Here is a 144179-nt window from a genome sequence, read left to right on the forward strand (position 1 = left end):
GCTCCACCTTTGGTAGTTCTCCCTCTGGGAGCAAGGCCAACCCCCCGTGGCATTAATTTTGACTTCCCTACATTAATCCGTAATCCTGCTATTTTGCCAAACCTGTCAAGGATGGTCAGGAATACCGGTATCGCCTCACCGGGGTTTCGGAGCTACACCAATGGGCACCCTTGTCTGGTACCCCAGTGTAGTCTAAAAGCCTGGGGTTCTGAGTACAGGAGCTGCACCCAGCTCAGGAAACAAGTGCCCACACTCAGAGCCCGCAGGACCTTTCAAAGATACATCCACCCAACTGAGTTGAACGTCTGTTCAACATCTAACCATTCAAAAGCACACTCTTCCTGTCTCAGTAGGGGGGAGTGCCACACATGGGCAAACCAACGCATATTGTGGGCTGTGCTGCATTTGGTGATGCAGCGCGCTTGATCAGAATGGATCAAATATTTCATATGTGGTTGTAGTCGGGTCACCATGATCAAAGGACTTTTACATCAATATTTAACAAAGAGATAGGCCTGTATGGTCCCGGCAGTTGAGTATCCTTATCCGCTTTGGGGATCATGACCACTAATGCCTCATTCATAGAAGGCGTAAGCATACGATTCTGGAGCGCCTCATTATACACCTCCAACAGTCTATTCACTCTTAGGGGTGCAAAACTCTTATAGAACTCGGTTATTAGGCCATCAGCTCCTGGTCTCTTTGCGGATTTCAAAGACTTTATACCTTCTAATACTTCCTCCCTCGAGATCGGTTCATCTAATAATTTACTAACCTCATTGTCTAGACGGGGTAGGTTCAGTGTGGTAAGGACTTCTGCTATGTGTTCCACCTCAGACGTAGAGTGCCTGCATACACCCCTTGCCAGGTGATCAGCTAGGGTATCTAAGATCTTCTGCTGAATGTACACCAAGCTTCCATCAGCAGATCTCATATGCACAACGGGAGACGTTGGTTTCTCATTTCTAATTAGTTTAGCAAGTAGTGCCCTGGACCTGTCACCCTCCACATGCAGTCGCTGTTGATATACAGTGTATTTGAACTTCTCAAGTTGACAGAGCACCGCCAACAGCTCTTCCAGTATCTCCCTCCACTCATTTAATCAGTCCTGGTTCGCGGGCATCGTTGCCTCCACCGTAGCCAAGTTCCCTTCTCGAACCTTAATGTCACTTTCAATTTGCTGTCGAAATCCATAAGTCAGACTAAGACAGAAACCTCTGATAACCACCTTCATCGCCTCCCATTCCACCCCCCTTGAAGATGCTGAGCCCCAATTTGTCGCTAAATAATCCACTATCTCTTCTTCCAGCTTCCCTGCAAATGGCGGATCGGTAAGTGCCTTGGTCGCCAACCGCCAGGTGGGGATTGCCGCCCTGGGTATATTAGTACTTAAAACTAAAAGCATAGGGGAATGGTCCAAAATGTATCTCGGTAGATATACTATCTCCTCGACATTAGACATCAATGTCGAAGACAGAAAGAATTGGTCCAACCTACTGAATGTGTTAGTCGCAGGGGTGTAACAGGAAAATGTCCTTGTGTTTGAATGTCGGACCCTCCATGCATCCATTTACCCTAGTTGTCTCATAACGTCCACTAGGGCACCAGTCATACCTGGTTTAGTACCCATTAGGGAAGATTCCCGATCCATCATTCCATCTAGCACACAGTTGAAATCACCGAGGAGGATTAAGTCCTAGGCGAGGTAGGGGGTCGCTGCGGTCATTACATCACTAAAGAAGGTGTGTGCATCGGTGTTAGGAGCATACACACTTATGAGACATATCTCATGTCCATCAAGTCTGCCATGGAAGATCACGTACCGTCCCTCTGGATCCAGTACGTGGTAAAAATGTTAGAAGGGGGTCCCCGGGGCCACCCAAATAAGCCACCCTGGTCAAATCCAGAGAATGAGGTGGCATATAACTGTCCCCTCCACCTGCGACGGATATATGGGAGCGTCACCCCAGGCATGTGTTTCTGAAACCCTGTTATACCAACTATATACCATCATAGGTATGAATGCACTCTCTTATGTTTTACCAACATTGCCATCACACATATGTTCCAAATGAAAAACTTTGTCAGATAGGGAGCCATAAGATCATATAATTAAAATCATCTCTTCGTTTCCCTGCCGCCATAGCAGTGTTAGATTGATCCCAGAGCAAGACACCCCAACCCAGACAAAAATACAAAGAAAGCAGTTAGAACACCTCCAACTCTCCCTTCACACTGGGCAGTCTAACAGGGCTATCCCTCCCACCATTGTGGAGAATGAGCCACCCTATCCTCTGCCCCACACCCCTCCTTTTGAACTTATAAACAACATATTCATGCCCTGCAACATTGCCCAAAATTGAATTACACAGCATAATGATACCATATTAAGGTGTTGAACAGGGCCTCCGGTATAAGTGCTGTGCAAGTGACTGGACACTCAACGGGGGCCAAGACCGAAGCCTCCAACACCCCAAACAGGAGCTAGCCACTATCAAGGGGCGCTGCTCCTCCCACCTGTGACATAAGCATATTGTATACTCACTCTTTGCTAATATGTAAAAAAAAAGAACTACAGTAAATGGAAGCACTTTTGCAGTCACTCATCTGAATGTTAAAAAAAAACTCGAACCAGTTCTCCCCGACTTACTCCGGGATTCAGTCCACATTTAAGTCTGGGGTAACCTCCGATGAGGCTAGATCAGAGTCCGGTGTTCCTGACACCACCTGCAGTGTGCCATCCTCGCATACTCTAAGTCGTCCTGAGCCATTCGTATATGTATGGTGTGCTCTCGTGGAATGCTTGTGCCGTCGCCCCGCCAATACCATGGAGTCTTTAAGTGATCCCAAGTTGGGCTGCATTTTCCGGCGAGGTTCCAGATCTCCTGCTGCATCCATCCAATCTGATGCCTCTGCAGCTGATCCAAAGAACTGAGCCCTGCCCTTTTGCTCGTTCGGAAGTTTGGCTGGATAAAGGAGGCTGTACTTCATCCCAGCGTCCCTCATATGCCTCTTGACCACCAGAAAGGTGCATCGTTGATCCTGCACTCATTGTGTGTAGTCCGGGAAGATCGCAATGCGGTGACCCTCATATTGCAAAAAAATTCTGGCTTGGGTGGATTGCAAGAGCATATCTCGAGACCTATAATTGAAGAGCCCTCGGTGGGACCCCCGGGCTTGGATGAGGGACCAAAGCCCTGTGCGCTCTCTTGATGTTAAAGACTTTAGAGGGTTTTTCAGGTCCCAGTACATTTCTTTATCCAGTCCTCCAGGAACAATTCCGCAGAGGGACCCTCTGCTCATTCTGGGAACCTCACGAATCTCAGGTTATTCTTCCGGGAGCGCCCTTCCTGGTCTTCCGCGCAGTCATCCAGTTTGATGGTCTTCCTCTACAGTTCCATGACTGTCTCCTGTAATGATTTAACCTCCGTTTGAAGTAAATCAATATTTTACTCGTCATGGTGACCCTGTCTGAGACTTTGCGCAGGTCACAGCGGAGGAGGTTGACATTGATCGCCACTGCATCGATCCTGGTCACCATCTCATCTCTTGCATTCTGGACACCTGTCAGGATATCATGCAACAAAGTGTCCCCCTGTTCTTCCCCACATGCTATCTCAGTGTCATCTCCTCCTTGTGCACCTCTCAGAACATGACCCTGTGGGATGGGCTGCACATAATTTGATATTTTATTGGATTGTACTCTGGTGACTTTATCCTTGCCTATATTGAACAGTAGCGTCTTGCAGTGTCAGCGCCTCCCAGAGCGTTCACGGAACCGCTTCTTGGCACGCAGTCCCCTCAATGCTTTCCCCGAGACTCGGGTATCTCACAACTCTTCTGTTTGGACTTCTGTTTTCCCACACAGAACTGTGTTTCACCAGATAGGCTTGGATCACAATATTAGATGTGGCGGCAAGACGGACAGTATCTTCTGTGTCACCCCCCCCCCTCGGGACGTAACTAGCCTCAATCAAGGTGTTCACCAGTACAGCTCCCCCACGATCTAGACAGCCTTCAAACTCAGGTGTAGGCCCTCCCAGGGCTCACGTCTGGTCCGCCAGGATCAGGGAGATCAAGCTCCTTTGCCTGCCAGGGCCCTGTTTCCTGAGTCCCCGCTAGCAACAGGCCTGACAGGAACTGGATGTATAGCGCCTCTCAGGGGCAGTGATAATCTTCCTAATTCTTTAAAAACTCACCACATTGCCAGCCTGCCGGTCTCTGTAGGGCCACCATCAGTCCGATTTTTGCAGGCACGCTTCCTTATCAAAGCTGGCATGAGCTGCAAAGATGTCTCCGCCGGCAGGCCTTTTACCTGTATATAGGGGATCCACTTCTATTTTCTGCCTCTGCTTTCCATTGTGGGCCTCAAAGTCGGGAATACGAGCTCCCCCGTGTCCTGGTTGGGGCCTTCCCTGCCTCTACCCTCAAGCCTGTTAGTTGGGGACCCGCCCCTTCAAAGCCATGGGCCTACCTGCCCGAGTGGGTCCCAGTCTATGTTGCAGCTCCTCTATTGTGGCCCCAGGTCTCACACGGTGTATTCAGTCGGCCCGGTGGTTCTCCCCACTTCCGCCGTAAATGTTTCTCCGCTCCCAGAGTCGGAACTCCCATAGCCAGTTCTCCACTCCAGGCCTCCACAACTCACCGTAGGCCCCTCCTCTACTTCCATGATGGAACCCTGGGCCTAGAGACTCTCTGCTGTCGGGTCCTTTTTTATGCGTGCGGCTGCGTCCCGGAAGCAGGTGACTCTCCTGGTCTATACAATGTGTTGGTTAAGGCCGGTGCAGTGCGAGCACCGCAGGATATTGTCGGTATTGCTGCGGTGGGACGGAGCTCCGAGCAACACGTCTCACTTGGCCATCTTGTCGGCCATGCCCCCTCCACATGGCCTTCGTGTACCCTGACATGAAGTTGGTACCACAGTCTGACACCACCTTTTTGAAAATCCCACACAGGTAAAGATCATCAGTACCCTGGCCCTGCTGGTGCATTCACTGTATTCTGGATAGCCTCCGGGTACCAGGATGAACCTGTTGTTCATGGCTGCCTTGGGGTCCAGAGGCCCAATAGTGTTGATGCCAACCGTTTCAAAGGAGGTGCCAATGGCAAGAAAAGGTTGCAGGGGAGCCTTGCATTTCCCTTCTGACTTGCCACTGGCTTGGCAGGTAGGGCAGGACCTGCAGAAAGCATTGGAAGCCCTCCTAATTTGTGGCCAATAAAGGTGGCTGACAAGCCTGTCTTGTTCTGTCCCAAATGACCTACCAGGGGTATTTCATGAGCCTGCTCCAGTAGTAAGGTTTTGTAGCACTGGGGAACCACCAACACACTAGTTTCACCAGACTCAGGAACCATAGGCTCACTATACAGGAGACCATTCTCCCAGTAATCAGGTGATCACCAGAGATGTCTCCAGATTCCTGGGCCTTGGCCTCCTACCGTAGGCCCACAAGAGTAGGACATTCTCTCTGTGCCTTGCAAAACTTCTCCCTGGTGCGACCCCCTTCCTGCTGACAGTTGACCAGCTTAGGTAGGTCCCCCAGGATGGCAACATCCTCCTCCATAGGCTCTGGTACAGCCCCCTCAGGTTAAGCCTCCTCCCGGGCCATGGGAATTTCAAAAGTTGGCTTCCTGTACCCCTTGCCCTTCCTCTTTTTGGCAGCTGCTTGGACCATTCTTCTAGGTTCCCAGTCCTCCCGACTACCTTTTCAGAATGCCATGGACTTTGTGGTGAGCCATACCGACTCAGGCAATCATAACGTCTCCAAGTGAGACCTGAGCACCACATCCTTCTGGATGGTATGCTCTAGGTCATTATCAAGCAGACAATCCACATGCATGAACGGACTCCCAATTACCCTCAAGGAACCCAAGACCCTCCCCTCGACTCCCACTCAGAAGAAACCAGAGCCACTAGGTAGTAACTCTCCTGGTTGTGAGCTGCAACAACTTAGTGGAATGAGTCAGGGACTACCTGCTCTGTCACCAGATGACAACTGACATTAGTCATACTGGCTCCAGTATTTCTCAAAGCCTCCACCCTCTGCCCATTGATGGTGACCCACTACCTGTACTTCCTAGTATTAGTAGGCCTGGGAGTTCTCTTACCATCGCTCAGTCACCAGGAGACACTGGGGTAACCTCTCGCTACCTCTCTACATCAACTGAGACAATCTCTCCAAGCACTAGCCAGCCTCAGTGACTGTCCGCCAGTGGGGGGCTGTGCCCGCTTAGGACACTTAACATCACCATTGAAGTGCCCTTCCTGTTGGCACTCTTAGCACTTGGCGAGTGCCTACCCTAAGACATTCTGTCAGGGAACCATCTCTATTTCTGCGGCTCAGATGGGGATTGGGAGACCTGACCCTTAGAACTAGTTTGGGGCCCTTTGGAGAGCTCCTTTTTTTTAAGTTGATCTCCATTCTTTCATCCTATGAAGGGGACCCGGCCTACCCTTGTGGTGATCTCTCCCGATACCTTTGGGTGAACCCTGGTGCTGACCCAGTGGTCTGCCGCCTAAGCAAGCTCCCTGGGGTCTTAGAGCTTACTGTCAGTTGGGTGTTTGGCATAGATCTGCTATTCAAAGGCCAAACATGTGTTCCTTTGCAATGAAATTGTAGAGCCTCTGATAATCATTTACTTCACTGCCCTTCACCCAACCATCCAGTGACTTGCAAAAGGAATCCACGCAACCCACATAGGTCTGTTGGCCAGTTTATAACTATCCCAAAACCTATATCTGTACTTTTTTGGGGTCAGACTATATTTCCTGAAAAGGGCTTTCTTTATGAGAGGATACCTCATCCTGTCTCCCTTCTCTATGGCCAGTATGGTGTCCCTCCCTTCACTAGGAATAGTCCCCCACAATCCTCCTCAGGGATCCTGTGATTCTGGAGGGCAATCTCATAAGCCTTTAACCAGATGTCAATATCATCTCCCACAACAAAGTTAGGCACCAGACCTTTAGAAATATGGACTCTCTTGTCTCCAAAGGGCACTGCGGGTATGTTGAGACCATTACTGTTGGACTCTACCGGCTTCGTTCTGATGTCCACCTCTCTGAGACTTGGGGGCCATTCTCCTTTCTTCTGTGCCTAGTCTCTCCTTTGCCAAGACCCTCTCACTATTTTCCTTTGCAGGCTCTATGGCTAGTTTCTTTTCCTCCTAGTCGGGCCATTGCCAGCCTGGCCTTTCTCTCCTTCCTCCTCTCTACCAACTCCTCTTCTGACAGGCTGCAAGAAGATATACTGCAGCCTGCCATGGTAGGGGGTTCCACTCCAGGGGCCAGTCAACCCTCTCAATTGGTGGTTGGATCTCTGGAAGGCCCTCTCCTTGTCCATGTATCATATCATACCCTTTTGTGGTTTCAACCACAGACTGATGGGCTTCTGCCCAGGCACTCAGTGCCTTTTACAGCTCCAACTTATTGGTGGTGCTCTTAGCAGGAAATCCCCTCTCCTTGCAGAACTTCTTGAGCAGGACCATAGAGTTGGCAAGCTCTAATTCCATTCTTGTAGGTGTGGTTTCACTCACAACAGTCAGGGGAAGAATTTGAGAATAAAAGGCAATGAAGGAGAATGTAATTGCTCTTACATGTGGGATGGTGATGTACATCAAATCCCTGTGTGGTGCTGCACAAACACACTGCTGATCACCAATGTTAGAAATTGGGTTAATGGTTGACTGGGGTATGAGCCCTGGTCGTGCAGCAACCACAATCCTAGTCAGTGTAAGGCACAAGTAAACCCCAAAATTAACTTGTGCTCAACCCCATTGCACATAGCAGTCAGGCTTAACTTTGAAGCATTGCACAAAAACTTTGCATATTGCGACTAACAGTAAAACAGTGAAAATACCACACAAAAAAATCCCACGCCAGGTTTGAAACTTAGAGCTAAATGTAATTATTAAAGCAAGACCAAAATGACAAAAATCCAATAAGTAGAACAGGTGTTATGAAGTGTTTAAGAATACACTGCAATATAGAGCATAAAAGCATAAAGCGTTAACCTCTGTTATCAGGTCGTGCTGGACTGGGTCAAAGTCAAAAGTTCAAGCTGACCGCAATAGAGCACAGGTCACTAAAGTCTCAGATTAGTCCATCTGAAGTTTTACCTTCTCAAGATTTATGCCAAGAGTCCTGTTCACATTATAGAGGGTCACAAGGAGAGCGTTGTGGGCGGCATTCAGCAGTTGGCATGGTGCGAATACTGGCAGGGTACTGCAGACGTCCTGGAGCTTCACGTTGGCAGTCCCCTGCAGTTTGTTGATGCTGCTGTGCGAAGAAATAGCCTGGCTGCGACTCATGCTGAATTTCAGTGCGAATGACAGGGTTTCAGTGCGAATGGGCCCATTTGTGGTCAGGAGGAGCCCAAATATTTGATTTCAAGAGCTCGAGAGCCCCACCAAGGGTTCAGGTCCAGACAGACTTCACTTGGGAGTTAGGAACCCACGGAAGACGGGCCCAGGAGCTTTTGGGAAGACTTTTAGGTCCCTAAGGCTCAGATCAGGAGGCCAGCAGACTAACCCTTTGAGTCATTCTGGGGTCCTGGGTTCAGGACGTGACGTTTCAGGTCCTGGCCCAGAGATAGATTCAGAGAGCCCAAAGAAGCTGTGAAAACAGATAATGGCCCCATGAAAAAGACGCTGACAATTGTGCGTCGATTAACACGAAGTATTGGCGGTTTCCGTGAATCCACCGCCTGATGTTGGCAAAACCGGCGGCCCAATGTTGTAACGACTACCTAAAACAGGCTGAATAACCAGGAAACGATTAGTGAGCACTCAACTAAAGAATGTACAGGAAAAGAAAAACAACCCCAGAAAAAGAAAATAAAAGGTGCGAGCACACGCAATAAGAGGACTGCCTGTGTAAGAGACACCGAAGGCAGGTAGTAGAATAGAAGGACACCCTTCCTTCATAGAAAAGAAAGCGAATCTGTGGACCGACTGTTGCTGGAAAACAGACAAGTTAAGAACAGAGCCCTGATGAGAACCCGAAAATTGACGTGAGAGGGTTCGAAACGCGTCGGCACATTAAGAAACAATTGACTTGGAAGTCCTTTAGACTAATTAATTCATGTGTGGTCTTATACAACGATTTGTTGCTTAGAGTATTCCTTACTTTTTCCCTTGCATTAGGTTGTTATTGATAGTAAATGAACTTGGTGTCAAGATAGGGCATCCCACAATAATTGATGTCTGTTGATGAAATTGTCTCTATGTGATGAATTCTATTTCTATATACTGTTTAATGTTGTAGACTATATATGTTGTTTTGTACAAATTGTAAATATGTATGTATAGTGTTTTTTCTTAGTTGAAACAATACAGAAACATTTAAAAATAATGAAATAAAACAGGTATGAACAAAGTATACCTTACAAACTCCAATTGATATTGGTTTGTAGTTCTCAAATGTGAGACATGAAAGAAATGTGCAGCTGGTAATTCTTTGTATAAGTAACTTTCTTAAAGTGACATTTTTATAATTGTAACTTAAAATCCGACTTTACAATAATTTCCAAACGGTGGGCTGTGGTTCCCCGGTGCACTGTAAATACCAGCCAAGGGGTGCCGTGATCAGATGTGCCTTAAGATGACAGCAAGCCAGGTACAGCAATATTGATCACGTTTTGACTGTGCACCTCAATCCGAGGTGACTGGAAGAAAACATGTGCAATAGTGCATCACTTTATAATGCACATGTTACGCAGTTTTTGTTGGATAAGTGGATTAGTGAGGCAAAGTGGGAATGTATGGAGATATGAACATTTTACCTCATGTAATCTGCACTCGGATTTGCAACGTACTACGTTTGCAGAATGTGTGCAAATTGGGTGTGTACTGTACGTGCAAAAATTAAATCATCCAGTTGGAAGTGTGACTTCTGTTAGCTATGGTGGCTCATTATATTCCCATTCAAAATTCTCTGACGTCTCTTTTTAGATTTGCCATTGGTTGTGGCATGTTTGTATCCCTGCTTCGATTGGCCCAGCTGTTTTTCACCTCTTGTTTAGCACTGCCATTGGCTTCAACAAAATTTGCTGCGTCCCCTTTAGTGTTGCCATCAGCTGTGAGAATGTTTCAGTCTGCCTCTGATGTGTTCCCATTGGCTGAGAAGGGGCAATGACAAATTGGGCCTTGTGACCTCTTTTGCAGTCACTCACACTGTTTCTGTTGTGCTGTTTTCTATGCATCCGGGCTCTCCCGGTGACCAGCAATGTGACCTTCAGTATGACAAATATTGCGAAGGTAAGGTAGATAGTCCATGTCAGGATTCCTGCCACAGCTCACCTCTCTTGACTATCACAATATACCGGCATGACTCATATAATTCCTCCCAACACTTATGAATGAATAAATGACTTGTACCATGTGTATCTTTGACCATATTACATGCTGTTGGCAATAGCTAGCTGCAGGCGGTATTCTCCAGTTTGTTTGAAAAGGCTTAATAGCTTTTACAAATGTTTTACAATGCCAATGCAAGGTCAGGTTTCAGGTGCCTTGAAAACATCCAGAAAATCCACCAGAATAAGCATCAAGCAACTGGCATTGATGACCTCACCATGAGCCTTCTGGCAGACAGCCCTCATCAAATTAATCCCCTGCACTGGTTCCTTGCTATAAGCAATTAGAATGCAACCTTTGTTAACATTCTAGAACACCTTCTAGAAGACAGCCTCATCAAATTAATCATCTGCGCCTGTCCTTGCTATAAGCAATTAGAACGCAACCTTTGTGAACATTCTAAAATGCTGTCTAGTCTCATCAAATGAATGATCTGCACCTGTTTCTTGCTATAAGCAATTAGAACGCGGCCTTTGTGAACATTTTAAAGCACCTTCTAGAAGGCAGCCTTGTCAAGTTAATTATCTGCACCTGTTCCTTGTCACAAACAATTAGTATGTGACCTTTATTGACATTCTTAAGTAGTCTTATTTGAAGACTGTCCACACTCCTCTCGTTCGCCTCTTTGCCTGCCAATTACCGGTTTCCTGGCTTCCAGGACTCTGTCTTGCCAGCTCCCTTGATCCTCCCACTTCAACCTTATTTCAAAGAAAGTCCAGCATTAGTCTCACACTAAATGATCGCTCAGTCGCAACATTGTGCTGCAAACAAAGGTAACCAGTGTTTTGTTCAACTTGTGCATACTGTTAGCAGGGCTCTGCCAGAGAGGACATGGGTGAAACAAACCCCATCCAAAGTTGCTGGTGGGTTTGATGTTGAAATCATTCCCACTACATTTTGAAATTTTTGATGAAAGGAGCCTCTATGGACAATCTAAATGAAAACAAAGCAACAACAAAACTAAAGGTTGGTTGAGATTTGAAAAGCTTTCATGAGGTGATACCTTAAGACATAGAGTTAAAATTAGACTAAAGCCTTATTATTTCTTTGTTTACAGGTACCATTCATCAGACTGATGTGAATGCCTGCTGCAGTGTTGCTGTTGAGTAGACGAGCCACAGCAACTTTGACTCTTCCCCCTTTGATTTGCCACTATTTGTATGTATGTAATTGGTATTTGTTAAGCACATATATCACCTTTAGACTAGCTTGTATTCAGAAACCGGGGGAACGAGTAGAGGGAGAACTGCCAGGGGAAGGGACTCAGTATAGCAAGGTTTTGAGGCATCTGCAGAATTTCTTATGGTCAATTTCCATACGGAGGTGTAAGGGCAACGTGTTCCATATCTTAGGGGTGATTTTGGAGAATGATCTGCCGCCACACTAGAGCAGTGTCTACTCCTGTAAACCAATGGACAAGTCTTGGGAGGACTAGGGAACTAGTGTAACTGCCCCATTGTAATCATCTGAGATCCAGGTAGGTGGCTAATGTCAGTCCAAGTATAGAAATACGCAGGGTGTGCATGTATTTTTCATTGTACGAGCAGTAGCCGCTGGAGGGCAGGGAGACCAGAGAACCCTCCACTACATCATTCGCAGGCAACCTGATAACTTGTTAGTTCCAGTGCACAATTTGTGCCTTGTAACCCAACACAAGCAAGATGTGACAGCAGCGTCCCTGTCCCGTACATCTGCTGACATGTGTGCCCATTAGTCACTGCATAGGGGGGAACCAATCTGTTTCTGTGCAGATCTGCAAATACCTATCCAGCACAACCTGTTTTGCCATTTAATAGGTAGTATTTGCAGATCCATAAAGTCTGCCTTCCTAGTGTGCAGATAGATTTTCTACCTACTGTACTGCTTCTTTACCGCTGCCCAATGACACCCCATTCCGCCTTTCAGTAAAAGTTGTTTAATCACAGCTACTTTGTGTCTTTTCAAGCCTCTCACCAACCTCTAACTTTATTCTTCGCTGCTTAGTATTTGGAGTAGCCCAGCACCATTGCAGAGCGACAACTGAGGGTCCTCTAAGTCCCCAGTTTTATTAAACGTTCATACATGCCCCCTGCATAACAACGGTCTGTCTGATCAAGAGCAAATATAGGGGCCCATTAGGATGGCGGGCGGATCGCCCCCGCCAGGCTGGCGGTAGCCACCGCCGGCCTAACCCCTGCCAAATTAGTATGGCTGGGGGGGTCTGCGGCAGACAGAAAGACCGTCCGCCGCTTTTCCGCTCCGGTCGCCTTGCAACCGGGGCGGAAAAGGGTTTATAAGGTGCCAGCCATATTAGGATGGGCAATTTTCAATACCTTTCTGAGGTGGCAATGCCGCCACGGAAAGGCATGCGGAGTCTGCTTTGGGGGCCTGTTGCGGCCCCCAAGGACTCCAGGGGGTGGAGGGTGCACATTGGGGGTACCTAGGGTACCCCCCGCAGTTCCATGCACAACATGGCAAGCACCGCGTGGTGCCTGCCATGTTGTGCATGGAGTGCACGACATGCCTCCCTAAGATTGTGTCGGGGGCGGTGCTGAGTGCACCGCCCGCCACAATGTTATGGATGCAGGATGCGCCCGCCACTGTGGCTGGCACATCCTAATAGCACCCACAGGACCCCCGCCCTTATGGCGGGTGGTCCCTTTACACGACGGGATGGCGGGCGGACGAAGTCCTCCCGTCATCCTAATGGACCCCATAGTAAGGTCATTTCGAAGTTACCTGTTATGTGCCAGGTCTTCACTCTCCAATATGCTCATTATCTGACTTAGTCTTTTTACCAATATTTCCAAATGTTCCATTGTATGGAGCTGCTTTTCTACACCCTGCACTCTTTCTTGATTTTCCCGCACATTCCTTTTCAGTGCTTTCTGACACATTTCAGCACCTCACACTACAGCATGCATTTTCGTCTCTCCTGTGTATCAAAAACAGTCTCTGTCTGGGGCAGTGGCTCTCATGTTTTCTACTACTGGTGCTGAGTTTACTTTGAATGGCAATAGATCATAGCTCAGTACGCTTAACCAGAGCTAATTTAATATAAGCCTTCTCCCTACACCAGTGAGGTTCAAGTTAACGTGCCTTCTCCTCGCAGGATTTATAGCTTAAACAAAGTGCGTGTGGTTTTCCTTCTTACGCTATGTTCAGTGCTGAGAAGCGGGCTCTGGTATATGACAGCTGCTGGCATGCCTTTTATTTTCTCTTTCAACTCACCTTGTTTGCTAATGTTGCAAATGTGATCTTTCCTGCCCGTTACTTGATGTATGCCATTAGGAAGGCATGGCAGTAGCCATAGGGACCTTTCCAAAGCCCACCTCCTCTCAAGAAGCACTGGAAAACATTAATTTCACTCTGAGTGTTAATACAGGTAAACCCTTTTCCTTTGTGTAATTCTTTTGCATTAAGTTTGTTTCCGTTTTCTAAAACACGTTGGTTCTTTTGACTGTGTGACATAGCATTTTGTTGTATATTTGTAATCATTTCATTTCATAATCTTTATTCGATTGTAGGTTTTACAATCATAAAAGTGCATTTTATAAGCACACAGTTAAAAACATTACACACAATTCATTTTCAAATGGCAAATAATGACACAGTAAACAGTACAATATATCAGACAATAGGAGCATGGGCAATATATGGTTAAAAATATAAATAACTGTAATCTTAAAAAGCACCAGCAATATTTTACAGCATGGTTAGCCATCCATGCTTTTCCTGAAGCAGATGGCTTTTTAAAAAAAATTACATACAAACAAAGTACAGTCAATATTCAGTAGTTGTAAATAATAAAGTGCGGGTTTAATTTGTGTGAAACTCATTTTTTAAGGCACGGTTTAAGGTATAATTTCCGTGGAGTAGAGTAATAAGGGCAAATAAAAAGGAAGTGTGCCAGATCTTGAGGAGACTTTCCGTCGCAGCCACAAGCTGGCAACACTTCGCCCCGTTGAGCACCACTTGGGAATGCCAATAGGAGGTGATAGAGGTCAAAGCGGAACCTTGTTAGCAGAAACCGTTCATAGCTAGACATAGGCCATGTCAGGTAAGGTTCTGTTTGCAAGCATGTTTTTAACAATAGATGTTTCCTAACACTGACCTTCTGTATCTCGACCTCTTCTCTGTCAGTACATCTTAACAAAACTATGGCATTCTTAACCAGGTTCACATCAGATTTTCTAATTGTATTTGGGGCATAAAACGGATCCTGTCGGCCAATTGCCGTTAGGCTGTCCTTTATGTACTTTACCCACGGTACCTTAAATCTCCCATCTAGCTGTAAAGCTTCTTTCAGTAGGGCATGTGTTAATGGAATTTCATTGTTTAGCCAACATTTCAACCAACATGTGACTGGGCTTACTGCTATTCTGTCACCTAGATAGGGGACCCCCAGCTCCTCGTGTACTGAGTAATTCCCGATACCCCTAGGCAGTCTTAGGATCTTTTTTAGGAAGTTATTTTCTGCGACCTCTAGGTCTTTAGCCTTGCGATAGCCCCAGAGCTCACTCCCATAACAGGCAACAGCAACGCTTTTTGCCTGGTACAATTTAAGCAATGCGGCCAACGGGCAATTGCCGATTTTTTTTGCAAAGCCAAGGATGGCCGCATTGACCCTTGTTGTTTCTCCCTTCTTTTTGGAGACTGCTGGGCCCCATGATAGCTTGTGATCTATCAGGACCCCGAGGTAAGAGAAGGAGTTGGTTGATGGAATTTTCTCCCCATTTATACTGAAATGGCCAGGTTTCAGAATACCCTTACCTGCTTTCATAACGAAGGACTTGGAGTTATTTATACTTAAACCACGTGACTCCATAAATTTGTGGAAGGAATTTAATAGTTTCTGGAGGCCGATTGCTGTTCTAGAAATAAGAACAGCATCGTCGGCGTAGAGTAATACAGGTACCCCTTTGCGCTCGACTAAGGGGTAATCTGCTTCTGCAAGTAAAAGAAATTCCTCCAGTTCGTTAATATACAGGTTGAATAAAAAAGGGGCCAAGATACAACCTTGTCGGACACCCCGATTTATTTTAAATTCATCCGTTACATTAAGGTCTTGAGAGTAACGGACGTTCGCCCTTGTGTCTGTATGCAGATCAGCGAGGAAATTAACAAGGTTCCTCTCTACACCCATTCTCAGCAGAGTGGCCCATAATAGGCTTCTGTCTACACAGTCAAAAGCGGACGACAAGTCCATGAAGGCCATGTAGACAGTGCCTTGTCTCGCCAATGTATACTTACTTAGAATAAGGTATAGGTTCAGACACTGCGTAATGGTCGAATGATCTGGTCTGAACCCGTATTGTATGGGTGAAAGGATATTGTTTTCTTTAGCCCAGGTAGATAACCTGTTAAGAATTACACCCCCTACCACTTTAACTACTGAATTCAGTAAAGAAATTGGCCTGTAACATAACGGGCTACTGCGGTCGCCCTTCTTAAAAATGGGGACTATAGTCGAAAGACCCCAAATTCTTGGGCATCCGGTTGTCACCGCTGCATTTATTACAGCCGTGAGAACCGGGGCCCAAAAAGGGATACTAGACTTAAACAGGTCCGGCGGCAATCCATCCGGACCCGGGGCCTTGTTGGTAGTTAGACCCTGTATTCCCCTAACGGTCTCTTGTACTGTGAAACACAGTGGAATCGCAGTTGGAGTTAAAAGGTCAGAGACTTCCCGTTGCTCATTGCTCTTGAAAATTGTACTGAAATGGGACACCCACTCCCCCTCTGGGATGTTTGTTCCAATAGCTGTGTCATTTGGGTTTTCAAACATAGGTTTGTTAATTATTTGCCAAAACTTACTGCTATTCCCCAACACAGATGGGTCTAAAAGGGATTCAATGACGTTTGCCTTAATTTCCTTTTTTCTAATGGCTATTACTTTCCTATAGGCCATGCGAAGATTTTTTATCAATTCACGATCTCTTGGTTTGGTTTTTAATGCAAGTTTCAGAACCCTGCTTGCCTTTGAGCAGTTATGATCAAACCATTTAGAGTTATTCTCACTATGACCCTTTGTTGGCGCTGTGAGCATGGAACCAATTTTGGCGACCAGCCCCTCGAACCTAGACAAAATGTTCGAGGGGATTGAATCAGATGAAAGACAAACGGACAGCTCCTCTTCACATGCGCTGGTTATATTAGTATACAGGGTATCTTGATTTACCATTGACCATCTGATGCGGCGCCTGCCATTTACGCACCTTAACATGCCATAATCGAAGCGTGACTGACGTTTCGCAATAAATGGTCCGCCCAAGTTTATAACAAGGGGATTATGATCACTGTATATACTGGTGAGAATAGAAAAATGCAAGACCCATTGGACAGCATCTGGAGATATTAATATGTGATCGGTAAAGGAACCCTGCCCGTGCCCTTTAAAGGTTGGGGTGTCAAAGATTTTTATATCGGGGACCAACGACATAGCTACAGTCAAATTGTGCTCATTCATTAGATCGTTTAGATTCTTGCCACCCCTACTGTGGGAGAAATGAAAACCTTCCTCATTATGACACCCTAAAGACCCCATTGGCGTACTAGCTGGGTTACCACATGGTTGAACATTAAAATCACCTGCTATCAACAAATGCCGTGATACATTGTAAACATTTTTGCTCAGAATATCATTTAGGGAGGCAATATTGCAAGTTTCATTACTACTGTTAGCATTATAAAAATTAACCAGTGTCATCACAATCTTGCCATTTTTTAAATCAATCTTCTGTAAATTCAAATTTACACTATGGTAGTTGCTTATATTACATTGCAGATCTTGGTTAATGAAGATGGCCAAGCCACCCTTGGCTCTACCCCTGGTTGAGGCAACTGCTGGAGTAATAAAGCTTAAAAAGCCCTCCATATGAACATTATTATCCTCTATCCAGGTCTCTTGGAGACACACAATGCTGAATTTTCTAATAAATGATAGCCATACTGGATCTCGTAGCTTATTTGCCAAGCCTGCAATATTCCAAGAAATTAATTTTGCACTGTCATTGAGGGCAGGGCAAGTAACAGACTCTCTGATTAATTGGGTGGATGTTGAAGTAGACAACGCTGCGCCTGCCACCGCCGGGCCCACGGTACTCACTGCATCTGACTCCCGATGCTCGTATATATCACTATTGACTAGCCTTATATCTGGTAGGGGTGTGAAGGGCACCTCGATTTCCCCAGAGAACACTGTGGGTGGTGCTTTAGGGGGACTACTGTTTTTAACAGAAATGGTTTGGGCAATATATGAATTTTTATCATAGCAGCGACCCCCTAGCTTCTCAGGTGACCTAGAAGTGCATGAAGCACTTACCCCACCCCCCGTAGCTTCTGCATTCCTTAAACATCAATCGCAGTCCTCTAGGCCGCTGAAGGCCGTGAACCTGTTGGAAAGCTCTAGGGGCGTAAATGGTAACAAATTTGACATATTCCCGTTGAAACCTGTTTTATGATTAAAAGGTATGGTATTCCACCCGTGTATGGCTGGTGGTGGAGCCAGTTGGTGCATGTATACAGGGTTTAGAGCGGACTCGATGTTAGGGAACTGGGAAGAGGAGAAGGTATTGTTATTGTAGTGTTGTGGGGGGAAAACAGTGGATCTGGGGTAAAAGTATGTCAGGGGGCGTGGTACTATGCAGTTCTTTTCATTTCCATAAGGCCAGTTCAGGATATGTTGTACGGCTCTCCTGTCCCTAAAATTTATTACCACAACATCGCCACCAATGTCCTTTGCTCTGCCCCCCAGCCAGGACAGGCGCCGGACATGGACTATCTCACCGTTTATCGCGATGGGTTTGGGTCTATAAAGAGAGAGCCAATGCGTTATTTTATTTTTTAATTGTGAGTATCCCTCTCTTTTACCATTGGGCAGTTCTGGGACCCCAGTGAGTATGACCACGTACGGTAATGCTTCTGGGGGAAGTTCTGTGGGTGGTGTCCTAGACTGGCCCCCTCTTCCCCAGTTGTTCTCCTTCCCTTCAGGTCTAGGGGATCTTCCCGGGAGGGTACTAGGTTCCCTAGATGGGATATTTGCGGAAGTGGTTATTTTGCTAGGAGGTAATAAGGTAGTAAGTTTACCCTGTATAGCGGTAGAAGCTGTTATTAGAGAGTTTTTACAGGTATTACCGCCTTGTGCTTTCGGTGCCACATTTGGGGAATTAGGGGTGGCTGAAGTTGCTACAGCAGCCTGGCTATTACTTGTGCTAGGTTTAGACGGTGTGGGACCCACAGTATTTTTTAAGGGGGGTTGGGTTGTAGTAATGACTTGTTGGTGCTGTACTTTTGACTGTCCTTGTAGGCGTACAAAATTCCCTAACACAGTCAAATCCCCCTCAATTTTACCTAGACGTGCCTCCATCCCCCTAAATCTGTCTGACAAAGCAAGCATGTAACTGCGTATAATCAACTCGATATTGTCCAGAAGCGACTTGGGGGTGGCGGGTTGCAAGTCCTCCTCCAACTGGATAGGAGTAGTATCTGAGTCTGTAGGTGCTTGAGGTAAAGATAATGGTAAAGTAGGGCTAACTGTTATGGTTTGGTTTGTATCAGAAACTCCCATTAATGGTAGTATAACAGTACTCTTCTTTTTACCAAACTCGGTGTGACTTGTTTTGGGCTTGTTAGCTGTTATGGTTTTCCTTCTTCTTTTAGGTGGAGGGGGCCCATGCGTTTTATCTGTCACTAGCCTCGAGCTTTTGCCTCTTACGACTTTACCAGGCCTTATTGTAGGGGATATTAGGATCTTAGAGATGTTATTATGTTCAGTGGTCACTGTAGAGGTGGTTTCTTGAGTTTGAGTGGGTGACAGTGCCGGAGCTAAACATTCTTGGAGGAGCAAGGGTACGCTGCAAGTCAGTAAGGTGTTGTCTAATGGGGTGCTAATCAGATCGTCGTCTAAAGAAACAGACATTATAGGTTCAGAGAATGTTCTGTTTTTTATTCGCTCAATAGAACGACGGCGGTCTGCCCTCCTCTCGGCTAACAAAAGCTCCTTGTTGCCATCTACGGCTGGTTTGAGGAAATAATCATCCAGTGTTCGGTTGATGATATTTTTGTCCAACCCCACTAGTGCAGGGCTTGTTGCCGCAGCGGCCATTCAGTGGTAAGGAGTATTCACGAGGTGGGCACACAACAGAGACAGTTACTTACGTGGTCCTTGTACCAGGGTCTCTGGCCCAGCCCAGCCTCTTCTATTTGTAATCAAAACACAGTCTGCGTAGATGATTTGCTAGAAATACTTCTCAGTGATTCTCCTAGAAGTGGTTTTATTGTAAAGCGGTGTGTTTATGGCATCATAGAATGCGTTTTATTTTCAGTCAGCAACCAAGCATTGTGCAATGGAATCATTATCGATATCTCCTGGTTATTAACTCCAAAAACGTCCTTGGAGTTCTAAGGTCTGTGTGGTGGCTTCTCAGCACTATAAATTATATATTAGCCTAATTATATTGAGCCAATACAGACAGGAATAATGCTGCAGTTGTATGTATGAATCACCCAGTATTGCAGAGTTCCCTGGACAATAGTCTTAAAAGCAGAGACTGCTTTCAGATTCCTGTAGCATTGTTTAGTATTTTGAACAACCATGATTCCATATTCAGATCCCAGTGCTGAAGCGTTCCCCGTGCATTGTTTCTGACTTGACCAATTAAAGTTTTTTTTTACCAAACATTTGTTAGATTTGTATTTTTTTACATCTATGATCATCTACATCATTCCTGTTATTTTCAGGGTAGAAAATGTAAGTACTACACAGGCAGGGTTTACATCCCCACGCCAAAAAAATAACATAATGGGGAGCCGCAGTGAAAGGGAAGCACAGTGAAAGGAAACCGCGGGCTGAAGAAGTTTGGGAACCACTGAGTTAGGATTTTAAACATGAACAAGGTATCTCTTCCCATTTGGAAATTACACTTATAAAATGTAATAAGGTAGCTTCAATGTTATTCTAAGTGAGAGATAGGCCTTGCAATAGTAAAAAAATAATTTAAGAGTGTTTCTCCACCAGGACATGTAAAGCTTAAAAGTACATGTCTTACTTTTTAAATACATTGCACCCTGCCCTCTGGGCAGTCCACCGCCTACCCTAGGGGTGACATATTTATGAAAAGGCAAATTGTGGGCCTAGGAAAAGTTTTATTTTGCCAGGTCGAAATTGCAGTTTAAAGTGCACACACAGGCTCTGCAGTGGTAGGCATGAGACATGTTCAAAGAGCTACTTAAGTGGGTGGCATAATCAGTGCTGCAGACCCTCTATTAACATTTGATTTACAGGCCATGGGCACATGTAGTGCCACTTTACTAGGGACGTACAAGTAAATTAATCATGCCAATTGGGTATAAGGCAATGTTACTGTATTTCAATGAAAAAGCACAAGCACTTTAGTACTGGTTAGCAGTGGTAAAGTGTGCATAGTCCTAAGGCCAGCAAAAGCAAAATCGGCTAAAACAGGGGGTTTAAAGGCAAAATGTTTGCTGCCCACAAACAGGGCCATAGCACACCTCCTCCGTGTCAGTGGGCATGTGGGTGCAAAATCAGCAAGAGTAAAGCTTAAGGTTCTGTCTGTATTGTTCTAATAGTTTCAGAAAGGTATTAATAAACAGGATTTAGAAAGAACATCACCACGGTGTATGTGGACCCAATCTTCAGTCTCATTTCTGAATGTTATGTTCTGATAAATGGGAAAAGCAGCTTGAACCTGAGAACAGAAGCTGTTGAAGTATGTTCGTATAGCTGTTCTTACATAACAAATGACTCATTGAGCATCCATGACCAGATCGACCACATTTGTAAAAGTATTAAGTTAGTTTGTAAATGTAATGATGATTTAATCTGGATTAGTGGAGTATTTGGTTCTTGTTGAATGATACATGTGGGTGTCTTTGTATGAAGGGGATTTAGAAGTCGCACTAAGTCATCATTTAAATGCAAGTAAAGCAGTGTTGAAGACAAGGGGGTTAGCCAGTAGGAACATAGGATGCCCAATGAAGACTAAACAGGAACTGAATTTAGTTTTCTGAATAGGTATGTCTCTAACTGACCAAAGTGCAAAGGGTTGCGCAACTGGCCATCTAAGGCCAGATTCAGAAAAGGTTTTCACTAACTGATTTGTTAATGTGTCTTTAGAGCACACAGCTTTTCCTGATGACTGGGTGTTATGCACTGCATAAGTGTTCTTGATTTCTAAAGTCTTGCATATTTCCTGAACTACTGGGGACACAAATTGACAGCCCTTGTCACTGGATAGCTGAAGGAGTACCATAAACCTCAGTATTCAAAAGCCAAGATGTCTTTATTTAATTTGATTTAGACCTCTTTTGAGGTCAATAAATAAAAAGTTAAATTTGTATAAAAAAATTATGATATTTCTACTTTAAAACTATTTTAAGAAACTCTTTAAAAATGTACATAAATTATGACAGACAAATTCATCAGGTGGCGATTTACAAAGCATAATTAATCCTTGTGCTGTGGTTATGTCATATCTAAAACAGATGGGGCCCGATGTAGGTAATCCCAGATTACCGATTTTTAAATACCGAATCATACCGATTCGGTATTTAAGAACAGGCAAATAGGATGTAGGTATTTTTACCGAAAAAATTACTGAATCAGTAAGTTTCGGTAATTACCGAATCGGTAAATACCTATTCCGCAATTGCCATTCATTCCTATGGACCTGGAGGCCCATAGGAATGAATGCCAATTACCGAATCGGTATTTACCGATTCCGTAAAAGGGGGAAACATTGAAGGGTCGCAGTGTGTCACTTTGACACCCTGTTGCACCCCTCAATTGTGTATGGGTGCAAATGTTGCATACATACATGCCATAAGGGCATGTATGTCTGCAACATGGCACTGTTGGAAAAGCAAAGAAAATGCTTTTTCCAAGGTTTTCATTATTTACCACCAACTTGTAGTTGGTGGTAAATAACGAATCCTAAAAGGGGAAAAGCACTCATTTGAGTGCTCCGTACATAGCAAAATCGGTAATTTACCGAATCGGTATTTTAAGGAACCGGTAATTTACAGATTCCTTAAAATACCGATTCTGTAAATTACTAAAATGCCCACCTACATCTCATTTTCCAAATACCAGTCGGTAACGTCCGAAATTACCGAATTTCGGCCATTACCGACCGGTATTTGCCTACCTACATCGGGCCCATGGACTTTAAATACCGGCATGAGGCCTCTACCAGGGTCGGATTTTGAAAAACAAACAAAACATGTAGTACATTTTCCACTCCTCCCTGGCACAAATCACAAATCCCTGTTGTTTTTTTTTCACAATTACTCTATTTAGATGTGAATATTTTTGATGGTAGGATCCCTAGCTGCAATAAAAAAAAACATACAGCACTGGAGCCTGTGGACTAAAGAAAAACGTATTTATATTTGTGGAGATTTATATTCTATAGTTTCTACATATTGTGCATACTGTTTTAATTGAGAACAGTGTACAACATCCAGGTCGTAGCATTTTCTTGGTGTCAAGTTCTTTAAAGAAAGCTTCAAATGTGCTGGTGTCCAAGATTTTAAAAATGCTATCGTGCAATGCAACAGATTTAAGGCGATACGAAGGTTCTTTTCAAAAGTATGTTGCGATGACTCATTTCTAAAGGTCTCCAGTTTTACTATGTTTATTAGAGATACTGGGTCAGCATGTAAGAGATTATACGCCCATCCTATTATGTTGCCAATGGCTCTGGCATAACAGCTAACTAAAGTTAACTCTAGGCGTAATACTTGGGCTGGGTCTGCTTGGTTGACTTTCATCAATTTGCGTAGCAATTAACCTTCTCTTATTTTTACTGGATCCCAATTATTGATTGAAATATATTCTAGGGTAAAGGATAACATGGTAGGTATTTTCATACAATAAACCTCAAGTAAAGAGTGAAAATGTCTATTCCCGTAAGAAGAATATAACCGCTGAGGGCACCAACATGGGCATCTGCCTGAATGAAGCCCTGTGTGCTGAAAGTGAGAGGAATTTTGTGAAGTTTGCAAGAAAATCTGCCCCGGGTAGGGTTTATTCTTTAAATACTTCTATGTGTTTGCCACCCAATATCCAATTAAAATGAAAAAAATGCTTTTTTCCTCTAAAGGGTCAAACATTGTTTAATAAATATTTGGCGCTAAGATTTTTTTTTCTCAATAGCAAGTTAGCACATTTAAATTTCTTTGTAGGCCAATTGGTGTATGATCTACTATAACAACATCATCGGCATATATTAAAATATGAATATTAATGGATGCCAATTTTGGCGGAAACATTTTCATTTTTAAAAAACAATCCAGAAGATCACTTATATTAAAGAAAAGTAAAATGGGGGCCGGAAGACAGCCTTGCTTTAATCCATTCAGCGTAGCTATTGATCGAGTAAATCCCCTTTCTCTCCCCATATGAATTCTGCACCATGCTGCAAATTTCAGTATGAAATCTAGTATTTGCCTTTTTACTTCTGTGATAGCAGCTGCCCATGTACAAGGGAATACCTCAATCAAGCCAGTAAACATACAATTACTAAAATATAAGAAAAAGAACAGCATTTGGATGAAATCCATCTGCAGATAAATGGACAAAAGGTTCCCCTGGAGGTGGGTGAAGAGCAATTTTAGTTTTAATCCCTTTTATAGTGTTGTGGGCTTGGCAGGAGGAACAGAAGTGGCAATATTGTTGGGTAACAGAAGGAAAGACTGGAGCAAACAAATGAGTATTTGTGGCACAATTGTGCAATCTCTGCTCATGTGGGTGATGCTATAGTATAACCTGGAATTGTTAGAGAAGAGGAATTTCAGGGCAACCCCTCTCCCAGTACTTTCTCTCCAAATACCATGGGGTCCTTTTTGGGTCTCGCCTATCCCATTCCTCAAGGAATGGATAGGGGAGAATTATAGTGGGCAAAATAAGTTCTCAAACCATCGGGCTGATTTCAAACAGTTCACGTGAACACAAGAACGCGCTTTTCCCCCACATTGGCTTTCATGCTGGTTTACACTTACTTTAAAGGCATCCGCTCCCCCGCCCACTGCTTCACACTTCACGGCCGCCAGGCCGTGTCTCGCATTTCTCCTCCCCCTCCCCACAGCTTTTATGAGCGCTGTGCCTTTCACAAGCACTACTATTCACGCTGTAATTTTTAAAACACTACCTTTTGTGCCTGTGCTGCCGATCTTGTTTTCATAGTTTGCTAACACAAATACACAACTGTTTTCCACTTCGTGACCTGTGGTGGTACAGTTGTAGAAACGATTTTTGCTTATTTTCTTGATAAGACTAAGAAACATAGACTCCGATTAAAGCGCTGTAGTAGCAGAACCACCCCCCCACAGCAATGCCGAGAGCTTGTTTAGTTTCTGTGAGCGCCAGTTGTTTACAATGTGACGAACGGAAACGCTTAATCAACCGAATTCCACCCGGCTTTTTTGCACCTTGACACATAGTCCAACACACATTAATTTATTTATTGATATAACGTAAGCGCATTCGATTGAAAGCTATTGTACTGGTCAACTCAAATTTACAGCCAGGGCTAAATCATCACTTAATTACTCACATGACGTATCCCGACAAAGAAAATAAACAACCTTCCTTAAGAGCGCTCTTCTGTATATGAAGATGTTATAAATCGATATAGATGCTTTCGGCGTGTGCAATGTTGGGTGATCCCCTTAATGCGCACCAACCAAAATACTTCTTAACCCTAATACCGAATTGCCACAATAAGGATATAGCTGTATCTGTTTAGAGAACAGAGAAGTTTTGTAAAATACGTACCTTTGTCAGACGTATAAAAAAATCAGCTTAGCGTTGCAAACACAATACAACTAGTTTGATATATTGGAGAGGAATGCATTTACTTCGGAATTATATCAATTCATATTATCAGGGCCACAAAGCACTGTGAAGTGGTAAGAAAACTTAAACACGCACACCTTCGCGACTCCCACGTTGGCTCTGACAAAGGTGATTTAATGTGATGACGTTTTGTGGATTTAGTGCTAACCTTCATCCCTGGACTGTTGACAGCTATCTTACTTTATAAGGCCTAGAGTTTGATACCTGTGGAAACTGGTTAAATCTTTTTGTGTCCGAAATTCAAGCAGGTTATGTCATTTTTAGCTAGTGCTCAAAAGCGTGTAACTACATTCAAGTTTACGTAGTTTAGTAAATGGTATAAATCGGTGTTTGACTTTCTTATTTACAGACAGTGATAAAGGGGCTGCCTCTGGTGAAGGCTGACTATGAACCTGCTTCCAGTCGGAGCCCTGAACCCGTTTCGTCTGCAGACTCCTGTGTAGAGGACAAAGCCGGCGTGGGCAGTATCTTGGCTTCATTTACAACAAGGCTGATGGGCGTTTGAGCGAAGTCCCTCTGTCGTTAGCACCAGACTGTCAGGTTCAGCAGAAAAAGGCCAGCCTGAGTCGCTTATTTTGCACACACCCTGTCTGGAGCTGTAACGCACCCTTACTTTAGCAGCCCCCCCCCCGCCCCCACACCGAACGCAGTATGCATCAAGACAAGCTCTTATATAAAATCACTCAATTTGACAGAACTAAAACTTGTCTAAAGCAGACTCTGTGTTTGAGACAGAGTCAGGGCATGAACATAGAGCATAGTCACGTTTTGCAACCACATATTGTCTAGCAGGAAATGAGATGAGACACTTAGCACAGAAACAAGATCGATTCTATTTGAAGCTGGTAGTCTTCACTCACTCCGCACAACATGTACAAATGTTAATTATTTCGTCTCAAGCTATCAGGAACAGCCAAGATTCCAAGGTTACGTAAATAACACTGTTAGCTAGTTTTGATGGCTGTAAATATGTTTTTTTTTCTGTAGCCAGATCAAAGGTTTAACCATAGTGGGACTCCTTAGTGTAGCTGTGTTTTTCACAGAATTAAATAGGTATTCTGCCTTTTCACTTTTTGAATACTGCTTAGCACATATTAATAGTTAAAGATATTTGTCAACAATATGTGTTACATGGCCAAAGTCATCTTTGGATCTTATTTATTTATCTGCTGCATGCCACACACTGCTGCACGCCACACACTGCTGCACGCCTCACACTGCTGCACGCCTCACACTGCTGCACGCCACACACTGCTGCACGCCGCACACTGCTGCACGCTGCACACTGCTGCATTACTCACACTGCTGCATGCTGCACACTACCGCACGCCTCACACTGCTGCACGCCTCACACTGCTGCATGCCTCACTGCTGCACTCCTCACTGCTGCACGCCTCACACTGCTTCATGCTGCACACTGCTGCATTACTCACACTGCTGCATGTCACACACTGCTGCACCCCACACACTGCTGCATGCCACACACTGCTGCACGCCGCACACTGCTGCATGCTGCACACTGCTGCATGCTGCACACTACTGCACGACTCACACTGCTGCACACCTCACACTGCTGCATGCTCCACACTGCTGCACGCCTCACACTGCTGCATGCCACACACTGCTGCATGCCTCACACTGCTGCACGCCTCACACTGCTGCACGCCTCACACTGCTGCACGCCTCACAACACCACCACACAACTCAGGGACACCACCATATCACTATAGGACACCACCACATCACTCTGGGACACCACCACATCACTCTGGGACACCACCACATCACTCTAGGACACCACCACATCACTCTGAGACACCACCACATCACTCTGGGACACCACCACATCACTCTGGGACACCACCACATCACTCTAGGACACCACCACATCACTCTGAGACACCACCACATCACTCTGGGACACCACCACATCACTCTGGGACACTACCACATCACTCAGCACCACAACAGCATCACTCAGCACCACAACAGCATCACCCAGCACCACAACAGCACTGTCCTTGCTTGCTACCAACAAGCATTGCCATAGCCAATAGGACTCGCATTAGGAAAGTGCAAGCTATTGGCTTTGTAAATAACAATGCTATTAATTTATATATTTTCAAAACCAACACATATTTAAAAATATTGTCATTTGCAATGCCAATAGCTCACACTTTCCTAATGCGAGACCTATTGCATTGCAAATGCTTCTTGCACTTCTCTTTCATCCATTTCTGCTTCTCTACTTTGAGTGCGTGCTCTCGTAACCGTTCAATTAGCAGCCTGAAAAGCAAAAGCTTAAACACCAGGTTTATATTAAGGTTTGTGATTTGCAGGAGGTGGTCACTTTCTATGCGTGGGCAGACTTGGAATGAGTCTATTCTTGGGACTAGATTACTGCTAATGATGATAAATCTATTGTCAATCTGCTTTTTCCATTTGAGGACGTTGTTGCGGCTGGCCTATCCCCTATAGTGTTACTATTCAGGATTGACAGGCCGTACTTTTCTAACTTTCGCGTAATTATTTGGTATCCCCAGTCCTGATGCTCCTTTCTTTTATTCTGTTTTATTGGGTTACTAATAAAATCTCCTGAAATGATCAAAGGGCAGAATTTGTGTGATTTTTGCAGTGCACTGATCAGATTCATTAGTATTGTGAATTGTTCATTCTGATTTTTTTGGGCAGGATGAACATATACGTTGACTAATATTAGATGCCAGTCATCTTTGTTCGAGTTTCGCTTTCCGGTAAATTTTGTAACTTGCAGCCAGTTTACCCCGGCATCTAACTCTCCTGTTTGCCAACCATGTTTTTGTAATAGGTATGTTGATAAGCCTCCCCTCGGGTGACCAAATCTTGCGAATTGTTTTGCTAGAATGTGATGTTCTATGTAACCTGATATTGCTGTAAGGTTCATATTCCAAGTTTCTTGAAGTAGTATTATGTCTTGTTGTTCAAGGAATGACAGGTCTCACCATGGTCATGACCCATGTTTTTAAATCCGTGGACGTTCCATGTACAGATCTTTATCATGTTCTGCCTTCCATCCCTCAGCATTTTTTTAAAACAGATTTTATCGGTTTTACAACATATTAAATTACTGAGCCGTAATTAATGACATCTCTTCCATCTATAATCCCCATTGTAGCCCTGACCCCCCCCGAGCCGGGCAGCATACACATTATATGTCAATAATTCCTCTCCCTAAGGTTACAGCTAGGGGACGTTCCCATCTCTGGCATCCTATAATAAATCCCAAGCCTTATAAATTACAAAAACACAATAATCCATTATTATCGTGTATCACATAATAGTCAAATTCCAGAACTTCCTGCAGTGGCTATTTTACCATTTGTCTCGGTTGGGACCCCCCTGTGTCCATCCCTCAGCATGTGGCCCTCCCTCAGGGATTCTATTGAATCCTGCTCATTAACCTGAACTATCTGAACCCGCCTTTTGTCAATCGTAAGTGAGTTAGACTGTTCGTTAGGTACACGTATAGCTGAGTACTTTTGGCACCCAAGACCAGTCTGTACTGTCATCTGTAGACTGTACAGGGTTGGATTGCACCACTATTTAGTTGTCCCCTTTAGAATTTGTTGGCCCCGGTGGCGTGGTGGATTCGGTTCCGTGTATGCAGGTTTTTTTCTTTTCCGCAGATGCGTACTCCAATTTTTGAATCTTCTGATTTGTTAGGAGAGGGTAAGGGTACCGTGGGTGTTTATACGGCCTCAGTGTAATTCCCCAGAATTCAAATGTTGATCTGGTTGCTTGTATCCTGTCCACTAGTTCCTTTGAGGACCAGGTAGTCAAAGTCTCTTCAATGTCCGGGGTTTCCGGGGAATGCTTAAATTCCACGGCTAGCAGGTCATGTGAAAATATTCCTTTTAATTCTGGAATTTCTTTAAACAACCTTGAAAGGTTTCCTCTGTTTAGTGTGTCTTGCCTTCCTTTTGTGCAGTATTCTGGCACGAATGTAAATTTCGGTGTAGTTTCCCAGAGATTTCTTTCTGAGCAAATGGCACTTTCCAAACTTTCCTCTTTTTGTACCTGAGTATTTTTGGTGTTTGTGATTTCATTATCAATATGGCTGTCTTGACTCCTTTGTTCTTTGCTGATCTTTTCCTGTAGGGTATCCGGCCTATTTACTTCCTTTAACTCTTGCTTCAATTTTCCTGCTTCTACATGTATTACTGGCCCTTTTGGCTCGCTTGGCTGCTCGATAGAAGGCATCCTACATAATCTGCCTTTTCTATTTATTGTGCCTTTTATTGAATTTTGGCTCCTATGCTTGTTGTAGTCTGATTTCTCGTACACCTTATTACCTGGTGTTCTTTCCCTATCATTCTGGCTTTTCTCATTCTATGTCTCCCTTTCTCCTCCTAGTTGTCTGACATCTGTTAACTGGACTGATACCTCTCTCATCTTTGAGTGTGATCCTTAAATGAGCCTGCAATATTTTTCCGGCCCCTTCTCCCTTTTTAATATATTGGATTTGTTTTAATTGCCTTAATTTGCCCTCCTTTTCCCTGCTGGGTACTTGAACTCCTTAATCTGGACTGAAACCACTATCCGCTTTGAGTATAGCTCTTGTTTGGGCCTGCAATGTTTGTTCTGCCCCTTCTCCCTTATCAGTTTGTTGGGTTTGCTCTAATTGCCTTTTTGAAATTCCAGGAGTTGGCGCGTAATCTGCGGTTGGCCGATGGATAGGTGTTTTGAGAAGCATATGCTTCATATTCTTTTTGTTGGTAATAGCCAGAGTACTTGGTGCATTTTGCTTTGTATTGAAACTGTTAAGAATCCATAGTATGATTTGATTGTTCTGGGCTCATTATTGGAGCCTCCACTGTACCTACTATTAATGCTTTGTTTTCTTTCCTTTGTATGTTTTGATTTGTAAAAATGGGGAAAATGTTCTCTAATTTTGTAGTTGGTTGAATATTATATTTAGCCCTACCCTTTCTAGCACGTTTTCTTTGTCTTTTTGTGGGTTTTGCAGTTTCTGAAATATCTATTGTGCTCTGTGTGACTCCGATTTGATGGTCCCTTGTTTTAGAACATAGATCCTCTATGTCCTCTTGTTCGGCTTCTCCCTTGTCAATAACACGTGTCTCTTTACATGTATTTTTTATCTTTGACTGGATCCTTTTCCTCTGTGGCCTTTTGGGTTTCCCTTTTATGTTTGGGTTTTGTTGTTAATTGCACTGCCCCTAGGATATCACTTAATATTTTGGGCAGATTTGCCAATTTATCTATTAATTTGCCACATCCGCAAGTAAGATGCAGGTGGAGATTGTTTATTTGTGATTCGAGGGTTCCCTTACGCATTACAAAGGAGGCGATTGAATCCAGCATGGTATTTATGCCAACAATATGACCAGCTATTAGGTTTATAAGGTCAATCTGGACTTCCATTTTATCCAATTGAAAGTTCAGTACCCTGATTGCTTGTTCCTGTGTGCTTCATAGAGTGTTACTCCATGGTGCCATGTGTAATTCATCAAGGGATTTTCCAGTATTCCTAGACTCGTGATTAGTCCTACTTACAGATTAAATTGTTATCGGCGATGACAAATTTAATTGATTTATTTTCGTCGAGAAGCTTCCTTCCTCCTGTGCGTTCCAGTGTGCTTAATAGAGTGTTACTCCATGGTGCCATGTGTAATTCATCAAGGGATTTTCCAGTATTCCTAGACCCGTGATTAGTCCTACTTACAGATGAAATTGTTATCGGCTATGACAAATTTAATTGATTTATTTTCGTCGAGAAGCTTCCTTCCTCCTGTGCGTTCCCCTGTTTGTCAATCCTGCTGACAGATGAAATAGTTATTGGTGACAACAAATTTAATCGATATTTTATCATTGACAGACTTCCTTCCTCCTGTGCATTTGTCTGTTGGTCTATTCTTTGACCCTGATTTGATGGAGTAGATACCACCATTCCTGATTTTCCCGATGCTCCCTTCCCAATAGGCGGTGACGCGATATTCCCTTCACTTACATCGTTTGTTATTTCCTGCATTTGGGTATTGATAGCTAGTGTTTGCAATATGTTGGCATCATTTGATAGTGAAAATGAGCTTGACCAGGCATTGTCCAGATGCATTTCCTGATCATCCGGTTTGTTTTTTATTTTTTCCAAGTGCTCTTTTTTATTAACCTCGTTTATGCCTCTTCCCAATGCTTGGTTTATTGGAGTTGTGATCTGGTGTATTTGAGATATTGCTGTTACCAATTAACTTGCTTGCGTTTCCATGATTGGTTCTTGTAGGTCTGGCTTCATTTTCTGTGCATTGAAGATATTTGGTTGTAGCTGTACGGAAGGGGGACTTATTGTACAGGAAGTGGATGCACGGTTTTGCGGTTCCTCTGTCATTCCTGATTTATCATGACTTTTGTTTGCCTTTGTTGCTGGTGCTATGGACTCAGCAACTGGGCTGGCTCTACAGTTGGAGCGTAAATGGCAGCCATAGGGTCCTTTAAAAAGAAGAATTTTTGGATCCCGGTGTTTTTACCAGGGCTAAAGGCTGTTATGTCTGGCTGGGGGCCTTTCTTTTTTGGCTTGTTTCTGGCCCTTCCTCCGTGACTTGAATTTTTTTTTGTTTTTGCCTATATTCACCTGCCGAACTCTCCCAGATCTCATATTTCACTGTTGCAATATTGTAGCATTGGCTTGTGTCCCCTTGGGAACACCACTGGTGAACCTACTCAATTGCAGTAGGTGGTGGGGTTAATATTGATGTAACACTGCGTCGCTAGTGCTGCGGCCTAATCAACCCTAAAAGGTTTTGCGGCTCTTGTCGTTGAACAATGCCACCTCGAGGGAGCCTTGCAAGGCCTGCCTTGTTTTGAGTTAGCCTGCGGCTCCTGCTGTATTTAAGCAACCTTTCCAATAGGCTGTTCCTATTCCTATTGTCTTAAACCAACTTTCGCAGATTTCACCACTCCAGGCAGACTTACTTCGGCACAGGCAACCCTCTGATCTGTGGTTCCATCCGAGTTAGGCAAGCCTTCCAATATGCAGCTCCTGCCTCGAACTTTCGCTGCTCCCACTGCGTAGCCCCCACCCCCGCCCCCCCCCTGCCGGGCAGCACCCACCACAGCTCCTGCTGCGGTGATTAAGCTATTGTTACGCTCAAGCTCTTGTGCCCACCGCAGTGTACCTCAGTGTATCGCGGCTCCAGATGCCTCCCTCCACGTGAAAAAAGTCTGGTCACCTCACCTCTGGTGAAGGGGGGGCAGGCTGGCACCTTATTCCCTGTCTCCAGAGCTCAGTCCGCTGTTTGGCGCTATTTGGCGCACACACCCACTCTGCTCTGATCCTCAGCACCAGCACTAAAGTCCGGGCTAGGCTGGGCGCCTTACCCACTGTCTGCACTGTCTGCAGGGCTCAGTCCAGCACCGGCACTGAAGTCCGGCCTCCTCACCTCTGGTGAAGGGGGGCCAGGCTGGGAGCGTTATTCAGTGTCTGCAGGGCTCAGTCCGGGGCTCAGTCCGCTGTTCAGCGCATGCCCCGCTCTGCTCTTCAGCTCTGCGCCTCAGCTCTAGGGCACCAGATCTCTCCAGCAGCCTTTTCCTGTGGCATTAAGGCGGCACCAAGGCAGCGTCAAGGTGGCACCAAGGCAGCACCAACGCGGCTTCACAACTTCTCAGCTTCGCGGATGCGGTATTGCTGTATTGCGGTGTTGCGGTCTCCCGAACCCCGCGGTTCTCAGATCCCGCACTGCTGTCGCTGCTGCTACCGCTGCCGCTCTCACTGCTTCCCTCTCACTGTTCTCACTGCGGGTCTCCCGCAAAACCAGGACTGGATCCCACAAGAAAGAATCCAGAATCTGGACCCCAGATCAACCTGCTGGAGCTCCGTGTAGTCTGGATGGCATTGAAGACCTTTCTACGAATCATCAAGGGAAGGCTAGTGCAGATGTTGACGGACAACACAACCGCCATGCAACAAAGAAGATAGAGTGGAGTCATGGACCCTCTGTCAAGAGGCCCTGCATCTCTGGACATGGCAGGAATGCAAGGGCATATCCCTAAAGATTCAATATCTAGCAGGCTTTCTGAATGCCAGATTGGACAAACTCAGCCTTTCTGCACCCTTTTCTCAGGTTTTCTCTTCATGCGTTCTCTTGCCCAGCAGAGCTCTGCTGGGGGCACTCTCAAAGGGTATCTTCCTGCTATCTCAGCTTTTCTGTGGTTGCCTGACCAGCCATCCCTCTTCAAATCCCCTATTGTAAATAGATTTCTGAAAAGTTTACATAATTTGTTCCCACCTTCTCCCTTCATAATGCCCCAGTGGGACCTCAATCTGTTCCTCACTTACCTTATGTGCGCTCCCTTTTAAGCCTTTTCACAATTATCCTCTTAGGCTCCTCACCATCAAGGTAGCATTATTCGGGCGTATATTATCTGGTTGTAGGGTCAGTGAGCTTCACTCTTCTTCATCCAAGCCACACTACTTGAACATCTACCTAGACAAACTGCTGCTTCGAACGAGGGCTACCTTTCTAGTGAAAGTGGTCACTTCCTTGAAGGTAGGTTAATTCATAATACTACCTACTTTTTAGGCTTTAACTCACCCCTCTAAGGAAGAGGAGAGACTTCCCCAACTGGACACAAAAAGAGTGTTGTTGTTCTCCCTTGACCGCACACGAGAATTCTGGGTCGACGTCCAACTCTTCTTGGACTATGTTGGAGCAAACAAAGGACGGGTCACACTTAAGCAGACCATCTCACGAGGGATCGTGCTCTGTATCAAAATCTGCTACATGTCTGCCAAGAAGCAATCAACTGAAGGTTTGCATTTTCGTTCCACCAGAGCTAAAGCTGAAACCACTGTATTAGCACACAGAGTTCTGGTCCAGGACATCTGTCAGGCAGCAAAGTGGGCTTCCCTACACAAGTTTACCAAGCACTATCGTCTGGACGGTAAGGTCCGTAGGAATTGGCACATTGCCCATTTGGTCCCGCAGGGCTTCCTTATGTGAAATTGGTCTGCAGACCCACCTCTGGGGAGGTATTGTTTTTTTTTGGTAAACCTTTATTGACATTTCACAGTTACATTCAAAGTCTACCAACCGTCACGGTTGAACAAGGGTGCAGAGGTAGTGCAGTCAAACAATATAGATCAGGATCAATGTGAAAGTACACCTCACATATCAATGCGCAACTCAGGAGAGCTTAATAGAACATGGTCACAGGATTAAAAAGGTTTGTTTTTTAAAATTAAGGGAAAGCAGGATCTGATATCACACAGTTAAACCTCGCCAATACTAGGGTTACACTTGAGACAGGATATTTACGGCAGGACCATCATAGGCAGGGTATTCGTAGCAGGACGTAAAATCAGGATATTCAACAAACATTACATATCCCCACCCAAACAGTACCTGCCCGCCACGTAATAAAGCATTAGAACATAAACCCTTTTACTGAACTAGAGAAACACGCAGTGAGTTACCTCTAATCAGACCCACAGAAAGAAAGAGGAAGAAAGAAAGAAAGGAAAGAAAAACCAAAGTGTTAACATGAAAAATAAGGCCATAGAACTAAAAAGTGAATCAAAAAACGATACCCCACCCCCATCCCCCCACCCTGCACCCCTGCATACGGCTACGGCCTACCCCCCTAGCAGCGTGCCTGTCGCCCAGTGTCTAAACCCGAAATATAGAGAGAAAGGAACTGGGGAGGTATTGGTATGTTATGTTATGCTATGTTATGTTATGTTATGTTATGTTATGATATGTTATGTTATGTTATGTTAATAACACTTATATAGAGAAGAAATGGCACAGGTCTCTTGGCGCTTACCTAAGAGTTTGAATAACATGTTGGAACTGATATTATTAAAATGAGAACGTCAATCTCTCCCGAAAGCTTCTTCAAAGAAGAAAGTTTCAATCTCTTCCGAAAAGGGAGGAGAGCAGTTTCTCTCCTCAGACATTCCGGCAATTGCTTGCGTATTTAAAAGTCTCTTTCAGATAAACAAGTTAATTATCTTTGGTAACGCCTTATCTGTTAGAGACTCCATCTAGCCGCAAATTCCTTACTGACTCACCCATCCTCCCTGCTCTGTGAACTAATTTCTAGGGACAGGACTTTTCAATTTCAGGGCCTTAGTTTTTCACACCAGTGGTCCGTCTACTTTGTGGCTCTACACATCTGAAGAGGGAAGTCACAAAAATCACTGACGTAAGCGCCTATATAGGCACAAGTCACGTCACTTCTGGCACTGGTGATGCCGGTGCATCAAAGCATCAACTACGGCGTGCAAGGGTACTGCTCAAGAAAAGAATTCCGGATTCAGTCTGACGCCTGGGGATAATTCTAAGGTAAGGAGTCTGCGGCTAAATAGAGTCTCTACCAGAAAGGGCACTACCAAATGTAAGTAACTTGTTCTTCAGGCTTAACCTTCTGATATGTATATATTGAGAAAATTAAAAGTAAAACTAAAATTCACCTGAATGAACTTAAGAGCTATTTTAGAACTCTGAAGTTAGCTATAACCAGACACTTTAAAGAAGCCGAAGGCAGTCTGAATAAACTTTGATTTCAGATATTGGAAATTGTGTATATCCACAAGGTGTATTAAACAGATTTAATTTGTTGCAGCACTTTACAATTAAGGGACATCAACAAGAATTTGGATGTAAGTTTTTTTTATAAGCGTCTTTAGAATCAAATATCAGAAGTATTTGTGTGATTTACTATTGACTGGATGAATTGTGTCTTGTTCGAATACAATGCCAGCAGCGACGGGAATGCTGCTGCCAAAAAGAAATATTAAGGTAGAGCAATTTATCATTCATGCATGGTAAATTGTTGGTTTTGTCAATTTAATGTTAAGATTCTCTTTTTTGTTAACAGGGCTACAGAGGGGTTATTCTATATTTCTGTCCTTACCATTTCCAACTGACATGAATGTATCATAATAAGAATATGTTATACTTCCTGATGGAGAGCAAAAACATGGGTCAAAATGATTTGAGGAACTGAGTTATAGGATAACATCCTTGCATTTAGGAATGGATAAATGTACTAAATTTGGAAATAATGTATAAGGAACAATACACCATGTTTGAATACCAGATTTCATTTATTTAGTTCTAATTAAATATCTGGCTGTATGTACATGGCGCTACACTGGAGAACCTTTGTAGTGCATTTTTTTTTTGATAATCAACTTTATTGGCATTTTGAGAAACACTCAAAATCATTGGCAGCAAGTCAAGCATTGCAGTCAAAACACATTTCATCATGCACAGTCGATTAAGGTGAAGATGGGCCCTCCTGAGTGGGTGTGGAAATCCCCCATGCGATGCGATTGTACAATATGACTGGAGTACTCACGCTGGCAGTAAACGAAACCATTTGCCCCACACCTTGCCGAATAGTTCAGGGAAACCTCGGGCTTCAAAGAGGGATTCCTCCTGTACATCACACCAGTCCACCCCCCTCCTCCATCTCCGCACGGTTGGCGCCTCCGCCTGGGACCAGAGCGCCGGTATGTCTCTTTTTGCCACTGTTAGTGCCGTTCCCACTAAGCGCTTGTCCACCCTTGATCCATCAAGCCCGTCGAACACTCTCCAGCAGCACGCGCAGCGGATCATGGGGGATCTCCCAACCCAGGGCCCGCGTGAGCTCAAGTTCCACCCCCTGCCAGAACGGCACCAGTGCTGGGCATTGCCACACCATGTGGTAGAAATCTGCTGGGGCAGCGTGCACATGCCATTATTCACTAGTGACCGGTAAATACGAGACACACACCCCCTACCAGGTTCCCCATCATCACCTGAGCTTCCAGGGGTCTGAATTCTGGGAGAGAGGTGGCAGATGGAATGTGTGTGTGGAGAGTGTGCCTAAGTTGAAGGTATTTATAGAATTGGGAGTGTAGAAGGGCGTGACGCTGTTGTAAGTCACCAAAGAATCTGATGTGGTCCCCCACCCACACGTCGCCCAGCAGCGAGATTCCCACAAGGTCCCAGCGGTGGAACCCCCGCAAGGACGAGACCTCCTGCAGCCAAGCCCCGCTCCACAAAGGTGTTTGTCTAGTAAGCTTTCAATCCCATTGCACATGGCGGAGTGCGGTGCGCTAGGCCTTGAGCACCGACCTTGTGACTGAGGGTAGATCCTGTGGCACTGGGCAGCCATATAAGAACCCCTGGATCCGCGCGTACTCCATCGTTCTAAGCTCCACCCTAAAAGCTGGGTTGGACCAGCAGCTCGCAAACCAGTCGTGGATCACGATGAGTCTCGTGGCTAGGTAGTAGAGCTGGAGGTTAGTGACCCCCATACCTCCATCAAAAGGGGGAATACAACTGTGTGCCAGGGACATTCGCGCCCGCCCTCCCCCCCACAGAAACCGGGTGAGTGCGCCGCCTAGTTCCCGGAACCAGCTACCTGGGAGGTGGATAGTGATGTTCTGCAAGATGTAAAGGAAGCGGGGGACGACCATCATTTTAAAAAGTGCACTCCTGCCCAGTGGGTTGAGGGGAAGGGTCTGCCAGTTCATGAGGTCTGTCTTCATCCGCGCAACCAGGGGTGCAACATTCAAGGCCCATTCGAGCTCAGGCAGGAGGATAACCAATACGCCCAGGTATTTGAATGATTGCCTCCGGAGGGGAATCACCGCCTGCCAATCAAAACACGCCTGAGTGGGGTGTAGAGGGACCAAGGTTGATTTTGCCGGGTTAAGTCAGAGCCCTGAGACCCGTTCAAACGCTGAAAGAACCTCCAGGCATCTAGGGCCAGAACAATCCGGGTCCACCAGGTAAAGCAGAACGTCGTCCACATCGAGGGATGTCTTGTCGACCTGGCTCAGATCCCAGGCCCAACCCCGAATGAGAGGGTCCTGACGGATATGTGACGCCAGGGGCTCTATCACCAGCGCAAATAAGAGTGGCGAGAGCGGGAAACTCTGGCGGGTGCCTCTCTGGATCGGGAAAGCTTCGGATAGTTCACTGCTGATGAGGACACAGGCCCTAGGGTTACTATAGAGGACCCCGATCAGACGGCAGAAGGGAAGGCCGAAACCCATCCTCTCCAGGACGTCTTCAAGGTATTTCCAGCTCACCGTGTCAAAGGCCTTTTCGAAGTCGACTAAAAGCAACACCAGGTACGGGGTCAGCAGGTGACGGTGTGTCATAGCCAAGTGGAGGCAGCGAATACAGTGACGGGTACCCCTAGCGGGCATAAACCCACATTGATCAGGGGGGACCAAGTCCTGCAGGAAGGGGCGGAGTCGCTGAGATATCACCATGGCAAAAATCTTGATCTCCGTGTTGATCAATGAAATTGGGCGGTAATCTGCACACTCCAGGGAGGGCGGCTGCGTCTTCGGAATAACCACAATAGTGGCCACATCGGATTCAGGCGGGAAGGAGCCCTCCTCCACCACATGGTGGAGGAGCTCAACCAATTGGGGGACCAGGTCATCTCGGAAGGTGGCGTAATATTCCTGGGGAAACCCGTCAGGTCCGGGCGTCTTGCCCGGGTTCAACAGGGAAATCGCCCCGTGGATCTCCTCCGGGGTGAAGGGACGATCCAAGGTGTCAGCAGTCTCTTGGGGGAGACGCGGTAGCTGAGTACCGGTCTCATCCAGCCAGTCTGCCAGTAGTTTGGTAGTTTGGTTTGCCCTGTTCCCATCATACACTGGGACAGGAACAGACTAATTTGCATGTAGGCAGGTTCTGAGTTGGGATGGTGCAGTGAGCTAAAAAACGGTGATGGATCAAGCCCTGATCTTTGGACTGGGTAAGAGTGGTCTGCTTAATTCAGACACTCTGTTCACCACCACCCCCTTTTCTGAATCATTTTGTCCACCGTAAGCGTGGAAGGGTATACTCAGATGTGAGTCCCTTGCTCATTGCACCTTCAGGATTCAAGCAAGCCGGGCCGACGACGGCTGAAATGCCAGAAACCGGTCCCCGGTAGCTTGTTTCCTTCCCAGTATAAGAATTGGCTTGGTAGTTTGGTTTGCCCTGTTCCCATCATGCACTGGGACAGGAACAGACTAATTTGCATGTAGCCAGGTTCTGAGCTGGGATGGTGCAGTGAGTTAAAAAACGGTGATGTATCAAGCCCTGATCTTTGGACTGGGTAAGAGTGGTCTGCTTAATTCAGACACTCTGTTCATCACCACCCCCTTTTCTGAATCATTTTGTCCACCATAAGCGTGGAAGGGTATACTCAGATGTGAGTCCCTTGCTCATTGCACCATCAGGATTCAAGCAAGCCGGGCCGACGACGGGAGGCACAGGAAGGGCGAGCGGCGTATAAGGCCACGTAGTAGCTCGCAAAGGCTTGAGCGATGTCCGGTGACTGTGCCTGGCGAGACCCTGAGGCCGTTCGTATCTCTGGGATGATACGGTTAGCCCTGGGGTAGGACACTAAATTATGGAGGAGTTTGCCATTCTTGTCCCCCCATCCATTAATACGTGCCACCGAGGAGCGCCAGAGCAGTTTAGCGGACTCCAGTGAGATCCGACGAATCTCTTCCCGGACCAGTGCTAATTGTCTGGAGGAGTCCTCGTTGTCCTCGATCAGCTGGATCTGTTCCAGCTGCACGGCCTGGGCTTCCAACCGCACAAGCTGGGCGGTCCGTTCCGTGCGAGCCGCGTGAACCAATCCTCTGGCCACGCCCTGGACCACCGCCTTGCAGGCCTCCCATAACGTCCCCGGTGAAGGGATGGAGCCCCTATTAGTGGAGAAGTAGTGGCATAGATCCTGCCCCAGGGACTCCACCAACGCGGAGTCCTGTAGGAACCAGGCATTCAACCGCCAGATCGCCATTGGGCCCGCAGCAGAGGACCCGATGTGGAGAGAGACGGGGGAGTGATCCGAGATTCCCCTGGGCAGTATCTCGGCCCCCAACACTAGTTGGCAGTCCGTGGCAGGCATAAAAATAAGGTCTATATGTGAGTGGGTGTGGTGAGCCACCAAGGTGTGGGTGTATTGCTCCCTACGGGGTTTCCACACTCTCCAAACGTCACAGAGACCCACCGCCGATGCCCAGCCAGAAAGGCCCTTCGCTGAGGCCTGCCGATGTGCCGATGGGGCGCCCGTCGTGTCGTGAGTGGGCTGCAGGACAGTCCCCCCGACAACAGTAAGGCCCGGGGGAAAGGAAGAAATCACCAATGTAAGGCGTCGAAGGGTAGATGTCAGGAGCGCCGGGGGGGCGTAAGCACAGAGGAGGTTCACAAGGTGTCCCTCGATCATCCCCGACAGGGCCACATACATACCCTGCGCATCGGATTCAGCTGTAGCCAAGGTGAAGGGAAGCCCTTTCCTGAGTAGAATGGCCACCCCCTGGGAACCCTGGGAAAAACCGGAGTGCCAGACCCGGTCAAACCTGTAGCGGGCCAGGAAGTTACATTGTGAGCCCAGAAGGTGCGTCTCCTGGAGAAACAGAATATCAGGCCTGTGGCGGTGGGCAGCACGAAGGACAGTTGTACGTTTGATGGGGTCGATGAGACCGTTAACATTCCAGGAGAGGATATGGAGAGGCCTGCTAAAGGTGTAAGACATTTAGTGAGGTGAAATGGGGATGACGCGGGTGCGAGTGGGAGATCGCGTGCGGTCCCGGGGTAACACCCACCCAGGTCCGGGGCTTAAAGACGAAGCAAGAGGAAATGGAGGTGTGCATGGCGACTGCTGGAGCGTGTAGGAATGCGCGGCTGCCAATGAGAACGAAACGCAGCGGCCCGTAGGCGGCCAAAAATAACAAACTTTTGGGAAACAACGGTCTCCCCCCCTCCCTCGCCCCCCAACTCCCCCCACCCTACTCTTCGAAACGGGAAGCATCTGTCGCCCTGAATATTAACCCCACAAAGAGGTAACCTGCTAAGCTAAAACGGTTAGCAACAGTGAAGTAAGGACATGGCTGAGTCGGACCCCCCTCCATGCATACGGATGAAGTGCTATCAGCTAAAGGCATAGAATGTGGAGAAGGTGGAGAAGGTGGAGGTGGAGAAGAGTCTAGCCGGTGGCAGGGGCTGACTTTATCCGCTTTGCGCTGTGCTCTACCAACACCACACTGTAAGCGCTGATTCTATAGCGTGTTTTTAACTTTAGCGATTGTAGGCTAAATCTTAACATTTTTACAGTGTATTTTGTGTTAAATATTTGTGACTTCACCGCACCTCTGGGCTGATTCAGAAAGCTTCGGTGACCACGCATTTCTGCCTACTCCCGCCCCGGTCCGACGCGTCCATTTCTGGGCGTTTGATGCGGAGGGTGAGGAGGAGCCCAGCACTTCCGGGCTCAGGGCTGCCAGGTCAGCGCTCTAGTTGCGCTGTATGTCTTTAGTATTTAAAGTGAGGAGTAGCGCAGTCGCGGTGTGGAGAAGAGTCTAGCCGGTGGCAGGGGCTGACTTTATCCGCTTTGCGCTGTGCTCTACCAACACCACACTGTAAGCGCTGATTCTATAGCGTGTTTTTAACTTTAGCGATTGTAGGCTAAATCTTAACATTTTTACAGTGTATTTTGTGTTAAATATTTGTGACTTCACCTCACCTCTGGGCTGATTCAGAAAGCTTCGGTGACCACGCATTTCCGCCTACTCCCGCCCCGGTCCGCCGCGTCCATTTCTGGGCATTTGATGCGGAGGGTGAGGAGGAGCCCAGCACTTCCGGGCTCAGGGCTGCCAGGTCAGCGCTCTAGTTGCCCCTACCTCTCTATAAATGTGTGTGGGCCAGCAAACGCGCAGCGGACGCGTGCAGCGGGCGCGCCGCATGCGAGCCGAAGTCGAGCCAAAGTCAAGCCCGTCTGCGCCCGTCCGCGGCCGGACGGGGCTCGGGCCATGATTCTTGGTCGTCCAAAGTCTCCCAATGTACGGTATAGTAGACAGGAACTGTTTGATCTCTGTCCCACCCTCACCTTACCATGTAAACACACTATGGAGGCGCTATCACTGCATAGCTGCTCAGAGTGTCCTTTTACTCTGGATGATGTATCGACTAATGAGCCCTCCAAAGGGCAGATAAAGGCGGCACTGATAAACTGTAGATCACTTAGTAAACATAATATACAAATATATCACTTACTTGAGGATGAGGCACTTGACATCCTGTTTTTTACCGAGACCTGGCTAGGAGAACATTCAGACCCTCACATAATAGAGGCCATGCCACCTGGCTACTCCCTCTCCAGACTGGACAGGAAGGACGGAAGGGGTGGAGGGATTGCAATCGCAATTAAAGCTCCTATGGAATGCTCCATATCTCCCCTGACGATCGATCATTGTGAAGCAGGCGCTTTTACTATCATAATAGGGCCTCAACACTCCCTCTCTGGTATTCTTGTATATAGACCCCCAGGTAGGCTGTATGATTTCACGGCTAGCCTGGTGGAAGCTACAGCACACCTAGCCATAAGAAAGACTAGATTCATGGTTCTTGGAGACATGAATGTTCATTTTGATGATCCCCTTGACAAAGATGCTGAGAACATCAGGTCAGAACTACACTCCCTACAGTTAGACCTAAAAAATCATGACCCCACACATAGACTAGGACACTTGTTGGACCCTATCTTTGGGACTGGACCGGAGTGCAAGCTCAACCTCCGCAACCGGTACCCTGGTCTGATCACTCATTAATTCCGTTTCACATACGGGTATCTGAGACTGATCCTAAAAAAGATTGTGAACATCGCTACCGGTGTCGGAAATGGAAACATTTCTCCCATGACACTTTTATCAAAATACTCGAAACAGGAGGACCACACGGAGGTCTAGACTGTGAAACAGCATATAATCGACTACAGACCCGTATTTTAACTGCCCTAGATAGCACTGCCCCTATTCGAAACATGAAAAAATCCAAGAATGTGAGGAAATCCACCCCGTGGTTTACTCCTGAACTCCAGATAGCTAAATCCGCTTGCAAAAAACTAGAACGGGAATGGCGCACCAACTTCTGCCCGACAATTAAAACTCAATATAAAAAAGCGCAAAAGGATTATAATAAAAAGATACGCACTACTAAAGCCTTGCATTATAAAATTTGCATTGGGGAAGCAGAGAATTCCTCGAAAGAGCTTTTTAAAATCTTCAAGGAAATCTCGGTGCTAACCACGGATAATACGTCCCACACTGACTCTGTGGAAACATGCAACAAAATTGCCAAATACTTTGCTGGTAAGATAACTGACATCTTTGCCAACTTTTCTGGAAACTTGACATCTGGTCAAGATTTTGTGGAATATGAAGGAGCGAGTCTCACAGAGTCATGCCTACATTGTTTCTCGGTTCCCCCTCCTGCAATACTCACCAACATCTGCAATAGTATTAAGTCGGGCTCCCCCCGTGATCCAGCCCCTCCTAAGGTACTAGGAGCAAGTTTAACAGTATTGAAACCATACTTTAGACATGTGCTCCAAGTCTCCTTTGCATCGGCCTGTCTTCCTGAAGAGTGAAAGAAAGCTATTGTACTCCCTATAAAAAAGAAACCCAATGTGAGCCAGGACACCCTGGAAAACTTGCGACCCATCTCCCTGCTACCTTACCTAGCGAAAGTGGCGGAAAAAATAGCTAATAAACAACTTAAGGCCCATCTGGAATCCAATAATGTCCTTCATAGCTCTCAATCTGGCTTTCGGACAGGCTACTCCACAGAGACAGCTCTCCTGAGAGCGACCGAAACTCTACGGGCAGGAGCAGATGAGGGTCATACCATGGCACTTATTATGCTGGACCTCAGTGCCGCGTTTGACACTGTAGCACATTCCATCTTGCTACAGTGTCTAAACAAAGCCGGGGTCACCAAGGCGGCACTGGGTTGGTTGAAAGCTTTTCTTACAGACCGTTGCTTTCAGGTTCAGAGAGGTACCTACCTCTCAGACAGCATAGCCTTAGAACAGGGGGGTGCCTCAGGGGGATCTGCCCTGAGCCCCACCCTGTTCAATCTGTATATGGCTCCATTGGCAGATGTGGTTCAATCGTACGGCATAGAATTAGTCTCCTACACCAACGATACCCAACTGCTTATCTCCCTGTCCCAAGCTCCCACCATAGCAGCTGCCAACTTCAACACCTGTATGCAGGAGCTTGCAGGTTGGATGAACCAACACTGCTTGAAGCTAAACGGCTCTAAAACAGAGGTTTTAGTGATAGGAGAAAAGGACGCTACCTGAACTAAAGAATGGTGGCCACCCTGTCTTGGTCCTTTACCCACTCCTTGTAAGGACGCAAAGAACCTGGGTTTTTGGGTTGACCCCAAACTTTCCTTTGATGGTCATGTTCACAAAGTAGTAGGGAAATGCTTCGGGGTTCAGAAGACCCTTAACCGCACACTGGACCTTCTTCCTTAAGAAGCCAGACGAACCATGACCCAAGCCCTAGTGACCTCCTGAATAGACTATGGCAATGTGCTACTTTTAGGAACAACGGAAAAGAACATCAGGAGATTGCAGGTGCTCCAAAACACTGCAGCACGACTATTCCTCCGACTACCCAAAAGAGCAGCCTCAAAACCTACCCTTGCCGCTCTACACTGGCTTCCAATAAAAAAGAGGATCTTATTCAAAGCGCTCCTAATGTGTTATAGGATCACCTCGCACAAAGCCCCTCCTTACCTGACAGATCTAGCCATCACCTACGAGCCTAATAGAACTCTACGCTCTAGGGGAACAGGTCTACTTAAAATCCCCCGGATAAAAAAAGCCAGAATGGGAGGTCGCTCTTTCCGTGTGCTGGCAGCCAACAAATGGAACTCTCTTCCGATGAATATCAGGCTAGCGGATACTGAAACTAAATTTAGGAAACTATTAAAGACCTACCTATATACCCTCTAGTTTCCAGCCTCTCTCTCCACAGCGCGGGGACACGCCGGGATGGCGTCACGAGACGCTTTACAAACCCCTTTATTATTTTTATTATTATTAGAATGACAATCATGTAACAAATGAAGTGCGTCAAATGCAAGACTGTACGAAAACTCAAGTCCCACCCAGACCCCACAGTGGAGCTCGGTGGGAACACGCTCATGAGGTCAGGAGCAGTCACATTGTAAAGAAGTCCAAAGGTGGTGCTGCGGGTGCTGCAAGGAGCCTCGATCATTCTCCTTCCTCTGCGTCAGATCCACGGATTACGGGGCTACCAGATAGGTCAGAGGCAGACATGGCCGTCTCAGAGTTTCGCCGGACTCGGGGGCACCACCCAGGTCGATCAAGGAGGACGGCGGGGGGGGGATTTGGATCCCCGATCCTGGATCTGGACTGGAGAGCACCGAGACTGCGCCGCCGGCGACTGGGAGCTCCCCCCCGGCAGCCACCCCGCCTCCGGGACCCTGTCCGGTGCCGCCGAGACCCAGGTGCGGCCTGGTTTGGTTGCCTCGGGGACTTCCGGGCAGGAGAATGGGACACCCTCGGCAGGAGGGGCCGCTCCTCCGTGAGCCAGGTCCACGCCGGCGTCAAAGAAGAATGTCTTACCTTGGAAGACCACTTGGAGCCGGGCCGGGAAGAGGAGCACGTGGTTTTTGTTTCACTTCATCATAGGATCAACGTTGTAGTTCCACTTCCCTGGAGTAGTCCGGGAAGACCATGATTTTGGAGTTCTGTAAGTGCAACGGACCCAGTTCCCTGGCGGCTCCCAGTATGGCGTCTCTGTCCTGGAAATTGAAGATCCTAAGGATGAAAGGGGCGAGCGTGGGCTCCAGGCGGAGGTCTGGGAGCAAGAGAGCGGTGGGCCCGCTCCACTGCGAACCAAGGGGAAAGTTTTTCTTTGGGCATCCAGGAGCGGATCCAGGTCTCTATAAAGGTGGCGGCGCAATCTTTCTCCACTCCTTCCGGAAAGTCCAGGCGGTGCAGGTTGTTTCATCGCGCCTTGTTTTCGGCATCTTAAGTCCTACAGTGCAGCTCCGAGGTCTGCGTCAGGAGACGGGCCACCTGGGATTTGAGGGTACCTACATCGTCCTCGACCGTGGAGATACTGGACTCCGCCTCCGTGATGCGCACCGAGGCCTTACGGAGGTCTTCGCGAATCAAGGCGACATCCACTCGCACCTCTCCTATCTTACTTTCCACAGAAACCCGCGACGCGTTGATCGCCTGCAGGATGGTTGAGAGGTCCCCCCCGGCGATGCCGAGTGCAGTTGAGGGTCCGCACCCTGGGTCCCGGTCCGACGTGGTGATTTGCTCCATTGTAGTTTGGGTTGTGGGAGTGGGGCCTGAGTGGTATGATTCCTGCCCATGGTCCCCAGCGAGGCAGACACGCAGGTTCAAGAAGGGGGAGAGAGGGGGCCAGCCAGCGTCCCCGCCACCTGCTATAGTGTCCGAACCCTCTTTCCACACACTCAACCCCGGTTCACCGAAGGCACTCTGGCTCACAGGGCACATCCAACTGTCGCCAGCAGGAAAACCCCAGGCCCCCGTGGAGGGAAGTCCAGGGGGAGCGAAAGAGAAGAGGGGGGCGCCACCTGAACTGATGGCCGATTTACCCCCACGCTGAGCCGCAGCATATTGCCCCGCATCCAAATCGGGGGAAAGGTGTTAGGTTCCCACCGCAGCCCACCCGGGCCGTCAGGCAGACACACGAGTCCCAGAGAATGAGTCCATCACGGCCTAGGTGTCCGGGCCAAGGCCAGCGCCACTCCGTCACAGCCCCGGGGAGAGTCAAGCTGCCAGAGTCCAGACAGTACACCCCCACCAGGATCTGTAGCTTCAGACACCCCCGCTCAACCCAAAATGGCAGGGGGTTCATACAGCATTGACCACCCAAGGGGCCACGGAAGCCGCTTCCCTCAGTCTCCGTGGTGCACGTTGAATTAGCCGCCACCTGCACGACAGGCCCCCGACCCCGGAGGGCGGCCCGCTCACCAAGGCGCCGCAAACCGCAGAAGGACGGTAGGCCATCTAGCGGGGGCACACCTGCGCGGCCTAAGCTGGCCGGAGAAGGCCTAGGTCAGGCAGATCGGCGCAGACCCTCAACCTCGGCCCAAGCGTCTGGAGGCGCCACACACCAGTCTGTTCTCGGCAGGGCTGGTCCACTCCCCTGCCGGCTCCAGGCACATTCACACCAGCACCACCCAGCTGCTCCTCACCAGCTGCAGGTCTACACCCCACAGCTCCGTCGACAGGGTTACTCCGGTCAGCCCGCCCAGCCAGGCCGCCCCCACAGCAGCCCCCGCCACTCAGGGCATCGCGGAACCGCTGCTGAATCGCGCCGGCGCCCCCACCACTCCGGGCCGGGCCGGCCCGGCAGCCTCGCGCGGCCCTCCGGGGGCTGGCGCACAGCTCACCTCCACAGGGCGTCCCCGCTACTCCCAGGAACCAGCCTCGGGATCAGCAGTCGAACGGGCCACCGAAGCAGCCCGGCTCCAGGGCGGGGGCGCCAACGGGTGTGCAGTCCGCCACCTCCAGACAACACTCGGGCAGCAGGCAAGAGCGCAGGATCGTCTGGGCCGTCACCTCAGGACAGCATGGGGGCCGCCATTTGGATCACCTCGGGACAGGTCCAGGAAGGGCCTCTACGGCAGCAGCAGAAGCTCGGAGCAGCTCCCTGAGGACAACAGTGGACAGCAGGCCGCACAGGAAGTCGAAGCAGGTGAGTGCGGAAATTAGGTAGTAGCTGACAGCGGCGGATTACGGAGGGGGTCCGGAGCACTCTCAAAGTGCGACCGCCATCTTGACGCCTCAAGCCACACCCCCTGTAGTGCATCTTAAACATTACACTGAGGGCCAGATGTAGGTAAATCTAATTTACAGACTCATAAATACCGAATTTTACCGATTCGGTATTTATGAATCGGTAAATTAGAAGGAGGGAGATGTAGGTAATTATTTTTGGGGAATTACCGAATCTGTAAGATTAGGTATTTACCGAATCGGTAAATACCGAATCCAGCAAGGGTGCAGGGGGTGTCACTTTGACACCCTCTAGCACCCCAAGTGCAGGCTTGTGTGCCATGTGGCACACATACATGACCTAAGGGCATGTCTGTGTGTCACATTGCACAGGTGTGCATGCACAGATGTGCATGCACACCTGAATTCGGTATTTTACCACCCAATAGGATTGGGTGGTAAAATACCGACTCTTAAGGGCCTGTGGCAGTCTGTGGAGGGCCAGTGGCACTCTGTGGAGTGCCACCTACATCTTGATTTACCGAATCGGTAAAAATACCGATTCGGTATTTTACAGAATCAGTAAATTTATTTTACAGAATCTGTAAATTTACCGATTCTGTAAAATAATGGCCCCTACATGTCAAAAGCCAAATACTGGTCGGAAACGGCCGAAATCGGCCGTTTCCTACCGGTATTAAGGCTCCTACATCTGGCCCTGAGTCCTTTGACCATTGTGTCAATGCTGCAGCACACCAACAACTGGTCTATGTACTCAACCAATTTCTCCTAAGGTTGATTACTAAGGCAGGAGATGAAATACGTGATTTTTCCTCTTATTTTCCACTTTTGCATAGCACTATCCAGTTGTGTCACTACTCTTGTTCCTTGTAACATTGGAACTATTAGCAGTAAGATCTGATAGAGACATGAACAAGTTTAAAATCCTTATTTTAACTAATGTGCTCTAATATGCAGTATACGTGCCACAATAAGCAGAAAAATGCATAACACAACTACGGTCAGCATAGAAAGTCATCCATAGATCATAATAGGAGCTGTCAGAGTGAGAGGCAGAGTAGCCTCACCTCCCTCTCCTTGCACAGACGCAGGATGATTATATATCAGAAGATCTCTGGGTGCTATCTGCAGACCCCGTACCTCCGTCCATAGACAATAGTTCTACATCATAGGTGCTGTCATGCTCTTCTCCCTGGAAAAGTCCCTCTCCAAGTGTGTGCTACCTGTGTATTCCAATAAGACCAACGTACGTATTCCCAAGCAACAGCTGCATCTGTATGTTTTGTCTAGGTGCTAGGGCTGGACCAGAACAGAATAACAAGGGGCATTGTTGTTCGACCTTGTTCACAATGTTCAGACTAAATCCCAGGAACCTGCAAAGAGTAAACATAACAGCGGGTTCTCACGTGAAAATATCAAAAGAAGCGATTACAAAATAAACTCATGTAGTAACGTGTGCAAAGCAGTGGACAGTCTGCCTGCTCATGCTAATTTAGGGAAGACAATAATGTCCCCATGAGCCACGTGACACTGTCTTGTACAAATGCCACCCTTACATTTTTCAAATGAGCACACTCCAAAGCTTTATTCAGATTTTGTGCTTCAAATTTGTAAGTAGACATATTGTTCGAGACATTTCAGCTCTTTGTGTCTACTTAGCCACTTTCAGCAAAGTTAATTCGCTAGAGGGCGCCAGACGATCCAAAACCGACAAATTCTTTCTTTCTTTTTTTTTTATTTCAAAAGATTTAAACGCGGTACTTGAAGTTGTACTAAATACAAATAGAACATAAAAACATATGTGATCTGTTGAATGATTCATGGCAACAGCTTGATAATCCTTATGAAGAGAGAGATTGGTAGTAGATGTTGTAGCAAAGATTATTTATGTTAAATCTTTTTGTTTCTTAATGAATTGAATGATCTGATTTCAAATGGCTAGAAGGAGGGCGCCTGCTATTTCTTTAAACTAATATTTCTTAGGGTCCACTAAAAGGGGGATATCCAAGCTTTGGAAGCTGTCAGGAGCCAATAGTTAAGTTCGGGGACAGATTTACCTAATTTCTCATCAGGTAATGACTCAAGACCCTGTTTACCACTTTGGTATGTATGTGGGCCTTAGCAACATACTGCTTAATTCACCAATCCAAAAATATGAAAGCTCGGTGCATGCCGCAGGTGGGCAACTTATGAAAAAGGTTAGAACCGACAAAGATTCTACAATCGAAGAGAATATTATCTTTTTCACGCTACTATAGGAGTATAAACTCTTCTTGCTAAGGGGTCCCCATGGCTCTCCTCTGCGTGTGTATTTCTTTGACTAGTGTCCGTGTCTGTATAAGGTTACAAGCCTAATGTGCTCTAGGTGCTGCATTTTAATTTGATATCTTTGAACTAATTAGATAACTCACCTGAATTCAATGATTTGCAGTTGAAAAGATCTGATCCGGACACGGTGTTGTAATGACCTGGATGGAGGTAGTCAGGGGTAGCTTGGTCATTAAGATCGGGGGGGGGGGCATTTAGATTATAGGAAAAGCAGGGTGCATGAAAGGGAACTAAGGGGTAATGGAAAGGGAGAAGAATGCGGATTTCAGGAACACTAATAGAGAAAGCAAAATATTTTGTAAAATAAGCAATATTTTTGAGGACTTTCAAAACAGAGTGAGAGTGTGTGTGTGTGTTTTTGTCTGTGTGTATGTAAGCATCCGTGCTGAAATCCGAATTACATCTCACAATACCCGGCTGAAAGCACCTGTACCCAACTATTTATCAGTAAATCCATTTATTCAGGGGGGTGTAACAGTCCAAACACCCACCGAAGCTACGCCCCTGTAGTCACCCTACATCCTTGCAAGTATTATTAACAAAGTGTCCAACTGTGTTCTAAACAAAAGAGAAAGAGGCCTTTTCCTGTTGGCTTACAATGTTGTTTCCAGTCTTTATTAACAGGGCCAGCTAAACATACTTTTATTCGACAGCATTGTTTTTTCTTAAATGCTTCCCACTCCCTCGTTAATTTTAAAATGTAGAATGATTATCTACCAGTGGTTGTAATCATCCATCAATTACGCAAATAGCCAGTATCTTGTGCATTATGCTCTTCATTTGAACCCATCCATTCTTAAAATGGTGCTACCGCTTCTTACAAGATCTAATTCCTTCTGTTATGGCACACATACTTTAAACCAGAAAATCACACAATATGCATTTCATAATACATTTGACACTTTATATTCAGATCAAGAAGCCATCTTCAAGCAAGATATCTCTTAATTCTGATGAGCCACGGGTTGTGTTTTCACAATCTGGCCATCTGGGTTGTATTTGTCTTCCAGTACATTCCCTTCACAGGGGAGCCTGTGTAAAGGAGGACTAGGGGTTGCTGGACTCCAGTTTGGTTTTTAATTTTGCCCACTTGTTTTATTATCTGACGCGCCGAGATGCGTTCAGACTCATTGCCATACCCTGGCCACGCCCCCAGGATGGCGGGCTTTTTAAACAAAACAAGAGCACACACATGCAGTGGAAGTGCCACTGGCAAGCCAAAATGCACTAAGAACAAGCCCATCCATGCCCGGACTGAGCCGAAGTGCCAGAACCCCTGGTCATTTTGCTCCCCAGGATGACCGGCTTTTTAAACAAAACAAGAGCACGCCCATGCAGTGGTAGTGCCACTGGCACACCAAAATGCACCAAAGTGCACTAAAGGCAAGCTCATCTGCACCCGTCCATGCCCAGACCACACCGTGGCGCCATAACCCATGGCCATTTTGCCCCCCAGCCACACTATACACTGAGCTATTCGAAGGATGAGCTTCTCAACTGCAACATATCGGGTAGAAAAATCTCCTGTACCACTTTTGACCTTTACACATTGATCACGTTATTTGTAAAGGTTGCAGTTTCTCAACAGTCATTACCAGGGTGGAGGATAATGTTAGTACGGATTATAAAGATGAGGACACTGTTTGCCCTGTAGAAACCTTAACAGAAGGTAAAATAGTTTGCAGACTTATCAATGACGGATCCTTAGTTAAAATTAAAATTGAATTTGCTGAATTCATTACAAACCATTCACCTGAAATAGGATTTGTTACTGAAACCTGTGTGGACTCGACCTTTGGTCCGGATTTAGTTTCTGTCATTCCAATGGGCTACTCCTTATTCAGATTAGATCGCAAAATTAAGAGGGAGGGTTTTAATGGTTCTTTACAGAAACCACAGGGCAGCTACATTTCTGCCCGTGTCTTCTACTGACTACAAAGCGCTTTCCTTTAAACTAGAGCTATCTAAAAATCAGTCTTAACAGAATGTTAATATACCATTCCCCTGGACCAAGGCTACCTTTGTACAATCATTGACTACTCTCATGGAATCCTTCCTACATCTATCTAATTTAACCCTATATGGGGATTTTAACTTTCGTTTAGAAGCTTCAGTGGATAAGGAAACTGAATATTTAATTGACAATATGTCGAGTCTTGACCTTGCTCAGTTAGTATACACTTCTACACACTCAACTGGTCACACATTAGATGGGATATTTTCTAACAACCTGTTATTCAAAGTCAAGTCTTCACTATCACCGGCCTGGTCAGATCATATGACGGTTATGTTTAGGTTGAGAATACCGATTAAACCGCCCCCCACTAGCATACCACGTCAAACTTCTGTGTCACGTGCCGGGAACAAATTTGAAGCAGATAAGCTTAACCAGATCTTATCAGCAACCCAACCAGATTGCATGAATGATCTGGATTGACCAACATCAAATTAACTATTTAGGTTGGCTATGAGGTGGACTGAACGAATAGCCCCTTTAAAATCTCATAGTCGCCGTAGGAGCAAACCAACAGCAGTCTGGTAATCTGACAAATTAAGAACTCAAAAACAGCTCTGTCGACAATAGGAACAAAAATAAAGGAAAAATTATAATACTGGTGAGAGAGGTCAATATAAATAATGTATCAAGGACTATAAAGCCATGATACTGGCTGAAATTCGACCTACTTTATTGATAACATTCAATCGGCAAAGAATTCAGCCAAAACACTTTTCCCGACGGTCAACTCGCTTGCTAACTTACTTCAATAACAGAAACACCTCAGGTAGTAAACAATCCTTCTGTGATTATCTTGCTAAACACTTTCAAAAAAAAGTTGAAGCGGTCTATAACGAATTTTCCTTGAACAAGCACGCCAATCAATCTGTCACTAAAGATATAAGATCCCTCCATCGAAACTGAGACTTTAACGAATCACTCCTCTAATGGTTAACAAGCAAAAAATCCTGACAGATTCAACAAAATCGGGCTCTCCATTTGATCACTGTCCTCCTCAGACAATAATACATATTGCCTCATAGACGGTAGCACCACATCTTACTAACATCTTCAACGAGATGTTAAAATCAGGTTATTTTCCTAAATCCTGGAAGAAAGCTTAAAGAAGCCTACGCTTAATTCTCTGGAAATCAGCAGCTACCGCCCTATTTCTCTTCTCCTGAAGCCAGCTAAACATGTAGATTAGGTTACGAACCTGGAACTATCTTTCTTTTTAAACAATAACCATCACTTAGATTCTTCTCAGTTTGTTTCAGAAGCAATCACAGTACCGAAACGGCACTAGTTGTGGCATTGGATGAAATCAGTACGATACTGGACAATGGTGGTAAAGCAGCACTTATTGTTCTAGATCTGTCGGCTGCATTCGACACGGTCCACTACTCTGTGCGCTTGGATCTTCTTAAAACATTGAGATCAAGGTCATTGTGCCCTGGCCATTCTAAACTCTTTTCTCTCAGACAGAGAGCAATCAGTCGCCCTAAATAATTTTGTATCTATCCCTTTTTCACTCCACTGTAAGGTTCCTCAGGGGTCGTCATTAAGTCCAACACTTTTTAATATTCACGCTACGCCCCTGGCCAGTCCGATCAGCACTTTTGGATTTTCTATAATCTCTTATGCAGATGACACACATATTGTTGTCTCCATTTTAAGTGGTGTTATTGATGCTGCTAACAGGTTCCATGGCTGTATGATGGAAGTGTGCAAATGGATAAAAAATAATTGCCTTAATCTTAACTCTGGAAAGACAGAGGTCCTTCTGTTTGGCAGTGATAATTCCTTTTCGTCCCCCATTTGATGGCCACATGACTTAGGAACTTTCCCAACGCCCATAAGGAAAGTAAGGAACTTGGGTGTTATGTTTGATGACAAGCTACCCTCTCAGATCAAATCAACGAAGTAATTTCTTCCTCTTTCCATTATCTGAGGACAATAACAAATTCTTATCCAGCATCCCTTTTGAACTTTGGAAGAGAGTAACAGTGACCCTTGTGCTATCAAAAATAAATTACTGTAATGCCCTTTATGTGAATATCCTGCAGCAACACCTCAGTTAAACTACAGACACTGCAAAATGCAGCAGCTCACGTGTTCTGAGCTATCCCAAAGTTCAATCAGTCTGCAAGTCATTGCCTAAGCTTCACTGGTTACCGATCAGAAAGCTGATTGGTTTTAAGGCCCTCTGTATTGCCCATAAGGCCCCTCACAAGGTTGGCTCAGAATACCTAAAGCGTAACTTGGCACACTCTGATGCTTTGTTCTGCCTTTACTAAAAGTGTAGTGGGTCCTATATTTAAACGTGCATCCTGGAACGGCAAAGTCTCATCTGCCGTAGTGCTAAATTTGGAACAGCCTTCTTTTACATGTAAAATCTCTGACTAACTTGCTATATTTTAGGACTGTACTACAAACTTCATTGTTTTCCAATCAATAGTGTGCCAGTTTGTGCCTGTGTTCTATTCTGACAATTGCCAGTGCCAAAGACACCCATGGGCATTTGTGTGCTTTATAAGAATATATCATATCATTAATGACTTGCATTTCTTGGTATGTAACCTCTGTATTTGATTTCTTTATTGGAAAAAGCATGTTTTCCCTTACAGAAAGTATACACTGAAATAAACTTCCCTCAGATGAAGGATTTATCTGGGTCCGAAACACATTAGGTTACTTTGAATGTGGAGTACCACAATAATGCCACAAGCTTATAGTGCAACAGTAAGGAAAGCGCTGGATAGCGTAGGGGTAAAAATGACTATTCCCACTCCAGTGAGTGCAATAGTAAGGGAAGCACTGGATAGCATAGGGGTAAAAATTACTATTCCCAATCCAGAGAGTGCAACAGTAGGGAAAGCGCTGGGTAGCGTAGGGGTACAAAATTACTATTCCCACTCCAGAGAGTGCAACAGTAGGGAAAGCGCTGGATAGCGTAGGGGTACAAAATTACTATTTCCACTCCAGAGAGTGCAAGAGTAGGGAAAGCGTGCATAGCGTAGGGGTAAAAATGACTATTCCCACTCCAGAGAGTGCAACAGTAAAGAAAGCGCTGGATAGTGTAGGGGTAAAAATTACTATTGCCACAGGTGTGGCTCACTGGTTAGAGGCGGCAGACCCGGAGGCTGAGAACGGCCCGGGACCAGGGTTCGATTCCCGACGCGGCAGGGTCGAGGACCAGGGTCAGCGGACTGATAATTCTCGCCTCGGTGCCCACTTTGGGCAGTGATCACACTCGGTAACTCTGGGCATTAAGCTTGCCTCATCTCTACAACGGCCCCCCACAGACGCCGGGGATGCCTGGCTTCACCTTGGAGATACCCAGCATGGGACCATCTCACAGGGAAAGCCAGGACGGGTTCCCCAGCGGTCATTCGCGCCAGGATACTCCGGTAGTAATTGAGCGCGCTACAAAACACCTTACATTTACATTTACATTTACACTCCAGTGAGTGCAACAGTAGGAAAAACGTTGGACAACGTAGATGTTAAAAATAACATACTTATAAATGAAATAAATATTGTAATTAAATAATGATTTATTAATAAATTTAGAAACAAATAAAATAAAAACTACAAATATATCAAAAATAACAATTACTTTAATAATATTAAATACTTCCCGCCCTATTCCCCAATAAACACACAACACACTCCACATAAAATGTCATACAATTAAATTAATTTTTAATTAATTAATAAACAATAATTTGCCATTAATAAATACATTAAAATATATTAATTATCAATAACAACAAATATTATGTAATACAAATTAATAACCAATTAATAATTAATTAGCAGAGAAAACAATTATCAATACCAATAAATAATATGTAATAAAAAGTAATAACCAATTAATAATTAACAAACAAATAATTATCAATTCTCAATTTTTCTTAATTAATTACTTAATTACAAATATTTACTTTCCACCCTATTCCCCTTATAAACCTACAACCCAGTCCAATCATAAATTAATACAAATAAAATAATTATCAATTAATAATAATTAATTACCCTATTCCCTTATAAACCCACACCCGCTACAGAAATAAAACACAAAATGTTATTAAAATAATTAATAATTCCTAAAAATTATTATTTAATTTACTATAATTAAATTACTTCCCACCCTATTACCCTATAAACCCACAACCCGCGACGGTACTAAAATGCAAAATTTACTTTAAATAAAAATTACTAATTTTAAAAAAATGTATACATATATTTAAATAAACAGTACAATACTTAACAAAAAATATAGAACACATACATATAGAATACATACTAAAATACATAACACTCATATAAATATCGATATTATTAACATCGATAATTTAACTATCGATATTACTAACATCGATATTTGCAACATCGATATTTCTTACCTTAACCTCAATATTCTGGTTGTCGATATTCTTGATTTCGATATTCTGTCCCTACGATTTTATAACTCAATATAAATGTGCTTCGATATTTAAAAATCAATACTTTCACTGTCCACCACCATTTCCCGCTGAAAGGCAATATTTCTCTCCATGTGTTCCCATACCTGGCTTGTCACGCAGTTTGGTACTTACTTTCCTCCATATTAAAGAGCAGTAGATGTTCCAGCACCCAGCCTAATGTACTGGATAGCTAAATACATAAAAGGTCCCAAAGGCGAGACCGATTGCATTGCAAATGCTTGTTAAAGATAGTGGGTTAATCAGATCTAGGGTGACCAGACATCCCGGATTTCCCTAGACAGTCCCAGTTTTAATGTCCTGGTGTCCCTACGCTTTTCTTCATTTTCAATATATGTCCCAGTTTTTGGACCAAAAGTCAAGTATTTATGCGAATCAGAATTGAAACTATGCTCTCCTTTTAGCTAAGCATGTGCGAATTTTGCGAATCTCGCGTTCGCGAATTTTGTGGATTTACGAACTCGCAATCCGCAAAATCCGCGAATTCCCGCGAATTTGCGGATTTAATTTTTTTTATGTTCGCACGGGTTTCTGCAAGTTTGCGAGGGTTTTGTACAATTTCGCAAATTGTGAAATTGTACAAAACGCGTGCGAACTTGCAGAAACCCGTGCGAACACAATGTGCCCAGTAGGGTATGTGCCTCGTCTTGTGTGAATAAAAGGTCAGAGAAAGATAAGTTCAGCAGATGAAGAGAAAGAAGCTCCTGGTCACAGGAACAGCACGGGTATTGCGCTCGTGAAAGTCAAGGATGCAAAGCCTATCCAGCATCACAGCTGATTTTCCACAGTAGATTTGGGAAGAAGGCACACCTGTCCAGCCTCGACGACGCTCACAATTGTTTTTGGGCTAATGAATGAGTCACTGAATTTGAGCATCAACTAGTTAGAGCGACCATGTGTGTGTTACTATGCAATCGCCCCGAAGGGCGCAGGGGTCCCTTGAGTGAGCTGCAGACCTGTGCCCAGCCATGCAACTATTTTACAATGGCGCCAGCAAGCTGCCAGCGCCGTTGTAAAATAGTTACAAAGTTAGCTTGCACAGGAAGCACTTAGATAAAATAAAGCAGCACCTGCTTCGTTTTATCTAGTGGTTCCTGTGCAAGCTAACTTTGTAACTATTTTACAACGGCGCTGGCAGCTTGCTGGCGCCATTGTAAAATAGTTGCATGAGTGGGGGTTCAACTTTTTAAGATCTTAAGTTTGTTTAGTTTAAGTTAGGTTTGTCACAAATAATAAATAAATAAGTGTGTAAGTGGTGCATAAATCATCCATTTAAGAGATAACTATAACTTTAGAATGTCTAATGTTTGCGTAGTTTAAGTTAGGTTTGTATACCAAACATAAAGTTTTCCTAACTTTAACGTGTCGTTAATCTTAGTTTTTTGGGTGAATTCCAATGGTTTGATAATGGTAGTAACACATTTGTAATATTCATACAGTTTGGTCTTATGGAGTGGAATGTTATTAAGTGGAGTGTGGTACAATATAGTGGAGGATAGTGTTGTAAATTGTACTGAGGTACAGTTTATTGTGGTATAGTGGAGTAAAGTCGAATGAGGTATATTGGAGTGTCATATACTGGAATGGCATACAGCGGATGGAGATGCATACAGTGGAAAGTCGTATAGCAAACTCAGTAGAGTGGCAAACATTGGAGTAGCATAGAGTGTAGTAGCTTACAGGTCAGTGGCACACAGTGCAGTGCTATACAGTGGGATAGCATAGAGTGGAGTGTGGTAAAGTAGAGTTATGTGTTGTAAATATTGTAGAGTGTATTTGCATCCACTGTACTGGCGTACAGTGGAGTGCTATATTCTGGGGTGTTGTACAGTGTAGGGGCATATATTGGAATATTGTATACTGAAATAATGTACAGTGGAGAGGCGTACAGTGGAGCATGGTACAGTGGAGTGGTGTAAATTGGATTAGAGAGTGGGTTGCAGTGGCGTGCCATACAGTGCAATGGGAGCACAGTTTAGTGGTGTAGAATGGGCTTATGTACAGTTGAGTGTGGTACAGTGCAGTGTTATAAAATAAAATTGTGTAAAGTAGGGCTGTATATTGGAGTGCCAAACAGTGCAGTATTGCATAGCAGGACAGAATACACTACAGTTGTGTACAGTGCTGTAGGGTGTAGTGCAATAGTGCATAGTGGAGTAGCATAAAGTTTAGTGCCATACAGTGGAGTAGCGTAGAGTTGAGTAGTGGTCAGTGTAATAATGTTGAGTTTAGTGGTGTTAAGTGTTCAGACGTACAATGGAGTGACATAGGCGAGTAGCATATAGTAGAGTGTTGTACAATTTAGTAGGGTTAATTGTAGAAGCGTAGAGCTTAGTGACATCCAGTGAAGTGTTGTTTAGCTGAGTGGCACAGAATGTTGTACTGTAAAGTGAAATAGCATACAGTGGATTGTGGTACAGTCCATTGGTGTATACTATCTTTTAGTACAATGGCGTGCAATAGAGTGGAGTAGCATACACTGGAATAGTGTGCACTCCAATAGTGTACCATCAAGTTGGGCACAGTGGAGCAGCATATAGTGTAATAGCCTAAAGTAAAGTTGCGTACAGTGGAATAGCATACAGTTGTGAACTTGTGCCCTAAAGTAACTATAACTCGCACTCCGCCATGCACAGTTTTCTCATCAATAATTTAATTGGAAATGTTACAGTGATATTATCAATGATGTCATAGAAGATGTCATGACTGATGTGGGATAATTAGCAGTGCATGCTGAATTTCTGTGGTTTTGTGTGTGTAAAATCCGAACTTAACTATCACATCCCCGAAACCTTTGTTTTTTATTGAATTTCTAAGGTTTCTTAAATACTATTTCCTAACTGTAACATCCCTGAAACCTTTGGTTTTTCTCAGTGAATTTCTACCTTTTTTATTTTCTTAACTATACCGTCCTTGTAACCTTCGTTTTTTTCAGTGAAATCTAAGATTTTTTTAAATGTAAAGTAATATTTAATTGCCATATATTAATTAAACCGCCGCCGTGCAATGTGGGGGCTTGGCATCAGAACAGGTCTGTGGCCAGGCACTATGGCAAATGTCCACATGTAGCCAACCCCACGCCAGGCACTGCAGGCCTGTGTCCAACCCCCCAAAGGCAGCCAACCCAGGAAGGGTGCACAGCCCCCCTCCCCAGGCCTGTTTTGGCCCCAGGGACCCTATTCTATGCCCCCGGGCCTGCCAATTTTTTTTAGGGAAGGGATACGTGTCCTGTCAGGGTCCACCGCTTAATTTATGTGCAAGGGGGCACACAGACCCTCTTATGATACTGGTGACGGCCCCCAGGACCCATTTCATGGGGCCTGGACTTATTTTAAATGGGGAGGGAGGCAAGCAGCCCCCCTCCCTGGGTCGATCTCTGTGCCCAGGGATCTCATCTCATGATGCCTGGCCATATTAGAAAGGGGGCACGCAGTCCCCCTCCCCTGGCCAATATTGGACCCGAAGACTGAACCCACAATTATAAATGGGAAGGGGGCCGGACAGCTCATCTTCAGGTGCGATTTTGGCTCAAGGGACCGCATTCTCCAGGGACTGGCCAATAAAGGGTGGGTGCCCTGGGGCCCACCCAGGACACCCACTGAATTTTTGTTGGGGGCTGCGGGGGAAGCCCAAATGCTCCAGCCAGCTCCCCACGTCCAACGGGAGCTAGCATTGCTCCGGCCCTCATGGAGCAGCTAAAAATGTAGATCCCTGTGGCCAGGAGCAATTTTTTCTTCTGTTTCTCTGTCTGTTTCGGTTCAGGCAGAGAAACAGATTAAAAGACTGCCTCCAGCGGGCGAGACCATTTTTCATGCTCCCACCCGCTGGGAACAGACTTAGTGCTTGCTCTCACTTGGTGGAAGCATTGAAGTTTCTCTTGCCAAGCGATGGCAAACATAGGCTTCCCTGCTCGCATCAGTGAAGACAGGGAAACCGCTATGTCTGAGAGGTGGGCACCTCGGGACAAAGCTGGAGCTGGCCCTAGGGGATGTGGTCGGAGGGTCCACATGTTGGATGGGGTCCCCAGGGCCGAAATTGGCCGGAAGAGGGGGCTATTTGACCACCTCTCCCTTTTTCCAATTTTAGCCAAGCCCCTGGGGATGAGGTCCCTGGGCTGAAATCAGCTCAGGAGAAATGCTGCTGGTCCCCCCTCCCATTTTCCATATCTGCCAGGCCTCAGGGACTAAGGGGCAGATGTATCAAGCCTTTTGCGACTCGCAACCTTTGCGAATCGCAAAAGGTCTTTTTGCATGTTTTGGCATGCATCAAGAATTCGCAAAATAAGAAATAGCAAAAATTTGCGATTCCTTATTTTGCCACAACATTTAAGGAATCGCAATTTTTTCAATTCCTTAAATGCTATGTATGAAGCATTTTTGAATTGCGATTTTTGTTTAAGAATTTGCAAATTACCACCAAGTTGTAGTTGATGGTAATTTGCGAAGTCTTTAAAAAATGCACAATTTAGCATTTTTTATGGTGGCATGTGACGCACACACATGCCCATAGGGCATGTATGTGCACCATATGCACACACATGTACATTTCAGGGGTGCAGCAGGTTGTCTTTGAGACACCCCTGCACCCTTGAAATAATTCTCAAATTGCGATTAGCAAATTGCGAATTCGCAATTTGAGAATTACTTCACAATCATTCCTATGGGCCTCCTGGCCCATAGGAATGCATGGGAAATTATTCCTTATTTGCGAATTCGCAAAATGCGAATTTGCAAATAAGGAAGATTAAGGAATTGCAAAAAATAGTGATTTTTTTCATACATTCCATTTTGCGAATTCTAAATAGCGATTCCTTAAAAATCGCTATTTAGGAATCGCAAAATGGAATCTTGATACATCTGCCACTAAGATTCCCTGGGCCAAAATCGACTTAGGGAGGGGGGCCACATGCACCCGCTCCACATAATAATATATAACATACATATATACATACATATATACATACAATATATAACAGTCATTACATAATAATATAACATACATTTTCCCCAGGCACCTGGCCAACCTGGAGGGGCCAAAAAAAGCAAGCGTGGTGAACTGAACTTGCATTTTTTAAATTTTTCTGCAGATTTCTGCATTCACTGCTGTTTTGCAGGAAAATAAACAACATTTTTGGGGACCCCACCAACAGGCCTAGGGGTCAAAGTATTCCTGCCTTACCCTTTTGTCTTTTTTTATTGTTTTTTCTTGGATCTCGGCTGAGTCCAAGTCCCAAGATTGCTGTCAACACTTCCTTTTAGAAGTGTTAGCAGCTAATTAGATCTCATTTTGAGATCTGTTGGATTCGTAACTGAGGCACATGGCACCATAAAATTCCTTGAGCTGAGTGGGGGTCGCTCTGGCTCCCGGGAAGGTAGAAAAGGGCAGAGCCGGCCCAGGCTCAGCCGAACGAGGCCTAGAACGCCGAAATTCCTCCTTTGCGTCAGCCAACTGATGAGGAAAAGTGAAAGCACACTTCAACATCTGTGTTTGTCATGCTTCTTACCTGACCTACTTGAAGACTTCGAGTGGGAGGACGAAGTCTTAGGGTGCTGGACCTTCCTCTTGACCGAGAACGAGAGCTCCGGTGTGAATGACGCAGAACCAAACGGGGGGCCGCAAGCAGCCGTAGGGACTGCTCCCTCAAAGCTTTCGGAGCCATGGCCTGGCGGTTGGAGCACGACTTTGAGTCGAGGTTGTGCTCCTTGCACCAAAGACAAACTAGGTGTGGATCTGTGACTGACATGGTGCAGTGACAGGCGCAACACAGCTTAAATCCAGAAGCCTTCTTGGACACCCTACACACCAAAAACAGTCGACAAAACGTAAAAAAAAATCTGTCAAAAAGTGACAGAGGCTAGCTTTCTTCGTGGATCTGCGTTAACTGGCGCCGAAATAAAAGAACTGATGTCAGCTTGCTGAGGTGACACCTATGTAGGTGATGAGGACGTCACAACAAAGAATCCTATAACATCACATGGAGCCAACTGACACCATCTTCTGGCGCTCAAGGGTATTGCTTCCGGATCCAGTCAGACATCTGGGAAATTCAAAGGTAAGGAATCTGCAGCTATATGTCTCTATCAGATTTAAATTTACCCATGTTTAGACAACAAAACCTGTGATACTTCTCTGAACATCAGATACTCCTATTGATCTTTTGTATTGCTGTGACTGAACTGCTTGTTTGACTAATATTGCTCCTCCTCAATTTCTTCTGTAGGTTGGGCCTGCAGGTTGGTATTCTATACCTTTATAGCATGGCGTTAAGCGTTGTGTACCTTAATCTGATTTTGAATTTGTAATAAACCTTCATAACCTTAGCTGCTGATTCCTGGTCCCCTTTGTGTAACCACATGGATTACACTGTTAATTGATACTGATTGATGAAACATTAGCTCTGCTCACCCCTTAGTGTGGATAAAAAGGTTCATTGGCTGAGGATATACATGTCTGGGATGGGTGTCTCTGGGGCGCAGACTTGAGGCCACCAACCTCTCTAGGCCTTGCCAGGACCTGGGGACTCAATTCCCCAACAGCCCATGTGCCAGGAGGCGTGTTTGCATACCGGTGCCTGAGGAGGCAGGGCCTCCTCCAGCCATGCTAAAAGTGCTTCTGCATTCCTGCTTCGCAGGACATTAGCGACACGTGCCAGTGTCAGCTCGGGACATGGGCGGGCCCGTCTTCACCCATCATCTCCCGTAAGAGGCTGGGCTGGGCCCCCCTCTTTTTTAACTGAACTAACCTGCAGTGGAACCATAAGTGTAGCTTTCTACGTCGTATTTGTGGACTCTTTTTAAAACAAGACTGGTATAACTAAATATTTGAATAAGTGGGGTGGGCGACTAAAAATGGGGAAACTAAAGGCCTCCGATTTAGTTAAAGTTAATGCCAAGAAAACCAAGAAACCTGCTTTGGAGGTCACTCCCCCTGAGTCTACAGCAGCCAACAACCCCAATTTAGAAGACATTGACATTTTGATTAAAGAGGTTGAGTTCATACATAGGGGGTCATTAGGATGGCAGACGGACCTGCGTCCGTCCGCCACCCCTGAGGTAGAGGGACTGTCCGCATGGGCAGCGGCGGTCCCTCCATGCAAATTAGGATGTGACCGCCACCCTGGCGGTCACATCCCGTATCTTTAACGTTGCGGCGGGTGCTGCTTGAAGCAGCACCCGCCACTAGGTTAAAAATGCATGTATTGCATTTACATGCACAAAGCGGCAGGCACTGCGCGGTGCCTGACGCTTTGTTCATGTAAATGCAGTGGAAAAGCATTTTTCCTGCCCCATCCTAATATGGCTGGCGGTATCTAATTGACACCGCCACCATATTAGAGCTTTTCCGCCACGGTCGGAAGGCGACCGTGGAGGAAAAGCGGCGGACGGTTTTCCCATCCGCCGATGACCCCCCAGCCATCCTAATCTGGCGGGGGGTCTTTGGAGGCACTGCTGCGGTGATTCCGCATCCTCCGGGCCGGCGGTGGCTTCCGCCGGCCTGGAGGATGCGGAATCACCGCAATCCTAATCGGCCCCTAAATACGGATCTAACTAAAGGCAATGACCCCAATACTAAAGCCAAAGTTAAAGTGCCGGCCATGTTTAAGAAGAAAAGCACTCAGGAAACTGCACCTGAAGTGTGCCCTATAGCTGGAAGACTTAGTAACTACATAGCTAGAGATACTATGCCCATACCACCTAATCCACAACTGTCCCCAATAATTACTATTCTACTGAATGTTTCATGTACTAATATATATGTAGTGCTAACAGAAGAGGCAATACCAAGCCTACACTCTAATCCTGTCGCAATTCAATCATACAACCAAATTGCATTCAGGGTTTGTTTTGATAACACGGAAACTGCAACTGACCCAGAGACTTGTGCAGAGATTATTCAGCTGGGATCAACGGGAAATGACAGCTTAAAAGAGCTCCATTGTGAAGCTGATGACTTGAAGGAACAGTCGGTTGGATTAATTGATACGTTTGCAAAGGCGGAAGTGTATGATAATCTCATTTGCTGTAGCTGTCATAAAATGTCCGAACCACCATGTAAGAAGGACTTAGCAACCAAGAGCATTATTAGTGGTACAAATGCACTAGCACCGGTATCTACCAAAACCCATAAAACCCAGCAGAAGTATCCTCGCAATACGATGACATCTAGTATGGACACTGAGAGCAAGTCAAAACAATTGTCAAATTATTTTCATCTGAGGAAACCCCAAGAGGAAGGTATCCCTCACTCTCCTGGGTTTGCACAGGGTTATAGGCTTTTCTCCAATCAACCACAAGCGACCAGGTTACACTTTAAACCCTCATTATTCCATTGCAAGTAAATCACAGATATCTAGACACTCATTGTGGCATCGACCCCTCATTAAGTATGACAAACAAAAAAGAACAATTCATTTGACCTCAATACCTAAACTGGGGATTGGTGCTCTTGAAGATTCAGACACTTAACCAGTATCACTGGTTCCGCTCCATCATGAGGTCTGACGTAGAGCATGCTAAGAGACATAGGGGCATATTATCAAGCCTGGGCGATAAAATTATCGCCGCTTTATCGGCAGGAAACTGCTGATAAAGTCGCGATATTGGGCTTGATAATATGCTCTATGGAATTCCAATCGAAGCTCATGTTAGATGTCCTTCACATTTAACATGAGCTTCGATTGGAATTCCAAAGAGCATATTATCAAGCCCATTATCGCCACTTTATCGGCAGTTTCCTGCCGATAAAGCAGCAATAATTTTATCACCCAGGCTTGATTATATATGCCTCATAGTCCTGACTACTCTTCAATGGATAACATTGAAGTGTTGTTTTATGGAAGACATGGATATATGGTGTGATATGGTGTTCAGAGGCGTTTCCGCGTTCTTTCTGCTTCTATGATCACAGCACATTCACAGGTTCCCGACTGCGGTTGTCAGTCACTAACCATCTATTCGCCCAGTAGACGCTCACCATGATGAGCACTTTCTACTGTGCAAACGATATCAGTGAGATTCTGGGGTAGCAAAAGGCGTTCCTATGTGGAACTTTTTGGGGCATTCAAGCACCATTCTCTTTGAGCAAAAATGATTGCAATAAAAGAATGTTTCCGAATGCAAATTCAGAATTAGAGGTCTGCAGTTTATTGTGGACCTGCATTTCTGCCTTTGGATCTGACTGCAAGTGTTTGTAGAAGGAATGCTGCCTCATGAATATTGATTAGAAGATTCTTTTGTACTGTTTTAGATTGACACTTCTAACAAAATGCAACAAAATGGTCACACTTCATAGTAGATGGTGTGCAAACAGAGCTCAGTGATACAACCAGGACGATGAGACAATTAAGTACAAGATCTCTAAACTCCACGTGCCACCCCAGTTTGGGAGGCAATCAACCCTTTCTCTGGACACAACCTGCCAATATTTAGCATTACCAACATTTTTTTGAAGCCCAATTCAATAGTGATAAGTAGCCCTGGTATGTCAAAACAAGTAAACACATGTCAGTACACTGCTTCAAAATCAATCAATCAATCAATCAGAGTACTTGTAAAGCACGCTACTTACACATGAGGGTCTCAAGGTGCTGAGGGGAGGGGGTGCTGCTACTGCTTGAAGAGCCAGGTCTTGAGGAGTCTTCTGAAGGTGAGTAGGTCTTGGGTCTAAAAATGGGTAGAGGTTACGCACTCCGCTGTTGATAAAAGCGAGAAAGTTTGTGGTGTGCACCAAGGATATCACTCCCCGACAAAGGTGTGGTAATCAAGAACAGTCTGTGATACTTGAGGTAAGTGCCAGCTCCCTGAGCACAACCAGTTGGAACGTAGAAACGTTCTAGTGAGTTCTGAATCAATAAAGTTTCAACAAATACTGATTTCCATCTACAGATTCACCCAATGCATTTCAGACTGATAAAGTCCATCATCAGGGGTAGTCTGAAAACAATGTAAACAACCATTCCATTCTTTTGAACACTTTTGAGCATGTTGGTTATCACTTAGAAATCTTTTAAACATGACTATCGATGTTTTGTGCATTATGACACTTTGAAAGATCCTACATATATTTTTTGTTTACATTGTTTTCAGACTACCCCTGAGGAAGGACTTCATCAGTCTGAAATGCATTGTGTGAATCCACAATGAATCATAAACATATTCTTTGGGAATGTTAAAGGATACTAAACCAGCAAACCATCAAATGATTTGAATAATTCTCTGTGGAGATAACATGGATTAAATCTTAACAATGATGGAAATCAGTATTTGTTGAAACTTTATTGATTCAGAAATCACTAGAATGTTTCTACGTTCCAACTGGTTGTGCTCAGGGAGCTGGCACTTACCTCAAGTGTCACAGACTGTTCTAGGTCTTGGGTCTGCCATAGGTGGGTAGGGAGGGTGTTCCAGGTCTTGGCGGCAAAGTAGGAGAAGGATCTGTCGCCGGAGGTTGTTCGTTGGATGCGGGGAACAGCGGCGAGGGCGAGGCTGGAGGAGCGGAGCTGGCGGTTGGGGGTGTAGAAGCTGAGTCTGCTGTTCAAGTAGGCTGGTCCGGCGTTCTGGAGTGCTTTGTGTGCGTGGGTGAGGAGCTTGAAGGTGATCCTCTTGTCAACGGGGAGCCAGTGTAGGTCTCTCAGGTAGGGGGTGATGTGGCTGCGGCGAGGGTCATTGACGATCAGTTGGGCGGAGACATTTTGGATGCGTTTTAGTCGTTGCAGGTGTTTGGCTGGGATTTATGCGTAGAGTGCGTTGCCATAGTCCAGTCTGCTGCTGACGAGGGCCTGTGTCACCGTTCTTCTTGTTTCGGTCGGGATCCACTTGAACATCCTGCGGAGCATGCAGAGGGTGTTGTAGCAGGAGGAGGAGACGGTGTTGACCTGTTTAGACATGCAGAGGGAGGAGTCGAGGATGAATCCTAGGTTGCGTGCATGGTCGGTGGGTGTTGGTGCTGTTCCCAGTGTGGTCGGCGACCAGGAGTCGTCCCAGGCTGAGGGGGTGGGTCAGGTGATGAATACCTCCGTCTTGTCCGAGTTCAGCTTCAGATGGCTGTTTCTCATCCAGTCGTTGACGGCCTTCTTTCCCTCATGGAGGTTGGTTTTGGCGGTGTGCCGGTCCTTGGTGAGGGAGAGTATGAGCTGGGTGTCGTCAGCGTAGGAGATTATATTGAGGTCGTGTTGGCGGGCCACTTGTGCGAGGGGGCCATGTAGACGTTGAACAGCGTCGGGCTGAGGGATAAGCCCTGGGGGACACCGCAGATGATGTCGGTGGCCTCGGATCGGAAGGGCGGGAGGCGGACGCTCTGGGTTCTGCCGGAGAGGAAGGACGTGGTCCAGTCAAGGGCCTTCTCTTGGATTCCGGCTTCTAGGAGGCGTGTCTTTAGAGTGCGATGGCAGACCATGTCGAAGGCAGCTGACAGGTCCAGGAGGATGAGGGCTGATGTTTCGTTGTTGTCTAGATGGCGCCTGATGTCGTCTGTGGTGGCGATGAGAACTATCTCGGTGCTGTGGTTTCATCTGAACCCGGACTGGGACGGGTCCAAGATGTTGTTGTCTTCCAGGTGGCGGGCCAGTTGCATGCTGACGATTTTCTCGATGATCTTCACTGGGAACGGGAGCAGGGAGATGGGCCGGAAGTTCTTGAGGTCCTTGGGGTCCGCCTTGGGCTTCTTGAGGCGGGCGTTGATTTTGGTATGTTTCCAACTTTCCGGGAATGTCGCTGTTTCGAAGGAGATGTTGATGACCTTCGGTAGTTGAGGTGCGATGGCAGCGTCTGCTTTGTTGAATACGTGGTGTGGGCATGGGTCTGACAGAGATCCTGAGTGGATGGAGTTCATGACCTTTCGTGTCTCGTCGTCGTTTGATGTTGGACCAGGAGGTCAGGCGGTTGGCGCTGGTGTTGTTCACAGGGGAGTTGGGGTTTGGCGTAGCTGGGGCGGTCATGATGTTGAAGCTGTCATGGATGTCAGCGATCTTGCGGTGAAAGAAAATGGCCAGTGAGTTGCACAGTTCTTGTGAGGGCGGTATGTCATTGGCGTTGGCGCTGGGGTTGGAGAGTTCCTTTACAATGCTGAAAAGCTCTTTGGTGTTGTGTGCATTGTTATCCAGGTGGTCTTTGAAGGAGGATCTCTTGGGTAATCTGATGAAGTGGTGATGTCTGCGGGTGGCATCCTTGTGGGCTGCGTGGATGTTCGGAGTGCGTTCTTGGAGCCATATCTTCTCCAGTTTCCGGCATGCGTGTTTAGAGGTCTACAGCTCGTCGGTGAACCAGGTGGCTCTCTTACTGGCGTGGTTGTTGAAGGGTTTCTTGAGTGGGGCGAGGGTGTTGGTGCAGTAGTCGATCCACTGTCTGAGGTTGCGGGCTGCGGTGTCTGGGTTGGTGGGGTCGGTGGGTGGGTTTTGGGCGAGGGTGGTGATCAGCTGGTCTTCGGTGACTTTGCTCCAGCAGCGGCGAGGTAGCTGTTGAGTGCTGTGGTGCATGGTTGGCTTATTGAAGGTGAAATGGATGCAGCTGTGGTCGGTCCAGTGAAGTATGGGGGTGTGGTCGAAGGTGACGTGATTGCCTGTGGAGATGACAGCGTCCAGCATGTGGCCAGCGGCATGGGTGGGTGCAGTAACGAGTTGTCTGAGGCCGAGGTTGGTGAGGTTGTCGATCAGCCTATTTGACCAGTTGTTTTCATACCTATTACATCATCCATATTTGAATTTTCCTTTTTATTACTTACACTTCTCCAAATATTACTGATTTTACCAATATTAATGCAAGAGCTACCACGCTCAGCTCTGCTTTGACATTTGACGAGTTAATCTTTTCTGCAAATATGAATGATGCATGATGGCCTCTGCTAATGAGGTACTATATCCCCAGATCTAAGACTGCAAGAAACCTTCTCTTATGGATGTACCAATGTGTGCCAAGCCACAGACCTTACCATCCAGCCTACTAACTCTTTCATTTGGCAAAGAACACTTCAGGTAGCATCTCAGGTATGTTTGCAAATCAATGTAGGTATTTGATGAGAACTAATTTGTAATTTGCAATATAGCACCAAAGATAGAGATTGGTAGTTTAACCAATTGACCTCAATGAATCCGGAGTTCACCCTGAATAGTGTTTCCTTGTTTCTGTTCACTACTATACTCAGATGTTTTATCTCTTTAGGTACAATTTAATCCCCCAATTAAATTTCCTTTCTTCCATCTGTTGTTGGAACAATGCCAACCTTCTCGGAAAATATGTAATCCCTAATACAAACCAAGTTCTTGAATCTCGTACTCAATTCGCAGCAAAACAATCTGGAAGCTTATGGTAGATGATCTGTTTATCTATGACTTCCAGAAACAATAATAAAGATAACGGGCACCCCTGCCTCTCCCCTCTATGGAGTGCAAAGTATTTTAAAGAGCTTTTATTTGTATTTATGTGGACTCTGGAAATAGTATAAAGTTGGTGCATAAAGGAGACTAAATAATTGCCTGCTTCAGGTCTTTTTAACTGGGCTGTTGGAAAGGAGCATGTGATTGAATCAAAATCCTTTATGGCGTATAATGTTGTGAGAAGCGTTTCTGTTTGTTGGGTCGATCTGTTGCAGCATTGCAAACGCTCTCTGGAAATCCTTAGGTTTAAGCGTTCCTGGGATCAACCTTGATCAGTCAAAACAGGTATCAGGGGTATGAGGCAACAGTAATTTTAATGTTAATTGCTTTTTGCAATTACCATCCATAGGTCTTCTAAACCTCTGGGATGCAGCCCCTCCGCCCATCATCAGAAACCGCCACTGCGGCAATGTGCAGCCCTTGGCAAGTATTTTAGCTAATATTTAACAGTCAAGAGTGATGAAAGACAGCAGTCTGTTGGAGCCACATACATTGATGGGCCCACCAGATTTCGATAATACTACTGTCCATTCTTCTCTGGTGGAGTGGGGGAGTGACTCCTTTCCAAGTCTTTATACTCTTTACCAAAGTGCCTCTTCGTACATCACAAACTGTTACAGAATATTCGCGTAGATCTTTAGACATTGGCGCCTTACCACCCACAGTTTCTTATGTTGTTGCTCTGATCTACAACTAAGTGGCTGTTTAAGTGTCTCTCGCGGACTCACCGTCTGTTCATGGAGAGGTGGCATTAAAAGGTATTCTCAAACATGTCCCACTATCTTATAATTTGCTGTGAAGTATTATATTTAGTAGAATACCGGAAACAATATGTTGATTTTGCTATCCTATGTTAACATCGTACTTATATCCACACTCGCATCTGAAAAGTTTATGATCCAACCTAATCGTTCAGTACAGTACAGGTCTCCAGCGGTCCCCTTCACCATATCATCCAGCTGCTAGCTTTAGTTCAAGAAATAAAACTTTCTTTTGGTGGCTTCTCTGAAAGCATTTAATGCTCATTTTGCCCTGTGATGTCTCCTTTTACATTGACTAAACAATTCCCTGCCAGAGCATTCAATGCTGCTTCAAGATTCCCGTGGGTTGTACACAAAAGCACACTAACCATCCCTCTAGTAAGTACTCAGAAAGGACCTTGCTCTGACAACAAACCCATGTTTGCCTAAGGAAGGAGTGCAATGTGTTCTACTTTCACCTGATACCAATACAGAGTAGGACTTCATTCTCAAAGGACAGTGTTCATATTCTCGAACCTCCATGCTTAGAAGAGTGCTCTGACAATGTTCTTGGCAGTATATTTGCACTATTTACCTACTTGCTCTCTTGGCTAGTGACTACCTTGCTTAGCTGGAACCCTACAATCTCATGTCTCATAGTAATCATACCCTTAGAATGAGTGTTAGGTGTATGGCATCCCGTGACCTGGCAAAATAGACAGGACGATAACATGAAAGATGACACTCATGAAATATCTTTCTAGGCATTCCAGAACTTTCAGTTTTGTAGCATAGCAACTTCCCCTGCATTCCAAGTAAGTTGAGTGATTTGTAGCCTTCTTGTCGGCTGAGCCTGAATAGCCTATACCCTTATTTCCGATGCCCCCCATGATCATTCTACTGCTCAATTTCAGCTCGTTGTCACGCAATGCGAATATCGCTATGGACCCAGTTACCCAAACAGAACTATGGCTTAGCCCACTTTCTGTCGCTACTAAAATCCCTGCAGCTCTTAGAACACTATCCACTGTCCCTGCCCCTCCAGACGAATACATATAACTTTGTGGAAAACCCTTGGGTTGTACAGCAAACGTAGCCCTTTTAAGCTTGTCTGCATCTAGTAACCTGATTTTTGCGCTGTAGCTTCCTACTACACTTTACAATTTTGGCACCTACACATCATGTCGTTTCACCCCTTGGAATCCATATCAGTCCTGTCACCGTTCTTTTAGGATTCTTGCATTATTTATTTATTTATTTATACCATTTATAAAGCGCACTGTTACTGAGCGGTGTCCTATGTGGACCTATACTAAGTCAAAGAGCTAAATCTATTACTCAAGATAACATTTGGAGATATTGTTTATGTCTTCTGGTATGCCTGCACCTGGGGTTCTCCCTGGACTCCCACTTTGTCTCGTTCTCAGGCACTGCGACAGCGGGCCCCCCTGCTTCTTGTTTTCCCAAGGCCTGCAGCATCTTCCACCATTATGAAGAAATGTGCCTTGCCACTATCCCCCCTCTCTTTTTACAAGCTATAACATCTTGGATCTAATCATTCCTCAACTTGTTCTTTCTTTTTAGGAAAGACTTGAGACTTTTGCACAGCTTTCGGTAAACCTGGGAAGATTATTATTTGAAACACGTTGTGCTCGGGTATCCTTTCTCCACTGCCACTTAAATCACAGCATTGAGGCCCTTGTAATTAAGGAAACTGGCTTTAATTGGCCCCGGGGGTCTACCAGGGACGAACCACGCCACTGAGGACCCTGGGTGCTCTCTACCGCAAATTGCTTGGAGAAATTATCTTCTCCCAGAAGATCTTATAGAAGTTACCTCGCAGTCTTCCATAGCCTTGATTTACACTGCACTATGATTCCCAATATGCACGCATTCTTTTCTCTTTATAGACTTATGAGATCCTCCAGGTTGGCCAACAGAGTTGCAGATTCCAGCATTTGCATGGTGTCATCTTTAAGTTATGCTTTACTCATCTGGTTCCAATCTGCTGCTGTTTCCATCCAGCCTGGCCGTCCTTTAGTTCCTTGCAACGCACAGAGTCCACTTCACTGCAGATTACTTTAATCCCAACTTTCATTTCCACAAACATAATTTTAACAATCCGACCAGTTGCCTTTGGTGCAGCAGTTTCACTAGGTTTTTCACTTCTCCCTTTCAAGACAGCCGTAACTGTCTTTTAAATGGTAAATATCAGCTTTGGTTGTTTTGTCCCGTCTTACCCCTCTTGACCTTGCACATTGTGCAGCATGAATTTGGTCACATTTTTGTCCAATATGAGAGTGGCAACCATTTGTCACACAAACTTTTCCTTTTGAATTAGAATTCTTAAGGTCTGCAACTAGACGACTCACAACTTAAGCCTCAATACTGCAAATATATAACCCTCCTTGCATCAAAGGAAGTAAACAAAAAAGTGATGGTTAGAATGTTCCAATTCATCTCAGCCACTAGTAAATACTTGGGACGGCATTCCTGTCTATCGTTTTTTCCCCCACCCTGATATCCCAGATTAGACCCAGCCATTTAAATATAAGCCTTGGTCCTTCTCCAATGAGCACAAACTGCCAGGTCAAGTTCTCTCTGAAGCAGAAAACACATGCAATCCAACACCGTTTTAACATATTTAGTCCTCTTCTGTTGGGTGCCACTTGGTTTCAGTCACACAACAAGCACAAGACTAACTTCTGGCAGACCCTTTGCTCTTAGGGTATTTCACTGCAGTAAACAAAAAAGTGATAGGTGGAATGCTTGAATTAATCTCAGCCTCTGTTAATTACTGGGGGTTGCATCTCGGCCATCATTTGTTGCCCACCATGCATCTTCAGAGGAAGACACTATGAGGGGACTGCTAACAAAGCTTTCCAGCACTGCAAAAACAAAGCTAAAGAGTCACATAATTGCAAGGAGAGGTCCAGCAGAGATTTAACTTGGGACTACAACAGGTGTCCCGCCCAGCATCGTTTGGAAAACCTGGAAAATATGAACTTTCAACTCAACTCTATGTTTCCCTTCTCCTCTGTGTAACCCTTTCCAAGTTGAAATGATAACACTGTTAGCAGGGACAAAAAGCTCACTGTGTTTCGTCAGCACAAATGCAAGAAAGGGAAGCCTAACACACAATTTCAGAGAACCTGCAGCGAGCGTAAGAATCTTCGACCTAATCCTACTGCTTGCTATGATAAAGTATTTTGCAGAGATTTTTGCACGTTTACACACTTTGACCATATAGATGCAACATCTGAAGAGACATTGCTAGAAGAGTTTATGTTGCCCACTTTAACTGAGGATGCCAGGTTAATGTTGGATGGAGAGAAGACATGTCTACTTACAAAGTGCCAGTAGAAAAAGGATTTCCTGGTGAATTTTATTTTACAAACTTGATTCCACCCAGCTATCCACAGTATTGTATCAGGTATTCAAAGATGTAGATGAGTTAGGCTTTGCCCTGAATATAACATAACTTTGATTTCACTCTTGCCCAAGCGATGAAAAGACCCCCTACTCTGGCATTCATCACTCAATTTTTTAGGTCTTGTGTGGCGTACTGCGCACATGCACAGTCGAGCTTGCGAGATTTTATGTCTTAGAGTGTACTTCACTGGTGAGGGTTAAGCTCCGCCCCTCTTCTCCATTGGCTGGCCTCCTTAACGGTGGCCAGCCATTGGAGAAGAGGTCCTAGTGACGTTCTCCTTTCTCGCTAGGCCCTGTCCTTTTCAGACTGGGCTCCTTGACTTACGTTTGTGGTAAAAGCTTTCTTATCTTCTTTATGGGGCCATCTGTTTTGCCCCATAAAGAAGATAAGAAAGCTTTTACCACAAACGTACGTTCGGCCAAGCCAGTCTGAAAGGGACCAGTACCGGAAGCTCTAGCCCGTGTGAGCTTCGAACAGCATACGCCGGTTACTTGGTTCCTCGCGTGAATTACTCACTGGACGGACTCTCACTCGCTGGACGGGTTCTCATTCGCTGTACGGGCTCTCACTCACTGGACGGGCCCGCGCTGAATGTGGCTTTCCTGTCAGGGAAGAAGTGAGGCAGCCCTCAGGCTGCAGGACACATGATGTGCGCGGGGAGGAAGAGGCTGCATTGGCTGTGAGGGGGCGAGCCTGCAGATTTCTTGGTGAGTTCAGACCCCATTATTCTTTTTTAATTAAAATACTATTTGCGTATATGTTTCCTAACTTTTTTAAAGGTGAATTGTCTCAAATGTTGGGGGTGGAGCTTGCTGAGGCTCAAGATGGCCGCGCTCTGAGCGTGCTCCGCGAACCATCTAATTAATACGAAATTATTCTTGTATCCGTGAATTACTTTCACATTAGAATAAGTGGATCATATAGCACTGGTGTTGCGCTTCCATCCGATGCGCATATAGTCCACAATGGGCGTCGCTCAAGATTTGAGCCGACTGCGGTCTATGCACCGTTACAGAGTGCTCGCTTCCACTGCCGAGACCCTTAGAGGTAGAAACATAGCCCCGAAGGCTGCGGGGCCTCTTGGAGTGAGTGCAGCTTGGGTATGCATGTTAAACTGGTCCCCTCCTACCGGATAATTCCAGTGACCAGGAGTATAATACCGACATCAGTTACAGAAAATAAGTACATGTGATGCGGATCTTGATTCCTTTATCGCTGCCTTTATATAGCGCCACAACGCATGCCCTTGTTGTGAGGCACATAGCCGCCTTCCTGCTAAGGGTGTTGTAGTTTAAGACGCAGTAAAGTACCCGTTGATTATAAATCCTTACTCAGGCGAGCCTTACCTGTTCTCCTTGGCGACGGCGTGGCTGTCTCTCTGTTGCAGTGGCTTCTTGGCGCTCGATTCCAGATGTAACTTGCGGGGGAGGGAGGGCAGGGGCTTCTTGGCGCTCGACGAACAATTGTGACTATCGGCTGCAGGGGCTTCTTGCGCCTGATGAACAGTTGTGACTCTCGGGGTGCAGGGGCTTCTTGCGCCAGATGAACAGGTGTAACTCTCGGGGTGCAGGTCTGTTTGTCGGGGTGCAGGGGCTCCTCGGTGCCCCGATGCGCAGGTCTATTTCTCAGGGTGCAGGGGCTACTCGACAGTCAGTGCACACAACTTCGGGCTGGGGTGGGCTCACGCACAGCGTCTCTCTGCTCCACCGAGCCTCGCAGAAGGAGAGGCACTACAGGAAGTCCGGCCCGCACCCGGTTCCTGGTTCCTGCTTCTTCCGAAGGAGGAGCGGAGGTGGGGGAGGGACCAGCCGGAGGTATTGATGCTTACGTCTGTGTCTTGTGAGAACACACACGGAACAGGCTCGCCTACATCCCTGGGCTCAGCAAGAGTCTTCTGACAGCTCTTGCTCAAAAGTTGCTTTTGTATGACCCGTTCATGGCACTGTCTATACCATGCATCACACCAGTCCTATTTTTAGGTCTCGACGGGCCTTAGTGGTCCTTGCCATTCGTCAGAAGCTGCCTGGGAACCCGAGAGCCTGGTTTACGTGGACAGCACCGCTCGAACCGCCTAATAGAGTACTCCAGGCTGAAGCCCCATTTGACCACGGAGTGGAGGTACACAGGGCTAAGAGCTCTAGGAGTGGGCCTCCTATTGGCTGTGACTCAGCTCACAGCTTTGACCAAATCAGTTCCCACTTGCTCTCAGCCAGAGGCGGGTTCGACGTATACTAAACATATTGCAGTTGCTGGGTCAGTAATATCAATGTCATGGACAGAATGCCAAACATCTAAACCCTGAAATGTCACCTTCAACTCTGCAGATCGCCCACCATTCAGTGTCAAACACAGCACACCATTCAAACTATTGTAAAGGACGCCGGTGATATTGACATCTTAACCGGAGTCAATATCGACATCGGTAGGACTTCCATCTACAATGTTGAAGACTGAAGACTGATCCTTTCAACAACGAAAAAACAAACAAGGCGGCCTCGTGACGCAAGATGTTTACCTCAGCACTCAGTGATGGAGCCCCGGGCGCACGTAAGCAAATGCGCTGTCAGCACCTCCACGGTGCCCCGGATGCTTCTTCACAAGTAATTTTTAAAGTACATTGGCTCTTGGAATTATGCTCTGGGGCTCTGTGCATGTGTGTGTGGCTCCGTGTGTGTGTGTGTGGCTCCGTGTGTGTGTGTGACTTTGTGTGTGTGTGTGGCTCTGTGTGTGTGTGTGTGTGTGGCTCTGTGCGTGTTTGTGGCTGTGTGTGTGTGTGTGTGTGTGCGTGTGTTTGTGTGTGTGCGTGTGTGTCTGTGTATGTCTCTCTGTGTGTTTGGCTCTGTGTGTGTGCGGCTCTGTGTGTGTGGCTCTGTGTGTGTGTGTGGCTCTGTGTGTGTGTGTGTGTGGCTATGTGTGTGGCTCTGTGTGTTTGTGTTTGGTTCTGTGTGTGTGTGTGTGTCTGTGTGTGTGTGGGTGCAAATGCAATAGGTCTCGCATTTGCGAGAGATTAAGCTATTGGCATTGTGATTGAAATTGCCATTTATTTATCGGTTTTCAAAATCAACACATAAATAAACATTTTCATTTAGAATGCCAATAGCTCTAACTTTTGCAAAGGCGAGACCGTTGCATTGTAAATGCTTGTTCTCTTAAAGGCAGGTATGAAGATCCAAAGATTTTAACGAATAGGCTGTGGAATGTATTGCCTGTTCTATTCTATGGGTAACAGGTGAGCCTTGTGCTGAGCCGCTCATCCAAACGCAACTTTACCTATTTTGTTTAATGTACTAAGGCGAATAAGGCCTGACCGAGAAAGAAGGTGCCATCTCACTTGACAACGCGAGGACTTAGACCCCGTCGAGTCAGGATACATTTTTGATATGCTGAAAAAAAGGGGTCTAGGCCAGTTCTAAACAAAAAACAGAGGGTTTTTTCTTTGTTTTTTCAGTGCACGATTTAAAAAAAGATTTAATAAGGACTTAAAATACAAGGCAGACCTGCTGGCTTTGCCAATGGTTGGTTAACAGAAGTAGGAGGATTGTTGGGAAACTGCGTCCCTGGCTTATGCTTGCATCGTGACTACTGCAAATGGCAGGTGTGCCTTTTTGGAGGTTTGCCATCTACAATCGGAGGGAACTTTGCACACATGCGAGTTTTCACTTGGCTGACTGACATTTCGAAATTCAGCAAATAAGCAGCTATTGATAGTCAGTCACGTTACTGTCTTGTACAGGTTTAGGATGGAATGCCTCTCTTACGTTATGTATTCCAGCAGATGCCGATTTTAAAAGGAGGTTTTTATGGCTGAAAATTGAATTAAATAAAGAGGTTGCGCGCATCTCTAAAGAGGCGGTTTCCGGTTTGTTTTTTGCCTGAGTCTGAAATGATTAGCTCTAATTTGCAGATTTTGCCATAGCAATCTACACTTTTCATCATTAGAAGCAATACACCCATAAACGGCATGCCCTGTATTCCATTGTTCCCAAACTGCTAGAAACAATAATTTCCATTTAAGATTATAACATTTCCCCCTTTGCCAACAGCCCGCTCTTAAAGAAATGAAGCACGCGTTCTACCGAACCTTGGTCTCTTGACACTGAAATAACAGCTGTTGGTGTTATTTATCTCAGTGGCACTCATTTTATCAACCTCGGAACAATGAAATGCTGAGTGGACCCACCGGGATTCGAACAAGCGACCGTGAACTCGAACCCAAAGCCCTGGAGGGGTGCCTTCGTCTACTACTCCCCCGACCCCGCTATGTGCCGACGTGCCTGTTGTCCCTTCCATAGTGGTTTTTAAGTGCCCGCTTCGTAAGCAAAGCCACTCTAGGGCTGAGTTAATTGTGTTTATTCTTGCGGTGGATGCAAGCCGCAGTTTGACATTCACTCCTGTGTGCTTTCCGGCTGCCACTTGCCAGGGGAGCTGGAAGACAACTGTAAAACTCGATTGTTTGTACTTGATGCAAGCCCCAGGCAGCACCAACAAGCAAACTCGCTTCCTTGCAGCCAGCAAGGCATCGCCTTTCCTACCGCAGAGGCCGCACCGCTTGAATTGCAGGTTTCACTACTGTTAATGACCTGCAATCACTGCGGCTTCCTTTTATTTCTGGCAGAGACCTTCGTGCACGTCCTCCTCTCCTTTCAGCTTTGAGACTAAAGGCTGGATTACTTATCAGCTACTTTCATTATTTCGAAGCAAATTGTATTTACGCGTGGATGGAGCCTACCGACCCCAACCCACCGCCCCATAACCAAGCTTTTCTTATATCCCTTCAGACCCTTTACATTGCCACTCTCACTGTGGTGGTCCTAAAGGGCTCCTATGCCCACGCCACATCCTACATTTAAAAATCCAGCATCTCAGACTAAGCATGTCAGGGTGAACTGTAGGAATTTAAGTGTTCTGAAATGCAGCCGAGAAGCAGAGTAATGTAGATTACCCTTGGGTAACCCAGTCATAACCTTCCCAGTCCTTTCCTCTTCCCAGCCTCACACCGTGGAAGAAAACGGCGGCCCCCAGACCTGAGAAAGACACATCAGCGGCACTAATGCAACCCCAATCCATTCGTTGCAGACATCGAAATAACATTCAGTCAAGACAGTACTGAAAGCCAACTCATTCTGTTGAGCCACATCAATCCTGCGAAGCCTCAAGGAGGGCAGTGTAGCCCAAGTAGCGCACTACAGAAGTCAGAAAGGGAAATAAAGCCCCATCTCTGTCTGAGAGGAGGCCGCCCAACCTCTAGTGCAACACGCCTTAGTACTACCACGGTTGAACAACCCAACCTGACTGTGTGCCAGGGAAATATTAGACTTAACCCAATGACCCAAGACCACTAAACCAGGCTTGCAACCCATTTTCATCAAACCTAAAGTCATGAACAGGTTATCAGAAGCCTTATATTCTGCTGACCTGTGTAGGTGAATTTGGACTGCCCACACCACATCAAGCAAATGCAACCAAACATCCTCATTGCGGACAGGCTCATGGAAAAAGAGAGAGACGAGAGAGACAACCTCTTGGCCTCGAAGGAAGGCATAGTTGATCTTCAGAATCCAACTTGAATGCAAGGCAATATGATCCTCAAAGATCTGCAAGTATGGCGCCAACAAAGCAGGGCGTCCAAATAATCTTGCCGACAAGCAGTAGTAACTGCCCCAAAAAGAAAACCTTCAGTTAAATCAGAAGGAAAGGCCAAACTCAAACCTTAGGCCAGAACAAAGCAAAATCTTTGAACTGAGATGCCGGTGTCTTGAAGGATGGCAGCCTGCCTCAAGGCCTGAATGAACACCCTGCTGCAACCACGAGGTTCATCAAAGCCATCTTTCAGGAATCGGAGCACCAACTTGAGGGCTACGGTGCAAAGGGGACAACAACCAAAGGGGACACCTTTTTTAGAAAAAAGACCAATGATATTCAGAGTGTGTTGGCCTATGGAACACGTAGCTGTGGAAAGATGCTATCAGAGAAAGTCATAAACATTGAAGACACACCAAGGACTCTGTTATCAGTGCATGGTATGTCTTGAAAGTGTTTCTACTCCTCACATTTTTGTGAGCTGGTATGTTCTTGTTCACAGGAACTTCAGTAAATGCCCTTGTCACAAACACGTTTCATGTCGTCCCTTACCTATGCAGCTAGACTGAATCAATAAAGGACTCGGGCACAATACTCTACTCAGAGACTGGGCTGAGTGGTCCGGAATGAGAACCAGCACAAAATGATCAGATGCCACAGAAAACTGTAATAATAGTGAGTCTGTCTAACCTTAGTAAAGCTCACTACCACCATAAGAAAGACTGAAGCACAGGCAGCTGGAGCAATTGTACCCTACGTTGGAATTACATCAAGTAAAATTATTATTACTATTACCTATATGGTATTGTATATGCGAGCACACTTTATTTTGTATTCTCTCTATTAATTGTATTTCCTAGTGGGAGAGTTTCTTCTTGGTACTTTTTTGATCCTTAAGTATTAACCACTTATATTGGCTGGGTGGTTGGCATGAATATGTGTTCTTACACCTCTGCATGTTGATTATTTTTAACTCTATTTAATCAATCAATCAATCAATGACATTTATAGAGCGCGCTACATACCCGTAGGGTCTCAAGGCGCTTGGGGGAGGGGGGGTGCTGCTACTGCTCGAACAGCCAGGTCTTCAGCTTCTTCCTGAAGGAGAGGTGGTCTTGGGTCAGGCGCAGGTCGGTCGGGAGGGAGTTCCAGGTCTTGGCGGCCAGGTAGGAGAAGGATCTTCCTCCTGTAGTCGCTCTTCGGATGCGGGGGACGGCGGCGAGGGCGTGGTTGGCTGATCGGAGGTGGCGTTTGGGAGCGTAGAAGTTGATCCGGCTGTTGAGGTAGCTCGGGCCTTGGTCGTGTAGGGCTTTGTGTGCGTGGGTGAGTGGGTATTTAATGTTAAGGTTCCCATCTTCATCTCTGGCAAAAAAATTATAAATTCAGACTGTTTAAGTTCTTTATTTCTGTACAGTCACGCTTTCAATCTGCACAATGGTGTAAGCCTTTTGCAATCTTAACAGCACAGGGGTGTAGAAGGAGAGCTGTAAAGAAACAACAGTGGACACATACTTGCCCCTCTGTGGTGCTGAGCAGTTCCCCAGAGTTTGCATTTAACCCAAGCATACTTCCTCTGACAAGGTAGTAACCACATACTTAGCTTGATATATTAACATCACGGACGGCGTTGCATTCCCACCTGCACAACATGGAGTTTAGATTTTATTTATTTATTCATGTTGGATTTCCTTATAGGTTTTTTTATATTCGGCAGTCCTTAACATTGTGTAGTAAAGCACTTTACAGACAACAAACAGGGAAACAGATAATTTTCCTCTTTATTTAAGCAAGATTGTACTGAGACAGCAAATAGGCCAGGGCACCAAAAGCAAAGTGGCCACCCTTAGCGAATCAGATAGTTATAAAAGTGGCCCACATTTGCAAATCAGGACAGTTTTGAACCCGCAAAAACTCACAATGTGGGTGTTTTCCAACGTGTGGTATTTGCATTTGCTGCAGGCAATGTTTGTTGTAATATCAGGGAAACCAACAGAAAGAACCTGGCCACCAGACCATAAAAAAGTCCCACAAAGAGCCAAAAACCCAACCCACACAATGAACTGTCAGACAAGCCCACAAACAGCCAAAAACCCAACCCACACAATGACCTGTCAGACAAGCCCTTCGGCACTGTGAGATTACCCTTGTGGCAGCCAGACTCTGTATTTAAGTGTAAAAACCAGTAAGAACAGAACCCTGGGAGTCTTATTATAACAGATTCAGAATCAAGAAAATCATGTTCAGCATTCCAGCGGAAGACAACAGGGAGAAAGAAATCATGGTTAGCAGTAAAAGTGAGTCTTGGAGTGAGAGGGATTTAGCACTCTGCGGAAAACAAGCAGATCAGAGGCTTTCTGAACACCATCCCAAACGGGGAACTCCACTACCAACCCATCCTGACAGAATAAAGCACCTACAGACACTGCCTTACACAGCAGCTGAATGAGAAACCGCATCAAATATACCAGGACTTATGGCCATACTTAGTAGAAGTGGCCAAGGGTTGAGGCTGCTCTGGCTAGTCCTTTGACCCATGAGGACTGACTCTGAAACAGAGACTGACTGACCCTAAAACAAAGCCACACCAGGCAACCTGTTGACTTTCCTAATCACCATCTAATGCAGTTTTTGAAGCACAAAAATTGTTAAACACCGGGGAGCTGATCAGATATATGAAATATTCTTGAATTAAAAGCAGACCATGTAAAAGAAAGGCTTTCCCCAGCCAGCTGAACTTGGCATGTCTCTCGTGAAGCCCTGTATTCCACAGCAGTGACATGTTAAGGATTTGTTTGGCCCATGTAAAATATGTTATGGAGCTCCTCTTTGGAACCGCTTTGAATGTATTACCTCTTTTCAGCTCAGTCAAGGACAGGTGCAAATCAATAGTGAATTATATAAAAAGAAGGTGGGAGCACACTGCCTCACATCCCAGCACTCAGTCCGCCCCAATGCCAGTGCTGTGTATCTCTAGACATGTGTTTCAGGATAGTTGTCCTTCTTCAGTAGAGACCCAACACGTTGTTTTTGGGGGTGGTGAAAATGCTGCCCAAAGTCGTTTCAGGTCTCTGTACCACTTACTAGGCACAGGTGCATCAGCCAGAGCTCGTCCGCTCATTAGCTTCAGATGTGTGTCTAGAGATACACAGCACTGGCTGCACCAAAAAGGGTGAGAAACTAAGGACTGCCACTAAAGTAAGTGTTATCATGCACTGCATTTACCATGATGCATTGGGGCGTACTGGTTGCTGCTGGGCTGTGAGGGAGTGTGCTCCCACCCTCTTTGTTTGAGAAAGCTCCCTTGAGCTAATAATCTGACAAGCTCTGGCTGATGCACAAGCACCTAGCAAGTGGTACAGAGACCCGAGAAGACTTTAGATAGCATTTCCAGCATCGCCAAAACTATGTGTGATCCCTCCTGAAGAAGGACAACTATACTGCATCACGCCTCTAGAGATACACAGCACTGGCTGCACCAACAAGAGTGTTACACCCAAAGACTGTCACTGAAGCATGTGTTATCATGCACTGTATGTACCATGATGCTTTGGGGAGAACTGAGACCTGGAATGTGAGGCAGTGTGTGCCCACTCTCTTATTAATATATGTTATACTTTCAGGAATAAGGGCACAGAAAAAAAGGCTGCCTGGTGTCAACCAGCAAAATGATACCAAAAGAAAGATTAAACAAGCATTGATAATGCCATTTCCTTGTGAGTTTGGATCTAGATTTTTTTATTTGCAACAGCATTTTACATGGAATTCAGCATGTGAGCAGCTTCATACTCCCATTGTAGGAAAACTTTCTAAGGGTGACTCATTTGATTTTTAGTAGACTACTTCATAATATATATTTTTTTAAATGTATGAATTTTAGCGTTAGTTGCTGAATATTTGTAATCACAAATATATCTCCTATCACTACTGGCATCCTAGCTGAAAAAGTAAAAATTAAAGCTCTGATGAATTTCGCAATTCCATTGACTGAGATCGAATAATTTTCTGTTAATTTCTCATTCTCCTGCTTTGTCACTCTTTTTCCCTTATATGTATGCACTTTTCTGGCTAGACAGTTATCTGTGGCTTGGATGAGTAAGAGAAATGGAATTGGCAGAATACAGGTGGTGGACAGAGACATAAAGAGAACAGTATAGCTAGAGATGTGTAGTAGATTGTAAAGTGGGCAGAAGTAAACAGTACAATGAGAGGCGCTAATGAAAAATGTGTCAGATAAAGAGTAATGAGGAAGAGAGAAAGATGAAGGGAAGGATGGAGGGTAGCAAAATAAATGTGATGTAGAGCCAAAGGAGGAAGTTGAAAGAAATATGTGCAATAGAGAAAGAGAGATGAAGTTTATTCATTATTAGAGCGTTATTTGAGAGTGAAATGCTGAAGTAGAGAGATCTGTAAAGAAAGATGTTGAGAGAGATAGTTGAAATGGAGGGAGTGAGTTGAAATTGAGAAGGAGGCCTAGAGATACCTAAATATTTGTATGGGGGAGAGAGAGAAAGAGAGAGAGAGATAGAGGCGAGTTGATGACAGAAAGAAGGGGTTAGGTAGAGAAATGGTGGAAGCCAGAAAGAGGTGGTTGTGAGGAAACGAAGACAGAGCGAGAGAAAGGAGAGGTGAAGAGGTGACGTAGTGAACTGACAGGTATATTCAGATCTTAGGTAATGAGAGAGTGGCTGGACAGGACCAAGGCTGATTTGCATATATCTAGGTCTAATTTGAGGTAGCATGGTGAGCATAATAATAATTGTAGGAAAGTAGGATCTGCTTTTATGGTTACTCCCACTCTTTGCCTTGTGCTATGTTGTTTCTGACTAGTCTGTCTGGGATCCTGCTAATCAGGACCCCAGTCTCTCTGCTTTCTCCCCTAAATTGTTATGGTAAGTACTTGGGTACCTCCCAGTTTGGATACTGGGGTACTCTTTTAAGTCCCTAGTGTATGGTAGTAAGGTACCCAGGGCATAGGTACCCCAGGGTCCCCCAAGGGCTGAAGCATGCATTTTGCCACCCATGAGGGACCCCTCAAACTGTAACTACAGGCCTGCCATTGCAGCCTGTGTAAGCTGGTGCTAACACCACTTATGAAAGATATAGGTTTTGCTATGCCTAAGGTCACTGCACTTAAAACCTATAAGTCACCCCTAAAGCAGGCCTTTTCGATCCTGAAGGCAGGATGCTCGGTTCTAAGTGTGAGGGTGCCCCTGCATGAGCAGGACACCCCTACAACCTACGGAGTCCATTCTCCCAGACAGTAAGTAAGATAGCCATATTACATATAGAGGGACACCGCGTCATTACACAATGACCATCTCGAAACATGTTTGAATCATACCTCCCACACCATAAACGGTGTGGAAGGTGTGATTTCATGCACTGAAAAGGCCCTTCGTTAGGTCCTCAGTGCTCGCGGTACCAGTCTTCTAGACCTGGACAGCACAACATGGCTGCTGCCGACCAGAGATAAGATTCTGCCCTCCTGCTGCTGAACCAGGCTCGAGCAGGGGAATGCAGAACAATAGGTATCCTGTCACAGGGAGGTGTCACCACCTCCCAGACAGTGTTTAGTGTATTGGGCCTGTGTGGTAGTGCTTGCCAGCACCACTCATTATGCTTGAGGGGCACATTTGGTGCCCCCTTGCATAGTCCAGTTCAAACCAGCTCAGGGAGCGCTGGTTCCTGCTCTGGCGTGAAACTGGCAAAGGACAGGGAAGTATCCTCCCCACTATCCAACCCCTCCCCTGGGAGGGAACCATGAATCATCCCAACCCTTTCCTTAGGTTACTTAAGGGCTTACCTGAGGGTCGGTCCATAGATTTGTCGTGGGACACGATTCATTTCAGATACCACTTCAACTTCGACCGTCTGGGTCCTCTGACTTCGCTGCAACAGGGAAGACTCCTGCTGCTCCTGATCTCTTCGCCCTGCTTGCCTACTGCAATGTCCATGCCTGTGCTCCATACAGGAAACCTTCCAAGGCCTGTGGGCATCCAAGACACCTGAAGGAATCTCCCTTGAAGTGAAGGTGTCACTACCCGGCATCTGCAGGCACGTCAAATCAAATCAAATCAAGCTTTATTCGGTTTTTAAGTTTAAAACCATAAAAGCAGCAGAGAAAAAAAATACATACATATATAGAGACACAATTGGTTGCAGGTTTAAAAAAAGGGGAAAATAAATCCGACTATTTAAAGCAAACTAAAAACAATCTTGTACAGAATAAAAGCGCATGGTACACAGGAACCCCCTTTCAACGGATTTTATAGTTCGATACTCTGGGGCCAGGATAAAAGTCAAACAAATCACAGATACAAATAGGGCCATCTCCAGTTTTGGGGTGAGAAGATCTTAGATAGGGGACAATGTTCCTGTGTTTGAATTTAATTAAAATCAGATCTCCCGGAAAGGTTTTGGGCAGCGTACCCAGCCATCCCACCCTCCTGACGGTCAGAATTCCGCCATCTAGGTCAGGTGGCAGCGGTCTATTGTTATTGAGCCAGAAGATGGCTTTGTTCAGCAGGTCCTGGTTTGTTTCAAATTTGCCCTGTCTAAGCTCTGGCACCCCAGAGAGAACAGTCACATAGGGGGCGGCTTCAGGGGGTAGGTTAATTCGGTGCCTTCTTTCATGAGGAATCCTAGGTGCTATTAAAGGGACATAAGTGGGTTTGGGAGTAATCTTACAACTTTTTGGGATGGATTTGCTAGTAGAGGAATCAATTGGTCGTGCTTTTCTGTGTTCTGTAGACTTAGGTTTCTCATGGTTGGTGGAGGGCATATAACTTAAAGGGGAAGCAGTGTTTGCATTTAAAGGATTAATCCTTTTTACTATTTTTTCCACGCTGGACAACCTTTCTCCCAGTACCTGAATTTTTGTGACCAGGGGTGATAGGGCCGCGTTCAGCAATCATTCAATGTGGGCCAGTAGGGTCGATTGGAAGGGGGAAACAGAGTCATTTGATGTGGCCCCCGCCTTATGCGGCGTTGAGACAGTTGAATTAGCAGGGGGTAATGAGGGGCTACAGGACATTTGATCAACATATGCTGGAATCTCCTCAATGTTCCTTTTGGTGAATAGGGCCTGGGGCAGCGTGTTAGCTTGAGTGGAAATCGTTTCAGGCGATAAAGGTACTTCCTGGGGAGTGCGGTTTGTAGGGTCAGTGTTTCTGCCAAATGTGGGCGGAGTTGATATGTTAAGGACATAGTTTGTGCCACACAGGGCATTCAGCTCCTCCCAAATAGACATATTGTTGGGACAGCAGGAGCTCCAAAAAACAAGACACTGGAAGGTTCAGGGACAATTGACAATTGGAAGCAAAAGGGTTAGTTGTTTTATGTACCTGCTTCTATGATGGGGCCAAGTGGGGGGGCCCGTCCCGTCCTCCTCAGGTCCTCTGAGGGCCACAGAGGGCCCGCCCTTTGCCCGGGCTTAGCCCGGCGCTCCCGCGCGCTCCCGCGACGCGGGACAGCTGAGGGACTTAGTAGCGCCTCCTGGCGCGGAAGTGTGGTCCCGCGGCTTCCTGCCGCAAAGCAGGCTGGGGATTGTGGTCTCCCCCGCACGGCTGCCGCAGCGCGATGGCAGGGGCTGCGGCGGCGGGGGGAGACAGCTGACAGGGTCCCGCTCGGGGAAGAGGTAGGTGCTCCAAGCCACACGGGGCTTCGCTGGTCCGGTTTCAAGTGGCCGCCCGCTCCCCTGGGACAGCTGAGGGACTTTGTAGCGCCTCCTGGCGCGGAAGTGTGGTCCCGCGGCTTCCTGCCGCAAAGCAGGCTGGGGATTGTGGTCTCCCCCGCACGGCTGCCGCAGCGCGATGGCAGGGGCTGCGGCGGCGGGGGGAGACAGCTGACAGGGTCCCGCTCGGGGAAGAGGTAGGTGCTCCAAGCCACACGGGGCTTCGCTGGTCCGGTTTCAAGTGGCCGCCCGCTCCCCTGGGACAGCTGAGGGACTTTGTAGCGCCTCCTGGCGCGGAAGTGTGGTCCCGCGGCTTCCTGCCGCAAAGCAGGCTGGGGATTGTGGTCTCCCCCGCACGGCTGCCGCATCGCGATGGCAGGGGCTGCGGCGGCGGGGGGAGACAGCTGACAGGGTCCCGCTCGGGGAAGAGGTAGGTGCTCCAAGCCACACGGGGCTTCGCTGGTCCGGTTTCAAGTGGCCGCGTCAAATAAGCTGACCGGTCTGCTGATCCTGGGCTTCCAAGGACTCCAAAATGATCAGCAACACAGGTGGTAGTTCTTCACATCCCTCTAGGCCTGCCCTATCCTCTCACCAAGTGTGAGGCCAGTATCCCTCGTCAGAGCCGCAGGAACCAAACTCCTGTGCACCGTGTCGACTTTCTGTTGCAAAGGCTTGTTGGCTTTCTTTCACCAAGATCTTCAGGCTTCAAGTAGCCCCAACCTCAAGCATCTCCAGTGATCAGAATCTTCGACCACACCACATCGCTTGCACCGTGGCCTGCATCTTTTGTTGAGCTGCTCGAGGACCTCTTGTGACTCCAGTGCCTCCAGCCTGCGGGTCCTGTGGAAGGTCACCTGTGAATTCTTTGGGCTCACCATGATTGCTGAGGGCCTGCTCTGACTCCCCTGCTTGTAGTGAGTCACCAGGACCTTGCTGGTCCTGACACTGCACCTTCTTCCTTCTTTTCTGACACCACTTCACACCTATGCACCTGGCTTCACTGGTGTAGGTAATGTGGATACTAGGGTATCCACGGGTGGAGTGGCTCTCCAACCTTCTGTCTTTCACGGGGTTTATTCAGGGTCCACTGGGAAGGGTCCTCTTTCTTTAAAATTGCAACCTCAACTTACAAATTGATTTATACGGAGAACTGGATCAGTGCAAGGTGTCCAGTCACATAAGTGTACATCATATACTGAGCCAGCCTCTCATAATGATAGACTGTGATGCATTCCTGAGTAATTGCCAGTAGCTGAGATTAATTGGTTTAATTCAGCCCTGTTTTGTTTACTTTATTGCGATATTCTAAGTGCAACGTGTATGCCCATACATGGGTCATGTGCTTACTGTGCCACTAGAACTAAGCTGCACCTTACTAACGAGCCTCAATCAGGCTTTGGGCTCACCATGATTGTGAGGGCCTGCTCTGACTCCCCTGCTTGTAGTGAGTCACCAGGACCTTGCTGGTCCTGACACTGCACCTTCTTCCCTTATCATGTTGTTTGCAGTTGCAAAGGCTTGTTGGTGCTCCCGACGAACACTAACCCCTCAACTCTTGACATGGGCAAACCCGGTTCTAGGTTGCTTGTAGTTGGGTTCAGAACTGACCCTGCAGTTCAGGTTGGACGGTTCCTGCTGGAACAGGACTAAAGCTGATTTGTATATAGCTGGGTCTAATTGAAGTGGCATGGAGAGCAGAATAATTGTAGAAAATAAGAAGTATTGATGTACATAAGCAACGTTCATTTCCCTTTTCCCACTCCCCTCCCTGCACGCACCATGAATATTGTAAAGCATTGACTGCATCCCTCCGCCCGCAAAGGCCTGTACCCATGTGTACATGACAGCCATTTTAGGCACCTTGGCCTCTTGCCCACTCATTAGAATCACTGGCTTCCCTCCTGCGCGCATTTGAGCACCCCCCTCCCCCTCTCACATGCATAGACCATGAAACCCAGCACTCTGCGCGACCCTGCTATGAAAGGCAACCATCCTGCTTGACCCAGGCACCCCCCCCCATTTCCCTCTTGAAGAAGCATCCTTCGCCTCAGCTGACATAGCCCCCCCAGCTGTATCTGACTGCCCCTGTTCTCTCATGTACGGGTCATAAGATCTCTCTCTCTCTCTGTGCGACTCTGACCCTGCGCGCACCCTGACCCCCTCCTTCTCCCTCACATGGACAAGTCATAAACCTTCTCCTTCTGCAAAACCCTGTCCTTGGGAGTCACGGCCGCGCCTGACCAGCACCTCCTTTCCTTCCATGAATGCCCCTCTGTTGACAAGCCTTCCCTCCACGCTCGATTGTCCATACTGCATGAATACCACCTCTTTGATGACCCCTTCCCCCGAGTCCGACTGACCACACATGTCCGAGGCCATCGCCTAAGCCAGGAGATACCATTTACTGACCCTTATTGTATGAAGTCACTCCTTTTCAAAGAACCCACTATTGATCCTGGCCACCCCACCCCCTGGGCTATGATCAGGCGCACACATTCTAAACAGTTGACGGAACACACAGCTGCGTGATTGCCCTCCCCTCTTATCAGCAGGTCAAGGGTCCTTATTGTGAACACATGTGGGGTAGGATTTACACGAGGATTATGAGGATGTCTTTTCTTTGTTTTACAATGCTGTGACTGTAATGCCAAGTGTTCTGTAAAGTATAAAAGACAGAGACTCAGCTCACTTGTTAGAGCACCTCCCGATGGCACCTTGTTTCGTGTCTGACATGACAGGCTCTCCTCATGAGAATTAAACTCTGTTCTTGATTCCTGCTTCCAGCGCCCGTCTCTTTATTTGGTAATTATTCAACATGGGAACTAAGAGGCGGTTTGCGCCAGCGGCCTGGGCATCGATAGCAATGCGGGCTCATTTTCCACAATTGGCGTCCCAACGCGGGGTCCATCAGTGACATACGGTCCAGTAAGAGAGATCCAGACGATGAGGTGAACATCTAAAAAGATCGGAGTATACCTGCCTTGAGAGGGCCCTCGTCCGGCTGCCGATTGAATGAACTTCACCTATTCTGAACGGACCTCTCTTGAGTGACCTACTGTCCTGACTGGAATCCCACAGGACTGCTGCGGTAAAATCATGGAGTAAGAGAACGATCGGGCGCTGGAAGGAGGAAGGCAAAGAACTGCCCACACGGTCCGGTCCGGGTAAGGTCGCGTAAATGCGACAAATTGTGAAATGATTGTTTTGGATAATACTAGTATTACGCTTTGTTGAAACCCTCTGGAGATTCACCGTCTGCAAACGGAGAAAACAACAGGCTCTCTCTTTGCAAGCAGTGAAGGATAGGTAACGCAGACTTTTGTCCCCATTGTAATCCGTCGTGCCCATCTTCCTCCCCCACTGTTTCCCGAACTGTCGTTCGTGGATTATTGTCTGGAGATTCTTTGTCTGCAAACAGGGAAGAACAAGGTCTCGCTTTGCAGGTAGAGAAAGAGTGGGTAGCGATAACTTTTCGTGCCCACTTATTCTCCCCACTGAATTGTTTGATTGGCCGATTATTCGGTATTGGTTCGTTTGAGGTATTCACCGCCGCCAAACAACGGAGAATAGAAATATTCTGCCTAGTCTTTGCCCGCTGTGATAAGATAGGTAATGCAGACTTTTGTCCCCGTTGTAATCCGTCATGCCTATCTTCTCCCCACTGGTTGGTAGCCTGTTTTAGCCCGGACCGCTTATTAGAGTTGAACTATCCAGCTCCACTGGAGGGCACACCTAATAAGGACCTGTTCATTAAGTGTGGACTAGTCGCTATGGCTCATAATAGGTTATGGCATAAAAATACAAGAAAAGAAGTTGGGCGAAATCAGTAGGCCACTGAGGAGTTATCAACTTCGTTAAAAATAAAATAAAAAACGTTAGAAATAACTAGCAATAAGAAACATAAAAATGGCGAGGGAAGACAAGCCTGACACCAAGGCAGCCACGAGGTAGCTAGGTTCCGTTGCCTATTTCTGCCCTAAACATGTCTGCCTCATTGCCCACCACGCCCAAATAACGGTCACATGAAATAGAAACAATTCAATAGGTACCTACCCCCATTCCGGAAGCTCCCGAAGTGCAACAGGTTCGCGGTTACGCCCATCCGGAAGGTGAGGCCTCGAGGCACGAGGGGCTCGCCTGGCCACGGTCAGGAGGAGATGATGTTGGGCAGGCGGTCCAAAGAATGACAGAGACCTCTCCTTCTCTCCTCTTCTGCTGCCCTGCAGGCCACAGGGGGGGGGCTGTCTTGCCTCAGCCACCGACCCCCCCCCCCCCTTCTGTCTCTCGCCTGGTCCGACCCACGAAGAAGGCCGAAGCCAAAAGCGAGAATGGCGGCGCTTGCAAGTAGTCCCGCCACATGTCAAATTCCTGGATAGTTACAGGTAGTGCCGCCACATGCCATCGCCTGCATAGTGACAAGTAGTCCCGCCACATGTCGACGCCTGGACAGTTCCAGGTAGTCCCGCCACACGTCAAGAGAAAAGGGGGGGCTGTCTTGCCTCAGCCGCCGACCACCCCCCCCCATCTTCAATGGCTGGCACGGCCAATATCGAAGCGACGGAGCCGAGGAACGGCGCGGGGTCGCTGGAAGGGGGAGGCGGCGCGAACGAGCCTCCCCCACCTCCCTCCAGGTGGAGGCTTCCAGCGACACCCCAATGCTCTTACTTAAAGAGGGTCAACATCAAAAAGCGGTCTTCTGCCCAGGACGGGCACACGCTCCATGCCTTCTCTCCTCAACCTTGAAGATTCTATGAGAGCCGGGGGGGCACCCCGATCCCTCCTCATGGGCGCCCCCGCCCCCTCACTGGGAACCACGACATCGGTGCAACTCCTGCCGGCGCCAGCCTCGGATTAGAAATGGCTAAAAATGCAGCCACGGCACAGACTTGTTCAGTTCCGGAGGAACACCAGGGTGACCCGGTAGGAAAATTGTTGCCGCCCTCCCCACTCTTTGACTAATGGTCCATATTGTTAGACTGTTACCACATTGCACAAAAACTTTTTGAACTGCCAACGGAAGGTTCTGGTCCAACCATGAGTCATTGGAGACATTCTGACTATACCGGAACCTGCCTAACCTCGCCCAAAATGGCGCCGATACACAAACGAAACTTTCGAACTCCCTGTTCACCCGGATTGCTCGAATATTGATGCTCTGAGATATGTATGCATTTTTGGACAATGAAAGTCGATAAGATGGATAGTGATTATGTGCTTAGAGAAGAAAAGCAATACCGATATTGATCATGTGTTTGGACAATGAACTGATTTAGGGTGGGTACCAATTATGAATGGGAACAATGAATTGGTGTAATTTAAACAGTGAACGAGCATCTGGATAATGAATTAATGAATTAATTGAAAAACTGAATTCTTGATATGCATCATGCCTGCTCTGTAGTAAAGTTCGATACGATTTTATTGCACTGCCGCACTTTATGCAATGAACTGCCATCAACTTCTTTTTCCTATGTACAGTTCCAATCTGCTCCGTGGCTGGTCCACTGGGTTGTAGGCCTGTATTTTATACATCAACACTTTTTATTAAAAGTATTTTGAAAAAGAAAGCATGGTTGTAGCAGTTGCATTAATGAGTTTTGGATGTTTTGCTACGATGAGCGAAGAATAAGTATGATGAAAGCTGAAGGTTAAAAAGGACCAGATATTTAGCAAACTGCATTATGTGTCACAGGCAGCTGGAAAAATGTTTTAGACGCACTTAAATCGACACCACAGAAATGCCACCTGACCGCCACCCTTGCACCCAACAAAAGGGGTTGCGACCAAGTAACTCATGTAGATACGCAGATCGTAAATGATTATAGATCTGACATTACTGGTACCTCTGGGCTTAAACGCCGAGATGGTAAAGAAATGCACTACGTGGAGATAGGTCGAGTATGTGGTACGTAAAAACATTTTCGGATTTATGCGCGCTGATGTGTTTTGAATGCTGCACCCCCCCCCCCCCTTTTTCTTCTCCTCCCTTCTGCAGGTCCCGTCGGAACGTCGGCTGAAGTATGGAAAAGCGACGATCAAGCGACTGACAAAAGGAGAAAAAGGGGATCTGAGCATAGTACTTGTGCTAACAAACTTTGACAGACATAGACGTAGATATGACTGTTCCGCCGTTAGAGCCTGGCGACTGGGAGGATGGACTGACATAGAAACTTGACGGGTACTGTATGACGGAAATTGACTCGAAACTAGCACGCTAGATAATGCGATTATGACGTTTTATTAGATAGGGAAGGACTAGGGAAAGTCCTGAGGTAAGGGTACCCAGGCACCACCCGTCTGGGAAGTTAAGAAATGTTGCTGATGTTCAAGATGCACTGCCCCCCTTTCTCACACTCTCATAGATATAGCCAAGCTGTCCGACTGTTCTCCCGATCAATACTTGCCGTTGCCTCAGCCTGGAGAACTTCCCACCAAAGGAAGAAAATGAAAAATGATTTAAGATCCAACCATGGGTAAATAGCGCGACCAGGTTAATTTCTGATCAACTAATCGAGGTGTAAGTATTGGCAAATGAGAAGGCTCGAAGAAATAACAAACGAAAAGGAAAATGAGAGGAAAAGGAGGAAAAGGTAAAAAGAGCTCAGCACGTAGATAAATAGGATACTAAAGATGCGCAGCATGCAGAAGTTCTGTTTGGCCAATAACTGTTTTATGTTTTGTCGTGAACTCTTTTGTATGTAACACATGTACTGTCTTCCCTTGTCTGAGTTTGTGTGTATGTAATGTACGGGTTTATGTCTTCCCTCTGTCTGCGTTTGCGTGTTACCCGACCTCTGTCGTTCTGCGTTGTGAGCACACTAAATGACCTATTTTTGTACACGTCTCTCTCTCTCTCTCTCTCTCTCTCTCTCTCTCTCTCCCTCTCTCTACATGTCATACGTGTACCGAATGGCTCGTTTAGGTTGCGGACGACTCTCACTCCCTACGAGAGTCCCCCTGTCCCATCCTTTTTGTATGGTAATATTGTGCCTCGTCGGCACCAGTCTGATTGGATAACTTATTGAACGCGAAGGTGTTCAGCGAAATTGACCGAAACAAAAATGATTGTATCTCGCCATATTACTACCTCTCCTTTCTACAAAATGAATGAACCTGAAATTGGCTGAGAAGGAAAGGACAGGTAAGACGACTAAGGTCCCCCAATTTGGCCTTTTATAGGGGAACTATATGTCAATGGCATCCTAATTTTTATTGTTAGAGACAAGCGCCAAGGTCCAGATTGACCCCCAATGCCCAGATTGCCCCACCCCCTTTGCACCCAAGCGCGAATGCCCGAAGCGTCCCCGCCCCACCTGATCGACCCCAGCTACTGTCCCCGATATATATATATGATGACCATGAGTAACTGCCGCCCCTCGAGAAAAACCTGTTTGACCCTGTCTTTCAATGATTGCACCCCCGCTCTGTTTGAAAGAGTTAGCCAGCTCTAAAGGGAAATGTAAGACTGTTAAGGCTCGAATTAGAAGGACGAGTCTCCCCTGAATGTTGTCAATCTTGGGGTTTTTGTTGAAATACGCAGGTGATAAGAGTCCGACCTCTGTCCATATATGTCATGAACGAACGCCGATTAGACTTGGTGCGAACGCAGTAGAAATACCCACCTACTTACTTCATGGTAATAGACTTCTGACTATGACCAATGAGCATAACGCCAGGTGCTAGGATTGCGAGTGGAATTCAAATGTAAAAATCTCTTCTCCTGCCAGTTCTCTAAAATTTGTTTTTACCCATTTAAAGATACTCAATCACCGGAGGAGAAGGGCCGGACGTGACGCACAGCGTGGCTGCAGATCATGAGACACATGCGGCCTCAACCAAAGGTGGAGCCGCAGCACAACAAGAAACGGGACGAGGCAGCACTCTCAAAGGCGGTAAAGGAAAGAATGAAGGGCTGTCCTGAAGCTCTCTGTCCGCCAACCCACGTGTGCCTGGAGCCTCCGTCCCTCTTTTCAAACCCGATTGATGGGCCTGCTTGCTTGTTATCCATTGCTCCCTTGGTCCCTTTGGTGTGTCCCGGGAAATCTGCCCCCACTCCGCCCTCTCACTCCCATCGACTAACGAAATCGCACACCCTCTTTTCCATGCGACTCTCTGCTGAAAGGAAGAACAGCATCTAGATGGAAATGGGGTTACGCCACGGAAATATAGGTGCCAAGCTTAAGGCGCCACTCAAAGGATTGGTTAGGGAACAGGACTGTGGTCTAACAGCAGAGGACTGACCGCACCCTGCAACGCGTAAGGATAGAACCGAGCTGGACCTATAGCTCCACCGCCGGTGCTCAACAGCGCCAACGAAAGGACACGGACTAGAGCCTACCAGTGATGGCTCACTGATAAAAAGACACTGTGACGAAGAGATCTTGCGTATCGAACTGAATTCCTCCCTTAACTACTTGGTCAAAATGTTCATTGGTCACATTTTTAAGTCAGAAACATTTATGCTATGTAGTGATTTGAAATGATAGGAACTCGACAAATGCCATCCCCTATGTGCTGCGTTCTGCCAAACACATCAACTGTCCATGATTATATGCCATATGTTAGTATTGACAAATGCAAATTCTTCGATCGCACCTGTTTATATGTACCTTCATCGACTGCAAAAATGAACTTTGCTATGTAAAAAGGGGCGACTGCAGAAAATAAGAAGTATTGATGTACATAAGCAACGTTCATTTCCCTTTTCCCACTCCCCTCCCTGCACGCACCATGAATATTGTAAAGCATTGACTGCATCCCTCCGCCCGCAAAGGCCTGTACCCATGTGTACATGACAGCCATTTTAGGCACCTTGGCCTCTTGCCCACTCATTAGAATCACTGGCTTCCCTCCTGCGCGCATTTGAGCACCCCCCTCCCCCTCTCACATGCATAGACCATGAAACCCAGCACTCTGCGCGACCCTGCTATGAAAGGCAACCATCCTGCTTGACCCAGGCACCCCCCCCCATTTCCCTCTTGAAGAAGCATCCTTCGCCTCAGCTGACATAGCCCCCCCAGCTGTATCTGACTGCCCCTGTTCTCTCATGTACGGGTCATAAGATCTCTCTCTCTCTCTGTGCGACTCTGACCCTGCGCGCACCCTGACCCCCTCCTTCTCCCTCACATGGACAAGTCATAAACCTTCTCCTTCTGCAAAACCCTGTCCTTGGGAGTCACGGCCGCGCCTGACCAGCACCTCCTTTCCTTCCATGAATGCCCCTCTGTTGACAAGCCTTCCCTCCACGCTCGATTGTCCACACTGCATGAATACCACCTCTTTGATGACCCCTTCCCCCGAGTCCGACTGACCACACATGTCTGAGGCCATCGCCTAAGCCAGGAGATACCATTTACTGACCCTTATTGTATGAAGTCACTCCTTTTCAAAGAACCCACTATTGATCCTGGCCACCCCACCCCCTGGGCTATGATCAGGCGCACACATTCTAAACAGTTGACGGAACACACAGCTGCGTGATTGCCCTCCCCTCTTATCAGCAGGTCAAGGGTCCTTATTGTGAACACATGTGGGGTAGGATTTACACGAGGATTATGAGGATGTCTTTTCTTTGTTTTACAATGCTGTGACTGTAATGCCAAGTGTTCTGTAAAGTATAAAAGACAGAGACTCAGCTCACTTGTTAGAGCACCTCCCGATGGCACCTTGTTTCGTGTCTGACATGACAGGCTCTCCTCATGAGAATTAAACTCTGTTCTTGATTCCTGCTTCCAGCGCCCGTCTCTTTATTTGGTAATTATTCAACATGGGAACTAAGAGGCGGTTTGCGCCAGCGGCCTGGGCATCGATAGCAATGCGGGCTCATTTTCCACATAATGACAGACTAGGATACGGCCCTGAGTAATTACCAATGGCTGAAATTAATTTAAGCATTCCACACATCACTGTTTTGTTTACTCCTGTAAAAAAAATGAGGCAAGTATTTCTTTTTTTATTTGCCAATCTGAGATGGATTGATAAATAAAAAGTAGTGCCAAGAGTGCTTTTTAGAATTTTGCTCAAAAACACTTGTGGTGTGGGTGGGTGACAAAGCAACACAAAGAGAGGGCAGGATGGGGGAGAAGGACATGGGTGACAGAGAAACGGGAGCAGGGAGTGGGTTGTGGGGGGGGACGTTGAGTATAGTGGATGGAAGGACAGGGACAAAAGTACAGCAGTTAGAGAGTTTTGGAGAGTGGAGCAAAAGCACAACAGAGGTCAGGGGAAGTAAGTGGCAACAGAAGGCAGGAGGGGGAATCAAAGGACACTGTAGGGGTGAGAGCAGAACACTGGAGAGAAAACAACATGGATAGCTGGAGGTGGGTAGATCAGCACATGAGGAAGACAGCTGGAAAACACATGCATTCTCAAAACGTGCTTTAGGAAAAAGAAAAAAATAGGTCCTGAAAAGTCAGCACTCATGGGAGACTAGAAAGCACCAATCAGAGAGCTGGTAAAAAGGGGCAAAGCAAGCAAAGCCAGCAAATAGAAAGCAAGCACATGTGAGTGACAAAACACAAAGACAATGTTAAGCAATGGGCAGAATGTATTCCTAGGTTAGTGTGGTGGAGAAGCAGACCAGGATACACAAGAGGCTTTTCTAGTGAGTTTATTGTCACTTAAAGTATTTCGGAGAAGTCTATATTCTTGTAAACGAGAACAGTCTTTAAATTAAAGAAATCACTCCTCCGGCACAAGGGCTTCTGGTACAGGTAGTCCTCTGCAGCGCTTCTCCTCTAATTTGGTTAGGTCTTGATCGTCAAGGAGATGGTCAGCGCTCCCGGAAAGGAAATAAGAAAACAAAAAGAATCCTGTAAGGGGGTGGTTCACGACACAGGTCTTGTTGTCAGGATATTGGGGAAGTGTGGGGAACTAACACCTTTACCGCCACCAGTGATTCACGCTGCACTGCTTTATGCCGCACTGCTTTATTACGCTGAGGACGGTCCTGCATCTAGTTCACCCACTTTGTCCCCGCCCTTGGCTCCCTCTAGTGCGCGGCCCCAGACTGAGGAAATGCGCCCCCGTACCTTGTGGAGTCACGTCCCTCCAGGGCCGTGGCTCGAGTTGTCTAGGGTCTGGCTGCCCGTCTGTTCTGTTCTCGAGTTCGGCTCTGCTCCGGCACTTCTCCGACGATGAGTCAGCTTCCTCTTCGTGCAGTGTTCCGGCTCTATTCCATGGCAGCACCGAGAACGTCTCCGTGAATGTCCTCTTCTGGCGTTCTCCGTCCGTTGGTCCCAGGGAACGCCTGCTTTCCTCAGGGCCACTCCATTTGAAGAACTCCGGACCACGTGATTTCTGCGGCTCCTCCGAGAAGCTACATGCCTTAAAGGGCCAGTGGTCCTCGGTCACACTCTGTAAGAACATGAGAGAAGACGGGGAAAGGTAATGGGGAAAATGGTCTACGCTGGGCGCTCCAGACTGTGCACTCAGTTCCTCACAGTTAGTTTTTGGCTTGTTAGGAAAAGACTGCATGGTGGGGTGTTTTTTTGGAGCAGGTGGATGAGAATGAGAAGAGCAGTGCAAGAGCGTGACAGCAACACAGCACGTAGAGGGAGAAGAAAACGATGGAGATGAAAATCCAGGGTGGTGGGGAGAAGCACAAGCGAGAGCAAATCAGAGCAACACAGGTGTGAGAAGCAAACAAGGGTGAGAGCAGCGTGGGGGCAGAAGCACACAAGGGAGAAAGCAACATGGAGCACAGTTTGGTGAGGGAGAAGTCCATGAGAGAAAGCAACACACTTGTGAGAATGACAAGAGTTCTGGGGGTGTGCATTTTGGGGGAGAGAACTGGAAAACACATGCATTCTCATGGAGTGCTTAACCACAAAGAAAAAGAAGTTCCCTAAAAGTGATCAGTTGAAGGATACAGGTCAATTAAAGAAATGGTAAAGAGGTTGTGTTCCAGAAAGGAACAAAGACAATATAGGCAAGCTATTGAATAAGAAGCAAGCAAATGAGAATGTCAGTAAAGTCAACCCCTGGTAAGCAATAGAGAACTGTAAGCCCCTCTAAGTTTTTGGTAAGCCCACTATAGTTTTTATTGCCATGTGACAGCATGCATAGACTTGCAGGTGAGATCTAAATACCACTGATGGCGAGGGCCCATCCCAGGGAGACCCAGGATTGTTCAGTGTGTGTTAGGCCGGTAGCCTCCCAGATTTTGAGCAAGCAGAGCGTTGAGGAGGCGTTACGTTTTTTCCCTCCCACCCTTTTCAGTCTAGACGTAAGCGCTGACTAGAATGTCTGGACAGCAGGACTGTCCCATATCGTGCGGAAGAAGGTTCCTCATGGGATCAGTGTCAGAGGCAATGAATGTCCGTCCTCCTCCCCATCTTGACCAAAGTTCTCGCTGCAAGATAAACTCAATGCAGGATTTTTAGTTGGACCAGTTTTAGTCTCATGGGGATGGATATTTCTCGGGGGAAGGCCAGTGCGACTCTACAGTCTTCATCCTCTAAGTCCCCCTCATCTGCCTCCCATTGCTGCCCTAGGTGTGCTAACAAATCAGGTCGATTATTAATCAGTTTCTGATAAATTAGCAATATAGCTTTCTTGGGCATAGGGTCCAATAGCATCTGTCTTTTAGCGGGGATGCTTCAGGGAGGGTCTCCTTCTCGGGGATTGCAGCTTTAAGGGCATGGCTAATTTGTAGGTACCTGAAGGTTTCAGACTGTGCTAATTGATATTCTTTCTGTAGGCCGGCGAATGCGACCAACCCATTTTTATGCCAAATATCCCACACTGCTGAGATGCAAATTAGATTCCATTTGTCAAACCCAGGACAGGTGCTCAGTCTGCTTAGTATTCACAACAGAGTACCAGAGGGTCAATAAAAAGATAGGCTGGTTGGTGAAGACAGAACGGGTGTAGCGCTCCCACTATCTAATTGATTTCGGGGCAAATGCTAAAGAACATATGTATGTGTATATATGTATATATCTCTATGCCAGATCAAAATAAGTATCTGGTCTCTGGCTCCCATCAGTCACCACTCGGAACCGCCCTTCATCATTTGGGGCCCCGAGGACCAACACTGTACCAGATCTCGGTGTATTGTCAGAAAGAAGAGATCTTCCTGTAAGTCTGTATGTGTTGGTATTATGGTGCAGACCATATGTGTTGGTAAGGTAGCTGATGGGGTTGAAGAGAAATCTACAGTGCAGTGCAAGAAAAACCGGGAAAAGAATAGGGGTGAATAAAATTGGTTTAAGGAGCAATAATTAATTTATTAAGGTTAAACTCCTAGCACCAATGTTAAAAAATAGCTCAGACAGGGTGAAATTATAACCTGCCTAGTGGTGTGACGTGGTCGACATGTTTCAGCAAACCTGGCTATTAGCCTTGCTTTCTTCAGGACCTATCAGTTACAGCTACTGCAAACAAAACAAACCCAACGTGACAGATAAGTAAAAAAGTGAAAGGTAATGTAGGAACGACACAGACAAGTCACCTGAACCTCCAGGTTGTGTCTGTTCCAGACCTCTTCTTACACTCAGCGGCGGGCTGATTAGTAAGAGATAAACACCTCACCTCGCCTGGCTGCGGCTCAGGACTGGTGAAGCACCGCTCTATCCGTCGGTACTTCCTCGCGGCATCTGTGCCGTCTGGCTCAGTCTGCTTAGCCACTTGGGCTCCCAGAGTGGAGTTACTTGTGTGATTTTCTTATGCCATCCTAGTTTTTTAGTGACCAGGTGCAAGATTTCTATGATGCGGGCTGTAGGGCCGGTGAGATGCAGGTCCTTGGGGTTCGTATAAAGGGCTCTACGGTGTCCACCCTATCCCATTAGCCATCTATCTGTCTGAAGACTTGGTTCAGTTTGTGTGCCATGGACCCAGCGATTAATTACCGTCAGTTGGGATCCCAGTAGTATAACTTAAGATCAGGTAGGGCTATCCCGCCATCATACCATCCCCTCGTCAGTTTCTGCATTGCAATACGCAGTGCACTCCTGACCCATAACAGAGTCCGCACTGCACTCTCGATACTTGTGAAAGTGGAGTCTGGGACCTTGATTGGGATATTTTGCAGCATGTACAAAAAACGAGGCAGTGCCAGCATTTTAAAAAGGGACGCTCGTCCGAGGAAGGACAGGGAAGGGCTCGCCACTGTCAAACATCGGCATGCAAGCGGGTTAGGGGCCCCTGCAGGTTAGTGAAAGAGTGTTGGGTCGGGGCACATATATCCCCAAGTACCGAAATCCCCCTGTTGCCACAGGGATCTCGGAGTCCTTCAGCAATTTTGGCTTAGGGCCGTGAACCAGGAGTAGAAGAGATTTAATCCAGTTAATGGTGTAGCCTGAATGGTAGCCTGAATGGTTGCCAAAAAATCGGAATATGTCATATCTCAAATAGAGAATCTTCGACCCATCTCGCTCCTTCCATTTTGCATGTAGGTATTGGAAAAATAGCCAATACCCAGCTCATGAAGTTTATGGAAGATTGTCTGCTTCTCCATCCGTCACAATCTGGCTTTAGGGCCAGGCATTCAACAGAAACAGCCCTCCTCTTATCTACGGAGATTCTCCGGCAAAAAGTGGATGAGGGACAGACAGCGGCCTTGGTATTATTAGATCTGAGTGCGGCTTTTGATACCGTTTCGCACACCATGCTGTTGACTTGCATCACTGAAATCGGAGTGGTGGGACCAGCTCATAAGTGGCTATGTTAATTCTTAAGGGATAGAAGTTTCCAAGTGCACTGCCCCCCATTCAAATCTACCCCTCGATGGCTAAGGCAAGGGGTTCCACAAGGCTCGAGTTTGAGCCCGACGTTATTCAATCTTTACATGGAGCCCCTTGCACGGATTGTGGAATCATATGGGGTGGATATTGTATCATACGCCGATGATACACAATTGGTGATTACCTTATCCCAAAGCGAGGCCGAGGTGGCAGCCAACTTCTCCACCTGTCTCATGGCTTTAGCCGGTTGGATGAACAATAATTGCCTTCGCCTTAACGGGAATAAGACCGAGTTATTGGTGATCGGGAGGGCACCCTCTATCTGGTCATCTGTCTGGCGGCCTTCTGAGCTTGGGCCTACACCTACCCCCTCAGTTTTGGTGAAGAACTTAGGCTTCCTCCTGGACACTAGTCTCTCTTTTGGGCAGCACATTGGTAGGCTGTCAGGCAAATGCTATGGCATCCTAAAAACCATACGCAAAGTTCTAGATCTCCTTCCCATCAATACAAGGAAAACGCTGAAACATGCCCTAGTCACTCCCCATCTGGACTATGAGAACTCCTTGCTCATTGGTCTGAACAAGAAAGTGTTACAACAACTCCAATGTGTTCAAAATGCGGCGGCCCGACTTGTCCTGAACCTGCCTAGAAGGACATCAGGGAAGCAGGCCTTGGCGACTTTTCATTGGCTTCCCATACGGAAACGCATTTTGTTCAAAACAATGTGCATCACCCACCGCATTGCACAAGGAAAAGGCCCTATCTATCTCCAAAAGCTGTTGACCATTCACTGCCCAAAAAGCAATTTGAGATCACTTGGAAGCATGCAGTTCCAGGTCCCCCGCATCCATAAAGCGAGAATGGGAGGTCGCTCTTTTAGATACTTAGCCTGCAAACGATGGAATGAACTCCCCATTGAACTCCGAATGGAGCCGTCGGAAGCAAGGTTCTGCCTTAAACTCAAAACACACCTCTTCCCGAAGGATTAACTCCTGGAGCTGTGTTTTTCCACCTCCATATGCTGACGATTTTCTGAAGTTCTGCCCAACTGGTGGACTGCATCCATAGCGCGGGGACACACTGATATGGTGTAACCAGGCGCTCTAGAAATTATTTTATTATTATTATTATATGTATAGGATGCAATGGGTTGATGTCGTCGGGGCAGCTATGCATAATAGTATATCATCTGCATAGAGGGAAATTCTGTCTTCGTGGTGTTCTGACCTTTTTAGCCCCCTTATCAAGGGGTCTCCCCTTACCCATATCGCCAGTGGTTCTAAGACCAGCGTGAAAATTAACGACGACAATGGGCATCCCTGAAGAGTTCCCCTACTCAGTCTGATCTGTCTGGACGTGTGGCACTACTATTTATGCTTTGGGGACTGTATAGAGGAGCGTAATCCATTTCATGTAATTAGGTCTGAACCCATTCACTTCAATACTGTAAATAGGAAGGGCCAATGACAGTGTCAAATGCCATCTTGGCATCAAGCGACAGCAAGGCTGCATCCTCCTGTATAATGTCTGCCCTACCCAAAACCCCATGGAGAAAATAGAGGTTGAGGCAGTATTTCGGCCCGACATAAACCCTGATTGATCAGGATGTACCAATTTGTTAATTATGGTGAGTCTGTTCGGTATTACTTTAGCAAGGATTTTTGCCTCTGCAGTAAGCAATGAGATGGGTCGGTATGCACTGCACTCTTCTGCTGGCTTGCCTTGCTTGTGTATTACTACTATTAAGGTAAGTCGGATCTCGTCTGGCAGAACACCTTTTTCATAGCCGTCCAGATATATATCTCGAAGGTAGGGACTCAGCTTAGTGGCCGTTTAAAGCATTCGATTCGGAGCCTGTTGGGTCCCATGGCCTTACTTGAGCATATATCTCAAATTACGGCCGGTAATTCTTCTATTAAGCCTCCCACAAGGGACTCCCGCTCTTTGGAAGAAAGGCCGATGACCGGGTTAGTGGCTAGAAGATTTTAGGAATCAAGAGCAGAGGACGTGGTAGTGGACATAGATATTGCATCAAATAGGCAGTGAACGTCTCTGCTATTTCCTGGGGATCAACTATTTCTTCTCCCGCTGACCCCCTCAATCAGTGGACCCATCTATGTGCCTGGTCCCTTCTTTCAATCCAGGCCAGTAGCTTCCCCGTCCTCTCGCCGTGTTCATAAATCTTATGATATGCTGGTTTTTGCCTAGACATTGGCCTCCTCTGTCAGAAGCTGTTTATAGTCGTGCTTTCTGGCGTCTAGGGTTTGTTTGATTAAATCGTCACTTGTATGAGTTAGCTTCTTCTCGTCCTACAAAATATATTCTTCAAGCTTATCTATTTGCCTCGTTTATGCTCCCCATAAAGATTGTGACAGGGTCCCGAGCCAGCATTTTTGTTGAAATATAATTCAGAGGCTTTCAGCAATTCCGTTTTTATATGTGGAATTTTTAGTGATCATGGGTTAATAGTGAGGGTTGTACTTCTAGGTCGAGAGTCCAATATCATCCTGACCAGTACTGGAGAATGGTTGGAGACACCCCTCGCCAAGCACCTGGCCTCCACGAAGCCAGGAGTGCCACCAGTATGCGTGAATAGGTAATCGATGCGTGATTGACTGTTGTGCGCTCCCGAGTGGAATGTAAACTGGTGAGTTGTTGGTTGAGTTGTCTCCAGATATCGACCAGGCCCAGGAGGAAATCTGCTCATTTTGACCCGGCGTGTGGGTCCCGTCCTGGGGCGTGTTGGTCAGTCATTCCATTCAACGTCAGGTTAAAGTCTCCCCCTATTACCAAAGCACCCACCGGGAGGTCCAAAATGAATTTGCTGAGGTCAACTAACGTGGATTGTTGTGTTGCAGGGGGAACATATACTGACATTATGTTCTGGGGTTTCCCTTCCAATGTGCCAGTTGAAGCTGCAAATCTGCCTTTGGTGTCAACCCATGTTTTAAGGATCATGTATGGGCAGTTTTTGCAAATAAGGATGCCCGTCCCTCGGGAACCAGAGGTGAATCCTGCGTGCACTATGAGCTGGTATCCCCACCAATTTAGGGCTTTGCAGGCGTTTTAAATATTGGAGGACTATACCCCGTTTGAGTTTGTCTCCGAGCGCATTTACATTCCATGTGAGGCACTGCAGGCCTCTTTCTGTCCTACTAGTCATGTAAATAAGTAAATGCAGTTTGATGGCGGAGTCTGGTAGTGTGTGCATGGGTCCCTTTGTCCTGAGGGATCCGGGAACAAAAATCTCTTTCTATGCACCTTTTAGGTCCCGGATGTGTTAAACTTTCTTGCCTCCCGACTGCAGTGACTGAGCTGGAACATAACTGAAATACCCCCATCCCCAACTGTAACAAACCCAACCCCCCTCCCCGCCTCCCTGCATGATGGATTCATAACCACCCGCCCCCCCAAACAGTGCACAGTGCCTGTCGCCCACGCTTAAACCTCGTGGGCCGTGACCCGATCCCCACCCTGGGATCTTGTGTATGTAAATTTGAGCTTGTGAGCATTGTGATAGGCATCTTAACTTGGTAGTGAATGTCATTTGTTTTGGTAGAAGTTCTTGGTATAGTTCAGCCCTCTCTCTGGTACTTCCTGGTTCCCAGCTTGTTACTATTCAGTCTTTAGTGTATTCATTTCAATTCTGTGCTTTCGAGCTTGCGCCTGGGTCCTCATTCACTACACTGTGTTTACGGACCTGGATAATTCTTTCTCTTTTGTCGGTCTGGGCGTGCTTTCCGATAGTACCCCAGCTCTCCAACCAGTCCCACGCCTCCTCTGAACTGACAAAGAACCACACTTTACCATCCGCTTCCACCCTCAATTTGGCTGGGAACAGCATGGCATACTTTAATTCATTGCCTTGCAGGGTTTTTTAATTTCCATGAAACTGCGACCTTGCCTCTGGACTTTGAGGGTGAAGTCAGGGAAAAACGTAATAGTACTATTTTCAAAACTGATCATTGGGAATTTATGTGCTGTTTGAAGAATAATGTCTCTATCTCGGAAATTAAACACTCTCGCCAGAATGGATCACAGGGGAACTCCTGGCCTCGGTCTCCTCCCCCAGGCACCCTGTGTGCTCTTTCTATCGAGAAGTGTTTGGAGAGGCCTGCAGGTTTTAAGTGGTTCATGACTAGGTCTTCTACGAAGAGATCTGTTGCTGGGCTTCCGCTTTCTCCGGCACGCCCAGAATTTGAACGCTCATTTGTAATTCGCTGACTTGCTTTTTGAGTGTGGATGTGTCAGACACTAGTGCTTTCGTTGTGGCCTCCACCTCTTTGATCCTAGCATTAGTGTCATGAATGTCCGCCCTAATCAGGGAAACCTCTGAGTAGACCGAATCCATCCTGGACTCTAGAGAGGTGCACACCATCGTGATTGTGGACATTATTTCCTTCAGTGTCAGATCATCTTGCTTACCTTCTCGTGGCGACGGTGCTCCTTCATTTTGTGGCATTTCGTCTGGTCGCCGTACCCCTGTTGCCATGCGTATTTGTCTAGCTTCGTCTGTAGCGAGGCACAGCCTCCTTTTTCTCCCACCATTGCAGTGCCTTAGAACTCTGCAGAGGTAGGCCCCCAGGGGTCGAAGTCCACTAGTTACTCACTGCCACCTGCATGGGCCGTTGTAACCGGGCCCTACTCGGCCTGTCGGGTTTCACCAATTTGCTCCCCCGGAGAGGCGAGCACCCCCTTCCTGCAGCAATGGCCGCTGGGTGCTGTGGATATTACGCCCTCTCCGGCATCTCAAGATGGTCCTTACTCAGGGTACAGTCCCTGTCCGCTTGGATCAAGAGCCTTGGGTACGCACCCCCTGGTCCAGGCATACATTATATTATGCAGCAGTGGGTGGCTACATTTATCCTGCTCTGGGCTGTGGACTGGATATCTCGATCACTGATGTCTTCCCCGCAATTGCACCTGTACCTGGTCTTAGCTTTGTGTCCCCTCACTGTGGTCCGAACGTCGGGACTCTCGAGGGCCCAGCTCAATGTTGTGCTCCAGGCCCGTTAGGCAGCTCCGGCCGGCCCCCCAGGCCCGCACCTGTCAAGTTGTTCGGCTTGAGCCGCCCCCTTACTTGCTCTCCCTCTGCAGCTGGGACATGTCATTGTCCTTCTCTACCAGGTTGCAGGGGACGCGCCGAGCAGTCAACTCCTCCTCTGTACCGCGCTCGATGAGGTGGTGTGCTTTTCCATCGGGCCCGGCGAGCTGGCAGTCCAGCCCCCCCCTCTCTCGGCAGAGCAAATTCATCCTCCGCCCGATGCACACCTCCCGGGTCGATGTTTGGACACCCAGGACCAAGGTAGTTCACCGTTGCGTGAGCTGGTGATCCGCTCCTGCCGTGTCGCACCCAGGAAACTGCTCGCGGAGGCCCTCCTGGGCCTTCCATCCCGGCCCAAAATTCTTGTTGCCGGGTGCCAGACAGCTGTTTCTCTTGTCCCAGGCAGTCACCAGGGGGTCATGGGGGATATTGGGCTAATGTACACCGGATCTCTGCTCCGGATTATTACATGGATGATTGTAATACCGGGCCTGGGTGCCGGAGCCGCTTTAGGTGCAGCCATCTTCTTCGACAGTTGACCCCGCCCCCCACTGTCATGCATTGTTATTGACCTCACAACTGACATCACTCATAACGTTTTAATACATCACTGAATATATCTCACTGATGAAACAATTGATGACATCACTAATTTTAAGTTCAAAAAAGTTTTATTAAAGAAAGATAAGATGTCTACACACAGTATGTAATATTAAAATCGTATCAATACATTACATTATAAAACTATTACAATGAAATTGTATGAATCGGACTTAAGAGCGGAAAAGAATGAAATCAAATAACTAAATGTGATGTACATATCATTAGAATATAAAACCTAATTGGAACACATTAGAGGGATCATGGTGGTTTCGAGACTTCTTGCTGGGATGGCAGAGGTTTAGAAAATCTTTTGGCACATACATCGATATACGAAGTAACTGGTGACCATAGGTCCGAACGTTTCATTGCCATACATAAAGGGTAAACAAAGGTGGTATCCAATCTGTGATTGTGGCAAACAGCATACCACCAAGCCTTATATGAAATTGTATTGGAGTTTTTCCAATTAATAGCAATTTGCTGAAAAGCAATTGCTAACAATAAGTCAATAATTTTGACATTAGATACTATGTTCTCCCCACCGGAAGAGAGGCTACCCAAGGAAACATGTTTAAAGGAAAAAGAAAATTTGGTTCCAAAAATCATGTTAATTTGAGACCATACTTGTTGCCAAAAAGTATAAACAGAAGGACAAGAAAATAGCATTTGGAATAAATCAGCCATAGATATCTTACAAGTCCAACATGAGTCCAGTACATTCGGAAATCTTTTGTTCAAAGTAGCTGGTGTAAATAAAAGTCTATTATAAACAAAAAACATTATTTGTGTTGTTTTGGCTGCCCTGGATGACCTGCATATTTTATTCCATATTTTATTCCATATTTATTCCATATTTTCTCCCAAAGAGGTACTGGCCAGTCCATAGTAAAATCCCTTTCCAACGCCTCTTCTGTCAACAACGGAGTCATGCAAAAATCTATAATTAGTAGATGCTTTGGGGACTGTTTTTAGTAAAGTATGAAGTCGTCGAGAAAGATCCAAACTGGCAGGATTATCTTGCGCATTAGGAAGATGAGTGTACACATCCATAATCGTTTTCTTGAGCAAATCATATTTGTGGATGAATGAGGAGGGCAAATTGAACGAGTGGCTAAGCGAAGTAAAGGATACAAACTTCGAGTTTAAAAATAGCTGATGAACCCATATTATTCCCTTATGTCTCCATGTTTTCCAATAAAAAGGTTTACCTCGTAAGGTTAGATTTTTGTTATGCCAAATCATTGAGTCCAGGAAAGAGTCAATAGTGAGGTCAGTTAAAGGGGAAACTGAGTCAAGGAGTTTGGAGGTATGTTTTATTATGGGTGTAGAGAGATATTGTGGTTTCCTTGAAAAGGATATGCATTCGTGAAAAGAAAAGGGAGATAAAAAGAGGTGTTCAATGGAGGTCCATAAAGGGCAGTCATCAGTAGAGTCTAGTAACCAAAGAGAAGCTTGCCGTCGAGAAATGTTTTCAGATAAGCCTGAAAGTCTGGGTAGTTGACTCCTCCTTCTACCTTAGGGCGTGATAATTTTGAAATAGACATACAAGGTTTCTCATTACTCCATAGAAAGGAGGACAATATGAAATTAACTTTTTTTTAAAGTTTGGCAGTAACAGGGATTGGGATATTGGAAATCGTATATAAGACTATGGGTGTTAACATCATTTTAACAGTGTCTAAACGGCCCCACCATGATATAGGGGATGCCATGTTGCGGTTAACTCTGAGATTTTTGTAATACATTTATTCATGCATAATGTTATTGTGTCCGAAAGTGAAGAAGTGAAGTATAGATCTAAATATTTAATGAAAGTGGAGCTCCAAGTGAAATTAGAAGCAGTGAATTCTGTTTTAAAAGTGTATTTATTTGAGGGCAGAATTTCGCATTTGTCATTATTTAATTTATAACCGGATACTAGGGAGCATGACTGTACTTCTTCAAAAAAAGCAGGGATTGATACGTCTGATTTTGATAAAAATAGCAGAATATCGTCAGTATAGGCTGCGAGTTTAATATGGACATTGGAGGTTTGAAAACCATGTAATTTGGATTTTGGTGCAATTTGGACAAGAAAGGTTCTAAAGCCAAATTAAAAAGAAAGGGAGAAAGGGGGCAGCCTTGGCGTACCCCTCTGCCTAAATTGAAATAAGGGGAAATCAAGCCATTGGCATGAACTGCAGCACGAGGGTGAGAATAAAGGAGAGAGACTAAAGATATAAAGTTTGGGCCAAAACCAAACCATCTGAGAGTATGGAATAAATATTTCCATTCAACTCTATCAAAAGCTTTTTCTGCTTCCAAAGCTATTGCTGCTAGAGAGTTTTTGAGATGGGAAGATTTGGATATAACATTCAAAAACAATAGCGTATTGCCTGTTCTAACCCGTCCCTTAACAAATCTGGATTGTTCTTTCCCTAATAGAGTCTATAAGTGAGAGTACAAACTTTTGGATAGTGCTTTGGAGAAGATTTTATAGTCAATATTAACCAATGAAATGGGTCTATAATTATTTACAAAATTTAGCATCTTTACCCTCTTTGGGAATGAGACAGATGTGTGCTTCTGAGAAAGAGCCAGTGGAACCATTTGCTGATTGAAAAAAGTGTAGCAGGGTATGTAATTTAGTACTAGTATTAAGGGGACCCCCCTCTAATGAAAATGCTTTCAGGTCAGGGAGAAGAGGGAAAAGAAACAATCAACACTTATAGAAAAGCTCCCTCATGACCTCTCTATTTTATCAAAGGATTCAAAACTGAATTCCAACATGGGCAACACCAAATACCAAAGACATTTCTTACTTTCTCATTTTTTTTATTATTTTGTTACTTTTTCCCCTTTATTAATACTTTTTTCTCCATATTATTATTTGCAACATAAAATGTTATCAAAAAATACAAATTTTACATCAGAGATCTATAATTCATAAATAATTATCCACACTACAATCCATTCATTTCTGGGTAGAGAACCAACACAACCAAACCACTCACTCATACCTCATACACATTCAAATCACAAGACAATCTATCTGAACAAGTTAACACGTTTTTTTTTACCTATTGCCCAATACAGGGTTACTACATTCAGTAGGATTTTACAAAAAGACTTGGTCAACGCGTTTCGGTGGCATACAACGAAATTCGGAGCCACCTTCTTCAGGACCCGTCAGATATATTGCATCATGTTCAGTACACCCAGGGATCTCTGTTTTCTAATCCTCGGCAAGGAGTCTATGGCATCAAGAATCTAGGGCGATATTCCAAATCTTTACTAATTTGTCCAAGAAAGCCTATTTCTGTTATTTAATCTTTAATGGAGAATCTAAAACATCAAAGACCTGGGACGATGTTCCAGGTAGGTACTTGTTTGTCCGGGGAGCCTACTTCCTAAGGACAGCCAATATTGATCCTGCCAGTAGTTGAAACAGGTTGCTACCAGATTTCGTTCAGGTGTAGAAAAGCCTTGAATATATTCGTTCCCAGCGTGTAAATGCCAACACTCAATCCTGTAGTATTCCGCGATGTGACATCATCACAGAAAGATCATCTCAACTTTCCCAAAGTCATTGTTAAGTTCAATGTCCTCAATGTACTGGTCTCTGCAACACCGTTTGCGCCCACACGTAATTTAGGCAAGTAATTTAGGCAAGAGAAGTTTAGAGAAATGACGATAAAACTCAACTGTAAAACCATCTGGTCCGGGTGCTTTGTCTTTTTTAAGGACTTGAAGAGCCGCTTGGAGTTCTTGTTGTGATATTTCTGTTTCTAGGGGAGATAATACTGATGGATCATAATGTGGCTTTTGAATATTTGAGAAGAACTGTGACAAAGAATGATCGGAAGGTTTTGCTTCAGATGTATATAGGGACTGATAGAAGAGGAAAAATTCATTTAAAATGTAGGTGTCTTTGAATTTTAGAGAGGATTGATTATCGTATTCAGATTCAATATTTAATTTATTTTGCCGCACTTTAAGATAATTGGCTAAAATCTTCCCTGCCTTATTTTTACCACCATAAAATGTTGCACTAGATTTTAGAATCAATCATTTTTATTGAGCAGTATAACATCCCATAACACAGCTCAACTGCCTACATCTGCTGGCCGGCAGAGCAAGGTCCATTAGATTTGAACACAGCGTTCGGGCCTAGACCCCGGAGGGCGACCCCGTGAAGGAGAATTCAATGCCATGATGAGCAGCCAGTACAAACACCAATCTACTGCAATCAATTATAGGAACAGGAACACCAAAGACAAAAAGAAACCCCTCTCCCCCTCTCCCCACACCTCCCCCCGCCTCCCACCACCCTCCTCCCCATCAGTCTCATCTACCCCCTTATACTCCGTGCTGCGTCCTTCCCCTAGCACCACCCAGACCACTCAAGTCATCTTGGCGGGACCCGGGGGCTTCAAGGGAATGAGTTGAAGAATCTGCAAATACTTTGGACACGTTACCTCCCGCAGATCCCTGGATAGAAATTGGAGGAAGGGGCCCCATAATTCCGCATAGTCTGCCCCCTTCCCATCCATACACCGCGATAACCGCTCCATAGCTAAAAGATACCACAGTCGTCAGACCCAGTCCCTCGGTTAAGGAGCATCAGGGGACCCCCATTGTGGGCGGATGACTAAGCGCACCGCTAACAAGGCCAAAGCAAGCTGTCTACCCCTCAGCGAGCGCAAGGGAAATGCATGAGGAAGCCCTAATAGCACATGTTCAGGAGCTCGAGGGAACGTGACATGAAAGCTTCATCTAGGTCATCCAGGACCGCTTGCCAGTACCGCTCTAGCTTCGGGCAATGCCACAGTAAGTGTGTCAAGGTGCTCGGGGAACCACATCCCCTCCAACACAGGCCTGAGTGTTTCTGATCCCAAGTCTTAATACGAGCTGGAGTATAATACCAATAGGTAACCGCCTTATAGGCGGACTCTGTGCCTGCAAAGTTGGCAGTGATGTGGTGCGTGCGGTCGAACACCCGCTCCCACTCTTTACGTGACAGTGGGCGCCCAGTTCTGTCTCCCAACGAACCTGCGTTTTGGTGCGTAAAGCTTTAGGGGCGCGCAATGATCATGGCATACAAATCAGATATAAATTTGCAGTCATCTTTCTTGCAGACCACCCGCCTTTCAAAGGCTGTCAGCGGGCGGGACATAGCAGCAACATTAGGGGGTTGAGTGATCCAATGCGCTACCTGCGAATAAGGAAATGCATCGGACTCTAAAAGAGAGAAATAGTCCCAGCGGAGCAAAGGAAACGGGATTAGGCCATCAAGATCAAAGAGGGAGCCCACTCTCTTGCAACCTTCCTCCCTCCAGCGCTGAAAGATCAGGGCCACACAGCCTGGCGGGAAGTCTGATTGTCTACAATGGGCGTCATAGGAGACGGGAAAGTAGTCCAACCTTTACACTCCGCCAATCGGTCCCACACCTTCATAGTTTGGAACGTCACAGGGGAAGAGTAAAGACCCCACTCTCTATGCTTCTGAGGGAGCCACAACTGGCGCCAGATATTGCGCCCCACCACTGTCTGGTCCATAAAGTTCCAGTGCTTACTGGACCATGGCCTGTTCCATTCGAGGATGAATCGCAGGCAGGCCACCTGGAAGTACGCTTTTAGCAAGGGAAAACCCAATGCGCCGCTGGACTTAGGGGCTGTAATCAGCAATAAAGCGAGCCGTGGAAGTATATGATTCCATAAGAACTTATTAATAAGCCCTTGCAACTTCTGGATGGAACCCGGTGGAGGGCTCAGCGGGAGCATCTGAAAGAGGTATAAGATGCGTGGTAGCACCGTCATTTTAACTGCAGCCAGTCTACCGAACCAGGCCAGATGGAGACGGGACCAGTCGGACAGAGAGTTGGCGGTTTGGTCCACTAATAGCTTGCAATTAATGGAAGCTCTCTGTGCTATAGAGGGGGCAAGACGGATTCCCAAGTACGGGATGTCGGAGTGAACCCACTGGAAGGCAAAATCCTGCTGCAGATCCAGCACTTCAGCTGCAGGGACAGACACATTAAGTATCTGCGATTTGGAAAAGTTAACTTTAAATCCCGCAACTCTACAAAATTTGTGCAGTTCTGTCGACAGGTGCCGCAAGGAGGCGTGGGGTTGTGTAAGTGAGAGAATCACATTGTCCGCGTACAAGCTGATTTTGTGTGTGTCCACGCCAAACTGGATCCCCGCAATACCCCCGTTTGACCGCAACCTCTGAGCAAAGGGCTCCATATAGAGTGCAAAAAGCAGCAGGGACAAGGGGCACCCCTGCCACGTCCCTCTAGTGAAAGGGAAAAGAGTAGACCTGCACCCACTCACCCGGACCGCCACCTTCGGAGCCACATACAGACACCGGACCCATCGCACAAAGTTATACCCAGACCGAAGGCTTTCAATACAGCAAACAAATACGTCCAATCTACATGGTCGAAGGCCTTCTCCGCATCTATGGATAATAAGAGGGCCTGCGCACGAGAACGGTGAACTAAGTCCATGAGGTGCAGAAGTCTCTTAGTATTGTCCCCCCCCCATGTCGCGTCAGAATAAAACCCGCCTGCTCTGGATCAATGATGCCGTCCATCCACGGGCTGAGGCGTGAGGCTAAAATGCTGGCGAAGAGCTTGGCGTCAATGTTAAGTAGTGAGATCGGGCAATACAATCCACACTCCATGGGGTCCTTCCCGGGCTTGGGAATGACCATGATAGTGGCCTCTGACATGGAGGGAGTCACCTCCCCTACCTCCAGGAAGAACTTAAAAAGGCGCATTAAAAAGGGAGCTAGCTCCACACAAAATGTCTTATAAAAGATGGCCGAGAAGCTGTCCGGCCCCGGGGATTTGGCCAGTTTCAGCCGTGCAATCGCAGAGATGACCTCCTCAATACGTATATCAGCATCCAGAGCCTCTGCCGAGACCTGAAAGAGAGGCGTAACGCCGCATGATGCCAAATAAGCCGCAACTCGCTCGGGGTCCGAGGATTCCCCCCTTTTTTTTTTTAAACCGATTTTATTGCAGAAAATCAAACAATATACAGCATGTCTTTACCATACTTCTGCTCCGCTGCCGGTAGCGCACAGCACCCCTCCCATCAAGATGTCGCACACAGCCATTTAGCCCACAACCCGGAGGTCAGGCGGCGTTAGTCAGCGAATTATTCTTTATTGCATCTTGAAGCGTGCTCCTATGGCTTATTCGGAGTATCGTATTCCGCTTTTTATAGTTTTTCGCCCCTCCCACCCCAAACTCCCTCCCAACTCCAACCCCTTCTTCCTTAGTCCCCCCTCCCTCCCACCCCGAGTGCCCTTGCTGCGCCTATGCTCCGCTCAAATGCATATGGATGGTGCTACCAGGAGTGCCTAACAAACTATTGAGAATGTGCCCTTGGAGCGTGTGTGGGAATCTCGTCGTCCATGTCAGAAAGTCCTTCCTCCTCCTCCGCCGGGCTGTCTCGCAAAGCCTGCACTAGAATCTCCCACTCCATTGCTGTCTCCAGTGCCCCGTCATCTGATTTGCGGCGGGCCAACTGGTACCTCAGCGTGCTTTCACTTGTGTTTTCACTTGCTGCCCACTTAAGCACCTCACTGAGCCACCGTCTATGCGTAGGGCTTTTCTTTGACTTCCAATGTCTTGTCAATTCTCTCTTGGCCAGGATCAAACCCATATCTATAAATTTGCTCGTGATTTTATTCTTGGGCGTATGCGGGAACCAGTGCAGCACTCCCACAGCTTTGGTAATGTGCAGCTCCCTATCCGTCACAGTGCTCAATGTCTCAACAATCTCCCTCCAGTAATCCCGCAGGTGTGTGCAGTCCCAAAGCATGTGTCCCAGGTCTGCTTCTATGGTGTTACATCTGGGGCACGCCGCATCCTCCACCCCGAAGAACTTCCCTATCTTCTCTGGCGTGAGGTAAGCCCTATGAAGGACATAGAAATGTATCAGCTGAAAGCGAGCGTTTCTCGTACTTTTCCTCGCCCGCCCCACTAACTGCGCCCAGGTGGTATCAGGGATCACTATCTGTAGATCAGCTTCCCAAGCGGTTTTTAGCGCTGTTAAAGGTTGTAGCGTCTCACGCAGCATTCTGGAGTAGAGGCACGCCACCGCCCTACGCGTGCCAGCTGCCATCATGGTATATTGACAAGCCATGGACGTGGTGGGCTCTTGGATCCCTTCCCCCCAGTGCACCTGCATCGCCCTTATGATCGCCGCGTGCATCAGAAAGTCCCACCTTGGGAGGCCAAAACGGTCCTGCAGGGTCTGGTATGTAATCATCACCCCATCCTCATACAGGTCTCCCAACATCTGTAGCCCTGCATCCTCCTAATCCTGTAAGCGCGACCAGTCACCGCCATGAGGGAGCTCAGTTACCATACCCAGAGGAATCTCAGGCGCATACATACGTCGTACCGCCGCTCGCTTCTGGGACCGGTTCCAGCAGAGCCTGAACGTCTGCTCCTCCAGTGATAAATCTCTGGCGGCCACCTTTTGCTGCAGGGCGATAAACGCCAGGACGTGCCTGGGGGTACCCTCCTCCCTCCCGTACTCTGGTCCTCGATACACCCTTGCTACCTCTTGCGTAAAAATCTGCAATTGAGCCACCAGGTAATAAAGCTCAAAGTCTGGGACCGCTAGGCCTCCCTCGTCTTTCGGTCGGAGTAACGTGGTTAGAGCTACCCTGCGCCTGCCCGTACCCCAGAGGAATGATAACAATAATGATTTCAGTTGTTGGAAGATGGAACGAGGTATCCACACAGGTAGCGTGCGGAAGTAGTAAAGGAGGTGCGGCAAGGCTATCATCTTCACTAGAGATATACGTCCCGTCACCGATATAGGGAGGGTGGCCCAAAAGGGCATACTGCCCCGCAGTGCACGCACACAGTGGCCCACGTTCCCCTCTAGTAGGTCGACCGCTCTATGATATATATGCACTCCTAAATATTTCAGACAACTGGGCTCCCAATTAAGCAGTGGGCGGATGACAGGACGGAACTCCCCCCGTTGCAACGGGAACAGGCAAGATTCAGCCCAGTTGACTTTTAGGTCGGACAACCTGCCAAATAGCACCAGAAGTCTTTCCGCTCCCTCCAACGCTTCTCTCGCGTTTTCCAGGAACAACAAGAGATCGTCCGCATATAGCGAGATAATCTGAGGACTGCCCCTATAAGTTAGGCCCATATAATAACGTCCTTTCCTGGCTTCTGTTGCGAGGGGCTCTATTGCCAATGCAAAAAGCAAGGGGGAAAGTGAGCACCCCTGTCTGGTGCCACGGCACACCGGGTACTGATGTGACACAAGGGAGCCCACTCGTACCCGTGCTATCGCCGAGGCGTATAACACTTTCGTCCAGCAAATGTAGCCTTCTCCGAGGCCAAAACTCCGCATGACCCTATACAAGTACGTCCACTCCAGACTGTCGAAGGCTTTCTCAATATCAATCAACAGCACCACTGGCGTTTGTGTTCCCAGCATTGGCTCCTCCAGTAGGCGCACTAGGCGGCGTATATTAGTAGTCGTATTTCGCGTGGGAATGAATCCGGATTGATCCCTGTGGACTAGATCCGCCATGTGGTGCAATAGCCTGGTCGCCAGGATAGAGCTCAGGATTTTGTAGTCCGTCGTCAGCATGGATAACGGTCTGTAAGATGCTGGGTTCCTCCTCTCATTTCCTTGTTTCAGCAGCGGTATCATCAGAGCCTCACACATGGATTCAGGTAAGCGCCCACGAGATTTGGCCTCATTGTATACGACCTGGAGTCGCGGGGCTAGGTGTTCTATATATTTGCTGTAAAATTCTATGGGCAGCCCGTTTAGCCCCAGAGTTTTGTTGTGAGCCATTCGCTTCACCGCACTTCTAATCTCACCCAGTTCGATATTTTTGCCCAGGGCATCCGCTTGCTCCGATTCAAGTCGCGGCAACTGCAGCCCTGTAAGGAAGGTGTCAATCTCACTTTCATGCCCCTCCAACGCGCTCACGTAAAGCGTTTCATAATACGACCGGAAGCAGGCAAGTATCTCTGACTGAGTTTCGTACATACGGCCATCCTCCCCCTCCGCGGTTAAGATCGGGTGGCTGCGCCTAGTGGGGTTTGCCAGCCAAGCAAGCAGTGTTCCCGCCTTGTCCCCCTCGGCGTGTGCCCTTGTTATGTAGGTTTTATGGTCAAAGCCGCGGAGCCGCTCCATTTCAACAGCAACCGCTTCCCCGGCCTTGCAGACCTCCGCCTGCAGCTCTGGGCGATTTGGCCGTGCTATTTCTGAGTTCCTCAGAGCCCTTTCTGCTTTCTCCAGGTCATCCACTAAGGTCTTGCGCACTCCAGCGTATTTCCCAATGCAGTGGCCTCTGACAACAACCTTAAAGGCATTCCACTCTGTTGCCCTAGACATCACAGTGACCTAATTTTCAGCAAAGTAATGCGTGATCCTGTCCCCTAACGCTTCCCGAAATAATAAGTCATCCAGTGTGTCGGGTCGCAGTTGCCACATTGACACACACGAGGACTCTGGCATCCAGTTCAGCGTGAGCAATAAGGGGTTATGATCGGAAACGTGCGTGTTAAGTATTCCGTATTCACCACCGTGGGCAGCGCTAGTGGGGAACACAGGAAGGTGTCAAGGCGAACATGGAGGTCGTGCAGGCTGGAGAAAAAGGAGTAATCCCTCGCGGTCGGGTGCCGCACTCGCCAGACATCCTGTAATCCCCACCTCCCCTGCCACTCAAGCCGTCGCTTCGCCAAGCGGTGCACTGGGGAAGCACCCAGAGGGGGATGGGATCTGTCCAATGCAGTATCTGCCACTGAGTTAAGGTCTCCCCCCATAAGAATGGGGCCCGCTAGGTAACTCGCCAACGCTCCAGACAATTTCGTGAAGAAAGGGGCCTGATCAGTATTGGGTGCATACACACCGCATAACACTATATTCTTGCCCTTAAGCTTCCCTTCCACTGCTACGAACCGTCCCTCCGGGTCTATTGTGTGCCTGGTTGCTTGAAAAGGAGTTCCCGCCCGTATCCAAACCAGCGCACCCCTTGCAAATGCAGAGTATGTGGTATTAAACAGTTGCCCTCTCCATCTACGCTGCAGCGCTATGCCCTCCTGCTTTGTCAAATGTGTTTCCTGCAATAGTGCAATCTGGACCCCTCTCCGAACCAAATAAGAGTGAATCTTATGCCTCCGTGCCATCGTGTGTAGTCTCCTCACATTCCAAGTTATGCACTTCACTGTTCCTGTGCTAGCCATGATCCCAGCTTGTCCAAAGTCGATCAGCCTTTGCCCGCATCCAGGCACAGAAGGTTGCACTCCCCCACCCTGTCCGTAAAACAATAAACCCCTCCTCCCCCACCTCCCCGCCTCGAGTCTCCCCAACTACTCTCGGCCCCCCCCACCCCCCCCAGAACAGGACCCTCGGGGATTGCCCTTGATATAAGGATTGGTAAAACCGCAGAAGGAGTCTACAGTAAGGGAATCGGTAGTCTGTTCCACCATTTGAGCTGTCCTGTCCCTAATGGACAGGACAGCTGACCGCTGCGCTCGTACCCTCAATCTGTGCGCCAACATCCGTCCCCCTCTGTCCCCGCTAAAATAAAAATTGTGCAAAAGGGCATATTCCGCTCGATCCAGATCGCGGTGTTTCAGCAGGCGTCTTTTCGTTTCCAACTCCCTCCATACGCGTGCAGCCCCTGTCCTCTTATGTATCGCCTCCAGGTCACCCACCTCCTTCTCCAGCTCTGCGCGTTTCTCCCTACGTAACCGAGCATATGTCGCAGACAGCACAATAAACTCTCCCCGAAATACCAGCTTGAGGTCCTCCCAAACGAACCCCAAGGACATACCATCCCTATCGTTGTTGGCGAAGTACTGGGTGAAAGCATCCCTAATGCGAATGACTGCAGACTCCGAGCTGAGGAGAGAATCTCGAAGACTGCCCCCTACAGGTAAGCTGAACAGAAATAAGGGAGTGGTCTGACAGAGAGCGCAGGGCAATAGCCACCTCGTACAAATGGGGCAGGAGAGAAGTCATAGCCAAAAAGTGATCTAAGCGCGCATACGTTTTATGAGCTGAGGAGTAATATGTATAATCTCGCTCTAGGGGGTGCTGAGTGCGCCATACATCATGCAACCCCCCGTCTTGCAACCATTGCTTCCATCCTTGCAAGAGGGCCCCCGCTTGGTGTGAGCGCGCAGCAGATCTATCCAGCCCCGAGTCCATCACTAAATTCAGGTCCCCCCCCACCAACACAAACACATCTGGGGAAGCGAGCACTCCGGAGAAAGCCACCTTCAAGAAGAGCTCTTGGCGCTCATTTGGTGCGTACAAGGAGCCCACTGCCAAATGTGTGTTCCCCCATTAAACCCGAACTGCCAGGAATCGTCCTCTAAGATCAACCACTTGGGATAGACTCTTGCAGTGAGCCCTAGCACTGAAAAGGATAGCCACCCCATGCTTCTTCGCTGGGCCTGAGGACCACAACTGCACGGGGAAGCGCCTGTCTTTCATCCTCTTAGTATCTTTGGAGAGGAGGTGAGTCTCCTGCAACAGACACACATCACCATCTGCATTCTCCAACAGAGACAGGATGGCTGCGCACTTAACAGGGTTATTTAGGCCCCGCACATTCAAGCTAACAATTTTCAGATCCCTACCCATAGTCTTCCAAGAGGGACGAAAGCACTAGCCTGCGTATCTAAGACAGGGTCACCGGGGGACATATCGGAAGCACACATCCACTCCAATCTACACCTAACCCCCCAGAGAACTGAGGCGGAGCCCCAAAAACAACCTCTTTCCCAAAACCCATCCCCAACCTCCCCACAACAGGACTGAACCACAAAAATGGTAAAAAGCAGAAGAAGTCCTGTGAGGTGACAAATGTTCGTTAGAAAAATCACTCTGGATGGGGACCATGGCGCCATTCGGAACCTTACCCAACCCTGATACAGGGCACCACCTCTCACTAAGGACAAAAAGGAGAGCGGGTGTCACAGTATTAACCCCCCTGGCCTCCCTCTGATGCCGCCATGCACCCCAGCCTGGGCCAAGCAAACAGCGTTCAAGGAGCACTCTCACTGTCGGTCACCAATGCCACCGAGGAGACATCCGCCTCTCTCTCCAAGAGACTCGTAGAAGGGTCCGGATTCCCAAGCGGAGGTGACCTCCCCACTCTCTGCCATTCCGTGAAGCGCCTGCGTCGCCGAGGGGGTGACTCAGTTGGTCCCGCCGATGTAGTAGACCTTTCCAAGCCCAACGCCTCAAATGCCAGCTTCGATCGACCGGCCACGCCCACGCCGCCGTCCCCCGCATCCGAAGAGCCACCACAGGAGGAAGGTACTTCTCCTACCTGGCCGCCAAGACTTGGAACTCCCTCCCGACCCACCTCCGCCTGACCCAAGACCACCTCGCCTTCAGGAAACAGCTCAAGACCTGGCTCTTCGAGCAGTAGCGGACCCCCCCTCCCCAAGCGCCTTGAGACCATCCGGGTGAGCAGTGCGCTATATAAATGCTGTGATTGATTGATTGATTGCATCCAAAGAGCGGAGCTGCAGGAGTTTACCCTTAAACTTAAAAATGATGCGGAACGGGTGCCCCACGAGTAGGGGATGCCTTGTTCCCGCAGGTAGGTGGTGATTGGCTTGGAACTACGACGCTTAATGAGAGTTGAGGCCACCAAATCTTGAAAAAGGGTAGGCTGGTGACCACCGAACTGCACTGAGAGGAGAGCGCACGTGTTGCGTAGAATCTGCTCCTTAATCTTGAAATCGTGGACGCAGACTAAAATGTCTGGTGGAGGAGCCTTAGCACCACTCGGCAAGCCAACGCGGTGCACCCGGTCCAGTTGAAGGTCGAGGTCGTCCCCCTCATCCAGGATCTGTCTAAACAACGCCGTCACATACTACCGCAGGCTATCCCCTTCTCCCAGGGGACCGCTCGGATCCTGATGTTGTTCCTCCGTAAGCGGTTTTCTAGGTCTTCGGTGTGCGCCTGCAAGTCCAGATTCTGTTCCGTCAGGCGGAGAACATCCTGCTGGAGCTGATAGATCTCCTCTGGAGAGCCCAGATCATGCTCCTCCAGGGTCGCCACTCTCTCACCAATGGCGTCGATGTCTCTCCGCATCTCTCGGACATCTGAGGAAAGCTGGGAACCTAGATCCAGGATGTCTTCCATGATGGCAGCATAGAGCTCCAGCATAAAGGTCTTAGTCGCTGGCGCATCAACATCCTCAGGCTGCGCAGACTGGATATCCGATTGCGAGGCAGGCCGGCTCGCCAGCTTTTGTAGTGAGTCCTTCAGGGGTTTATCTTTCTTGTCCCTGGTAGCCGACATAGTGGCGTCGCTAGGGGCCCATCTGGGCACCAACTGGCTCCAGCAGCTCTGCACCTCCCCGTTCAGCCCAGACCCGGGCCGCTGCTGAAAAACGCCGCCCGCCGATACCCGGGCCGATGACGAGCTCACCGCTATCCAACAAGCTCCCCAGGACCTCCAACCGCAGAAGTCCGCCCCGATACAAGGCTTCCGCAGGCCGCTGCCCGCGCACTTCTCCGCCGCCCAAGTGGCTGCGTCAACCGTCCTACCAGGGCATCCGCAGGCACCACAAAGGTCTGTACAGGACGTAGGCTAGTAGGGAAGGGGGTTTCTTCAGACAAGGAGGCAGCCTGGGCCTAGGCCCCCCAAACTCCACCAAAGCCGCAACCCAGGCCGGCAGTCACCAGGCCGCACACCACTCCTCCACTCTGCCCACAGGCCCTCTCACGGGCTACACTGGGGGCCTGTCCATGCTCTCTCCCCCTCGCCATGCCCAAAGCGGCAGCCGCACCCCGGGCAGTCAATCAGCCTGCCATGCACTCCCGTCCTCTGCACGTTGTGAAAGGCCAAGCAGGGGGGCACTACAATGAGAAATCTCCGCCCGCCGAAATGCGGGCCGATATGAGACCCCACACCAGCACTGTGGCGACCGCGCCCCAGGCGCCCCCACTAGCAGGGGAGAAGGGCCCCACCACTGCGCCACCCGCCGATCTGCAGGCCGAAACAAAGCGCCGCTGGACCCCCGACCAGCAGAATCCAGCTATGCTGCAGAGGATACCGCAGCGCATCGAGGCCCACCACCTAGAGCCCCTGCATGAGCCTTGCGCCGTCCACCGGATCGCAGAACGAATCATAAGCCCCCGGCCAGCTGCCCCTCTGCTCTTCACCTCTAGTCAGCAGGGGTGAAGGGTCCCGCCGACGCGCCGCCCGCCGATTCGCGGGCCGGGACAAGGCGTTGTCAGGCCCCAAGGCAGCAGGATCCAGTTAGCCTACTGCAGCGCAGACCAGAGGGCAATAATATCCAGCCGGGGGGGCCGCACCTGTCACCAATATCGTGGCCCACGCCTGGGGGCACCTATGCGGGGCCCTAAGCCGTCCGCCGGACCGCAGACCGACCCACAAGTCTCCGGCCAGCCGCCCCTCCGCTCCTCACCTCCAGTGCCAGGCAACCTCCGTCCGAGGCGCTCGACCGCTGTAATCACAGCGGGAGCTCACGCGCAGCGCCAGCCTCCCTGGGGCCAGACCTCAGCGCGATAGGGGGGCCGGTGCCCCTCCGGGCCCAACAGCAGCTGCCTCACTCTGCCACAAACACAGTGCACACACAGCCCCTGGTACCAGGGCGGGCCGCCCACAGCGTGGAATGCACCTCTCCGGGCCCAACAGCGGCTGCCACACTCTGCCGCAAACGCAGATCACTCGCAGTCCCCGGTACCAGTGCGGGCCACCCACAGCATGGAATGTGCCGCTCCGCGGCGTACAGGCCTCAGTTCCTCGCACCACGAGGCGGGCCAGGCCCAGGGGACGTCAGGGCCGCACCGCTTCAAAGAGGCTAATCTCCCTCTCTCGGCTCAAAAATAAAGGCACCGCCGGGACCAGGACAGCGAGAGGACTCAAGAGCACCCCGTCAGCGGCGTGGATGGGCACCAGGTAGGGCGATATACAACGCTAGGTGCCAGGCGGCGTCGGAGGGACTAAGAAGCACGTCCTACTCCGCCGCCATCTTGGCCACGCCCCTGCACTAGATTTTAAAAGATATAGAGAGGCATCATCAGTTGAGTTTTTGTTAAATTGTAATTTGGCATTAATCAGAGCTGCTAGACTTTCTTACGAATGCGAGACATAATAGGAGTGCTCCAGCTTCTTAATATCATTAAGGAAGTCAATAGTAAGTTTACGTGCAAATCTAAGTTTCTTTGCTGCGAAGCTAATGATGAAATCTCTGGCTGAAGCTTTGAAGGCATCCCAGGTAGTGGAGAAGGAAAAGGAGTCATTCTGATCTGTCATAAAATAATCATTGAGAAATTCAGTGAAGGATGCCGTAAATTTTGGATCTAAGAGGAGTGTATTGTTAAAACGCCATCTTTTAGGATTATTTATCTTGGGTAATATATCTATGCCAATTGAAACCGGGGCATGATCAGTGTTATAAAATGAAATGAGAAGAAGAAGAGGTGTAGCATATGAAGGATGCTTTATTAATCAGATGATAGGTATCAAGGGGGGACCCCACCAGGAGCAGCTCACTTGCTGCTCAGCCCGACTCCAACTGATCCTCACACTCACACTCCAGGCATTCCAACTCTCCATTCTCATGCGCACCAACATTCTACTGACATTCTACTTATGGCTGAGCAGCAAGACCTACAACTAGTGCACTACATCACCTTCCCCCTTTTAAACAGAAACAAAAGAATTCTGTAAGTTCAGTAACAATATGAATTAACATAGGGGTAAAATTGCTAACAGAATGTGAAGAAAAAGAAACATGCAATAATTCGTAAAAGAAAATTCATTTCATTAATTAATAGCAAAAGACATAGTATGCAAATATAAGCATATAACAAAGAGAGAAAGAATATATTAAGAAGGGTGAAAACTGCACCCTGTTGAACTATAAAATAAGTTCAACGTGACAATGCAAGGTGTGCAATCACGTACCAGAACCAAGGGAATAAAATCACGCACTGTCACATAATTACATAAGCCGTAGAATCTACACATAGCGGATAAATAAAACCCAGTAAAATAAAGGAATAAGTAGAGACACAGCAGGTGATATCTGCACGTAAAAATGAATATCACAAAGACCTATCCACGCAAAAGTGGATGTCACGGTACACAAGAATAAGTGGAAACTCCTTAACTAAACATGAAAAGGAAGCATTGTGAAAAATACACAATAATGCCAAAAATAGATGGAAAAGCTATTACAAAGTGTACCATAATAAAATAAAATTATAATCATGCAGTTAAATTAAATAACGTGCATTAATAATTTATGAGGCATTTCCAATAGAAGTGAAACGACACAGGTAATGAATGTGTACCATGAAAATTCTGTTACTGACTGAATTTAGAAGCTTAAACTAATGAAAACACCCATTAAGAAACTTGTAACAGATTAACTAGCTAAGAGAAGAAAATTACATGTTATGAACCAGTGTATACATCAATAATCACACTGCAGGCTACAGTCTATACTTACATTAGGCACAAAACTGTATAGGGAGAAATCAGTGTAAAAAGGTGTGCGCATCACCCACACTGAAGCATAAAAACAAGTGCCTAGAGACCAGCTCTAATGCATAACTACCCTAAAATAACAGTCTAAGCTTAGTGCATTGATAATATCTAGATTGGCCAAATCAATAACATATAAAGCTCTCTTTAAATGCATTCGGAAAGAAAAACACTCAATTAAAGTATGAGTGAAAGATAGTATAGAACACAGTATATAGAATATAAAACTCATGACTTAAAATAAAGACTGTAGTACCCTTCCTATTGCATACCAATTACCAAACATATTACATGCCTAGATAAATACTAGTATAAATCATCACAAGCATATTAAATGATTATTCTTGAACAGTTAAAAGTGACAATGTATGTGAAGGAAAAATGAAGAAGCTTGAAAATGTGGTTTTGCTGTAAGTGCAACACAGCAGAATGCATTTTTTAAACCTTAAATAAGGAAGCTACAAAGCTTGGTGTTGCTGTAAGCACAACACAGGCAAAATGCATTTTTTTAGAAAGCTACAAAGCTTGGTGTTGCTGTAAGCGCAACACAGGCAAAATGCATTTTTAATTTGTTTTCATCCCATCCTCGTCGCCAAATGTTATAAAATGAAATGAGAAGAAGAAGAGGTCTAGCATATGAAGGATGCTTTATTAATCAGATGATAGGTATCAAGGGGGGACCCGACCAGAAGCAGCTCACTTGCTGCTCAGCTTGACTCCAACTGATCCTCACACTCACACTCCAGGCAGTCCAACTCTCCATTCTCACGCACACCAACATTCTACTAACATTCTACTCATGGCTGAGCAGCAAGACCTACAACTAGTCCACTACAATCAGATAAAAGGATAGGGCCAATATCGGCATATGAAAGGGACTGTGAGATATTGTGAGAAACGAAGATGTAATCAATCCTTGATTGAGTTTGGTGCATTGGGGAATAAAAGGTGTATTCGCTAGTGGTTGGATTGCATAGACACCAAGTGTCTAATAGCTTATGTTGGGTTATAGTGTGGACAAAGGATTTGTGGGGTTTAAGAGGAACAAAAGGCATTTTGGAATTTCTATCTATAAATGGGTCAAATACTTGATTGCAATCCCCAGCTAGTACAAAATTATCCTTAATGCTTTGAGAAATTTGTTTTGCTAGCATAGGCCAAAATGAGGCATCTGCTACTGTCGGGGCACAAACGTTAAGAAAAGAAACTGGAACAGCTCTCAGAACAAGTAACCATCAGCCATCCGTATCTGACTCTTGCGACACAATCGTAACTGGGAGAGATTTACGACACAAAATCATAACGCCATATTGTTTCCAGTCACCCTGAGAAAAACACATTTCTTCTACCCAACTTTTTTCAGTTTCAAAGATTCAGCCTCCGTAAGATGAGTTTCTTGCTGAAAAACAACATCAGCACCTAATTTGGCGAGGTGGGTTAAAACTCTCTGTCTTTTAATGGGAGGATTTAATCATCTAACGTTCCATGAAACTAGTTTTAATAACATAATAGATCAATAGAAAAGTGACAATGAAATTGACGATAAAAGTCTAATTCAATAAAATCACATTCAAGAGTACATAAATAGAAAAGTAGGAAGTAGTTAGACAAATAAACCCCAGGCCAAAAAATGGTGGAGAAACAGGTGACTGGATCCCACGAAAGGACTCGGGTAAGATAGAGCATAAAGAAAAAGAAATCAGTAGTGACTGATAAGAGAATAATAGGAAGGAAGAATTTAGGGATATATTGATATAAAGAATTTCCAGTGTGAAAGTGAAGAGAGGAAGAGAGAAAGCGCAGACCTCTGAAGAAAGAAAGATAAAGACGATAGGAACAATACAGAGAACCACAAATAAAACAAATAACATACCTACAAAAAGGGAACACAAATGTGGGGGAGGGTAGAGCACATGGAGTAGACGGACCGTCCGAGGAAGACTGGACTAAGCTGGGGAAGCAGCACTTCAAACCGTAGACAAAACTATTGAAAGAAAAAGAGTACCTTATTTAATACTATAAAAAACAAAGCACGAGGAACAAGGAGCAATAGAACTAAAATAAGATGAGGTCCTGAAAACATAGACCCACAAAATCTTTAACACTTTTTAGATGTAAGATATCTAAGCATGAATCTAGATAAAGCAACAAATTGAATCTTGCAATGAAAGAAATGAGGACACATCAAGTTTACATTCCAAAAAAGTCAGGTAATACTTGAGGGAGGAGAGCCAGAGGAATCCATATGAACCAACTTATGTGAGTTAATAAAGTTTTGTAAATGAACTGGATCCTCATAAGAAGTAGTTTTATTATTGTAAGTGACTTTGAATAAACATGGGTGAAAAAGAGCATATCTGGCACCCATAGAACGTAGGTCTGGCCTCATATTCAGGAGAGCCTTGCGCCTGGCAGCTGTAGCCTTGGAGTAATCTTGTTTGAAGAACAACGCAGAGCCAGACTATGAAATACATTGAATAGCTTTAGCGGCAGACAACACTTCCAACAAATCTGTGTGCTCGAGGAAATACAGGATGACTCCTCTAGGCCGTTGAGAGGAGGAATTGTTAATGGAAGCTCGACCCAGTCTGTGTGCTCACTGTATATTTAACACACCAACCTCTGGCAAAAGAAGAATCTTGGGAAGGAAGGATTTGAAGAAGCCAATAGGGTCTGCTTCCTCTGCTCACTCCACCAGACCATAAATACGTATATTATTTCTCCTGTTGAGATTTTCAAGATCCTCGACCTGCTTTTGAAGTGACGATACTTGGGTCTGCATGAGGGACACACATTTGGAGGTTTCAGTGAAGGAGGAGACATTTTGCTCCACTGTCATGAGCCTGGTCTCAAGTAGAGACCAATTCTCAGAAAGAATTTGTAATTTGGAGTTTGTTTCTTCGACAAAAGGTCTAAGTGCTCCTATCTCCTGTAGTAATAATTCCATAGAAACTGGAGAGGGAGGTTTCGGTGGTGAGGTAGGATCCTTCTTTAAGCGTTTTAAATTTGATTTACCCGCAGGAACTAGGACGGGTTCCATCGGTGTAGTATTATCCTCTAACTGAAGCACACCTGAGTCTTCAAGTCTGGAAAGCTTTGAAAAAAGTTTTGAATTCTTAATAAAAGATTGCTTAAGCTTAGAGGTGGTGTAGAAATTCCCTTTTATCGTACCCATCAATTCATAGAAAGGGTGAGAAGCGGAGACAAGTTATCCAGCAAAAAGCGTGCTATAATGACAGAAATGGCAGATGAAGAAAATTTGCACTACAAGGGTACATAAGCTTCACGTACATGTGCACCAAAAAGAGTAAACACACATTGTAATCACTCCTCGGAATGCTGAGAATCAAACAAGTGATAAAATACCTGTAGTTACTGTCTGTGCACCAAACCACATATAAACTGTTAATCCACCTTCCTGAAAATGAAATAATCCTGAGCGCAAAAATAGGACACTTGCAGGTAGAATTTCAGGCAATTAGCTCTTATGCAGAAGACATTATTATGCTAGTAAATAGCACAGTCCATGTGAAAGAAAGACAACATTTCTGTATTGGAATATGCTCCACAAAATGGCGGCTTCACAGTATTACCTCAGAAGCTGTCTGAAGTGAGGCAAAACGAAACTGTTTTATTCTCCTGGTTGAGGGAGACACACAACCCAGGGATAGCCTCTAATCAGGCAAACAAGCTCAGAAAGTACCTTCTAGCCTTTAAATATCTCTGCAGTCAGAAGATGAGCAGCTGTAGCGCAAACTCCGGATTCAAAATGGCAGACGTGGCGAAATTAGCCCCACCGCCGGAGAGCTACAGCAAAATAAACAGCCATAACGCTCTGGGGCCCGATGAACAAAGAATCCTGAAGGTGAGGCGCCTATCACGACGACATTTCCTCATTTTAAAACGCGCAAGTGGCACTCGGAGCGCATCTGCTTTCCCTCATCGCCTGGAGCCCTACTCAGGAGCTGCCATTCTCGTCGGGCGCAAGCCACGCCCCATCTTGATGATATCACTAAAGACATTATCTTTTAGTACTAATTCTCTTTTTTACCCTAGGGATTTTTTTTTTACGCAGATCAATATTTATTAAGTGTCTCACCTAAAACATTGTCAAAATTAATGAAGATGTATTAATACACACAACTCTCCTAGGAATACACCACATAATAATACTGTAACCACTACTACAGAAACGTAACTCTTCTTCATAAATCAACCCAATATAATCATGTGAAAATGTGCTTAAAACATAGAATAGTGAGACTGTGTGCAACTGACATAAGCCAGTATAAAAGAAACAACATAGACAAAGACTCCCACTATATTACTGCTACACATGAACCATCACTGTTAAACTACCATCGAAACAGGGTGGAGGAATAGCCTGTATACACAGAAAGACACTCTCTGTTTTATAATCAGAACTCCCCCTCCGATCTCCTGTGAATATCTATGCATCACCATATCGAGCAAAACCCACCTGTCTTCAAATTACATACATTCTACCACCCCCAGGGAGACAATCTTTCCTTCATTGAGCATGTAATGGAACTCATCTCATCCAATGACGAGCCTCAAGTGTCTCAAATCTTCCTGGGAGACTTTATCCTACACTGGTCTAACCTAAATGATCATGAAGTGAATTGTCTCGAATCCTTCCTTTTGGATGAAGAACTGACACAATTGTGTGATAGCCCAACTCACAAAAATGGTGAAACTCTGGATCTCATTATAGCCAAAAGTTACACCATCACACTTGACTCCATTACCCCATGCGATTGGTCTGACCACTACTGCATCCTCTTCTTCATGAACAGGAAGGTGTTGGTAAAGGGGGTCCAGCCCAATAAAATGAACCAATGGAAAAGGAACCTCTGAAATATAAACACTAAAGAGGTAGCTACCCGTGTAAAAATGCCTTGTCTTCCCAAGCAGACCTGAAGGATGTTCATATCCTCACAGATTTTTATAATTCCACTATCTCTGGTATCATGGATGCTATAGCCTCTTTACAACATAAAAATACCTCCCACAAAATTTCCAAACCTTGGTTCAGCTCCAACCTAAACCCGGAAAGCCGTAAACTGTGCAATGCGGCTGAAAGATCCTGGAGATTCATACCATCCACCGAATATTTAAACCTTCTTAGAGCTACCAGTAATTCTTACAACAAGAAAATAAAATCTGCAAAAGCTGACTTCTTCAGATCCCAACTTAATCAAGCTAAAAACCGCCCTAAGAAACGTTTTGAACTCACTAAACAACAATCGGTCAAGGCACCCAACCAACATGACCTTGGTGACGGCTCTCCTGATTGTGACGATTTGTCCACCTTCTTTTCCCAGTAAACTAAAAGCATCAATATAGACATTGAATCAAAGAGGGCTCTTCTCCCAATGTATGAAACCACTGCCCCACTTACCCACCGAGCCACTCATCCCACCTAGTGTAAGCCTCAAGAACAATGCATCTTGGCACTCATTTACTCACCTCAGCGAAAGTGACATCTAAAACACTCATCTTGCAATCAATCCGTCTAACACTTCAGCGACCCTCTTCCACCTCATATCTTCAAAGAAATAAAAGCCTCCATCTTCCCCTTATGGTCCAAGATTGTCAATGCTTCACTAGTGCAAGGCACGATCCCCGACTGTCTAAAAGCAGCACAGGTATCCCCCATTCTAAAAAAAAACCTAACGTAGACATCTCCGAACTGAATAACTTCCTTCCCATTTCCAACATTCCCACTATGGTGAAACTTCTTGAAAAATGCGTGCTGACTCAACTCTGCTCACACATCGAGAAATTCCAACTGTTGAATCATCATCAGTCTTTACGAAGAGGGCACAGCACCGAATCTGCATTCACTCACATCATGGATGACATTTTAAAGTTCCTTGACCATAATAAATCTTGCTTATGAATTCTCCTTGACTTATCTTCTGCCTTTGACACTCTGAACAATATCAAACTACTATCCACTCTAGATCACAGGAGGGGCTTATCAGGGATGGTAATGAAATGTTTCACTCCCTTCAAAACAGATCCCAAAGAATCAAGTTGAATCAATCTCTTTCCCAGCCCCACACAGTAACTATGGGGTTTCCACAGGGATCTGCCCTATCACCCATACTCTTCAATTTACTATTGGAACCATTAGCAAATGCCTTGAACTCCGCAAACATTATTTTCCATATGTATGTGGATGACACAAATTTATCTGAAAATCACCTCCCCGGAGGACCTCATCTCACTCAACTCCATCCTAATCAACACTCAAAACTGGCTCACTGACAACTACCTCATGCTCAACCCATCCAAAACTGAATTCCTTCTCATCGCTCCCCCTCATCACATTCCCAAGATTGACCTTTGGATGAAACACCTCACAGCCTTCAACATTGTGAGGTGAGCAACCCCACAATATTGAATCAGCTAAATCCCTCAGAATCACGCTAGACATGCACTTGAATATGAGTAACCATATCAGGAAGGCTACCAAAGGAGCTAAACATCAGTTGAGTAAACTAAGGAATCTCAAATCATTCCTTCCACAGAAAGACTTCAAATTGGCGGTACACTCTCTAGTTTTGATAAGACTAGACTACAGTAGTTCCTTGCTCTGTGGTCTCCTCAAACAGAACGTGACCCCTCTGAGGACTTGCATTAAAGTTGCAGCCAGATTGATTACTGGGACAAAAAGAAATGATCACATATCCCCAGCCTTAGAATCCTAAACTGGTTACCACACGAGGCAAGAATACAGGTAAAAATTGCCTGCATGATGCACAAAGCCCTTCATTTCAAGAACCCATCTATCTGGCTCAAAAAACTAGAATTATCAGGATGGGTGAAGAGAGTCATGATGAAGTGCAAGTACAATGCTCCTGCAACCACAGGTTTTCCACAAAAAGAGATTGAGTAGTATCTGTTACTACTATCTATGTGAAAACTAGGCATGACTGTCCATCTGTATATCACTACAGCTTCACTATGACCATTATGTCAAGGCGTGTGTAACTTGTGGTATTCCAATGAGTAACTTATTGTTTTCCATTATTTTGCTTTCTTTCTTTCTTTGATTTACAGGTACTCTCTCTTTTTTTTTTCGATACTCACTTTTGTTCCTGATTATCATCTCACCATTATAATTAGCATTATTATTGTGTTTTTAATATTTATTTATTTGTTCACTTATTGAAAATGTTATTAAAATGATTTGAAATTAAAAAAAAGAGATCGAGTAACAGAACCTTCTCAGGCATTGGCCCGAAGATTTGGAACTCTCTTCCTCCAGGAGTCCGTACAATCTCCTCCACCGCTTCCTTCAAAAAGGATGTGAAAAAAATCCTGATGCTCAAGTTCCTGCCCTAATAGGCCTTAGCTCCTAGACTTCATTACTGCCTCTATTTGGTTGTCTTGATTGACTTTTTACCTGGTTATATACCTGGGAATAACATTGTTAGCATGTATTATACATACATGTGTTCAAATGTTCCTCACCCATTACTGTATCCGCCCTACCCTTATGTGAAGTATTCTGATACCTGCAGGAGTCTTGCACGCGCCTTGCATAATTATGTAAAGAATGTTTTGCTTCCCAATACTGTATCCCTCTTACCCAAAATTGTGAAGCACTCTGATACCTGAGTCACGTCCGTGCTATACAAAACTTTATAAATAAATATACCACAGAACTGCTGTAAAAAATCAATTACTCAGTAGCTTACTGCAACACACCTTACATGATTTAGAAAGACTTCCACGTCATATAAACATCATGCTGTACTAGTATTGCACAACTACATATTGACTGATAACTACAAACTGAAAAATAAACGTACAGTCAGACTGAGTACTACGAACAGATATGCTGTTACATACCCTATTACCATGTAACATGCAGCAAATTATACATCACCATACAAGTGCAAAAGTAGTGTCACAAAGCCAATCCCCACAACCCTATAATTTCACACAGTAACATTTACCTATTTTATCAATTCACCGAACAAACAAGCACACAAAACACGCCCTAACTCGCACCACCTGCCATGTTCTTGTGAGGGCTGTTTTAGTGTTTCTATGGCATTAGGTAATTGATTGGTATGTTTTTTAGCATGGCAGATGTGGCGTGTTATGAAGAGTGTTGTGTACTTCATTAGCCATAACTGCCAAGATTCCGTAGTTTGTCGGTTTTGAGCCAGAACCCTAGCTCAATTTTAACTGGCCTTTTTCTGTGAATGTCATTTCCATACACCTCTGCGCATAGTATTTGGCTGTGCAGAGACGCAACTAGAGCCAAATTTGCCAGGGGGCGAAGAAAAAATTTCCGGCGGGGCTAATTCTTCCAGCAACAGGCAAAGTAGTGATGCAGGGCCTCTAAGAAGGGGTGAAAAAACAACAAAGCCTCATTAACAAGCAAATGGTCTTTTAAAGGCCTGTGAACCACTCGGGTGCGGCTGTGTATGTGCACGGAAAGCTGTCTCATCCTGGGCTGCCACACCCGGGCTGCCGCACACGATGGGGGTGTCAAGCCCTTTGAGCCCAATTAGCGTTGCGCGCCTGCGGCTGTGCACAGCGGATGCTGGGCATAGCACCTAGCCAATAGCCAAGTCATGCCCAAACCTGCCACAGGCGCACAATGCTTGCTGCGCACTGCATCGCCCCTGTACAATGGGAGGTGGGCACAACCGCTGCGTGTTGGCCATTCCCACTGCGCACAACTGACGTGTGGGTATTGGGCGCACGCAGTGGGGGTTGCGCAATCTACCACATGCTGGCAATATCTGCTGCACACAGCTGGAGCTAGGCACTTAATTGGCCTGGTCTGTGGTCAAGCTCAGTGCCCAACCCCATGCCTGCAGGCAATGCATTCTGCACAAAGGCCGTGCACAGCGGGGTTGGGCCCAGGTATACCCATAGGTTGGACCAAGGTCGTAACGTTTAGTCCTTTTCTGGGGAAGAAGTCCTACAGGTCTAAGTTCGAGAATACGTCCCGGGACATCAAAGTGTTTTTTCCACGGACTAATTCTAGCGGTTTGGCCAGAACCTCTTGTTTTCATTCAAACGCTATTAATAGCTTACTCCTAAATGGTAAACGTTCCTACTGGCCAACCAAAATGGAAACCAAAATTAAAATGCACCACGGATAGATGTGTCGTCTTCTGCATCTTTTATTTTTTTATGCAGATTTATATAGTGCGAACTCGACCCGAAGGTATGGAGCGCTTTACATGAGCAGCAGTTACGTTACACAAAGACACATTTAGACACGGGGAGGTTAACTTCCACGTGCAAAGCTTTTACATCCGAAAATCACTCCCAGCTTCCAAAAGGACTGGAATTGTGTACATCTGAAATTCACTGTTCATCTTAACACGCATAAGGTCTGGATTAGAACTCTCCGCAAAGGGCTCGGACTGTTAACGATCTAACGAATGAATTATGGACATTGGGAGAACTTGTAATAAATAGCTGGGAAGGTCAAATGAAGGATGTTTTGGCTTTCAATCAGGGACGTGCAAGAATTCCCTCACGTAAGCTCCCTGGGTACATGACGGGTTTGCGCGGAAGTAGGCAGGAAAACCCACCCCAAACTAGCATTTGTCATCGCAAATGAGGCAGGAAGTGCAGATGGCACATCTGCCGGCCTCAGCACAAACCAGGAGCGCGCGCCGGAGTTTTTTTTTATCTACTGGGAGATTCACGCGGGCTTCATCTGTGTTTCCTACTCTCCCTGTCTTGGAAAAGGACTCCCTTTTGGGATTTTGTTTACTGCCTAAAAAAGTTAATTTTTTTTTTATTTTTTTCGCCCTCCAGACATTCCTCTCTCTAGCACATGGAATACGCCAAGGTCTGAGGCATCTCGCCGTGTTTTTTTTGCTCCCAGTCCCCCTTCGGGGAGGGTGGGCTCGAACACTTGCCAGGTATGCACTTGCACACATTTCCTGCTACGTCAGACTTATATAAAGACTTCCACATTTTGCCAAGCAATGTACCACTCACTTTTCACGAACTCTGGCGCAGATGTGCCGTATGCTGCCTAGTCACAAAGGGGATTTTTGCATTTACGGGCGGCAGCCGCGGCACGATTTTGTTGTCCTTTTAAGGTGTAAGATTAAGATGTTGCCTAGAACTTTTCACACTATTTTCCTTGAGCCTGTGACATAGTACTAGTCAAGACCAGGGCTGGGTATCCTATTCTACTGTACTCAGGGCACAAGTCCTAAAAAAAGAAGTGGGGGGATGCTGACGTCACGGCAGGAAGTGACATCACGAAAGGTGGCTTGCACCGTCAGACTCATTGCATCCCCTCGCTCACCCCTTAGATGCGACTGACCAGCGTTCTGAATGGGCTCCGATCTCGCCCCAGAGAGGCCAAAGAGTGAATGTGTGGCTCCATTTGCTCCAGTAATCGAGTTCCCAGTAAAATAAGTGGGGGGACGCCGTCCAACCGCGTGGTACCCCGACTCGAGCTCTGATTGTACTCATTTATTTATGGAAGTCCTAAAAAAAGAAGTGGGAGGACTAACCAAGTTAGGCAGTATGCAAGTCACATCATAGCGCATTGTATCACATGGTGTGATAACACAGGGAGTGACTTCGCATGTGGCATCACAGGATGTGGCATCACAACCCATGATCTCACAGGAAGTGACATCACAAAACGTGAAATCAGATCCTAACACCTCAATCATATGTTTAGCAGGTATATCATGAGTACATTTAAGTGCATTACAAAATTTAACAAATGAGATTTTACGTCAGGTTTGTGCAAAAAAGTGATGCAACCCTGACACCAAATCTAGGCCTCAACTTATTCATTTATTTTTTAAAACCCTGTCACAAAGATTTTGGCAACAAGGATAAACGTGGCAGGAAATTTGTTCAGCTAATTTTTGCAAAGTCTGTTCATTCAAATATCTTATGGGGTTAAAGGCACCTGCTTCAGAGATCATTGTGTACCAACTAAATCTCAGGGGATAATAATGGTAAAATAACTTTGGAGTTTAACATATTTGTTAAAGAGACCTGTCTATTGTCTAGTCCCAGTTTTGAATTTGAAGGTGCATTGAGTATTAATGTGTCTCCTGCAAAGCACATTATGTAACACGCAAACCAAAGATTTTTATTTTATGCAATGGCTAAGTGGGTTACGGCTATTAACAAAAAGTTCCTTTTGTTACTTGCAGTTCATAAATTGTAATCCTTCGAATACAGTACAGTGAGCTATGAGGGAAACGTGGCTCCTACACCTTGTGACCCTCACTGTCTTATGCAACACTTCCTTCACATTGATTTACACACATATGATTTATTGTCAATCTATAACATGTATGTGTGATGTAAAACGCTCTGACACCCTGCATTGGTTAGACATATTTCTACGAGTGGTCTGCCTCTTTGGAGTACTCCACTCCCAGCTTTGTAGGTGAAACTCTGACTGCTGGAGCTGTGATTCAGATTATAACTTTTATTTTTTTAAATCAACTCTTTCAGCAGACGATTGGTGAGTGAGGAGATTTTCTTTGATGATGCTGGTGTGCTGGGCTGGGAAGCTCCTACACTAGGCCAAATGTGTGATTGAGGTCAGACGGAGTGCGCAAGAAGCCTAGGTGCAAGAGGTGAGATAGAGAATTCTCTGTGTGGAGCTTAGGTATAGAGCGACCTAGTGTTCGACTGGTTGATCAGGTCAGACAATGTCAGCTATCTTTTACATTTCTTTAATGGAGGAAGATCCATCTCCTACCTCGCTGCAAACACCTGGAACTCCCTTTCTCTGCTTCTCAGGCAATCTCCACCTCTGCCTCAATTCAGTAATGACCTCCAGACCTAGTTCTTCCACTGAACAGCAGACCCCCCCCCCCCACCTACAGCGCCTTGAGACCCTTATAGGTGAGCAGTCATCTTTTACAAGAACACTGATTGATTGTGTTTAATTGCCAATCAAGAGTGCTCTGTGTTGCAAAATGAACTATTGTCGTATGGGCAGGTGACTCTCTGTGATTTCTTACCTTGAGGAGCATTCAGACGAGGAATGACATTAGGCAGTTTTTCTCCGCAGGGGAAGACAGGCTTTTAGTGTCTGAGGCACCAAGGATGCACATCATAAAGGTTTACCTTGCAGCGTTCTCCCAGCACCTAGAGTCAGTATTGGTAGTGGACACCGAGAAACAAGCTGCCTGAAAACATTAGATGTGATAAGGCTTTGGTGGCCGGTAGTTTGTGCACCCATTTTCTTGTCCGACACATTCTTTGTTTTCTATCTGGGGGGTTGTACTTGCAGGGTTAATTGTCTCACGGACTACCTAAATCCAGTTTACATCTGGCTACTTCCAATTGGACATTTCTGCTTACAGTGACAGTTAGTTGTTCCCATGGAACCAAACAGTTCCTGGTCACCCTGGGCCTCAACATTGCTCTCCCCCGGAGTAGTGGGAGAGTAGCTGCCATATTTCTTGCTTATACTCTCATTACTTTTAATGTTCTGTTTCAACATAGGTATAACTGCTCTATTTAACATTTTTCCAGCACACCACTCCGTTTGATACATATAGCTTTGGAATGAGTACCTTTTTGTCCGTTTATCTTGAAGTCATCACCTTAAATTTCCAAAGGTGTGAACTACCACCACCTACTTTCAGGCCTGCTCTACCCCTTCTTAATCCTTAAGGTCTATGTTTAGTTTATAGACCTGTAGTTTCTAATAGTGTGTTTGGGAACACTTCAAATATCCAAGGTGTATTCTTTTATTGAGTGCTGCCTTTGTGTAACGTTTTAGTGTGTTTCACTTTGACCACGGGATAAAGCAGTTTTGTTAGGTAGACAGGAGTCCTGGGATACTTGGAGTTAGAGGTGTGAATGAAATCCATGGTATAAGAGCATGAGGGTCTTGAAAATTATGGGAAGGTAAAGGTTGTCTAAGACCCCTAGTACATACCCTAGTGGAAGAATCTGTGAATGAAAGAGGTTCACTGCTTTAACCACTCCAGAACATCTGCAAGCTTTACAAAGCTTTGGCAAGTATTCAGTGTAGGAGCTTATAGTCATTTTCTACCACTAGAAACAGAAAGGAAGAGCTGTTAGACCCACCCTTTCCTCTCTCCCTCGACCTCGCTCCCTCCTCCCAGCGGCCCCTCCCACCCACGAGAGCTACGGGCCGTCCTCACCCACACAGAGAGCTGTTACCATCTTGCCTACAACGCGAGTGGTCGCTCCCCTCGCCTCCTCCCTCAGCCTCCAACTGTGGTATCGTAGCGCTGACCTCCGCATCTGCCTCTCAGCTAGCACGCTCGTTTGTTTGCTAATTATTTTCATAGCGCTTTGACTGAGTGTAGCGCCGACCTCCGCATTTGCCTCTCAGCTAGCGCACTAGTTTGTTTGTTCAAATTTGTTCATAGCGCTTTGGCTGAGTGTAGCGCTGACTTCTGCATCTGCCTTTCTGCTAGCGCGCACGTTTGCCTAAACATTATCATAGCGCTTTGGCAGACTGTAAACTATTTTATATTTGCTGTGCATATCCATGTGTTTGTATTGGCTGCTCATTGTCCGTGATTACATTGGCTGTGTTTAACCCTGTCTCCGCGCTGTTGTTATTGTTGCGGCCATTTCCCTGGTTGACCCGAGCCCTCCCTCGACCTCGCTCCCGCCTCCCAGCGGCCCCTCCCACGCTCCGCCCCCTCCACCACCCATTTATGGCCAATGCCCCCACGTGCAGCGTCCACGCGCTACGGCCGCGCCGAAGGTGCGCCAAAGGTAAGCCCGTCTACGCCCGTCCGCGCCTGGACCGCGCCCAGCGCCAGAGCCCCTGGTCCTCGTAATGCCCACCCCGCCCGCATTACTTACGATGCCACCACCCTCCTAGCCCTCAACCCCGGCCGCTCCCTCAACTGCATCCAAGCCGCTCCTGGACACACCCAGGGACCCTTTTCCTGCAACTCCTGCAAGTTCGACGGCTCCAAGACCAACACCTCATCTACGACCACACAACAGATCTCCGACCCCAACCACCTACAATGCATCCTGCTCAACACCCGCTCGGTCCACAGGCACGCCATCGACCTCTGGAATCTTCTAGACACCATCTCTCCGGACGTCGCCTTCCTTACAGAAACATGGATGAACGCCTCCTCCGCCCCAGACATCACCATTGCCATCCCAGAAGATTATAAGATCATACGCAAGGACCGTACCGGCCACACAGGAGGAGGAATCGCTATCGTCCATAAGAAATCCATCCACATCTCAACCAGCTCAGACGTCAATCTCGCCAACTCTGAACACCTTCACTTCCAGATCCACATCGACCCCAAGACCACACTCAGAGGCACCCTCCTTTACAGGCCACCAGGACCCCGCGCACAATTTAGTGAGGACATCACGGACTTCATCACTCCACACGCGCTCCCCTCCAAAGATTACATCCTTCTGGGAGACCTCAACTTTCACCTTGAAAAGAACAATGACCGCAACTCCACCACCCTTCTGGACAACCTCGCCAACCTCGGACTTAAACAACTGGTCACTTCCCCCACCCACATCGCAGGTCACACTCTCGACCCTATCTTCACCTCCAGCAATCATGTCTCCTTCAGCCACACTACGGCTCTCCTCTGGACTGACCACAGCTGCGTTCACTTTACCTACAACAAGCCCAAACCCAACAACCACCCCCAACCAACTTTGCAAAGAAACTGGAACAAAATCACCATCGACCAGATCTCCTCATCGCTTCTTCTAAACCCCTCAGCCCACTCCTCAAACCCCGACCAAGCCGCCACCAACCTCACCCTATGGCTATCCAACAGCGCTGACATCCTAGCACCACTGAAAAAACGAGAAAGCAAACTTGGCAGCAAGAAGGCCTCATGGTTCAACGATGATCTTAAGAAATCCAAGAAACTCTGCCGCTCCCTTGAGAAGGTCTGGAAAAAAGACCCAACCACCAGCACCAAGGACGCCTTCAAAAACGCCACCCGCATACACCACCAACTGATCCGAAAGGCCAAGAAAACCGCCTTCAAGGAACGACTAGATAACAACGCCCACAACAGCAAGGAACTTTTCAACATCGTCAAGGAATTTACCAATCCCTCGGCCAACTCTAACGACATCACCCCCTCTCAAGCACTCTGCGACTCCCTAGCCTCATTCTTCCACAACAAAATTGCAGACATCCACAACAGCTTCGACAACCAACCCGGAGACCAACCCCCCAACCATCTGCTGGACCTTCACCCCCCTTGAACATCCTTAAGGACTGGAACCCAATCTCCACTGAGGACACCATCCGCCTGATGAACTCCATCCACTCAGGATCCCCCACAGACCCATGCCCTCACCACATCTTCAACAAAGCAGACTCCATCATAGCACCGCACCTCCAAGACGTCATCAATTGCTCCTTCAAATCCGCCACCTTCCCGGAAAGCTGGAAAGACGCTGAACTCAGCGCCCTTCTGAAAAAACCCACAGCGGACCCCACCGAACTCAAAAATTACCGCCCCATCTCGCTCCTTCCATTCCCGGCCAAAGTCATCGAGAAAGCTGTCAACAACCAGCTCGCCGCCTTCCTCGAAGCCAACAAATCCCTCGACTCCTCACAGTCCGGCTTACGAGCAAAACACAGCACTGAGACCGCCCTCATCGCAGCAACAGACGACATCCGAACCCTACTGGACAATGGAGACACAGTCGCCCTCATCCTCCTCGACCTCTCCGCAGCCTTCAACACAGTCTGCCATAGCACCCTTTTACAGCGCCTCAGAAACATCGGAATCCAAGGAAAAGCACTGGAATGGATCACCTCGTTCCTCACCGGAAGAACCCAGAGAGTCCGCCTTCCACCATTCAAGTCAGAGGCCACTGAAGTCATCTGCGGCGTACCACAAGGATCTTCACTCAGCCCCACCCTTTTCAACGTATACATGAGCCCCCTCGCGGCCATCGCCCGCCAACACAACCTCAACATCATCTCCTACGCGGATGACACTCAAGTGATCCTATCACTCACCAATGACCCTAGCACCGCCAAAACGAACCTACACGAAGGAATGAAAGAAGTAGCCGAATGGATGAAACACAGCCGTCTGAAACTGAACTCAGATAAAACAGAAGTCCTCATCTTAGGTACCTCCCCCTCCGCATGGGACGACTCTTGGTGGCCAGAACCCCTTGGAAAAGCACCCATCCCGACAGACCACGCACGGAACCTGGGCGTCATCCTGGATTCCTCACTTTCAATGAACAGACAAGTCAACGCCGTCTCCTCATCCTGCTTCAACATTCTTCGCATGCTCAAAAAAACATTTAGTTGGATCCCCACCGAAACTAGGAAAACGGTCACCCACGCTCTGGTCACGAGCCGACTGGACTATGGAAACACCCTCTACGCCGGGACTACCGCTAAACTCCAGAAAAAACTCCAACGAATCCAAAACGCCTCAGCCAGGCTCATATTAGACATCCCGCGTAAAGATCATATCTCTGGTCACCTGAAAAACCTCCACTGGCTTCCCGTCAATAAGAGGATCACCTTCCGGCTCCTAACCCACGCACACAAAGCACTCTACGAAATCGGACCAGAATGCCTCAACACACGACTGTCCTTCTACACCCCCTCCCGCCAGCTTCGATCTTCCAACCAAGCCCTTGCCACTGTACCTCGCATCAACAAGACCACCATGGGAGGTAGATCCTTCTCCTACCTGACAGCTAAAACCTGGAACTCACTCCCCACTTACCTTCGCCTTACCCAGAACCACCTAGCATTCAGAAAGCAACTTAAAACGTGGATATTTGACAAGTAATTCCCCACCCCTCCTTAAGCGCCTTGAGACCCTCTGGGTATGTAGTGCGCTATATAAATTCTCTGACTTGACTTGACTTGACTCTATACCCCACCCTTCTCACTTCACTGAATGAGATGCAGCTCCAGGCTGGCAATGATCTACCTGTGTATCTGCTTGTGAATGAGGGTACTGTGAGGAAACAAGGGCAGATACATCATCTTTGGAGAAAGCCCCAGGGAAAGGGATGCCTGTCCATTTAATGTACCACCAATTTGAACACAGGACGTGCTGATATATTGAAGATTGAGTTGCATTCAATAGTGTGGAGACAGGAGGTTGGTACTTTTGACATTGAGCACTTAAATAGCCTTCAGAAATGACTGAAAGATCTTAAGTACAAATCTATACCAGAGCAATTGTCAGCTTTTCTAACCTGGTAGGAAGCCATGAAGCATAGACAGGAATCTCGAGTATGGAGAATGAAAGACACGCATGAGAAACTGAGATCCCAAGTTAGCCACTTGAGTGACAAAGTTAGGGTTTGATCCCCTACTAAGTCACCTCCTCCTTACATGTTTTCCTAAATCATCAGTGAGGATGTATTAGCATTGGAAGAAAAGGAGGAGGGCATACTAGATATTCAGAGGTTTTCAACACAAGTGAGAGAGTCTCTGGGTACCCCGCAAGACACACCTAGGGAAGGAGCAGGACAGGTCAACAGGTCAGTGTGAGGGGCTCAGGCAAATCCTATGCAAGCTGCATGGTGAGTGTGGTAAGTGAAACACAATTGGCACAACTCACACTAGATGAGAAACTGGCACGAAAATACCATACCCACCACCGCTGATGCAGTCTCGCACAACACCCCACTTTTCTGAAGCTACACAGTTGAGCTTGCTGCCCAACTATCACCTGAGAAAGTCTAAATAAAACTACTGGACAGTGAGCAACAGAGATTGTATAGACACCCCTTCTAGAATGTAGTACTCCTTCATTTAGAAAAGACAGAGAGGATCCCAATTACATTGCTCATGTCCACCTGATGCCCTTCTGCAAGAATACGCAGGCCCTGTTGTAGTTGCTTAGTCGCCAACCATATCCCCTGCTCCCCAGAAGATCTAGCGAATATTAAACAGCAATTCCCCAGTATACTTGAAAACCCCCAAAAGTTCTGTGAAGAATTGCAAACTGTATTTGAATGTTAACCAACAATTGAAGGGAGTATGATAAGTAAAACACACTAGCTTATACACTTTCAAATGTTCAAAATGTATATAATTATTTGTCAACACAAATAAGGATTAACATTTGATTTTTCTTTTTAATTCTGAAGTTTTATATTCAATCCAGTCAGCTTTCAGACGATATAACAGTAGTTTTACATAAAATCAACAATTTTTCCAGTCAGCTTCCAGACGATATAACAGTAATTTACATGAAAATCAAAATTTAATAAGTAGCCAGCAAATTAACAGCCAACGCGTTTTGTCCCCAACTGGGACATCATCAGGGCTTATACTATTAAGTTCGAAGCATGATATAACAACTGTTTAATCACTTCCAAATAGTCGATTCTAATGCTCATATCAACCGGTGTTATCCACAGTCCTATGAAACAGCAATGAAGTAAGTCTTCTGTACGTTTATTCCTCAATCAATCATCACTCAAGCTTAAAAAAAGCTATATCCGCCTAAGATAAGTCCAATATCTTGAACAATGCTATATTCAAACAACGGTCGTCCTTGTTCCCGAACCAGTATCGAGTCAAATTAGGCTGCCAGTCAGAATTTCTATGATCTGTTAAGTCTTTCCAAAACGTCAGCGTCAACATCTGAACACCCGGCTCCCGGCCATGATAAATCCGGAATACCTGTGGATAACACCGGTTGATATGAGCATTAGAATCGACTATTTGGAAGTGATTAAACAGTTGTTATATCATGCTTCAAACTTAATAGTTTAAGACACGATGATGTCCCAGTTGGGGACGAAACGCGTTGGCTGTTAATTTGCTGGCTCCTTATTACATTTTGATTTTCATGTAAATGACTGTTAAATCGTCTGGAAGCTGACTGGAAAAATTGCTGATTTTCATGTAAAACTACTGGTATATCGTCTGAAAGCTGACT

Source organism: Lissotriton vulgaris, chromosome 11 (assembly GCF_964263255.1).
Source record: "Lissotriton vulgaris chromosome 11, aLisVul1.2, whole genome shotgun sequence".
NCBI lineage: Eukaryota > Metazoa > Chordata > Amphibia > Caudata > Salamandridae > Lissotriton > Lissotriton vulgaris.